This window comes from Hydra vulgaris, chromosome 01 (genome assembly GCF_038396675.1).
Source record: "Hydra vulgaris chromosome 01, alternate assembly HydraT2T_AEP".
Classification (NCBI taxonomy): Eukaryota; Metazoa; Cnidaria; class Hydrozoa; order Anthoathecata; family Hydridae; genus Hydra; species Hydra vulgaris.
The window spans coordinates 63,885,674-64,029,852 of NC_088920.1; the positions used below are offsets into that span (position 1 = coordinate 63,885,674).

General features: G+C 27.9%; 3 protein-coding genes across 10 annotated transcripts in view; 1 reads left to right on the top strand and 2 right to left on the bottom strand.

The window, feature by feature from the left end:
• Positions 1–16,815: 16,815 nt before the first annotated feature.
• LOC136075525 (acidic leucine-rich nuclear phosphoprotein 32 family member E-like) lies at positions 16,816–79,288 on the bottom strand. Of its 5 annotated transcripts, XM_065788915.1 has the most exons (9): positions 79,155–79,288; positions 61,026–61,147; positions 56,785–56,886; positions 41,453–41,512; positions 38,298–38,366; positions 26,690–26,834; positions 22,914–23,054; positions 22,385–22,534; positions 16,816–17,711 (listed from the first exon to the last, which is right to left on the bottom strand). In XM_065788915.1, the coding sequence occupies exons 1-9, from the start codon at positions 79,264–79,266 to the stop codon at positions 17,254–17,256; spliced, it is 1,359 nt and encodes a 452-aa protein (XP_065644987.1). In that variant the 5' UTR covers positions 79,267–79,288; the 3' UTR covers positions 16,816–17,253. The 5 variants fall into 5 exon arrangements, with proteins under 5 accessions (XP_065644987.1, XP_065644989.1, XP_065644988.1 ...); XM_065788917.1 differs by lacking the exon at positions 56,785–56,886; XM_065788916.1 differs by lacking the exon at positions 38,298–38,366.
• Positions 79,289–102,315: 23,027 nt separating this feature from the next.
• On the bottom strand, positions 102,316–109,879 carry LOC136075526 (uncharacterized). Of its 3 annotated transcripts, XM_065788921.1 has the most exons (4): positions 109,539–109,879; positions 103,079–106,441; positions 102,941–103,009; positions 102,316–102,498 (listed from the first exon to the last, which is right to left on the bottom strand). In XM_065788921.1, exon 2 carries the CDS (start codon positions 105,438–105,440, stop codon positions 104,403–104,405), a length of 1,038 nt encoding a protein of 345 aa, XP_065644993.1. In that variant the 5' UTR covers positions 105,441–106,441; positions 109,539–109,879; the 3' UTR covers positions 102,316–102,498; positions 102,941–103,009; positions 103,079–104,402. The 3 variants fall into 3 exon arrangements, with proteins under 3 accessions (XP_065644993.1, XP_065644994.1, XP_065644992.1); XM_065788922.1 differs by having other exon boundaries at positions 102,941–106,251; XM_065788920.1 differs by having other exon boundaries at positions 102,941–106,441.
• Positions 109,880–141,362: 31,483 nt separating this feature from the next.
• The window catches only part of LOC101238333 (uncharacterized), a 43,353-nt gene continuing 40,536 nt past the window's right edge, over positions 141,363–144,179 (top strand). The window contains exon 1 of one of the 2 annotated variants that reach the window (XM_065788923.1): positions 141,363–141,528. In XM_065788923.1, coding sequence (XP_065644995.1) covers positions 141,515–141,528 — 14 coding nt within the window. In that variant the 5' untranslated portion in view covers positions 141,363–141,514. The remainder of the gene's footprint in view (positions 141,529–144,179) is intronic. The other variant, XM_065788924.1, reaches the window with a different exon arrangement.

A 144,179-nucleotide genomic window follows, 5' to 3' on the forward strand; every position in this document is an offset into this window, starting at 1 on the left:
GATTGACTTATAAACATGGTCGCCCGCAGGGTTATCTGCAAAGGGGATTACTAGGAATCTCAAATTTTTTCTTTACTACCCTTTAATATTACAACTTCTCAAATTGCAGATAAACGAATATGGGGTTTATATGTTTAATAAACTCAAAGCGTAGAAACTGAATTACAAAAAATAAAGCGAATGGCTTAGCTTATTTTTATTTAAAACTATTTTAAAACAAAAGAATTTATTTTAAAAATTTAAGTTATACCAAAAAAGTATGTTTGCTTCGAAAATGAAGTAGCAAGATAAGAATCCATTATCAAGTGGTTGTTGACTTCAATCATGTTTTTTTTTTTTTCATCTTTCAAAGCAAATTTTATAATTATCTTTTTGAAGGGGTCATCCGAGCCATAAAAAATTTTCAATTATCAAACTTATAAAAAAAAATAGAAAATTTGAGGTGGTGGTGGTGGGGGAGGGGCATAGGTTAGTCAGGATGAGAGTATTGATGTTTTATATATATGTTTTATATACTTTTTATATTGGTAAATGCAAAAAGTTAATTGAAATTTCAAATACATGTTTTTATTTTTACTTTTAAAGCATTTAAATATGAAAAACTGAAACAAATAAAAGTTTTTTTCAACCCTGTGCTAGTTTGATTGTTTTACTGGGTTCGTCGGCTTTTTTAATCCAGGGATAAAAGTCTTGTTTTAATTTAGAGTGATGCGGAAATCTACTTTGCAATTAGTTTAGTTTTTTTTTTCTTCTTTATTTCTATGTTTAAGATACAAATATAAACACACAAGAGAAAAAAACAGGTGAAGATATTGTAAAAATAAATAAATAAAAAATATATAAATAAAGAATTCGGATACTCAAAGAAGACCATTAGGTCTCGTCACAGTGAACCGCTAATGAAGAACTTAAATCTTAAAATTTATACAAAGTATAAAGTTCTTTATACAAATAAACTAAATCGTTAAGAATAAAAAATCTTTTTACAGCTCGAAAATATAAATAATCAAAAAATATACAAGTATTTGGTTTAATAAATAAAAAATAGTGGAACTCGCAGAAGATCATCAAGTGTTTATCTAGAACCGATGAACACTTGATGTTCATTGGTTTTAAATCGTAATTTTAAAAATCTCATAAAAATCAAATCCATGGTCAAGTGTATGAAGCGCAAGAAAAATTTAAGTGCATTTATATACATATTCAGTTGCATCACTGCATAAAAAACAAAAAAGTAAATTATTCAATGCTAAAAAATGCAAAAATATATCATCAATAGACAAAATGATTTCCTTAAGCTTTTGTTTTGAATGAGGCAACTCCATTTCAAATAAAAATCAAAATGTTTAAAAAAACTACTTTATTCCAAAGAGAAGCTCAACGAAATAAAATGCTTGATTTTCCAAAATTTAGTTTGAAAGAGTGGTTGACGAATTAAATTATTATTTATTAAGTTGTATTTATTTTTATCTCTTAAGGTATATAAATTATGGAAAGAAACTGGTTTGGAATTAGTTTTACATTTGTACATAAAACAAAGAATATTAAAAACATTTAGCTGTCAAGATTTTCATTTCAAATATCAGAGGCTTGGTATGAGTAAATTTATCTTTAAATTAATAAGACGAGCAACATGCTCTTTTTGACAATAAGGAGGCCTAAGTTTGGATTTTTAGCACTACACCAAGCAATATTTGCTTTATTTAAATGCATAAAGGAGTGACATAATTGAGTTAAACTACGTTTATTTAAAGCATCTCTAGGTTGATACGTTAGTCCTAAACTTTTAGCAACTTAATTACACAAGAAATCTATGTGATATTTCCAATTAAGGTATTAGTTGATATAGATACCCAAAAAGTTTATATTAATTACTCTCTATAAGAATTTTTTCAATAAAATGTAATGGTAAATCGCAAGGCAGAAGTTTTTTATAAAAATGGTTGCATGAAAAAGTTTCCAATCAACTTGTTCAACAATAAGTGAAAACTTGTTTGTTTTAAACCATTCAGAAATTTTTGTTAATTCGATGTTTAAAATAATTTTGTAATGTTTTTATCAGATAAAAAGAGGTTAGAGCCATCTACAAACATGACAGCGATCAAGTAATGAGTTGGTGTACCACAGTGAAATCATCCTCAAATGAGCATTAACATTTTACAACAAAGTTTTTTATTTAATACAAACATACAGTCGGTTTCTAAATCCGCTGTTAAGTTGATCTTGACCAAAAGCTAAAGTAAAATTGCAAAAAAAATAACCTTAAAGAAAAGTACACTACCCTTGATATACTTATATAAATGATCAAAAATGTATTAAACCTACTGAAACTATAAATGCGTAAAGTTAATTTAAAGTAGTTTATGGTCTATATGAAAAAATAAGTATTGTTTTAAGTGTACTATAACAGGGAAATGTTATTGTTGCATTCATATAAAGCAACTTTTGATGTTGTCTTATTGTGTCCGCTTCCGTAATCATCATATGTCAGAAAATAACCAGGTTCACAGTTGTAAAAATACTAATAATTTACCGATGAACACAATTGTACGAATTTTTATTCAAAAAGCGTTTGTTATATAAGCATGTAATGGAAGTTTTTCCTGCACAATTAAAATTACCACGCGTAGTTGCGATACTCAAAGGCAGAGATAACTCTTCTTTTTCATGCTATAGGTCTATACTCCCATTCTTCTTAAAAGTGCTGAGCGCATAATATCGCAGCTAGCACACTAAAGTTGGACCAACGTATGTAAATACATCGCGAACTTCGGCCGTTTTCTCCGTTGCAAATACAACGTTGATCCAATGTTAGTTTTATCGTATTTTTATTAATGAAAACCTAAATAAAAATAGTTAGCAAAATTAGAATGGTCCAACGTATGGAAAAACATCGCAAAAATTGGTTGTTTTTCCGATCTAAACCCAAAGTTGATTCAATGTATATGGATCAACATTGACCTAATGTTTATACCCCAACGTTAATCCAATGTTTATAGTTTAATGCTACATTATATATATTGGATCAACGTTGATTCATATATGTTGGAATAACGTTGGACTATATACAGTGGATCAAGGTTGTGTTTGCATTGAGAAAAGTTAGATATTTGTATATCTGCCCATTTATTTCATAAAATATTTCATTCATATATTTCTGTTGATTATAGAAATATATTTTGCTTATATACTCTTCTCCTACTTGTGTAACGAAATATCAAGCCAGAGCAAAAAAAATGTTAATAATGTGCCCTTAATCAGATGCAAAATCATTTTTATGACCGGTTTAAGCAATTGTCATCAGCAAGGCTGATCCATCTAAATGGTTAAAATATGTTAGTATTAGTACTTGTATACAAACACAAAAAATATATAAAAAGGGTGAGGAGAATACTCTTTATTACGTAGGAGAGCGCGTCAAAAAACTAAACTTTAATAAGTTTTGGTGCAGTACTTTCCTACGAAAAAAAGAATACTCTGGTCAGTGTCTATATGTTTACATTTATATACAAATTCACAAACTTGTTTTTAGCAGACATGCTAAGAAAAAATATTTGTTTATATATAAACATATAGCATTAATAATGGTTAAAAAGTGCGATTCTGATTGAAAAATGTTTTAAAAAATTAGTCATAAAATTCTTATAAGTATTTTTATTTTGTAAACCTTATCTTTTATTTGAAAATCTAATGCTTGAATTATCACTTATCTTGTTTATGCATCCTAGCTCGCCTATTACGGCAAGCTTGGATGCATACGATCCTAAATCACAAGATCTTTCTCTTATCGGATTTTTATAGGTGTAACTAAAAGTTAGGTCAAAATCTAATGCCTAATGATGCATAAGATGAGGAAAAAACTTTTTAGTGAGTGGCATAAAATTGACTTTGACAAATTGGATAAGTCGTTAAGTAGAATGCCGAGAATGTATGCAGCCGTGCAAACGTAGAATATAATATTAAATCAACTTAAAAAACTACGTTTCGCCGACGTAAAATATAAGTCAATGTGAAATATTAAATAATGGCGACTTAAAATACAATGGTTTTTTTGTTGTTGCTGACGTCGCATTTGTAACCAAAATGATATAAAAACAATGTTGGCGGCCAATTTTGGGCAAACGCAACGCGCAAAGTTGTTTCAACGTTTTATTAACTTATGGTTCCTAGCTGGGTTACAACTAACTTTTTCATACCTCCAATACCACAATATCCTTTTTGATAACTAATACGGATTTAAAAAAGACCATTTAACTGAACATGCAGAAATAAAGTTTGTAAACGAAATCTTGAATAAGTTTGAAAAAAAATAATATACACTTGAAATATATATCGATTTGTCTAAGCCTTTTGATACAGTGGATCACAATATCCTTCTATTCAAACTTAGTAATTATGGTATAAAAAATTAAAATTTAAAATGGTTTAGTTGCTAAACAATCGGAAACAAGCTATATATATTAACAAAACTTGCACTTGTCTTGGAACCATTACTTGAAGCGTTCCCCAAGGGATCCATTTGAGGTCTTTTGCTTTTTCTTATCTATGACAACAACATATTTTCATCTTCTCGTATATTGAACTTTATTCTTTTTGCCGATAACACCCAAGCTTTCTACACCTACTCAAATATTAATACTATTTTAATAAAGTAAATCAGCGGCTTGAAGAGTTCAGCGATTAGTTGAAGGCCAAAAAATTTTCCTTGAACATCGAAAAAAGCAAATACGTTCCTATTACACAAAAGTCAGACACATTGCTATTAAAACTTCACATATTTTAGTTGACAAAACAAAATTAAAATGATCATTTTCTGTTAGGTTTTTAGGAGTTATACTAGATGAGCATACTACCTAAAAAGACCATATTAAGTTATTAGAAAATAAAATGCCTGAAAGCATTAGTTTACATTTTGCTCTTTATAGAATTTAGGGAAAATAACATAAGATAAAATCGCAGTCTTTTTCTTATCTATATCGTTGATACGGATAATTTAATATGATTAAAATTATAATAAAACAGCTGTTAAAATAATTTCTAATATTTTAAAACGTTTATATTTTGTTTGCATTAGCTCCTATATTAGCTTTGTTTATGGCTTTTTTTAGCAGTTTTGTTTTTATTAACCTTATTTTAACTTTTTAGAAAGAAAATAGGATTATGGATGAGGCTTAACTGTTTTTTATGCACCTCTTTGCTCTATAAGAGTTAATCTAATAATTTATCATAAAAGTGTATATTATTACTTTTAAATTTATTTATTAAAAAAGTTTTTTTGAAGATGTCCTAAACTAATATAATTCAAAAAAAGTCGAATGCTTTCATTTCAAACTCATTATTTTGATTATTATTTTATTAACATTGATATTTCTGTGATGCTATTACCTATTTTTGCTCTTTTTTAGAAAATTTAGAAAAATAAATTTATGTTTTGAGCCAATACAGACATTTTGTTGGTTATGAAGGTTAAATTTTAATATGAGGATAGCATTTCTTTTGTTTGTTACTTTAGTTCTTTATTCAATCAGTGTTTTATTTAAATCAAATGTGATTATAATTTGATACTTTATTACAAGATATGTATCAGTATATGTAAATATACATGAATCTTTTTAGATTATGTCATGTCATTTTTAAATTTTTTGTTTGCGCAAATCAAGTTATATATGTTTATAGTTTAAATATATGTTTATATTATGTTCAAAGTTAAAAAGTTTTTGATAAATATGTATACGTGGTAACATGTGTTATATAATTGTTTTATAAATTTGTTTTTATATTAGTATAAAACGTGTTTTATCTAATGTGTATACAGTTGTTGTATAAGGTGTTTTTATATGTTTTAATATAAACTTAAATAAATATATTATGTTTTATAGTTAGTATATATGTTTATATAAGTGTTATATTAGTGTTTATATGTTCAAAGTGGTAACTTGGCAAGCGTTTAGAGTAAGATTTGTCAACCTTGCAAGTCGAGTGGTTTTACTGCTTTAAGCCTTTGTAACTATTCTGAAAACACATAATAATATCTTTTAATAATACTTTGCGTAATGTTTCTAATGTTACTCATGCTATTACATTTGGCTTACCTTTATGTTGGTGTCTAATATTAAAAAAACTATTGTTTTATTTTTCATTATTGGAACTGTCTGAGTTTATTCATTCACTAAGAACCATATAAGACATATAATATTTTGCAATATATGTTTTGTGTATATCTCAATTTGATTTTTTAGAACCATGGTATACCGAAATTAATTACGTTTTTAAAAGCTAATATGAAATAATAATAATTAACAACTACTACTCTGATATCACAACAGCTTATCTCTATCAGGTACATTGATTTTCAATTCATATATGATGTTTTCCTCTGTATTTACTTGTTTGTTACATTTTTTCATTTCAGATTTATTATGATGATTATATGTATGATGTATTTATGTATTATAGAAGAACAAATCATCGTAAATTTTTATGAATTTTTTAAAAATATCTACTCATGCAAGGTCTGCAAGCAAATTCGAGCTAAAAAGTTTTTCTGAACTTTTAAGAAGAATTAATGTTGTTCTTTGCTTAATTTAATTTGTCTAAATATGGTAGCTTTAAAAACTAAATATTTGTTTTTAGTTGTTTACCTATCTGTCTTCAGATTCTTATGAACTAGGCAACACTTAGCTAATGAAGTTTCGTTTTATTTTTTAGTGCAACTGGAAAGAGCTGAAAGCAATTTTTTAAAGCCATTAAAAAGAGTTGAAGTGCTTTTTACTCCATTTAACTCAGTTATTTATTTTTATATAGAAGGAGTAATAATAATAAAAGATTTTAGACAGTAGAACTAGTACTGATTTGAGTACGTTGACTATTTTGTTTTATTTTTATTAGATTTATTTTATAGTAGAAACATATTTTATGTGTTTAACATGAAAAACAAAACAACATAAACATAAAAAAGAAAGTAACATAAAAATAAAAAAAAGTTTTTATGTATTACGTATGTGTTTCAATATATTTTATATTTCTCTGCATGTATATAATTATTCTCTCAGAGAAAAATAACAAAGATTGTTATTATTATTGTTATTACTAATTTATAGTAAAATATCCTGATTAACATTGCTTCATTTTTTTTAAACAAGATTGTTCATTTATTATTTTTGTGCATTAATATTGTGTATTAAGGTAGAAATAATTGTGTGCATTGTAGTCTAGATTCATTGTTAACTAAATATAATTGATGTAAATTAATATTGTTTTATTTTTTAATAAACGACTTATATTTATATATATGTAGGTATGCATATATATATATATATATATATATATATATATATATATATATATATATATATATATATATATATATATATATATATATATATATTTATATGTGTATATATATATATATATATATATATATATATATATATATATATAATTTTTTTTATAATTTCAAACATAATTATGTTTTTTTTATTATAATTTTAGTTGCCTTTGTCATAACTTTACTACTTAGCTTACTGTTGAAATATCGTTTTAATTTTGTAAATTTGATATGATGTGAAATTTGCCTTATTAATCATTAGTCAACAGTTAAAAAGAATGCTTGAGCTTTTTTTTATTTAAGCTGGAGCTTAAATAAGAAATGCTTGATATTTTTTTTTTATTAAGGTAAAAATACTTAAGTTTACTGGCAACATAATAAAACCAGTTACTATTATTTATTGTGTGCTTTTTTTCCTTTTTTTAGCCTGCTGCTTTGTTAACACTTTCTTTCTCTTTCTCTTTCTCTCAAAGATAAGACTTAAATGAGAGTTATTACATGGAGAATTAATTAAACTTTTGTTATTAATGAGCTCTCGCGCATTTCTTAATACCACAACTTATAACGACCATGTATAAGAAATATTAAACAAGTTGCTTGGTGTTTTTTTATATATTCGTTCAAATTGTTTAACTATAATAACCACTCAATTTTTTCAAATATTTTAATTAATAAAATCTTTAAAAATCAAGTATTTTAGTTGCTAAAATATCTTCTTAGTTGTGGTGTTATTTGCAAGTGTTATTAGGTTGTGTAGCCCCTTTTTATAATCTTTTTCTTTTTTAATTTTTCTGGAGACCTATAGTATTGTGTGCTTACAAATATCTCATGCTATGCTATATTTTTCGTTGATAGAACTAGGCTGTTATGACTATTCTTTTATTTTTTACATTTTCTGTTATTATTATCCTAGTTCTAATAACAAGGTATTGACAAGGTATTGGTATTGACAGGCTTTATTTGAATTTCCTTTCCTGGTACCTGCTGTGTTGTGACATTTTAAAAAGAACTTAAATCTTGATGCAGGCTTTATGTGGTTAGCAATGACATTGCTGATAAAGAGTCAAACTTTGAATATTATTTATAGATAGATTTGTAATTAATTTTTTAGATAATATAGCAATTAACTAATGTGTTTTTGTTGTTATTAATGATTTAATTACTAATACAACGTAATACGGGTTGCTTACAGCTTATGAAATGGATGATCTTTGCATACAATTTAAGTCATATTTTAACATATCTACTTTGTTGTGATTTACGCATTCGATGTTCGAATATTGCAAAATAAATAGCTAACTGTATTTTAAATAAAGCTAAGAATTATGTTTAAATAAGAAGCCAAGAAATATTAAAGTGAGCAGAACTTAAAAAAATATACAATAAAATTGATATTTTATTATGAAAAATAAATAAAAAATTTTATTATTGATTTTATTTACTATTAACCCTTATTATTAATGATTTATTTACTAACAACTCGTATTACAAATAAATAAATATATAGATTTTAAACTCTATTATTGATATTACTATATGCCCACGACGTTTTGAACAGTTCCGTAGATTGTTTATCATATCTATAATAAGTTATTTTTTTATTTTTAATCTATTGGCCGCACATTCTGGATAATTAATAATACAACGTTTTTATTATTATAAAGTCTACTGAGTTCTGAAGGTACTATGCAAATAACCAACAGACACTCTTCAATTGTCACCATTTTCATTTTAATCTACCTGTTAGTAAACACCATATCATGTAGCCCCATTAAAACCAGCCTTGCATCTAAACGTTAGCTTAGCTAATTCCTTAGCATTGTGATTTGCACAGTAGTTTGTGTACCGCATAACTTTTTAAGAGTGTGTTTAAGTAGATCTTTTAGCGGTATTTGTACTGAATAGCCATCTATTTGAATGTTCTTGGGATAGCATTTAGCTTTAAAAGAAATTATACCATTATATAAAGGAGATAGTGGGAGCCGTTTTTTTCAGCATCATATTTTAGAAGCTAGTATGTTGATTTTGAGATATCACTATTAATAATTAATGCTAAAACTTCACCAGGTGAATTTATTTAAGCAGGTTTACTGGGGTTTATATTTCAAATTTCAGAACTTTTCATGCCAAACAAAATAACATGTATTTTTGTTTACAAGAAGTTAAATTTGATTTTAAGCAAATAGCAAAAGTTAGAAGTCATTATTTTAAAATGTTAACCTTCCCGCTCCAAAGTACGTAGAGGTCAAAGCCGCCCCCATTAGCGAGAAGCCGCCGCTACTTGCACCTACTTTTTACATCCGCCACTTTGCGTTATTAGCAACTACTAAGCCGCCAATCGAACAATATGTTCAGCTGCAGCCGATCTCAAAGTCACTATTGTTGGCGGGGAAAAAAAGAGAAGAGTTTAATAACCTAAAGTCCTCTTGTATAACTTAAAAACAACAAGTTATATGGAGCACTTTTTTTGTGTGTGAGTAGCTTTTCGATTTGCTATGTAAATTCTCTCTGAGATGAAATAATAACAAAGCATCCCCTCCCTTATATGATTACATCAACTTCCGCCACTTCTTTCATATTTTAAATACGGCGCACATTGACTCAATGTGCGCCGTATTTAAAATATGAAAGAAGTGACTCAAAAAACTTCACTATTTTTAAATGCTCTTCTTTCAGTATCTTCGTCATTGGTATTTCCAGACCCAGTTTTAGGCATGTCAACATATAGGCTTAACCGTTCTCTAAAGTGTACCTGAAACTTTTATTTTTTTAAGTCTACAGATAATTTTTCCTCAATTTTTTTTAGCTTATATTTTTTAATTTCAATTTTATAACTCAAATAAAGAATAAACTCAAAGCATCTTATCAAGCAATGCAAAGCTGAAATTCCTAGCCTCAAGGCTGACTCATTCTCAGTTTTTGCTTTTAATAAATCAGTATTGTTCATTCGATTTTTTAGATTTGATTCTTCTTCTCTGGATAAAAATGGACTCTCTTTTTTATATTGTAGATGAAGAGGTCTACAAAAGTGACAATTTGAAGGATTTACATTTTTCCAAATTTCGTCATCTTCTACTTTGAGCAATAGAGGCACAAAAGCTGTACTAAAAAGATTTTCTTCACTTTCAAGTTCTCTACTTGTGTTGCTTGTCTCGTATTTCTGTTTATAAATACTTTGGCTCGATGCTCCATCAAAATCAATCTTTCCATATAAAACTCCAAATATTTCGTTACCTTGACCACAATTAAGCATATCAATCATTTCAGTTATTCTACTCACAGTTTGATCTTACATGCTTTGAAGAGTATACTTTGCAGAAATTTCAGAAAAATGTATATTCTCAGGATAGCATTTCAATTTTTCTTCGAAAGTATCGTGCAAGGTAGGATAAATATGTACATTGTGTACAAGAGCTGAGTTTTTGATCATTTGATATTGTTTATCGCTGAGATCAGTGTTCATTTTTAACGCAAGAGCTTCCTCTACACTCATATTAATGGGAAAGGTTTTATTCAAAGTTTCATCAACTTTTTCTATCTCTAAAACATTAGAAATATTGTTTTTTAAAATAGGGTTTTTTTTTTTTCTCCAGCAGCATTTGCACTTTTTGCAGAAGCTAAAAATAGAGCTTTATGATGTTCAGTGGCTAGTTCTTTTATTTTTTTTCTTTTGCTTCGCTCTCCAAGAACACTCCATTGGTTTGGGGCCTTCCAGAATCAAAATGGCTATTTTTATTGTTCATAAAATTTTTTTGAAGCCAGTGATTTTCTTTCTAAATTCTTCCATAATCCTTCTAAATCCTTCCATAATCTTAATTTATCCACTCCTAATTCACGTATATTTGGGATAAGATCTAATCTTTTCATTGTTATTGTTTTTAAGAACCATCAATATAATAAAGCTAATATATCAGAAACATTTTAAATTACATTATATATTTTTTTACTTTACACTGTTTAAAATTTTATTTTGTTATGGCTCTAACAATTGTCACATTGTTAGATCTTGTAAAAACACTATATTACTAAGTTAACTTTATATTACAGGAGATAATAAAGTTGTTCAGTTAAAATTTTTCAAACATGTTAAAAACTATATTAGAGCAAGTAATACAAGTAAAAAAAGTAATACAAGTAAAAAATTTAAGTTTCCCGCCATTTTCATATGTTTTAATTATAACAAAATACTTTCAAAAATGATGGAAAACAAGGTTTTTAAGTGTTTGACAACATTTGTATTTCTTTAATAACTTCCAATACCGCAGGAGACCGCAGTAATCCCTTTATATTTTAAAAGTAGAAATGTTATTTAACTAGAAAATAAATATATATTTTTGGAACTCGGTGGAACATTATTTTAGCTGATTTTAGCTCAACCAAAAAAATACAATTACTTGCTGCCGTTTTTTTTCTAAAAATCTTTAAACGTGAACAAAAAAATCACACTTTTTTTTCTTTTTAGTAAATTTGAAATATATAGAGTCAAAAGATTATCTTCAAAATAAATATACACTTTTATTTAAATTAACAGTACTCTATTTTAGTTAAATAAAAATCTCACATTTTTCAGATTTATTGAAAATAATAACAAACTTTTTCACTTCTTTTTACTATAAAATACAAAATGAAAGTTTTACAAAAAATTATTTATTCTTTTAAAATAAAAAATTATTGCAATTTAATATTATTTAAAAAAGGGTACTTAAGTTATAAAAAAATTGCGAGGGGTTTGTTATCATTTTGTTGTTGTTTTGAGTCACTGTGCGGCGTTTTTAATTCTTGGCTTATGAATTTTTTTTATCGCTCTAATATTTTTCAACTCAAATTAGCTAAATTAAACACAAACAGAGTTTGTATTACTTCGTAATAGATAGAGAAGAATCTCGTATTTCACATAACAATTCTTTAAAATACTTGAACATTAAGCTGTGTTGCTCATTTAAAAAAACAACCACAGATTCATAATTAGTATGGAAATACTACGGTCAAATATTGACACAAAATTGTAAAGTTATCGACGATAAACATTATTGTAGCCAATGTTTTTTGAGGCTTCAGGTGCAGGGCATTTATCGAAAATTTACAAGGTTAGAATTTCTACATCAAGCAGTAGTTTGAAAAGTCATCCATCTCTTGTTCACTAAATATTAACAGAAACTTATAATGAAGCAAACATGATTGAAGCAAACAATTTAGATATTACTTGTAAAGGAAAATTTAATGATAATTTCATAAAAAGACAGCGTAGAATTCTAAAACAGAAAATAGTCACAAGATAAAAAAGTGCTCTCTTTATGATAGAATCAATTAACCAGTTGTTAGATCCTGTAGAAATTTTACTTAAGAAATATGGTATACATAACCTTTGTTTAGATAATGATGAACAAGTCTTGATTTCAGAATTGGTTAAAATTCTTAAAACCGTTAGAATCATCAACACATGTGGTAAGTGCTGGAAATTCGCTTTTTATTTTTAAATTAGTTAAACACAAAATTATTACATTAGTTAAACACAAAATACTGAAGCTTCTTTCAATTAATTTTTGTGATTTGAATGCAATAAAAAAACTTAAGAAATATTGCTCCCAAAAAAACCAAAGACTTTAGTTGTCAACTTCTGCAAAAATTTGATGTTTTTTAGATCCAGCCACAAAAATTTTATATTCAAGACATAAAATAAAGTAAAGTTTATTGGAGAATGCTTTAAACATAGAAGTGACCCAATTAGATTTAATTCAAGGTATATTATGTCTATACAAATAATAACATCAATAAAAGTAGTGTTCGTTTTGGAATAAGTTACTGAAACACAAATAAATTTTATAAAAATTTATAATTTTTTTATATTATTTAACTGTGGAACACGGAGTAATTATTTATAATTGTTAGACATTTTGAAATGTTTAATTAACTCATTGAGTTCATCAAGCATCATTTGTTTGTTATTGATATCACTTTTTATTGAGTTTATTTATCTGTTTTTAGTTATATCAGAGCCAGAAAATGATAAAGATTCAAAAACATGTTCTTGTGCTAAGCGAAAACTACTTCAAAAGATGAAGAAAAAAGTTACTTCTGCAAAAAAAAATTATCAAATTGATTCGGAAGTAGAGCAATTTATTTCTCATACACCTACGACAGATGAAGAACTGAAATAATTATTGTTTTGGTGAAATCATCATGCAAAGTATCCACACTTAGCAGTGCTTGCAAAAGAGTATTTTAGTATACCAACCTCGAGTGTATCAGTGGAGTCCATGTTTTCAACTGGATTGATTTTGAACTCAAAAAGAATGCAATCTAAGTTTTTCCTACATGAACATGAATCTCTTTATTTATGACAATATCAGTCTAATATGATTTTAATTTTAATTGAAAAATAAAAGTTGACTTAATTTAAAATTAAATTTGTTTTCTATTTGTCGAAAACAATAATAATTATACTTCAGAGCAATTTGCGCAGCCAGAAGCCAGCAACTTTATCAGTTAGTTGGTCAAGTTGCTAAGCATTTAGCCATCTGATATAAATATCAGCCAGCAAGATATATTATCCAAGCATGGCTTTAAACTCAAAAAGTACGCCTTTTGGCATTCTTGCTAGTTCCGAAGTACACCTTTTTGTGTTTTTAAACATACCTATACATTTTACTCTAAAACTCAAAAACTAAAGTTTGCATTGCATTTCGGACTTTCGATTTCAAATCAATGGTCCACAGCAGTCCGGAAAAAAACTTCACATGGTTTTATTATAAACTTTTATTTTACTTTTTCTATGAAAACCAGTTACATTTTGACTCCTGAAGTCGCCAATTGATAGAATCCCAAGTTAAAAACATTATTGATGAGCTCAAAAATAGTAAGAACAATGATTCTAATGTTAAATAACTGATTTCTCATGATTGTATATATATTTTTGATCTGTTGTTCTAACCCTAAAAAGTTAGGCTTTAATCTTATTTAAGCTTATGACTTGAAATCTAAAATGTTATTTACACTTCTTATCTACATTGTTTTAGAGACATTATTTATGCATAATTATAGTAAAAAGTACTTAAGAACATGTGATAAAGCTATATTTAATTAACGTAAAACACAAGTACTCCATAGAAATGGTCTTTTCATTTTCTTAGTGTCAATATGTTTTCAAAGCTGCAAGTACTTATTTGGTTTCTTCAATATTTACTTATATTTACTCATAGTTTTGCCAAAACTCGAACGACAATTATTTCAAAATATATAAGAAATAAAAGTGCTATTACAATATCTTTTATTTATTCTCGTTAAAAATGACCATGGAATGTTAAAAAAGTTTAATTTTATTACCTACATATATTTTTCCGCCTGTTTTATTCTCAAAAAGTCTCTTTATTGAAAAAAGTGCTATGTAAAATATTTTTTTTAATACAAAAGTTTTTTAGACCATCACTGTATAAATTTAATAATAGGTATGGTGTCAATCTATATAAGTTATGTAAATATACTCATTTTCCTTTCAGAAAAATGTTATTTCAAGGTTCATATAATACGATAACATAGCAAAATTTTATTTTTGATATACCTATAACTTTAGCTAAAAATACTGCGCGCTGAGTGATCAAACCTTAAAAAATGAGCGGAGCGAAAGGGTTAAAGAAACCTAAAAGGGGAAGTTAGGGGCAATCTATATAGTTCAAGCAGGTTGTATACATAATACATTTATTAGTTCAAATATTTAATATAGGTTTTCATACTTTTTGTAAAAAATAAATTTATAAAATGTTAAAAATTTACCTCGTTCTTTTAAAGCCAGATTATATGGGTATTTAAAAGGCTGATCTTTATTTTATATTTTTTTCCTAAAATTTTACTGATACATAGATTAAATATACAAACTAATGTCGTAAGCTCGTAAAATTTTAAAAGTTACTGTTTACTAAAGCTATGCATAAAATAAAATTTCACATATGTAATGTTTTGAATATAACAAACATTTATTTTTTAGGTTTTATCCACCACTGGCCCACTGTAGACCGCTCTAATTGTTATACAACAATACTAGGTTTTACAATGATAAAATCTATTGCAAAGATTGCCTTAAAAAAATTAATAAAGTTTTGGGGCCAAAGCAAAAAAGGTCTAGAAAAAAAGAAATTTTTTTAACAATATTATAAAGGGACCTCATCAAACTAAAAAATTTTACTCTATTTTAAGTCATTTATAAAATAATAAGTTTGCAAAGATGATTGAGTCATAGGATGTAACCATCAAAAACATTGCGTCAAAATATAAGGCATTTATCAGATGGCATCATAGAGTATTCCTAATAAATTATAACGGAAAACTTACCATATCTGTGTTTCGTTGTATTTCTTACACTCAACTTATGAAACACGCAGCAGTTATATGTAACAATCGGCCATTTTATAGTCAACCTCTAACACGTCTTAAAATAATTGTCTCAGAATAATTAAAAGAGTCGATAAATGGAGTGTTTACCTTATCAAAGCTTTGTTTTTTGCCAAAACTTTTGTCCAGTGTTTGAGAAATTCGCGTAAGCTGTTAAGGTGAGTTTACTTTCATTCTTTTTTTCACGGAATGAGAAAGGGAAGGAGAATATATTCACTTCGACATGCGTAGTATAAGTTTTAGTTTTGTCCAATAGAAATTTACTCAATGCTAGCTTAATGCTATTGATTATAGTAACTAATGCTATTATTAATAGTAAATAATAATATTATTAATAGTAATTACTATATTACTTTTATAAATAGTTTACTGTTGATAATTTGTTATGTTAGGGAAAACCATGGAAATATAAAACAGATAGAAGTTCATCGAGCCACAAACATATATGCAATTTCAAGCCGTCTTGGGAGTATGCTTGTAACCGACAATTAAAAAAAAACAAGTTTCCCTGGACAAAAAAACAACAAAATTCGCTGAAATGAGTTTTATAAAAACATTAAAAAAAGAATTATTCTGCGGAAATGCTGCATAGTTATAACCATTAGTATTTGCAACTGTTCTGCAAAAGGTTTATTAAAACTTGGTAACTAAATAGAACTTTATTTTAAAAGCATATGTTAGTTTAGGCTTCTTTTTTTGCCTCAACTCACAACACGACATTTGATTAAAAAGAAACTTAAACATACTAAAACGTTTTTTAAATTACTAAAGTTTAAAGTTTCATTAGCTGTATATCATAATTTTATTCATACTTGTTCACACTTCATTCAGTTAACATGAAGTTTATAAAAAGTTGTTTGCCGCTTCGTTGCGCCATTTTTTATGTTTATACTTGAATATTATTGGCGAACCTTCAAAATACTATATTTAAAATTATAAAAAACGCACCTATTCGCGTCAACGTATAAAGGTTAAGGGTTTAAGTACATTATTGATGTCGATTTCTTTTTTTTTACGAAACTAAAGGTTACAAGCATAATCCCGAAGAACTTCAATGCGGTTGAACTTCCATCTCTTTTATATTTCCATGGAAAAACAAATAGTTTGTTGTTGTTGTTGTCGTTGTGCGTAAAAATTTTATAACATAAATTATAAAAATCAGTACAAATCTAATCTTTATATACAATAATATTAAAAAAATCTTATTGCCGTTGTACAAATAAGTAATTTTAAAATGATTAAATAATTGGCACTCTTATTGTACTATTATCGATGTAATTTTAGAACGTTAAAAAAGTTTTTATCTAATTGTGTAGAAAATTATAAAAAATATAGTTGAATATAGTTATTTGTGTAGAAAATTAAAAAAATATAGTTCGATATAGCTACCTGTGTAAACATGTTATACCAATATAGTATAGTACAGCAAACGAATGGATAATTAAAAGTTTATGCTTTTTAAAATGGGCTAAGAGTTTTTATTATATCCTTTTTATTAACCTCAAGAATATTCTTTTTTGGATCACAGTTTTTTTATTGGTTTAGTTTTCAGCATTGGAAAAACATTTTAGTGAAATATCTGGCGAATGCTTTGGCGCAAGTTTTGGTGAAAGATTGGGTGAAATTATTGGTAAAGGACTTGACCCGCGCCTAATCAAATGTTTTGAATTTTCAATATCAATAGATGGTTCAAGTTTATCGTGCGACTCATCCTTTTCAACAGGGAAAATTACGTGAATGAGATCTTTTGATTCTTCTATTGCCCTTGTTTTTAAAGGACTCGTTACATTTTTGGATTCAATTTCTTTAATTGAAGAGTAATAGGAACTATCTTCATTAGGTTCACTAGACGAATGATTTGATTGATTTTCATCATAAACATCATCATCATCATCATCATCATCATCATCGTCATCATCATCATTTAAAGGAAGATAGTAGTCGCATTCATTATTGCTGGATTGGCAGTATTTTAATAGTTTCTGTTCCATTTCTGTAACTAGATATAAATATTTAATTAAAAGGGAGCGTCCATAAAGTACGTTCATAGATTTAAGGTAAAAGAGGGTGGGATTTACCCAAAAACCTTTAACTGGGTACAAAAGGAGAGTGTTTTTGCGAAGCGTTTTAATCTTTCTTAAGAACTTTTTCTGAAAAATTGACATCTGTTTCTTTAACAAAAAGAAACTAGTTTCTAGAAAGTAAAGGACAAATATTTTGCTTTTTTCTGACTTAGAAAAAAGAAAAATAATTAAGGAACAAAATAATTTCATATTTTGTGAGTTTGATTGTTATTTTGGATTAAAGTAAAAATACTTTAAAGCTTACTTTTAATTTTTTATTTTTCTATTAAAAACTTAAAGCTTACAACAAATTAAACTTTAACTGCTTTTTAATTACTAATAGAAATTAGTTTTTTTGCAATATAGCATACATACAGCAATACAATTTATAAACATACATTTTTTTATTTTTTATTTTAATTAATATTTTATTACCAATTTTTTATTAATAATGTACTACATAAATTTATTCAAAGTGACATATATTGACTGATTGTTAGGGATAGGCAAAGTTAAAATACATTAACAGACCGTTAACGATATACAAAGCAAAATCTAATTGAATAGAACTGAACTTTTGGGAAAGATAATATTCTACGTACATCGAGTTTTTTTGTACAGGTTTTATTTCAAAGTTTTTTGAACGATACAGCCTGAAAGGATTGTACTTTATTGTAATATTTTACAAACTTTTTCTCGCACACAATTTTCTATAGATTGAGTTTAACTGACTAGTAAATCAAATAACACTGTACGATTATAGTGCAGTCACATAAATTTATTCATCATAAAGCATGCAATCGTTAAATTTGGAACGATGACAAATATAAAAGAATTTATGAAATATTTAAGCTAATGCAAAAACTTCAATAATTATTTTAATCAAGAGGAACATCAAAATTATAAAAATGTTTTTTATTTTAATATTTTTCATTATTTCGAATAAATATACGAACGTTTACGCGAATCAACAACATCGACTTTTGCACAGTGTCTTTGGGAATTTTTTTGTTCTACTTATGTCCACTTTCTAATCAAATCTTTAGCTGTACTTATTGTTTTGCCAATCTAACGCAAATATCCTTTGCCGATTCCCGAAAAGTTCTCAAAACTTCTAACAAACTGTGGGTAGTTTGGTGGTATTTTTTGTATGAACTTGATGTCTCTATATTGTACCACACTACCATTTTTTTAAACAATTACAAGAAACAAGATCATGCCAAAACCAACATGAGGCATCGTAACAAGGGCAGTCCCCAAGGAGTCTCTCACGGCAGGGGGGAGGGGTTGTCATATGTGTTTTTTTGCCATCTAGAGACACAAAAAAAAAAAAGAAAAAGGAAGATTCTCATTATTTCACTTTAAAATTGCCTACTGAAAATGCCAAATGTACAAATTTGCCGATTCGAATGCATATAAAACAAATTTGAAAAAAGCGGGGGGCGGAGGGACACTCCCTAGACCCCCCATTCGGGACGGCCTTGATTGCAACTTAAACAAAATGGGAAAAGTCTAGCTTACACGCATTCTTTGATGTAAACACCCGAGTTTAAAGTTTAACAATGTGATAAAAGTTTGAAATCTCAAACCGCAGCTGCGTATTGCTTGCCACAAGAGAAGTTTCTTACCAAATTTATCAAATAATTTATACTTGAACTTGTTGCTGACATGTCCACAAACAATTAAAGTATGAAATTTTGGACCTGGGAGATGCTTGAAGTTACATTTGATTTACGTTTTATCATTCATAATTATGCAGCCATTAAATTTTGTAAGCACTTCGTCATAAAGTTTTTGAGCTCGAGTTTTAACAGTCAGTAATTGCTTATCTGATCGCTTTGAATATTTAATGGCTTGATAAGACTTGAAATTGTATAATTTCAAAAAAAACGATATTCAACGTTTCGAATTCGATTGCATGCTTTAATTGCATGCTTTAAATAACGATTAGATTTCTATATATCCAAAATGATTTGCTCAGTATCAACTGTCAAGAATTTACAATCGTTTATTGGTTTTTATTAGATATAATTAGGTATAACACTCACCAAGAACAATAAACAAATCCGGGTCAAATCACATCATTCATTTTTGAAAGTTGTACACTTTCTAATTTGTCTACTGTAACGAAAAAACAAATGGACACTGTCAAAGATAGCATAAAAAAAGAACAAACAAACTTGGATCGAAAAGATAATTTATACCGAATTTCTAATTTTATTTCTATATATAACTTCTATTTTATTTCTAATCTAAGTATTTCATTTTAGTCTTAGTTAAATACTTTATTTTAGAATTTTTAATTGTCAGGTTCCTAGTAAATATCAAGAAAAGAAAAAAGAGAAATGGTCTTAAAATAACACTGAAGCAAAAAGTGCTTTAAAACAGTTTATTTAAAACCTGTCTGGACAACCTAGTTTAACAAAAGTGTTTTTCAGAACTCCTTTTACTTCTCTCTAAACTATTTAAAAGTGCTTAAGTAAATATTGTTTTCCCGACAGTTGGAGTACGACTGTTGTTTTCCTGTCTGTTGGAAAATCATTCTAAACCCTCAATAACTTGAGGGTTTAGAATGATTTGGAGATCATTCTGAACCCTCTAACTATTATTTGATCAGTCTTCTTTCTGTTATTAAAAAGGTCTTGACTCCTAAATCAACAAAAGTCTAAAATCCTATCTTGAGTCAAATAACTGTTAGACAATCAATACGGTTTTCAATATTCTTGTTCTAAGGCTGATTTGCAACTGCTGTGACTGAAAGAGTTTATCGTGCATTAGATAGAAGTGGAGAAGCTAGGGCTAATGGCCATGGTACATCTGAAGTTTTTAAAAAAATTTGGCATGCTTGTCTTTTTCATAAGCTGGCTACATATGTTGCATCTGGGAAATTTTTTGAGATTAACAAACATTTTTTTTAACTGCTTCATTAAAACCATCCTCAAAGGCTAACACTCCTCTCTATTTCCAGTAACATTTGGAGTTCCTCAAGGTTCAATCCTTGGCCCTGTGTTATTAAGGTATTATTCTAGTAAAAAGCAATGCACCAGTGATTAAAGCATTGATAGGTTTGGTACGTTTTTTTCAAAGTAATAGATCTTTTCGTTGCATTATAACTATTCTTGCAGTATTCATAAATTAAATGAAATGTTGTGGGATGATTTTCAGTCAATTTGTTTCATATTTTCTACTTCTAATTCTTGGCCGATTGTCTGACCAGAAGAATCAAGGTGATTGCCAAAAAACTATGGGGAATAACTATTTTAGGCATATCACAAGAGAGTGGTGTCATTCTTTATTTGACAGGGTTGAAAGCTGAGACCACTGATGCATGCACACCACAAAACAACATTTAAACCTAGCAAGCGCAGAGGTCAACAGCAGTTATAGAGAAGGGCCACGGTTATAGAGAAGCATGATGTCTGAAGTTGAGCTCAATTAATTTACATTAACATAATTAGTCTACATTTAAAAATTTGTTTTCAAAGTTTCCACTTCTTATATGCATGAAAATTTCTCTATTGTAAGTTTTTTCGTTTTATACCAATTCATTCCTAGCAAATGTGACAAAACTATTCCACACGGTGTTGAATAAAACTTTTGCGTGCACGATAATAAAAAGCAACTTTATCAGATGCTAACATTGCAATGGATTTTAAATATTGTTTTTATGAAAGGTCAGTACTGAACGATACTCTAAGAAGATTTAAAGAAGGGGACTCAGTGAGAGAATTGCCATTCTATATATAGGAATGTCGGCAGTATTGCGATAGTTGTTGCCGTAAATAACTGAGTTATATTGAAGCAAGAATTTACGAACCACTTCAAGATTCAATCTGCTACAGATGTGAGATCAGATTCAAGATATGTTCTAAGTTGAGTCTTCAGCAAATAGATAAGATGTTGTCAGGAAGATCGTTGATGTTGATAAGAAAAAATCCTTAAGTAGAAAATTTTTGACAGATGTAAAAAATATAAGCCGAACAAGGCTGTAAATAAAAGGCACAAGAGAGCACACAATAAACAAAAGATTGAAATCGAGATTGAGGAGAACTAAGTAAAAGTGAATATATAAGTGAACTTTTTAGTTAAGTACAGAAAAATGTTAAATTAACTAAAAGTTGAAATCTTTTTTGCTTTTAAAGTTTTGAAACTTATTAGGGATATTTTTTAATAAGTAATGCGTATGTACGCAGAGAGTGCGCAAGAGTGAAGTTAAAGGCATACAGGTCCGTACACTAAGGGGAATATTTCGTCAGTGTTTTTACTGAGTACGTACTTTACAGACGTCCTCTAAATAAAATTTTAATTTTAGCGTATTTTACACTTAATAAACGCTAAATAGACGTAAGTACACTAAATTACACTTAACAGATTAGTTACACTTATAGACCTATAAATAAAGTTTTAATTTAAACATATTTTTACTTAAATAGTTCAAAGTATTAAACTTTTTACATTACCAATTCCCATAGATAATAAAAAAATTACAGTGCTGAGGGAGTAACTAAGATAAAAAAAATATCAATTTTATTAATAAACTTTAGTTTTAAAAAAATTTATTAATAAAGTTTAGTTTTAAAAAAGATATAAAGACTAATTAAGATTATACCAACATTATAAGACCGCATTGGAACATACGGTTTAATTTCTGGAGCAGAAGTTGCGCGTGGCTTGATTGGTCTAATGTAACCGCCAGAATCGTTTTTAGTTAAGGATCTGGTCGAAAAAGCTGGTAGGGTTAAAGAATTTTTTTTTCTTTCTAAATTCAAAAAATTATTAGTTAAATTAACAATATATTTTGTGGTTTTAACTATTTAACAGTGAAATAATAGTTATAACACTTCTTAGTTGTTTTTCGTAAATCAACTCTATTGCACCAAATCGGGTTGTTAACAAATCTGTAGTAATAAATCAACTAATAAAATCTTAAAAAATCAAAGCAATTAATAATATATGATTTTTTTTTTTAAGATTTATGATGTATAAATAATTTTATTTTAACATTTTTATAGTTTAATGGAGTAAACGCGATGATATCATTCATTACTTTTTTGATTTAAATATGTGTTGATTTTTACTGATTTCAAATAATCAATTTAGGTGCAAAAGAGTTAAACAAAATACCTAATAATGCTTACGATGATTTGGCACAAAAAATACAGGAACGCCATTTTCAGAATTAAAATGAGGCACTTTTTTTAATTTCAGCTTCTGATTTGGTATAGCAACATTTATTTCATTCATTAGATTCTTGATTTTTTCAGCATTTGTACACAATTCTTAAATAAAAAGTTTTATTGTATCAACTTTTATATAACATAAAAGAACATTATAGCTATTAATTAAAATATTTTAATTTTCTTTTGCACAGGTCATGAGGTGGAAGTGCATACTATTTCTTGCGGAAAAAAGATTAGTTGACATGACCTTAAACTTATTGAGGAGTGGAGTATATATATATATATATATATATATATATATATATATATATATATATATATATATATATATATATATATATATATATGTATGAATCACTAACCGCAGAAAGGCAACAAATCCACAAATCCTAAAATTACACGAAAGACAAAAACTGCTTCGACCTTTTATTTTCAAACTTGGGTTTTTTAATTTTTTCCTAGTTATTCAACAGTTAGTAGGGGTCTGAAAGATAAATACATAATTTTTTTTAATGTATTTTCTTATGAGTGTAGGACATATTTTTAAACATGGACATGATCCCTTTTTGCAGTAAATAAGGTTTAAAAATAAAAAGGACCGACTAAAGTCTTGAAAAGTGCTTTTTTTAGGCAACACTAATTAAATAATGCCATTTTATTGTTTTATTATCATAATAAAATGCATAGTACAACTCAAGAACGTTATTTATGCAGTTGGTTGATCTTCTTGAATGAACACAGTAGTTACAGGCCATAATATAATTTCATTCCGATATCGGAGCTTTTCATCCGGAATTTTACCTAAATTTTTCTTTATATCAACAATTTTTAAGTGGTTGATGGATATTAAAACTGAATAGACTTTATTAGTTGGTAGTACAAAGTCCCCTATAGTGTTTCGTAAGCGAAAAATGTCACTTATCAATCCAGCAATATGCATACTGCATTCAACCTCCGCTGGTTCATCAGAAGAAACTGACATCTCACAATATTATGAGATTGAAAACGTTACTTTTTTCAAACTTTAGTACATTTTTCCCATAAGAGTCATTGCTTAAGCATGTTTTCTTGTAAAACTTTTTCTTTTAAAATTTTTTTTCACTAGGCCCCACAGTCAATAAAATCTTCAAATGGCATTTTTTGCACAAAAAATTTTCCAGGAACTTTTGAAGAACTGTTAATCAGATTAATTACTTTATTACTTTCATAAGATCTCAACTTTTTTTAGTTTTCTCCTTATAATTCCAAAATCACGATCATTAGGCATAAAAGAATGTACCCTAACAGGAAACACCAATTTTATTTTTTCAAATCTCTTAGTTTTACAAAGAGTCATCATAAGTCTAACAAGGGTGTGGTTCTTGTTTTGACTAGCACAGTTGTCACCAAAAAGGTAAAAAAATTTAAGTTCATCTGAAATTTTGTTTTTTACGTACTACATAAGCATAGAGCAAACGTCGTTTGAACCTTTGTCTCTTTCGCTCTCATGATAAATAAAAAGATTATTTTTTGGGAAGCAATGTTGTGAATTCCAAAGGCGTTTACTGTGAGTTTCATGAAAAAGTTAGTATCTTGTACTGATATGCACGGTCATGTCACATTAGACATGTAATCTACACATAATCCAACATGTTTAGGGTCTTTTATGCGTTTCTCTGTGGTATCTTATTTTGTTGTAAAACTTTTTAACCCTCCTATTATGGACCGTAAGCTCTGCTACTGCGTGTCTTTTCTCATTGTCATTAAGAAAAGGACTTTTTATTTTCAACTTAAGTTCCTCACAGGCAACACATGCGTCTTTTGCAGGTTGACCAAAACGTAATGAGTAATTTTCTTCGAAATAATGCCAGAAAAATTTATATTACAGCCTTTTCTCACTGCCAAAGTGTAGTTAAAAAGAAATATTACTGTTCGCTTATAAGCATCTTATACATGGGTTTTACGTCCAAATTAGTTATTAAGTATTCTTTGTCTTTTTATTTAGTGTTCAGTTTCTGTAGGATATTGTTCAATATGAACTCTCAAAAGAGTGATTACAGTGCCAGGAATGGCATTAACAGAAATATTTCTGCTTTTTTTATCTACTGGAGTTTTGCCTAACTGTAAAAGATGAAAGTGCCTGTAACACTGGTTGGAAGTACATCCGTATGATTTCATAAATCCATTTTTACATATCTTAGTACGAAGCCCATTGTGCATAATATAGTTCTTCGCTACGAATGATTTAGGTTTTGCAGAAGAAGAACCTGATCTAGATCTTTGACGGTTAACTGGGGAAACCTTCATTAGTGGCTGCAAATAGATGTCTTGTTGAGTTTGGTTTCCATATAATGTAGCTTGGTAAACATTTCTACCATGTCATCCACCATGTAAATCTTCAGAACGTTTTCCTTGCAACTGAAATAAAAAAGGAAACGTTGGGCTTATCTATGTTTTAATATCTATGTTTGAAAACACTTAAAATAGATTTCTAACAAAAACTCTAGGCGTTTCTTAATTAATTAGGAAATTAGACTACTAATTGGTTACATGGCTTTATTTATGTAGTCGTAATTAATTCTAAGGTAGTTAGGCTACCTACTACTTTTTTCAAAAATTATAAATGCAAATTTTATGACACAATCAAACACAACGGTTAGAAACCTACAAGTGTAATGCATTTCCCTCAGCCGATATATTTTATGCAGAAGAAACGACATATAACAGTATCTAAAGAGCTTTCTAAATGTACATTACTGAAATATTATAACAAATAATACAAATAAATCGATAAAAGTTTACCTGCAAACATTAGATGCTGAATTCTTGGCTGGTTTTGTTTTTCCAACCATGTTTATATGTTCTTTTTCTGCACTTTAGCTTTTATAATTACATTTTTTTTATATTTGTCTGATTTAACAACTCCTTTCTTTTTTCTCTTTAAAGAATTGTTATCTTCATCTGAACAACTCATTTTTAACAAAGGAATTTATAAGTCATAAGCAAAGTAATATTATTTTATGTCACTAATGTTGAAAGCAGAAAGAGAACAAGTCCCGGACGTGTTTCCTTTCTGTAGTAAACGCAAAATGTTATCATTTTAGGTTACTAATGTTACTAATGAAAAAAAAACAATCTTTGTGATTAAGAAATTTTCTTAAAAATGTGCCAATTTTTTAAAAACAGTAATCAAATTTTTTACTTGTGGCAGCTTATTTTCAAATTACTGGTCTTATAATTTTTACATAGTCAACAGAACATTAGATATTTATTTTCTTACAAGTCGTGGGGTATATGTAGAAGATATCACATATTTTGTACTGTTCACATACAATGTTAGTATATATAGAAGATGTTATATCTTTCATACCGTTCACATATAGTGGGGGTATATAAAGAGGATATCACATCATTCATACCGTTTACATTAATGAGCTGCAGTTAAAACTTTTAAAAATACTTAAAAATTTGTTTAAACTCGAAAGGCAGTGTTTTAGAAAAACGAACTTTATTTTTAGTGGCGGTATATCTAGATTTATCACATTTTTACACATATGTTAAATTTAATTACAGCTACATTGTTAATTACATTGATATAATAAAAGTTACATCTATATGGTAATTTTATAATAAATACTAGGCATTAACAAAAAGTTTAAAGGAAATTAAAGCTTGTATATAATATACTCAATATACTCAATAAAATACTCAATAAAACTCAATAATCTTGGGATTAGGAAGTACAAAGAAAATACCTGTTTGTTGTGGTTCAATTATATTTTCTGAATCTGATAACTTTTGAGCGATGTCCATTGCACTTTGAAAGATGGACTGTGATTTGCGAGCCAACTTCAAATGTGAATTCATTACAGATAAAAGTGAGTTTCTCAACACAGTATTCTAAAAAAATGACTTTCAAAATTTATAAATATGAAATCAACTTCAAAGATTTTAAAAGAAAATTAAAGAAACATATATAGGATTAAAAACCCAAACTCGTAGAAGTATTTCTACACTTAATGTGACATATTTGTTGTGTTTTTAGTAAAATACTTTATATTAGGAAAGCAAAAACTCTAAAGTAAAATCAAGATAAACAACTTCGTTTTTCACAAATTGTATTTTTAAACAAATTTTGTACTTTCGAGCTCTTAATTATTTGAAAGCTATAATAGGCTAGGCTTTTCTAGTGATGAAACTTTAATTTAAATACTTTTTTAGATTTACTATTTATCTTTCCTTCACATAAACTTTTTTTTAAATAATCACTATATATTATTGCTGAACTTAATGCCGCTGCTGCTGTTACTCATTCGTGCGCGTTTGACATGGAATTTTTAAAAGAAGATTTAGCATCCTAGGCCTTTTAATATATCCCTTTATAATTTTGACCACGCGACGAAATATTCTTAAATCTTTATAATCTGTAAATATTTGCTTATTCAGTAAAAAGACCAAGGCCGGATTAAGGGTCTTGGGCGCTGGGAGCCAAAATATATTTTGGGCCCGATTCCTAAAAAAGTGTTTTTAAAATCGAACGCAATTAACATTCTTCATTATTTAAGTAGAAACTTTTCTTGCTTTCACATTTGCAAAATCAATTACAAAATCTTGAAAATTTATATTTTTTTCAACAGTGTTCTTTCAATTGACATTAAACAAAGAGCATTTAAACGATCAATTAACATTGAGGAACGGAGATCATTATTAACTATTGCCATTTTTGAAAATGCTCTCTCTACACTACAATTAGTAATGGGAAGAGTAAGAAAAATCCGATATGCGATGTCAACATTGGGAAAAACTGATTCTAACTTATTCCTACGAAGTGTTTGTAAACATTCAAGTGCTGATACATTCTTCTCATTTGCCATGAACTTGGAAAACTGGATAATTTCATCAGGGAATTGCGTATCTAAGTCTGAAGGATAAATTGTACACAAGGATTTAGCAGCAGCAACAATGACAGGAACGGTCATGAACTGAAAACTAGTTAGAAAACTAAACTTTCTCTCTGCCGACTCGTAAGCAAAAAGCTTTTCTTTTAAGCACATTTTCAACTTGTCTATACTTGGAAAAAAATACTTGATTTTAAATTCTTCATTACCACTAAGAATCGCTTCATTCTTGCTATTTTCAACAAACCCAAGTTTGCGCGTCTTTTTTCTTTTATTTTCATGCTTGTACTGATTAGGAATAATGCTTGAGAACCTTTAGCGCTTTCTTGAATGTCAAGAAAATTTTCACGAACTGGCGTCACATATTCCAAAAGAGATTTAAGCAATCGAACACCAAGATCTAGATCTGCAGTTTTACCCTGAAGTTATACATTCTCATTTTTCATTAGTGCTTGCAGGCCTTTGTATTTTACTGACATGTTAGATGCATTGTCGTATGACTGACCACGTGCATCTTTAATGTTTAAGCCAAGCTTATCTAATTTTTTCTTGACAGCATCTGCCAGAGCCTTCCGCTATGTCCGCATGAAGATTCAAACCCAATAAATCTTTCTTCCACAGCAGCTTCCTTGCTCACATATCATATTGAGCACTCAAAGAGTGCTCAATATATATATATATATATTTTTTGTAACGTGTTGCTTCTAACTCTTGTTATATTGTTGACGATGATGATAGAAAAAGTTATAAATGCAGTGAGAAATTAAGAAAAACTTGTGAAAAAACTCTACCTTTGCTAGTTTTTCTTAACTCCTCACCGCATTTACAACTTTTTCTATCATCATCGTTAATAATCATACAAGAATTAGAAGCAGCAGGTGAGGGATATGACAATTTAACGTGAGTTTTTATTTGTTTTTTTATTTACATGAAAAAAAAATTATTTATAAATTTTTTCAATATCACTTTCATTAAGAGACGAAACAGCAAGGCTATTATTATTAGTTGTGTGGCTTAAACAGCAACGCTATTTAAGTCACACAACTATTGACCAATGATTTTAAAACTGTTAAAAAAATATTACTCTAAATTAAAAGATTACTTGTTGTAACATGTGTTACATGTGTAACATGTGTAACATGTGTAACACAACGAATGTTGTAACATTCATGTATCTTAGATACATTTATTTATCTTGTTGATACATGAATGTATCCGGTGATCAAATTTTTTGATTTTACTCTTTGTTTAGAATTTCGAAACACTTGGCTTTAAATTTGCAGAAAAATTTTCAGCAGTTTTAAAATTTGTAAGTCCAAATCATTGATAGGCTTAAAAGCATTGAACAAAGTAGAGATAGTGATTTTATTTTGAATGATGACAAAATGAAAAGAAAAAAAAAAAGTTCATTTGAGAGATTTAATATTATTGAAAATAATTTAAAAACAAGTTCAAATGCAAGAAAATGCAAGGTAACTTCTAATGTTCACTCACTTTGACAATAAAAAAATCTATATTCCAATTTTATTAATACTGAAGAGTGATGCTTGGGTGTATTAATTTTTAGTGAAAATAATAATAGTTGTATTAATAACAGTAGTAGGTGTGGTGTTGTGATGCGCTTGCTTTTTAAACAAGAAAATCCAAGTTTGGTATCCATCACGTCCCTTAAAGTACCGTGCTCAAGTTATATTTAACCACAGCGGCCTTGTTTGTCAGGTTGGTATTTAAGTTAAGTGTTCACTTAAAAGCTTAAAGTTTATATATATATATATATATATATATATATATATATATATATATATATATATATATATATATATATATATATATATATACATATATATATATATATATATATATATATATATATATATATATATATATATATATATATATATATATATATATATATATATATATTAGGTATATGATAAACTTTAAATCAATTAGCCTGGGGTTCTAAATGATGAACTTTTGCCTATAAGTCACAGAAATGACATTGATTTCACCATACCTTGAAAAAACTTCCTGCACCTAAGACAGTTTCATATTTAACCATACAACAAATAGCGACCCAAAGGCTATTAATTATAATATGTCAGCTTAATAAACAATACACATGAGAATTACGTGAGAATGAGTACCTACACTGTCCTACAACATTTGTAGTGATGTTAATAATCTTTCATATTTGTGTATTAGTATTAATAAATTTACAGTTAATATATTAGTTTGTTCTGCAAGAAGAACGAATGTCGTCCATCAACTTTACAGCTCTCTCGGCTACTATGTTGGATCGAGGCACATCAAGCACTGATAGTTCCTTCTTCCAGTGGGTAGAGAAGCATTTCACAGCTTTGGAACACTTAAGTTGGGATATTGCTGACAGCAGGTCTTCATAAGCCGCCTCTGCATAGTGCTGGTTTGAAAACCAGGCCTGCGACCATGTAGTTGCAACGAAATCGCAAGTTATCCTCAGCTGTTCTCGCCAGTTTGGAAGAATGAAAAATGCAATAAGCGCAAAAATGCCTCTTGAGTTCAACCTGGCACTGTGCAGTGATGGAAGCTTGTTCCATTTGATACGAGGCCATTTTTCCTCATTTTTGTAAAACTTGTATGTGTCACAAAGCTGAAAAAGAAATTTAAAGTCATCACTCTAGCCATGGTTCTCATACTCTGCTACCACGGCTGTGCCCTTGTAGGCATTTTCTAAATCATCAAAATCATCATAATCCATAATCTCATCAATAAATTTGTAGTTAATGTTAGGCGACTGTGACTGTATAGGAAAAAAGAAATCCAACACATGGCGTAGAACAAGATAAAGAATATGGTGTTGGCATTCAATTTATTGAGGTTCATCGAATCCCTTGTCTCGAAATGTTTTCTGAAGCTTGGCTACAACTCCATTCTTGCCACCAGTATTTACAGCTGTTGTGTCATAGATGATCATCTGAATACTGTTCCATGCATTGTAATCATCAAGTCCTGTAGTGCTTTATATATGTTTGCAGAGGATCCACTGTCACAAACCAAAATGCCTAGTTTTAATGTTCTTTTGTCATTTTTCAAGCACACAACTTGGTACTCAGTCTTTTCAATTTTCTTACCATCAAAATGCAAAGAAAATTTCTCTTCAGAGATCGGTTCTATGAGGCAGTTCTTAACTTGTTCTGAATCTCTGATTGTTCGACGCCAGACTCCAGGCTGTGATGGTGCTGGGACACAAACTCCATCCTCAGCCAGACTTTGAAGCACCCGTGACGTTTTTCTGGTTGACAAAGAGTGATTAGAAACTAGTTTGGCAGCAGACTTAGTTGACTGGCGTGTTGCACGCTTTCTGGGAGATTCTCCTGGAACTGCCTTCGAGTCACCACTGCTGCTTCCTTCCTCAGAATTCGTCAGGGTTTAAAATTAGGTCGGTAATACAATGCAGAAAAATTAAAATGTGTGCATGTATGTTTGTGCTTATATATATACAAATATATATATATATAAATATATATATATATCTATATATATATATATATATATATATATATATATATATATATATATATATATATATATATATATATATATATAAACACACACATATATACAACTATTCACGAAAGTTTAAACGATTGCAGAATTTTTATCAAATATGTTTGGTTTTTGTTTAATAAAAAAAACTGTAAAATGATATCGAAATAATTTTTTTTTTTATACAAGAAAAAGTAATTAGCTTTAAAATGAATATAAACATATTATAAGAATTTTAATATTTAGTTAGAAAAAAAAATTACAAAATATCATGAAGGAAAAAATAAGAAGCACTAAAGTTTAAACGAATTGCAACATTCGAACAAAAAAAAAAAAAAAGCAAAATTAATATTCAAAGTGCTCTCCTTTGTTTTTATAGCAAAGATAAACTCGTTTATGCATTGATTCAACTGATTTCATGCACATCACACGAGGTACCTTCAGTCAGTACTCATTCAAAAGTTGCTTCAAATGCTGAGTTGATTGACTTTTATGGTATGTCAGTTGATTGTCAATCCAAGACCAAATATTTTTAATTGGATTGAGATTTAACGAGCTAGGACACCAGGAAATCACATTGAAATTTTTTTTCAAATAATATTCTTTGATTGAGTGAGCTGTGTGAGCTGAAGCCACGTCTTGTTGAAAGATGAACTGCTTGCTTCTGCCATACAAGTGTCTGATTGATGGAACTAAACACGTTTCCAATGTGTTCTTGTAGGTGTGTTGATTAATTCGGCCTTCGTACAGCTCACAAAAGTCTATACCTTGGTGAGAAAAACATTCCCAGATGCCAACCGAACCTCCACCGCCTTGTCAACGATGTTGCAAAAACCTGTCTGAATATTTCTCAGTTTTAAATCTTTTGATAGATTCTTCCCTTGCGGTTTACAACTTGAAAATAAGCTTCATCACTCCAAATAACTTTTTCCCACTGTTCTACAGACCAGTCCAGCCTTTCTTTGTACCACACTCGTCGTTTATGTTTATCCGTGATTGAAAGAATAGGTTTTCTAGCAGCTATGTACGTTCCAATACCTGTGTCCAACAATATTCGTCTCACGAGCTCTCTGCTAAATTTTGGATTATTTTTTGATTTGTTAAAGATTTGTGCTAGCTTTTTATAGGTGAGTCTGAGATTTTCTCTGCTCATTCTGAATATACCACTTTTGTCACGGTTGCTGAGTTTGGATGGTCTCCCAGTACGCAGCATGTCGGAGACGTCCTTGGTAAATTCCCAGGTTTTGATGGTTTTCGAACGCATTATACAGAAACGTGAAGTATTTTGCCTATTTGAACGTTTATGTGATTTTTTATCTTCGCCATACCAATAACTTGCCACTTGATCTCATTAGAAACTGATTTCCGATTCATTTGCACGCAATTGAAAATAATTTGAAACTTACAATATTTTAAGTTAATTTTTAATGAATTAAAAGCTTTCTGATGATGTTGTGATGAACTTTTTGGTTGTAAACTACTCTTTTTAACTTTATTTAAAAATAAAAAACTTTTTTGCACCTGATTTTTCAATTAATTAGCAAATAATTGATCCTAAATAAAACCGTTTAAACTTTTGAGACACTTCTTAATTTGTATCACCTAGCTTTTAATTAAATTTCTGAGTAAACAGTGATGAGTCGAAGCCTACTCTTTTTATTTTATTTACAAATAACCTATTTACAAAATAGGAATAAAAAATTATTTTGATATCTATTTCCGTTAGATTTTTATTCAAGAAAAACTAAAGATTAGATTTTGAAATTCTGTAATTGTTTAAACTTTCGTGAATAGCTGTATATAGATATATAATTTAGGGTGTTCCAAAAAAATGACTTTTTTGAATTTCAACTAACATAGCTTTTCATAAAGTGTACTAATTTTTTTGTTTATTTCATGATTCGATTACTCCATGACTTCGCTCAATGGGTCTAAAGGTCATTTTTTAGCCGTTTTTTGATCCTATTTCGGACTAACCGAGGCGAGTGTTACCATTATCTAAATTAATTTCTCTTATCTTTTAGAAGCAAATAATAATATAATGCTAAGCTTAAATTTTTTTTTATTTGAACAATAACGATCAAAAAATTTAAAAAAAAAGGCATTTTTAAGCTTTTTTGCACTATATTAATGTTCTGCTTGTTAACAAGACACTTTACATATTAAAATATTTATATTTACATAATAAAATCATATTTATGATTAGTTTCTAAAGTAATTAGTTGTCAAACATAGCTCATGTTTATAAATTTATTTTGTTAACGAAGAACTCTTGACATAATCAGATTTTTTTTTAAATTATTCTTTCACTCATGTTTGTTTGATACATGGATGGTACTTTTTTTTTTATCCTCATTGTGCAATTTATTGATAAACTCCTATTAAAGAATATTTAAAAGTAATGAGCTCGTGAAACAAATTGAGATTTTTAATATAAACAGCAAGGACCCAACATAAAAAAATGATACCTGAACTAGTTTTATAGCCCTCTCACTACAGTCATTTACTACTTCAAGATTATTCACAAATTGTTTAAATTCTAGGTTATAGTATTTAGATCCCATGTCTCAGATGAAGTCTTAAGTGACTGTACTTCAGCATTTGTATGGTTTAAGATATGAAAAATTAACCAACTCCGGTCAGTTATTAGCGGGGTCAAACTTGGGGAGTATCATCATTAAGCATATGGGAGTTCAGTATATATAAATTAACTTGATGTCTCTCTATGGTATAAGTTGTAAGTCTTGGGGTTGAGTACAACTTTCTAGCAATGTCACGAAAATATTTGAGTCTTTGTACCAGGTGTGTCTCTTAAGAGACTATAACAGGTTTTGCATGGACAGAATTGATTTTTGAGTGATCTCACAATCTGCCAAAGAGCTTTTATATCCTAAAGATTATAAGACTTTTAAACCTTACCAAAAATTTTCAGTCTGAAATATATATATATATATATATATATATATATATATATATATATATATATATATATATATATATATATACATATATATATATAAATATATATATATATATATTTATATATATATATATACATATATTTATATATATATATATATATATATATATATATATATATATATATATATATATATGTATATATATGTATATATATATATATATATATATATATATTTATATATATATATATATTTATATATATATATATATATATATATATATATATATATTTATATATATATATATGTATATATGTATATTCAGACTCGTGGAAGCATTCAAATTATATTGCTCCCAGCATCCGTGTCCTCTTTCACAGAGGGCTTTCTTTCGATGGTTTAGGTATGGGGAAGATGATCTTTCTTATAGATGGAGGGATAAAAACCCATTCAGTACCAGAGAAAGAGAGGATGCTGGTAAAAGAAAAAGAGGTGATTGAAAAGTTGAGTTTTTTAATCTGCAACACAGAGTACGGACATGTATTTTTAGAAAGAAGTTTTTTAACTGAAAAAATAAAGATTAAATAAAACATGAAAAATAATTTTACAATAACACAACAAAAAAAAATAATGGACATGCATGAAAATACAATCATGAAATTGTTTAACGACAAAGTAAAAAAATCGGAAGCAAGATTATCATTTTTATCAGAAGAAAATAAAATCCTTAGTAGTGAAGTAGGAGACTTAAAAAAAATCATGGAGCTCGTTAGCGAAAAATACGAATGTTTTTAGAGAAAATAACGGTCTCTAGAAAAACATTAACTACAAAAACTATCGAAAATCGTCATGAAAACGAGCAAAGGATTTAAAACAAAAAACTTACTTTTGATAAACTTGCAGAATTAGGAGATAGAAGAAGAAGATAGAAGTCGTCGAAACAACATAAGAATCAATGGAAAACTTGAGAAAAATGAAAACAAAAATTGGAAAGACACGGAGAGTAAAGTGAAGAACTTTGTGAGAACAAAACTAAGAGTAAATGAAAACATCTAAATCGAAAGAGCACATCGAGTTGGAAGAAATGAATTTGGCTTAATTTTGAGCTATAAAGATATTGGAAAATTACGTTAAAGCAAAACTTTGGCAACAAGGTCTATTCAAGTTTTGATTGAAAGGCAAGTATGCAAAAGTAGTTTATAACAAAATAATATCGCACGATGAACTAAGAATAATTCCTTCATTCTAAAATTATCAGAGAAGCGTGGTACAGCTCTGACAATATTGCATAAAACTCTCAAGCTTTAATAAGGTCCCGCTTGCACACAAAACAAACAAGCGAGGTGGAGGTGTTCTTATTTATGTTAACAACAGTTTGTAGTTCATCAGGCCTGATATGTGTATTTCTGATGGCAATAAAGAGATTTTAACTAATGAAATTATTATCGGAAAAAATAAAAATATAATTTTAAGCTGCTGCTATCGCCCACCATCAGGCGCAATGAAAAGTTTTAATAGTACTTTATTTAATGATATCATAAAAAAAGGTTTTCACGAAAAATTATTTAATTATTTAATTGGTGATCTAAACTTAAATTTTTACAACTACAACATAAATAGAAACATTAAAAATTTTTTATAGCGATTTGTTTGAAAAATAAGCAATCCTTTTAATAAATAAACCTACAAGGGTAACAACTAAGTCAGCTCCACAAATAGACAATAGTATTACAACCGATACTTTAAAGAAATTGCTTAAAAAAGGAATTATTAAAAGTAATTCATCTGATCATTTTCTTATTTTTTTCTCCATAAGTAGAACTACTGAATTATTACCTCAACATACACAAATAATTATAAAACAACTCATTATTGATAAAAACTTCCTCTTATTAAAAGAGCAATTAACCTTAATAAAATGGAGTCTTATTAGTACTACTGAACCAAACTATATGTACAACTCATTTTTTAAAATTTTTCATGAAATTTACGGTGTAAATTTTCCAAAATGCGACATTTGTAAAACAAATAAAAATATAAAATCACCATGGATTACAAAAGATTTAAGAAAATCCTCGAAAATAAAATAAAAACTGTATAACAAATACCTAAAATTTCAATCAATTGAAAATAAAACACTACATAAAACTTACGCAAAAAAATTTGAAAAATAAAGAAAAAAACCTTAAAGAAAATTACTACACCAATTTATTTGAAAAATACAAAAATAATTCTAAAATAATATGGAAACATATAAATGAAATCATCAGTAATCATAAAATGAAAATTTGGTCGCTGCCCAAAGTTATTAAAAGGAATGGCTAACTCATAAATGATCCTATTAGAACAGCAAGCAAAATAAATAAATATTTCGTATCAGTTGAACCAAACTTAGCTAAAAATATCCTTATTGTCACTAATTTAGTAAGTAACACTCCCTCCCCTTTAAACTCCTCTAAATATTTTTGAAAAAAACATTTGAAGAATTTGAATTGGCCTACAAAATGATTAAACTTAATAAGCTGTTGGACCAGATGATTTCGATGGAAATATTGTTATTGGTTCTTATGACATCATTAAAAATACTCTTTTTAAAATTTTTAGTTAATAAATTAAACAAGCAATATTTCCAGATGCTCTCAAAATAGCTGGAGTAACTCCAATCTTTAAAGGAGATGAACTAAATAAACTCAACAACTATTGCCCAATTTCAGTTCACCCTGTTTTTTCAGAAGTTTTGGAAAATATTTTTGTATAACAGAATATATAACTATCTAACTATAACTAAAACATTATTTCAAAAAAAATAATTATGCTGAACATAATAATAGTTATTTCAATACTTCTAGTAACTTGAAGTATTACTATGTAATTTCTAATAACACAGTAATACTTCACGTTACTAGAAGTATTCCAAATTCATTTGAAAAATCGCAATATATTCGAGGCATCTTCATAAACTTATCAAAAGCTTTTGACACTATTGATCACGAAATTCTTTAAAAAAACTCTATGCAATCACAGGGAATGTATTATCATTATAAAAAACCTTCTTAAAAAATCGGAAACAATTTTTAAAATTGATTTAACCTCATCATCAAATTTATTAAATATATCATATGGAGTTCCACAAGGATCCATACTAGGACCTTTGCTTTTTATAATTTATGTTAATGATCTCTATAAAGCAACAAATGTGACAACAATTATGTTTATGAACACATTAAAATTTCTAACTGGTTTAAGTCAAACAAACTATCAATAAATATCGAAAAAACTAAATAGATCCTCTTTAAACCAGCTTTAAAAAAAAATCTCCTTTCGAAAATACCTCACTTGTATATTGATAATTTTTTAAGATTTTCTGCATGCCAATTATTCTTGTAGACAAGGCTTTTCAAAATACTCCAAAAATTTTCGATAGGAAGACATTCTGGCTTAAACACCAAAAAAAAATAATAAGTAACTGTCATCTATGTTAATATCAAATAAGTATAGTAAATTAATTTTTAACCAAAAACCAAGAGTTTTAAATTGGTTAATTGTCTGCTCTTTATTAAAGTTCATTGATGTAGGAAGACTAAATTAAAAACAAGTTTAGATATAGTCGGGTATGGAACAGATTTACCATGACCCGTATTGTACAGTCATAACAGCTAGTCATTATGTTTATTATTTTTTTTTTTAAGTAGTATAAGTTATAAAGTAGTCAATAAAAACTCTTTAAACTGTACATCATAATTTGATATTACATAAATAATTGAAAAACAGTTAATAATAACTGTATTATTTGGAACTTTTGTCAGAAAATGTAAATGCACGTCTTGTGATAAAAGTTCCTAATAAGAAATATAAATAATAAATATAAAATACTTTATATTTCAATGCTTTAACTAATGAAAAGAAAAATTAGTTTTTATGTAACTTTTTCTTTTTATTAAGTCCAAGTAATTTATAAATAAAAAAATTAAAAAATAAATAAATAAATAAAAAGCGATTTCATATAACAAATTTACCTTATAAATTTCAGCTTGAAGCTTTTTTGATTTTAAAGCAGAGGCTCCTTCAATAATATTTTCTTCAAGCTCAAGATAAATATGTATGATATAAAAAATATCTACTTTGAACCAGTGTTTCCATTACCCGGTCAAAAATATTTACCCGTGTAATGGGTAATTTTAAATTTACCAGGGTAACACCTGGATAATACCCGGATAATTATTATGAATAATATCTTACAGCAGCTATTAAGTAACATATAGGGAGTAAATTTAGTCAATTTTGATTAAAAAGAAAGACACGTTTTTGAAAGAATAAAATGAAGATATTTTATAACTTTTGTCTTTAAACTACATTTTTCTAATAAGTTTTTTGTAAAACTGACACATTAAAATTAAATAAACTCAACAACTATTCTATGGCTAAAAAAAGTCGTTTTGGCTCCACTAATGTTGGTATAAATGTTGGCAGCAAATTTTCTCCTTTTTCAGCAAGCAAAAGATCAGCATCTTCCTTGCATAAATACTCCAAAGTCATCTCAATAGGATCAATAGAAGCTGAATTTTTTGCTAAGAACTTTTCATCAATATCATCTCTTGATTCAACTAGTTGCGTTTTACCTGATTTACCCGTCAAACAGGTTGATCCATTGCGTGACATTTGTTTCACTCCAGCTTCTGTACCTAAAGTGATTTTCTGCTTAGCCTCTTCTACAGCTTGAGGCCCGGACGACACACCTGATGTTGTCTTGCATAATTGTTCTCCGGAGCTGTCAACTATACTTTCAATACTATTTAACAAGTGCTTATCAGAGTCTTGTTTTCCAGTCTGCTGGAAAGCGGTATCTGTTATCTCTATTTTCAAAAATTCTGGAGAGCCATCTGATTTATCAAACTACAGTCCCATTAGCTTTCTTCCTATCATAAACAAGCATTTTGAATTTTTAATAAACAAGCATAAATCTCTCACCTTGAATCTAATAACTTTCTGATCATCAATATGGATTTCGATCTTCTTGTTCTACAGCTGGTTTGCTAACAGTAATAACCGATAGATTTTATTATGCATTAGATAAAGACGGAGAGGTTAAGGCCATCGCTCTTGACATTTCTAAAGTTTTTGATAAAGTTTGGCATGCTGGTCTTCTCCATAAGCTTTATTGTTATGGTGTATCTGGTAACATCTTTAAGATTATTGAATCCTTTCTTTACAATTGTAGTATAAAATTTGTCCTAAACAAACAGCAGTCTTCTTCTTATACTGTAACTTCAGGGGTTCCTCAAACTTCTATCCTTGGCCCTATACTCGTTTTAATTTACATTAACGATTCAATCATTCTTCCATCTATGGTGGCATTGTTTGTTGATGATATTACCATTTATTCTTGTCATTATAAGAAGCCAACACTCTATGATTGCTTGGAGGGGGCATTTGAGCTTGAAAAGAATCTCACTTTTGCTACATCATGGGGCTGACATTGGCTGGTGAACTTTAATTCAGATAAAACTCATTTTTTTCTGCCAATCGTTATCGTATAAATTTAGATCTTCTTATTTTTATGAACTGTAATATTCTCGATGAGTCATTTACCCTTCATCTTCTAGAATTAACTCTTACTTCCTATTTTTCTTGGAAGCCATATATCAAATCCGTTGCAAAATTAGCATTTGCTAAGGTTGCATCTCTTTATCGAGATCGATACTTTCTTACTCCGGTTTCTATTCTCTATCTCTATAAATCTCAAATCCTGCCTTGTATAGGATTCTGTTGCCATATCTGGAACGGATCTTCTAATGATGCCCTTTCTTTTTTAGACAAAAACGCATTGTAAATATATTTAAACCTGCTCTTGCAGCCAACCTCCAACCATTAATATATTGTCGTAATGTTGCTTCTCTTTCTTTTTTTTACAATCGCTATAATGGGTACTGCTCTAAAGAGCTAGCATTTCTAGTGCCAACTACTAAAATTCATTCTCGTGTTACTCGCCATTCAATTAAGTTTTATCTTTTTTCTGTGTCTGTTCCTAAGTGCTCCAAAAACACTTGTTCCTAAAGTTTTTTTCCTCAAACATCAGTTTATTGGAATTCGCTTCCTTCATCTTGCTTTCCTGATTCATATAATTTGCAATTTTTTAAGTCGTCCGTCAATCGTTAACTTGCTTTACAATCTCTATCTTTTCTCTTCAAGTAACTTCCAACTCTAATTAGTGGTTGCTTTAAGCCTTTTTGAAGCAAAGATAATCAAAAAAAAAATATTCAACTTATGTTAATGTTAAATGCAGGTGGAAACTTAAAACGAACTCTTAATAAAATAAGTTTCGAACTCTGAATAAAAAAAGTTTCTTATCGAAAAGTAACTCGGTACTAATAGTTTCTTGAGATTTTATGGCTAATATCAATTAGTTTCTTATTTTGAAAAAAAAAAAGTATATATATATATATATTTATATTCTTATAATTTACTACTAGTTTCAGATTAAAAACTTTCTTATTATATAAACATGTATAACTTAAACAATAATGTTAATACCAAACATTAAATTCCCTATAATTTATTTACACGCTGAAGATTTCTATTTTAATTTTTTTCATTGTATTAGTAAGACATGACATGGTATTTCTTATGCAAGAGGTACGGACTCAGCTAAAAATCTTAACAATTTCAATAAAGGTGAGTTTATAAAACTTTATATATAAAATTAAATGCCTTCATAAAGTTAATTACAGCCAAAAATGTTTATTTACAGAAAAAACTTTTGCAAAACTTACAAAATTTGAAATTACCTGAAATTACCTGTGTATTTTTGAAAAATTACCTGGGTAATGGGTAAGAAAGAACTATCTAATTACCCGGGTAACGGCATAGGTAATACCCAGGTAAGAAACACTGCTTTTAACGAAAAAATATTCTCATATTTTTTCTGAAAAAAATTAATTTGATATAAAAAGTTGAATTTTTTTTTATGACTATTTATTTCAAACAATGTTATTATACTTGAATTGAAATCTGTAATAAGAAATTAAATTAAATTAAATATAATTTGAATGCTAACGTAATTAATTTAGACAGTTATAATTATTCTGAAATTAGATATTAAAATAATGAAACTTTTTGAATTTCATAAACAATGTAAAATGGTTTAAGATAAAAAAATAGTAAAAATAAATACCTTTTTAAGATAGTTTTCAGTACTCTTGTCGAATTTTTTGAGATCTTCAGATTCAATTATCTACATGCGCAAAGCAATAATATTAAAATTCTAGTTAAATATAACTAAATTGTAACACACACACACACACACACACACACACACACACACACACACACACACACACACACACACACACACACACACACACACACACACACACACACACACACACACACACACACACACATCTATATATATATATATATATATATAAATATATATATATATATATATATATATATATACATATATATATATATATAAATATATATATGTATATATATATATATATATATATATATATATATATATATATATATATATATACATATATATATATATATAAATATATATGTATATATATATATATATATATAAATATATATATATATATAAATATATATATATATATATATATATATATATATATATATATATATATATATATATATATATATATATATATATATATATATATATATATATATATATATACATTAGGGTGGTCCTTAATCATTACAAAAAAAATTTTCTTCAGTTTTCTGACGGGACACCCCCTTGAATGGTTGACGTTTATGAAAAAATAATTGTACTGAAAATTTTATTTGAAAAAAATACATTTTAGGGGTCCCTACTGCAGAGTTTATATCTATAAAAGTGCCCACAGAAGGCTCATATGCTCAGTATTCTACAATATGAATGATTAGGACAAATATGATCACAGAGCACAACATTGCTTTATTGAAGCACATTTAAACAACTGTTACAGCGTTACATATTGTAACTATTATTGTCCTTCTGTGTTGAGATTGTCAAAGTGAAAAAAACCGTCTAGTTAGTCCATTGCCAGGGTATTCTTCGCTCGATCAGGAAATCGCTGGCGGTACTTCTTTACAAGTTTGACCGGTCAATGATTTGCCAACTGTTTTGAAACCTTTTAAAAATCATGATGTCTGGACCCTTTGAAGGGCCAAGAGAAAAAGTAACCGTTGCCTCTTAGACTATTTCTAAAGTGTGATGAAGGCAAGCAAACGAGAGCAAATCTTAGTCAAACTTCTGCTCCAGTAGGATGCAAGCACCATTTCTTGGACCACTATTGACGGAAGTAGTGTCAAAGCATACGCACTTGACTTTATCAGCTATGCCCTACGCTACAGTTGCACCATAAACAGCTGTTGCTGCAGCTTCTCCAGTTCCAGATGGCAGCTTCGGTACACAAAGAAGTTGGTCAACTCCTAGTCCAGACACGAGGATTGGGAGCCGGTCCACAATTATTTTTCTACTGATATCTTCCAGCAATTTCCCATCCCAGTGTATTGTTAGTGGAACTGTTGGCTTGAATTCTGCTTTCAAGTTCTTTGCCACTCTCTGCCTACATTTCATATTTTCTCTTCGAATGGACGATCGATTGATATTAAACTCTGCTGGGTCATGACCTAGTTGCTGCAGTGCTGGAGTCAGGACTAGCGCAGCATTTCTACCACTGACCTTTGCCATATCCAGACATACTGCTAACTTGTCATTCAGTATTTTGTGTGTGCCACGTTTACGTTTAGTTCTCTTTGAAGTTGTGCTTGATGATGGCTCACCAGATGCTTCATTATCATTACCAGACTCCTGTTCGCTTTCGGAATTCTGAAGAATAGCTTTCTCCTCTCTGGCCACTCTGGCCTGTTCTTCTCTCTTTTTTCTTCTCTTGAAGTTTTCTTCTCTACTGTGAACATCTCTTTCTCTTTTGGCCATGGCTTTGTTAACACTTCCCATCTTACTACGTCGTCCCGCCTCACGCTGAGCTACAAGGAACTCCCTGTCCTCCTGCATGCTAATCATCTTCATGGCGTCCGCATAAGCAATGTCAAAAAGACTCTCTAAGCCATCCTTCCATTCTTCTTCCTTCTTCAGTAGACTTTCAGAGCGCTTCGCTTTATTTTCCTTATTTTTCTTCAGTTTGTCATATTCATGGAACAGACATTCAACTTTTTCAACAACGTGTTTCTTCAACCGTGTCGGGATGTGGGCTTAGCCCACACTTCAAGAACGTCATTAGTTGTTGAATGTGATGCTTCACAAACGGTCTGTTTGGTGGCCTCTTTGTAATAAAAGAAAAGTGCCATGACTTCCTTCTTTGACGGTAACTTTGTAGAGCTGAGAATTTCATACATTTGGCCTATTAGCCACAACTCAGTTTCTCGTCTTGTAGTTTGTTTCGAAGTCCTACAGCAAGCATTGGCCATCTCCCTTAAAATAATAAATTTTATTTGTTACCATCCAATTTAATTATTCAAATTATATGTAATTTCTAACAAAAACTTATAGAGTTACATAGTTACATACGAAACTTACAAGTTCAATACTATGGCACTCAGGCAATTGATATTAATTAACAATTTAAAATGGATTTAGCACAGCGGATCGGTCATTCTGCCTGTTTTATAATAACTCATTGTTAAATCAATATAATTTGGCAAACTAATATTTAAGTAAAAATAAACAAAGAAAGCACTCACTTTTGATCCAGTATCCACTAGGTCAGTTGTTACGAAAGTTTCCCTGAGAGAGTCAGTAGTCATTAATTCAGATTCATCAAATATTATTGTTATATTGAGTGAGTGTCTGTCAGAGTCTGACTACAAATGGCTGACAGCTGGTGAAATGCATTCTGGATAATTTAACAATAAAAAGTAACATCATATTGATAAATTATGCAGGCGGTATAGTGTGCAGTGCAAGAGTTCACCAGCATAACAACTAGTGAAATGCAGCCACCAAACCTCACATGATACTTAACTATTATATATGTGGTAGTGACCTCTAAATGTTTTCAAATTTAGCTGATTTTTTTTTGTGAATTTTTTATGCATGCATATAAACAAAACTCAAGGGTACCGTGTTCAAAAATCAAACTTTGAAAATTAAGGACCACCCTAGTATACATAAATGTTTATATATACATATATGTATATATATATATATATATATATTTATGTATATATATATAGATATAACTTTATATATATATATATATATGCATATACATATATATATATATATATATATATATATATATATATATATATATATATATATATATATATATATATATATATATAAATATATATAATATATATATATATATATATATATATATATATATATATATATATATATATATATATATATATATATATATATATATATATATATATGTAAATTATGTTAGTTTATTTTACAAATAGAGTGCTCATTGTTCTTAAAGAACAGAGCAATAATAAATTAGTAAAAAACACTTATCTAACTTTTATCTTCGACTTGAAGTTTCACCATTGCTGGATCATCAAGAAGAGTATATATATGTGTATATATATATATATATATATATATATATATATATACACACATCTATATATATATATATATATATATATATATATATATATATATATATATATATATATATATATATATATATACATATATGTATATATATATATATATATATATATATATATATATATATATATATATATATATACATATATGTATATATATACCAAAAATGTATATATATACATATATGTATATATATATATATATATATATTTATGTATATATATACATATATGTTTATATATATTAATGCATATATATGTGTATATATATATATATATATATATATATATATATATATATATATATATATATATATATATATATATATATTTATATATATTTATATATATATACAGTATTGGGTAAAAGTTAAGCCCCACTAAATAAAAAAATTACTTTTTTCAAACAAAGTTAATTAACTTTTATTCTTAAAATATTAAAATACTCTATATAGTATATGCATATATATATATATATATATATATATATATATATATATATATATATATATATATATATATATATATATATATATATATATATACATATATATATATATGCATATACATATATATATATATATATATATACATATATAAATATATATATATATATATGTATATATATTTATGTATATATATACATATATATTTATATATATATATGCATATATATGTATATATATATATATAAATATACATATATATTTTAATTTATGTATATATATGCATATATATTTATATATATATATATGCATATATATGTATATATATATATAAATATATATATATATATATATATATATACATATATATACATATATATATATATATATATATATATATATATATATATATATATATAAAGTGGGAAAATAATTGGTGAAATTGGGAAAATAATAAAGCGATCACGTAGTTCGGTGCTATATTGCCAAAAGATTCAAAGAGACAATATCTTACGGTAATCGCCAGAGTTCTGGAAGACCGCGCTTTATGACTCCCAATGATGATACTCATTAAATCAGGTTGGCAAAGAAAAATTGAACCATGCCATCGCATTAATTAAGAATGGAATGGAAGCTTTCAAATGGACGTCAAGCATCGGCATTACTTGTGCGTAGGAAACTAATTGTTACCAATACGTTATGGAAAAAAGCTGTTCTAAAACCGCGACTTACTTAACAACATATAAAAAAGCAAAAACTTTTTTGCCCAACCGTCAAAGGATGGTCTAAAGAAAAATAAAGGACAGTAATGTCGAAAAACCAATATATGATTAGCAGGCAGCCTTTAGAAAAATATATTCTTGATTGTACCATTCAAAGAACAAAACGAGGTAGCGGGTTGGATGGAAAATGGTGCTGCTTGACATATTATAGTCTCGATAAGTTTAAGTTATTTGATGGTCAACTAAACTCTATCTATCTACTAACTCTATATATTTTATTTAACAACTTCATTTTTCAGCAAGACAATGCACAATGTCACAGGACTGAAATTGTCTCAATATTGCAAAAAATATTGCAATGCAAAAATATTGAGAGTCTAACTTTGTCACCATATAGCCCAGATCTAAATTGCATTGGAAATCTTTGGAGTTGGCTTGATAAAGAGATTGCCAAGAAAGCACCAAGGAGCCTTGAGGAGTACTTGGTAACGTTCCCAAACATATTTTAAAGAATATAATAGACTCAATGCTAAATCGTATAAATGAGTGATTAAAAAATCTGTGTATATTTACGCGGTATAAGGTGAAAATGACCGTTTTTTGTTCTGTGGTTTTCAACTTTTTCACAATTTTTTTAAAATAAAATTTACCTATAAAATTTAAGTTTTTTATCTTTTGATTTATTTAAAAGTTTTTGTCATTATTATTATTTTTTTCCGGTCTATTTTCTAATATTATTTATTATTTTTTTTTTACCAGATAAATATATTCGATTATTTAAAAATTTAAAAATAAGTAGTAAGTTGTTTTTTGGTGGTTCTTAAATTTTTTACATATATATATATATATATATATATATATATATATATATATATATATATATATAATATATATATAAGCACAATGTATTGTTAAATGAATAAAAAACAATAAAGTTTTTTCTACATACACATTACATAATACTTTGAATAATCACTTTTTCATTGAACTTGTTTCATTTCCACTATTTTGAAATTCCAAATAGAGTCATACCATGTTATAAGTAACATCTGTCCCATAAAACTTGAGACTAGCTTTAATTAGCAAAAATTAATTATATTGATAAAATAAATAAATAAAGCTTGATAAACAAATTAGTATTTAGTATCAAATTAAAGTTCTATCACTCTTCAGTCAAGTAGTATATAAATTGTTTAAATTTTTTTTATTTAAATAGGAATTTAAAATGCCAAATTAACAAGTCCTAAAAAGTCGTGTGTAAAATTTTCATCGAAAAATCATGACGGTAAAAAACAAGTCGTTTGGAACCATTTTCAGATGGAAGGCTACTTAAAGGCTACAATTTATAGATATATATGAACGGTAAAATCAAATCTAGGGTTTAGAACGGTTACAATCAAAATAAACGATAGGGTCGGAATGCTGGAAGTAGAAAAGATAAATTTAAATGAGTGTTTACAAGCGCTTGCAATCTTTTATGAATAATCATTATTGAAACACCAACTACATCTTTCACCAAGTACATCTCGCGCTATAGAGGATTATAAGCAATGAATAAGTGGGATGTGTACACGGATGGATAATCTACAAATGATATCTCAAGCCTTAAGCATCAAGTTTGTTATTGTGCCTGTAGGCTTAACGTAAATTTCTTTTTCTTTTTCTTGTTATTTCACCTCCCCAAGGCCCAGAAGGCCACTACAGATGAGGAGGCTAAATGCTGTACAAAAGCTGGTACAAGGTGGCAACACCTGACTTTGCTAAGTTTGAAGATATGGAGTTTTGTAACAATTTTTATTTATTTTTAAATTCTGCAATTATATTCTATGTACATACCACAACTCTGTTGTGGTATGTACATAGAATATAATTGCAGAATTTTTTTTTAAATATTAATTTAAATTTTTGTTGAAGGTTAAAGCTACTCTTAAATGTTAATGTTAAAAAAAGATTCTTGGTTTTAAGATAAACTTTTGTTGGATAAAAAATATTTTATAAATAAAAGAGTATTTAAAAGTTTGACAAAGGTATCAAAACAAAATTCAATAAAAAGTTGAACTGACTGGTTTCAAATGGTCTACAGTTGTAGACCATTTGAAAAATGAAATATGTTAATTACAGCCCTCGGAATTAGGAAAAGTAAAGTCGGCAAAAAAAATCCCTACATGAAACTGCTTTAAGTTGCCATTAGGTCAACAAAATGTTTTGATTCAAGGTTTGATAAATCGTGCAAAATTTCAAATGAAATTTCAAAAAACAGGCGAAATTTCAAAAAACAAAAACTGAGTTTGCAGACTTTTCTTTCAAATGTCGACGTTTACTAAAATGAAAATAAAATAAATGAACAAAAGTTTTACTGATTTTATTTTAGTTTATTTGTTTACAGGGTTTGTATTTAAAATTCAAATAGCCCTTTTGTCTTTAGTTAAAATTAGTTAACTTACTTAAATGTTGGTTTTGTTGTTAAACTTTATATACTTGATTAGGATTTTAAAGAGTTCGCTTTTTTTTTTTCTTTTTTTTTTATGTATTATTCAACTTTAAATTTAATTGAAATGTCTGTTTTTTCGTTTTTATTTTTAATTATTTTATTTAAAATTTAATTAAAACGAAAATTTTGCTGATGTGTTCTTAATTAATTTTTTCAAAATTTAAACGAAACGTTCGTTTTACCTATATTAATTATTCTATATACAGAATTAACATGGTTTTTTTGGTTTTTATTTTAATTCTTTTATGAAGAGTTTTCATAAAACAATAGTTTTTTTGTTTTTCTTTAAACATTTTATTTAGAGTTTACTGAAACAATCGCTTTTTCTTTTAATTATTTTATTTAAAATTTGATTAAATCGTTAATTTTTCCATTTTAAATATATTTGAAATAGTAAATAAAATTTATGCCGCATGCCAATTCCTGTAATTATAATGTATGAATGATAGCAAAAAAAGACGTCTAACTTGAAATCTATATTTTTTGATCTTTGCTATCTATCTTCCAAGTTAGTTTTTGTTGTTGTGCCATAAGCATAATTGTACCATAATTGTTACTCTTGTAAATGATGAAATCAAAATGCACCTTCTTGGAGTACCTCCTTTAGCATTATCTTCTGGTAACTGCTCTTTCCAATCGTATAACGGATTTTGATAAGGATAAAAGCCTTGAACCCAAGTAGGAAGAATATATTCTGATCTTACTTCAAGTAACATTTGCTTTAAGAAAGGTTCTTTAATTCGATATTCCTTTCAGTAATATTCTTCAGAGTATCTAAGTTAATATTTTTTACTTATTATTATCACTCTTATTACTATTATTATTAATACTATTATTATTGCTATTATTATTATTATTATTTTTATTATTATTATTGTTGTTTATTAATATTATGCATTGCGCATTAGGATTATATTTAGATAAAACTAACAAAAACATATAAATAAATGGCTCTGACAAAAGACAGCCAATTATCAACTTTAGCTGCCAAGTCTCATTGCATGTATTAACTCTAGTTGACAAGCCTCACTGCATGTATCAACTTTAATTGCCAAGCCTCATTGCATGCAGGCAAAATGTATGGTAGTTAAGAATAGCTTGTTTTTGTAAATTAGTTTCAGATAAGCATTTTAAATGATCCTATAGTTCTATGTTTAAATAATTCGAAAAGCTGCGCTAAAGGCTTTAAACTTTTATCAAAAAGACTTTACAAATATAAAAGAAAAAAAGATATTGTCAGATCCGATGGAAATTGAGTTCAGAATATGTTGTGAGTTATCTTTTATTGAAATTGAAATGCATAGGTTTCTTTATTCTTTTTTTTTTTTTGAAGTTATTTAGGTGCCTCTAGATGTACTTACGGTCTTATTAGGGAGCACCGCGGAAGAGCATTTTACAAAAGTTCACGCCTCCTTCCGAACCAATGTCGCTTGTTGGGCTAGAGCTGGCGTCAAACCTCAGGCTTCTGGGTTCTAAGCCAGAATTCTAACCACTGCGCCACGGCTGCTCCCAAATTTTGAAATTGAGTTCAGAATATGCTGTGAGTTACCTTTTCCATCTTTAGTAAAAATTAGAAATTAAGAGTGGAACAAAACATCATGGAAGGTTTTGATCAAATGTCATGTTAGAAGTCTATTGATATCACATGTTTTGTTTAAAAAAACTTATTTGGAGTTTTTGTAGGAAAAATTTATATATTTCATCCAATTAATGGTAGACTTATATTATCTGAATTATGATAAAAAAAATCTAATAATCAATTATCAAAACAAATTAAATTAAGTTTTTCACAAGTTAGCACTGATACTACTTTTTTTAAATTTTTTTGCTACAGTTTTTTTAGAAAATCATTTGTTAGTGCATTAATAGAAAGTCGTGCAACATAAAATACCAGAACAGCCATGCAATACCACATCTAAAAAAACTGCAAATGTACATTTAATAAAATATAAATATATATATATATATATATATATATATATATATATATATATATATATACAGTGGTGTGCAAAATAATAGGTGATAGTAAAGATAATGCGTTTATTACATCATATTTATGAATATGCTTGACATAAACACGTGAATCCCAGTTTGTGCGTGTATTTATTTGATTTTTTATGAACTTTAATTTAAGGTGTGCAAAATAATAAGTAATGTATATTTAAAACTAAATTATTTACAATAATAATTTAATTTATTTAGTTAAAAGATGAATTCTGTTAACAGTTACTATAAAACTTTTTTAATTAAAATGAAAATATTTATTTTTTTAGAAGAAATAAAAAAAAATGTAAAAAAAAAAATTGTGAGGTAATGCACATTGTTCGAAAGATAAAAGAAATTTAATCAACATTTTACGAAACCAGGGTAAAACTTTGAAAGAAATTTCAAATTTAATGGACTGTTCAATTAAATATAGTATGTAATGCAACTAAAAAAAAAAATACACCCGAATCACGTGGTCGAAAAAGGAAAACATCTAGAAGAGATGACAAAAATATTATTCTTTATTCCAAAAGAAATCCTTTTGCAACGTCAATAGAAATAAAAACTACTCTTGGCCTGCAAATTGATGATTCGACAGATAGGAAAAGGCTTACTCAACATTATGTTAAAGCCAAAATACCAAAGAAGTGTCCATTTTTATCACCAAATAATATTAAAAACAGGAAATATTTTGCTAAGAAACACGTAGGCTGGCCATCTTCAAAATGGCGAAATATTCTTTGGTCAGATGAAACCAAAATAAACTTGTTTGGTCAGATTCATTGAAAAAATATATCAGAAGACCAAAAAGAAAAGAATATTATCCTAGATATACCGTCAAAACGGTTAAACATGGTGTTAAAAATATTAAAATATGGGATTGCTTTTCATATTATGGAGTAGGTCCCCTTTTTGGGATCAAAGAAAATATGAACAAAGAAATATATTTAAATATACTGCAGGATGTTACGCTACCCTTTGCAGAAGAAAGCCTACGCTTGGTTCAGGTCTATCATCAAGATACTTTGGGTCATAAGCATACAGCAAAGGTAGAAAAAATTGGTTTCATAACGAGAAAATTCGGATTTTCAGGTGGCCAGCCCAATTGCTGGAAATAAATCCAATAGAAAATCTCTGGGCACACGTTAAAAATGAATTAGGAAAACTTCCAAAGACCAAAAATAAAGGTGAGCATTGGAAGAACATTATGCTTTTTGAAAAACATTCCAATAAGTTCTTGCCAAAAATGTGTTGATACCATGCCGAGGAGATCTGCAGCCATAGTTGCGAATAAAGGGTATAAAACGAAACATTAATAAACCATAAGTAAGTTAAATTTTTACTTATTGTTTATATATATATATATATATATATATATATATATATATATATATATATATATATATATATGTATATGAATAAATATATATATATATATACATATATATATATATATATATATATATATATATATATATATATATGTATATGAATAAATAAATATATATATATATATATATATATATATATATATATATATATACATATATATATATATATATATATATATATATATATATATATATATATATATATATATATATATATATATATATATATATATATGTATATGCACAAATATATATATATATATATATATATATATATATATACATATATATATATATATACATATATATTTATATATATCGACGATTCCAGGTCAAGCCCCACTCTCCTCCATGGTTTTGTTCACACTGTGCTGCTGCAATTGCCAATCGAAATCGTTACTTCCATATTTATCAGCAAAATAATTCTCCAGGAAACAGGCGTCTGTTTACTACTGCTAGAAACAATTGTAATAAGGTTTTGTCTAACGCCAAAACCCGCTATTCTTAGGTCATAAAATCTCGTATCTCATCTCAAAAATTATGCTCTCGTGACTTCTAGAGAATCTTTAAAAATATCAATAATAAGGTCAAATCTATAATTCCACCTCTCTTTTATGGTTCAGACTTTGTCACCTCACCTAAAGACAAAATCGAATTTTTTGCTAAAAACTTTTCATCAATATCATCTCTTGATTCCACTATTTGCTTTCTACCTGATATTGCCAACAAACAGGTTGATCCATTGGTTGACATTCATATCACTCCAGCATCTGTATCTGAAGTGATTTCCTGCCTAGACTCTTCTACAGCTTGTGGCCCGGACAACATACCTGTTATTGTCTTGCAGAAGTGTTCTCCGGAGCTGTCGTCTATACTCTCAAAACTATTCAACAAGTGCTTATCAGAGTCTTGCTTTCCAGCCTACGGAAGATAGGGATAACAGATTCCGCTTTCCAGCCTGCTGGAAAGCGGCATCTGTTATACCTATCTTCAAAAAATTCCGGAGATCGATCTGATTTGTCTAAATACCGTCCTATTAGTCTTCTTCCTATCATAAGCAAGGCTTTTGAATCTTTAATTAACAAACACCTAATTTCTCATCTTGAATCTAATAACTTACTTTCTGACCATCAATATAGATTTCAATCTTCTCGTTCTACAGCTGATTTGTTAACAGTAATAACTGACAGGTTTTATCGTGCATTGGATAAAGGTGGAGAGGTTAAAGCCATCGCTCTTGACATTTCAAAAGCTTTTGATAAAGTTTGGCATGCTGGTTTTCTCCATAAGCTTCCTCCTTATGGTGTATCCGGCAACATCTTTTAGATCATCAAATCCTTTCTTTCCAATCGTAGCATAAAAGTTGTCCTCGATGGACAACACTCTTCTTCTTATTCTGTAACCTCAGGGGTTCCTCAAGGTTCTATCCTTGGCCCTATACTCTTTTTAATCTACATTAACGATCTTCCAGATATTCTCTCATCTAAGGTGGCATTGCTTGCTGATGACACTACCATTTATTCTTGTCGTGAACACCCTCTGATTGCTTGGAGGGGGCATTTGAGCTTGAAAAAGATCTTACTTCTGCTACAGCATGGGGCTTACTGTGGCTGGTGAACTTTAATTCAGATAAAACTCAATTTTTTCAGCCAATCGTTATCGCAATAATTTAGATCTTCCTATATTTATGAACGGTGATGTACTCGATGAGTCACCTACTCTTCATTTTCTAGGAATAACTCTTAATTCCAATCTTTCTTGGAAACCATATATCAAATCAGTTGCAAAATTAGCATCTGCTAAGGTTGCATCTCTTTATCGAGCTCGTCACTTTCTTACTTCGGATTCCATTCTCTATCTCTATAAATCTCAAATCCGGCCTTGTTTGGAAAATTGTTGCCATATCTGTGGCGGATCCTCCAATGATGCCCTTTCTCTTTTAGACAAGGTGCAACAACGCGTTGTAAACATAGTTGGACCTGCTCTTTCAGCCAACCTCCAACCATTTTCACATCGTCGTAATGTTGCTTTTCTTTCCTCATTTCTACAAATACTATAATGGGCACTGCTCTAAAAAGCTAGCTTCTCTTGTTCCATCTATTATAATTCACTCTCGTGTTACTCGTCATTCAATTAAGTGTCATCCTTTTTCTGTGACTGTTCCTAAGTGCTCGAAAAACGCTTATTCGTCTAGTTTTTTTCCTCGAACATCTGCTCTTTGGAATTCGCCTCCTTCATCTTGCTTTCCTGACTCATATAATTTGCAATCTTTTTAGTCGTCTGTCAATCGTTATCTTGCTCTACAATCTTCATCTTTTCTCTTTTAGCAACTTCCAACTTTAATTAGTGGCTGCTTGCAGCCTTGTTGAAAGCGAAGATGTTTAAAAAAAAAAATATATATATATATATATATATATATCTATATATATATATATATATATATATATATATATATATATATATATATATATATATATGTATATGTATATATATATATATATATATATATATATATATATATATATATATATATATATATATATATATATATATATATATATATATGTATATATATATATATATATAACATTTAACATTAGTTTTCTTTTGACAAGAGCCTAATATATTTTGATTGGACGTAGTTCGGGACAATTAGTTGGATTGCAGTGTTTTTCAATGAAATCTTTATGTTTTCTATGCTAGTTTAAAGATGTCCAAGAGTAGTAACATGATGCTAAATTGGGCCAAAGAAAGGGTTACCTGGGTGTGTTTTTTAAAGCAGCAAAAGGCGTTTCTTGAGGCATTCTTTTATATATATTTTGGTGTTAATTGTGACCGTAGTCAGCAACCAAGAGCTTCTCTTACCACATTCACAAATTGTTTGCCAAACTAAGAGTTATTAAGCGAATTTTTTCATTCAACTGCATTTATAATTGGAATTCAGTTTCTTGCGATTAATTGCTGAATAATATTGGTGTCCCGGAAGAGACCAGAAATATGCAGCACAATATGTTTTATCGTCAATAATCAAACAAGATTTTTTGGCACATAATTTTTTATAAAGCAGTTTTGAACAACAAATTGCAACATTTTCTTGCTTTTCTTCACGACGAGGAACTTTTTTTTATAAGATTTATAGCCACATTTTCTCTTCAATCTTTTTTTAGTGAAAGCACTTGTCTGAAACTTATTCGCTAAAGTTCGAACAGAAATCTCCAGTTTTCTGTCTAAGGCATTTTTTTTTTTTTACCAAGATCTCATCTGACAAAACATTTTTTTCTTTTACTTCTGATTTCCTTTTGATTGTACCAGTGTCCTTAAATCGTTTCACAATGCTCTGCAATAATCTCAAAGCAATCTGAAACTCTTTAGAAATTGTTTTGTTTGATACACCAGGATTTTCAATGAGAAAATGCAAAATTTTTTCTCGCCTCTTATCTTAATTTGAAGACATTTCAATTAAGACTTATTGTTTAATAACAGAGTTGTTAAATTTTGAATAACACTAATATAATGTCATTTTAAAAAAATTAGCTATTTAAAATGATGCACAGTTTCTGCAAACACCACATCAGAACACGCGCAGATTTTTCTGGCACATGTCTTAGTAGTTCCATTCTTGCCTACAGTATCTGTATTTAGCTAAACTTGTAATTATTTAATACGCTATTTTTTAATAGGGTATTAAATAATTTAATTAACTCTGAGTTTTTTGTGTTATCGAAGTCATCATCAAGTAGTGAGAAAATTAATTTTACCATGTTTTGACAAAATTTATGGTTTATAATTGTATTTTAAAATTTTTGGGGCAGAAAATTTTTAGTCCTTAAAGTTGATATCATCAATTCTGTATATTTTTAGGTTTTGTCTACATTTTTAGTTTTTGTGTTAATATTTAAGTCTTAGTTTGGTTTGTATAGAAGTTTCTCAGGTTTTAGGCAAAATATAAATGCTAATTTCTTAGATAATTATATTTGTTACCTTTTGGAAAGTTTGAGTTGGTGGGCATAGAGTCCAGAATAGACCATGTAAAAAGAAAAATTTTATTAAGTTTGTTTTTTAAATCCCACATTATCCAATTTTGTAAGAGTGGTGGATATTTTGTATTTAAGATTAGCGATGGTGATAATAATGATTTTTTTTTTTCATTCACCCTTTGTAACTCTAATATTAAGTTTGTTGGATTTTTAGCAGCTATGACCATTATAATATGTATGTATGTATGTATGTATGTATGTATGTATGTATGTATGTATGTATGTATGTATGTATGTATGTATGTATGTATGTATGTATGTATGTATGTATGTATGTATGTATGTATGTATGTATGTATGTATGTATGTATGTATGTATGTATGTATGTATGTATGTATGTATGTATGTATGTATGTATGTATGTATGTATGTATGTATGTATGTATGTATGTATGTATGTATGTATGTATGTATGTATGTATGTATGTATGTATGTATGTATGTATGTATGTATGTATGTATGATGTATGTATGTATGTATGTATGTATGTATGTATGTATGTATGTATGTATGTATGTATGTATGTATGTATGTATGTATGTATTTATGTATGTATGTATGTATGTATGTATGTATGTATGTATGTATGTGTGTATGTAAGTATGTATGTATGTATGTATGTATGTATGTATGTATGTATGTATGTATGTATGTATGTATGTATGTATGTATGTATGTATGTATGTATGTATGTATGTATGTATGTATGTATGTATGCATGTATATATGTATGTATGAACGGTTGCATATATATGTATATAAATTCAATTCATCCAGAGTTTGTTTAATGTTTTATCTATAGCAAGAACTTATAACAACATACAAACTTCTTCTTTTCTGTATAATCTTTGATTTGATTTTGTATTGCTTCTAGTTCGGCTTCTACTTTAAGAATATTTTTTAGATCAAGTTGAAACAGCTTCGACTATAAAAAAACTAATAAAAGCAGTGCAGCACAAATTAATACAATATTAAAAAAATTAATATGTAACAACAATTTGAAAAATTCTCTTTAATGCTCTGTATCTTTATATTTATATGTTTATTTATTTTATTTATATATTTTACTTAGTTCATGTTTACTTAATAAAATATATAAATTTAATGAAGGTATATCTAGCTTTAAAAAAAAAATGTTTATATTATAGTTTCTAAAGTTTTAATAAATTTTAAATAAAAAATTCAGAAAAGTTTGAGTGATTTGCTTCTAGAAAGCAAGGTTACGAAAAAATTAAAGAAAATCAGTTGAAAACACTTTTTACTCTAGCTAGCTAATAATTATTTCTAGTTTTTAGAATATGTTTGTTTTGTAGATCAATTTGACTATTTTTTTGCAGTCTTAAAAATTAGTGTAATACTATAGTTCTATAAGTTGTATAATAGTTGTTTAAATTATATTAGTTATTGTAATCATAATTTTTGTCACAAAAGTTATAAAAAGAAACGAAATAGAAAGGATAAGAAAGTACGGATAAATATAATTAAAAAATAATCATTTTCCTGAACTGAAAAAATAACAAGCAAAAGATTATTTGTACCGCAAGATAATTCATTAAAGAAAATTTACTGCATTAAAATGATAATATTACTATTATGAGAGATCTTGTACTAAGGATTTTATATTTTGCAACAAATGAAAATTCGGCTGTTCCTTCTTCAGATCTCAGTATTGATGGGTACTATCCTTTGATATGTAAAGACTCCAATATTTACATGCTTGGCTTGGGGGTGCAAATATGCATCAATTCATACATTTGTCGTGAAATCAGGTTTGAATGCTTTGATCATTATTTTATGTGCTTCGGCCCAGCGCCTCTTCACTTTTTTTTATTGTTCCCCATCTTCCCAAGACTGCACTCTTTTAGACGGAAATTCTGATTCAATTAACCGTGGCCTCTTTTTTAACTCCTCTGCCAAAATCGTTGCTATTGAAGACTTAAATGCTCATCATACTGAATGACTTGGCTCGAACACTAATAACTCCGCTGGCACTAAAGCCTACAACTTCTGCATTTCTCAATCTCTTATTCAGATAATTACTTTTTTGACTCATTTCCAGACAGCCCTAAGTATTTGTCTTTGCTCCTTGATTTCTGTCTTATGTCTGACCTTAGTTTCCTATAGAAGACTGGGTTTCTTTTTCTGAATTTCTTTGTGACAACCTATGGGTTGATGTGTTTTCTCTCTCCAATAATAAAAGTGCCTCCTACAAACCTCTTGGAACCAGACAGGAATGGAAACCTTTATGCCTTCTAGTCGGTTCCAAGTCGAGCCTCGTTTTATTCTACGTTTTTCTTCTTCTTCTGCAGCTTCTATATCTAATTGTAATAATTGGATCAAACGCCATTTTATTACATCAGTAAATTAATTCGAAAATGTGCTGTCTTATGTTAAGCTCAAATATTCTCAGTTCACTAAATTTTGCATCTTATCTCTGAAGTTAACCTCAGGAGTCTTTTGGAAATTCTTTAACAGCGCCTTAAACAAAGGTAGGTTTAACATTCCATCTCTCATTCATGGTGCTGATCTCATTACCTCTTCCAAGGAAAAAAAATTATTTACTGCAAAAACATTTCTTTTAATTCGACTCTTGAATTATATGGTAATACTCTTCCATTCTAGTTAAGCATGTTGGCTCATTGTTGAATACTAAAATCACTAAAACTTCTGTTGCCAAAAACTTATCTAAATTAAACTCATCTACGGCTTGTGGTCTAGACAACATTCCTGTCATTGTCTTACAAAATTGTTAAGCACTAATGGTAGAGCGCTTGCCTCATAAGGGAGAACATCCGAGTTCAATCCAAAACACGTCTCTGGTAGCACCGCAATCAACTTGTTTTCCGCGCATCAGCTTTGTTCTTTAAGGTTTGTGTTTTTGCTGATTTACTAAGTACTGTGACTAAAAATTTTTCTCGTGCATTAGATTGAGGCGCCTGGGCTAGGGATATTGCTCCTGATCTAAAGATTTCGATAAAGTTTTGCTTGTCTTATTTATAAGCTTGCTTCATATGGTGCTTATAGAAATGTTTTCAAAATTATGTAACTCTTTTCTTTCTAACCGCTTTTTCAAGTCATCCTCAAAGGCCATTTCCAGTCACTTCTGGAAATGGCCTTTGAGGATGACAACCTTACATCTAAAGTGGCTCGATTTGCTGATGACTCAACTTTATATTATATTCCAGTCTTGACAAAAAGTCTTTATCATTGTTTAAAACTGGCAATCTGATTTTACTTCTGTATTAGATTAGCGCTTGCAGTGGCTTGTAAATTTGAACTCCAACAAATATCAGTTATTAAATGCAAACAACTATTGCAATACTGACAATACTCCTATTTTGATGATTAACATCTGCCAAGTTTTCTTCTTTTTATCGTGCTTGCCATTATCTTACTCCAGACTCCATTATCTACCTCTACAAATCTCTTCTTAACCCCGGTATGAAGACTTTTGTCATAATTGGATTGGTTCTTCTAATAACGCTCTTTATCTTCATAACAAGGTCCAAAAAACTTTGTAAACTTAGTTGGATCTGCTCTGTCTACTAAGTTTAAGCCTCTTTTATATTTTCTTAAGAATTTAAGAGAGACTTTGTTAACAGAAAAAAAGATTTAAACTTTTTCATATTTCTTTCTCTATTCTACAAATTCTATCATGGTCACTGCTCAAAGTAGCTATCATCTCTAGTTAGTGAACCAAAACTTATTCATTCAGCAAAGTTCTTATACTTTACCTGCCGCTAGATTCTCTAAAAACATTTATTCTTCCTGGTTTTTCTCACGCATTTCAACCTTTTAGAGCTCTCTCCAATCCTGATGATTTCCTCTTACAACTTTTTAAGCCTTCTGTCAACCAGTTTCTAGCTCATTAACGCTATAGCTAACTTAAAAGTAGTTGCTTGCATCCTTGTTAGGAGTGAATCTGAATTTAAAAAAAAAAATGGGTTATGCAAGAGAACCTCTTAACAAGACCTGTAGAACCAAATAAATATAAATCATAAATGTTTGTTTCATTAACTTAAAAAAAATTTTAATTTATATATAAACAAATGTCAACTCATTAACAAAATTAACAAAATGGTACAACTTATTAAGACAAGTACAATTAACTTTTTTAAAATATTTAAATTTATTTTATTTTATTTAAATTGAGCTTTAGAAAATGTTTTGAAAAATCTGAGTCTTTGAAAAACTTTTATTTGTTTAACAACTAAACAATCTTAAATAAAACCCCAGTCCCCAAACAAGTTGTGTTTTTTTCATATTTTAAGTTAACCTTTAAGACCAAACAAAAAGTTATTTTTAAAGAACTTTAGTTATAACTGGCTAAAAAAATAAAAATAAAAAAACAAAACGTGAAACGTGAACTTTAAACAATATTTTCATTAACAAAAAATGTTTAAACTTCGTAAAGTTTCAAGATCGTATAAAACTATTTGTTGTAAAAATTGATTATAAATAAAGAAAAGTGATATGATTTATATCTTAATATCTTAGTCATGTAGAAAAAATCAAAAATCTGGCTAAAATTATCCAAGTTCAGCTGAAAAATAGCCTGTTTACATTGAAAATTAGCCTGTTTACATTGAAAATATATATATTTATATATATATATATATATATATATATATATATATATATATATATATATATATATATATATATATATATATATATATATATAAAATATATATATATATATATATATATATATATATATATGTATATATATATATACATATATATATATATATATATATATATATATATATATATACATGTACATATATATATTTAATATATATATATATATATATATATATATATATATATATATATATATATATATATATATATATATATATATATATATATATATATATATACACACACACAAACACACACACTCAAGTACACAACTTTCAGAATTAGAATCAGAATTTAGCAATGCCGACCTAACTGCAAACATAAGTTAAAACATAATACCACCCGAAAATTATTTAAAGTTGTCAATAAATTGCAAATAATTATTTCTAACTCTGAGGGTTGCATTTATGAGTATACCTCATTAGCGAACTCTATCTGGACAACTGACCACATTTTATTAATTTCATAAAGACTAGATATCGTATCTTTTAAAGCAATGTTACTATCCACTTTTGCCCATTGCATTAGAGCTAAACTTGCTAAAAATTTAAAAACAAAACAAATGCATATAAAGAATATGTTAATACAAATAAAATATTAAAAATTACTGAAAATTCTAAAATAAAATTATGAAAATAAAAGGTTTACACCACAAAGTGATCCACTGATTTAGATTGGTATCCCTCCTATCAATTAAATGAACTGTTACAAATAATGCATTTTAAATAGGCAATAAATTGTATAAAAACAAAACACAAAATCTTGTATTAGTTTGGATCCCAGTCGTTGCTGTTGCTACTCAAAAATTTAGCGCTAATAAAATTTTCTATTAATAAAAAAAATCAAATCAATAAAAAAAAATAACTCCTCCGATGAAAAACAACCTCTAAAAAATAAAACACCAAAGCAAACTCTGGCATCATAACGTCTCTTCAAGAAAAATATCTATTGGTAAACTATATATGGGTTAGGCAAATTATGCAAATGACTTAACTCTTTTCTTTTTAATAGAAAATTGCTTTCAGTGAATCTCTTATTAAATTGTAAGTGGAGCTCCACAAAGTTTCTTCGTCCAATGTGATTGGTTATCAATGTCAAAAATCTTCTAAGTATTCTTTTATTCCTACCCGAATGCTTTAAATTGACAAACTTTAAACTGACTTAGTCGTAAACTGAAAATGTACATGGCTATCGCAGTTAAATATTGATATATTTATAAAGTTAAGCATGCTAGTAAAAAGAATCTAATGTTTAGCTTTTAACAACTCTAACAACAATATAAAAATGACTTTAAAAAAAATATACATTTAAAAAAAAATATATATATATATATATATATATATATATATATATATATATATATATATATATTTATATATATATATATATATATATATATACAGGGATGCTTTCCCAAAATTTATCAACCGGTTCGCAGTGATATTTTCTTACAAATTTTTTTATTTTTTTAATATTAATAATTCCATCAAAATATTATGGTTGTCAGAGTGGCAGACTAAGTCAATAATATTTAACTATCGTTCATATTCTTTGCAACAATAATGTAATAGGATAAAAGAGAATAAAAAAATAATTCAACGAGGTGAAAATCACTTTCATTTTATTCATTCATTTCAAGAGATTTACATAAAAAGAAACTGAACATAACAAAAAATTGAAATTTCATATATTAGTAAATATTATTGTTATAAAGTAATTATATTATTTACAATATTTCCAAATAGCTAATTGATTTTTAGTATATTCGTTCGGTTTAGATTTTTTAACCCTTGTATCATCTGCCGAGTTATGGTTCTTCAACCAAGTTTTTACATAGGGAACTGCGTTCCAATTTTCCAATGGACGACCAACTAAGTTAAATGTCATCAAATTTGATACTGTCTGCACTGTTAATCTGGCTCTTATATCAGTAATTATGATGTTCATCAAAGAAAATCCTCGTTCTGCTTCAGCACTGCTAACGGCAACCGTTTTAACCATATTTTTCGCTTTTTGAATGTTTTCTGCAATTTTACTAATTTGTTAATTGTCATTGTTTAATACATTTCATTGTTGATTATGTAGTAAACAATCACCATCAACATTTGTTGATGGTCATTGTTTACTACATAATCACGGAAATCATTCTTATCGATATCAAAATTAAAAAATTTTCGAAATTTATCAAAATTATTTTCGGCCTCTATCCACGGAACTACAATATCTTCAATTTCCCATGTGCTCGGCTCTAGCAATTTGCCTAGTTCATAAATAATGCTATTATCAATATTTTTTTTTTACCATTTGGTCCGAGATGAGAACAATCCATCAATCTTAATTTCATATTTTTTATGATGCTGTCAATAAGGGAATCTCTGGGGAGATCTCCATAAATTCTGTTTTCGACGAAGATAATGTTTTTGAATGCTTCAGAGTTTATAACTTCATCCACTTTTTTTTCGTAATGACTGCGACGATCTTTGAGCATTTGAAAAGCGTTAATTGTTCTTCTAATCAGTTGATCTTCCCTGGCAACATTTATATTTCTAGCTTGAAGGGCATTAGATAGTAGAGAGCACTCCTGTAGGATGTCAATCATTAGAGCTAAATCTACTAGAAAACATTTGTTTTGTAGTCGTTTTGCCATTCCAGATATTTTTTGGTTAGAAGAGAACAACGTATACAAAGCAGGGTAGCTCCGCCATACAGCAAGTGCAGATCTTAGGCTGCACGCAGCCCATCTTTGTCCTAACACTCTTCCAATCTTAATTATATCCAAACTAAGCTCCTGGGAAATATCATTCAGTTCTTTTTGGTTTTTATTAGATAAATTTTTATTGAAAAATACAATATATTTTGTCCATGAAAACTTTAAAATGATTAACCTGTTTGATATCTTTTATGGAATCATCTAAAACAAGTTGTAGGCGGTGATTGAGACAGTGCCAAATAATAACATTTGGAAACATCTCTTTTATTCATACGCTGACTCCAGATTTACAACCGAGCATTACGCTAGTACCGTCAGAACAGAATCCTATTAAATTCAGTTTTAAATAATTTGTATCAAATCCAACAGCAAGTAATACACCCAACAAACTTTGAAAAATAGTATTCGCATCTTGTGCTTCAAGTTCCACAATATCTACGAATATTATTGGGGATATTTTAGAAGATGCTACTGTAGAAGATTCTACTTTGATGAAAACTATAAGCGTTGATTTACTGGAAATGGTGGAAGCTTCATCAATAACAGTACAAATTTTTAAATTATTCTTAATAATTGATATAAACAATTCTTTTTTAGTTTCTTGCGCGATATGCTCTACTATCTTACTTGCACTGTCGAGAATGAAGTCCGGTTCCCATCTCCAACCCGTTTTTTACTTGAAGCTCTATTATACTTTCTATATCTGAAAACGGACGATTTCTTTTCACTAGACTGTAAACAGTGTTGAAGATTCTTGTAGTAGAACTAATAAATTTTTCGTTCATCTTATCGATGCATGCTGTAAAAGTTTGTTTTTTAAGTATCTTGGCATGTTCAACAGCTAGTTTCTATGCTTTTGATACAAAATGTTCACTCGTTTTTTTTTCTTAAAGATGCTTGTTGCACTATTTTGTCTTTCCCCGATGTCGTAACGTTACATTATTTCCATTCCTGAGATATTAGTTTTGATTCCATTTTTAGACAATACTCACATCCCAATTTCTGATTACTGACAAATAGCCCATCATATTTAATTTTAAACTCCTTCAACTGTTTTGCATTCCAACAGCTTGGTAAATTATTATTGTCCTCATTTTGGTAACTAGGAATCTCTAGTATTTCTTCCTGTAAAGTTCTTGAAACAGCTTCTACCTCTGTTATAGTCGACCTGCTATCATTACTTACTAATGTTTCCTCTCTTATTTTTTTCGAGAAATATGTGGTTAACATATTTTGTCTCTTCATCTACAAAAAATAAAATAGGTATTTAAAAATTCATAAAAAGGTGAATATCAGACCAAAGTAATAACACTACAGTGTTGTTACTTTTATAACACTCTTTTAAGTTACATTTATAGTTTGTTACATTTATAATTTATTGTTTGATTAACAAATAATCAAGCTATTATAAATAAAAATAATTTGGTTAAGTAATTCCAAATTTTAATTAAAGTAGTAATGCATCTAGAAAAAATACAATGGATATTTAAACAATGTTAAAAACCAAAGCAACTGTTACGAATTAAATATTTTTGACGCTACACGTGCATGTTAATGTTAGCATTTCTAAACTGTTACTAACGGTCCGGAAAAAACGCCCGTTAACTTTAAAATCAACCAATGAAAACACTGGTAATTTACATATTAGGAGAAATCTAAATAAAAAGGGGAGGGGAGGACTAATTAACTGAAAGACTTCTATAAAGTAAAAAATTAGAATCGCAATGAAAACTTAATAAAATATTCAAATTGTTTATATAAAATTGCACCAAATGGTAAATAAATTTTATTTGAATAATTTTTTTTTGCCAAAGGAAAAAAATTTTATTTTCGCTTATTTTAATTGCCGGTTTGCACGAACCATAGAATTTACATCTAACGGTTCGCACGAACCGGTGCGAACCGGTAGAAAAGCATCCCTGTATATATATATATATATATATATATATATATAATATATATATATATATATATATATATATATATATATATATATATATGTATATATATATATATATATATATATATATATATATATATATATATATATATATATATATATATATATATATATATATACACAAGAACACATATATATACATACATACCAAGCAATAATAAAGTATTTTAGTTCATGCTGATCAAAAGTGTTTACAACTTAGATAAATAGTAAAATCAATTTCCATCTCATTATTTCTTAAACAACCACTTTATTTATAAATAGAACTCCCTTTCAAAGAGATATCAAGTACCAAAAGGGGTTTAATCATTATTCATATCATAAATATCAAAAGTTATGATGGGAGAGAGGCTCAAGCTCGGCAGAAAAAGCAGATGTAACTACATTTACAATGCGTTTTTAGACATATGATGCAATTATGATGCAGTTGATGTACTACCCACTATTTAAACCCTTGTTGAAACAAGCGCTTTATAATACTGTTACTACTGCTACATTTATACTATAATTACAAAAAAATCACCCAGCGCACTATGAGTCCAAATTGCGAAAAAGTGGCCAAAACTTTTTTCCGATTATTTCTTTTTAAACAGAAAGTAAACTGTATTTAAATTCAACATAGAGCCGTTTTCTGTAAAGAAAGTTCAAAGCTTTGTTTTCTTAAAATACTTGTTGCAAAGAGTGCATCTAGAATCTAGTGCATCAAAAAATAAATTGCTAATCAATGAAGAACTGTTTAATAGATAGAGTATTCATTAGGAACTAATAGGAGGAAAGCTTCATGGTAGTTTCTAGTTTAGAATTATTATTTTTGTTTTTAAAAGCCATGATTTAAAACATAAGTTTTAATAAAAGATATATATATAACAGGGCAGGTGAGACCCCTCAGTTGTGATGGAGCAGGAAACTCTAATATTAAATAAGAGATAAGAGGAGCTCTTAAACCGTGGATAACAATCACAAGGTGCCACAATAAAAATACTAAATACTGTTCGAGAAGTCTATTATCCATTATAATAATGTAAAGAGGTTATCAAACAGTTTTTTTGTTGTTGAAAATTTAGGTTCACAGTTCCACACTTGTGTGGTTAAGGCAGTTTTTTATAATATCATTTTTTAACATTATCATAATGGAAATAGTTTATCAAATAATGATGTTACTTATATTTATTTTAGTTTGGCTAAAACTCATACAACTGTGACACGTGCAAAATCAAGTCCTGGAAAATCCGATTTGGGAGAGAATATTAAAATGTTTTCTAAAGATCTTTCAGGTCAAACTTACCAATCTGATAATTATCAGCCAACGATGATGTCTGCAGATCAAGCTTTATCACTTAAAATTTAATGTAAATTGAGTGATATACAATACCAGATTATTTGAAACTTATCTCTGATGCAAAATGCTGACATTTATTCCCCATTAAAAGCAATCCTAAAATCAAAAGAAAATTGTTATCCAGAGAGTTTGCATATTACAGAAACGTCTGCAAAGTGTAGTTTGCAGAACATGGTTAACCAAGCAGCTTAAATATTTTGATGAAACAGTTACACGTGGAGTATTTAATTTGAAATGTGGCATGGATGATGCAACTTCGCAAAGTATTTATAATCAAAGATTTGATGATACTGATCTTACTACTGGAGTGCAAAATGAACAGTCAGTATTTCAAACTGCAATAGTTCCTTTGAAATTAAAAACTCGGGGTTCAAACATCTGGAGTAATCCTTAACCATCTAGCCCTCATTTTTTTAGATCTCTTGAACAACAATACCTTTTGGAAACAAATGGACTCATTGCAGCAGAAGAAATAAATCTTAGAAAATAAATCGAAAATCTGCAAGACTATATTTTAGATCTAGATCTTCTTAGTAATGAAAAGCACTGTTCCATAAAAATTAAAATTGTTGTTGACTTGACTATATTAAATGGCAAGTCGGTTAATGCTATCATGTTTTTGAATTCATCACAATTGTGCAATGTTTGTTTTGCTAAACCGAGTGAGATGAACAATCTAGTAAAATTCAGAATGTTTACTTTATATAAAAAATCTCTTACTATTGGACTATATACATTGTTGGATTAGACTTTTTGAGTATGTGCTACACTTAGGATATAAAATGAAAATGAGCTAAAAAAATGAAATTCAGAATCAGTTTAGAAGCGAGCTCAGCCTTGTTGTCGATATGCCAAAGCATGGCTATGGTTCCTTAAACACAGGAAAAACAGCCAGAAGAGCATTTGACAATGCAGATACTTTTGCAAACATTACAGGAGTTGATGTTAAAATAATTGTTAGATTGAGAAATATAATGAAAGCTGTGTGCAGTGGATATCATCTTGATTTCGAGCCCTTCAAAGAAATATCGTTTAGCATCTTCTGAAATAATAACTGAAAAATATAACTGGTACATAATGCCATTTTAAAATGCTTTGAACACCCAATAGGTATAGATTCAGAAGAGGCAAAGGAAGCACAAAATAAATACATTCGAAATGCAAGACTGAACCATACATATAAAACTTCAAGAAAAAATGCAATGGAAAACCAATATCATTATCTGCTGTTACGTAGTGATCCAATAGAACAATCATTCATCTTCAAAAAAACTAAATCTATTGGTGCTGTTAACTAAGATTCTGAAGTTGTAAACCTTGTGCTTGATGAGCAATAAATATTTTTTAAATATTAATTTTTACTATATTACTAAATGTTGCAAATATTGGCTTTTATAACTTGAGATCTTTTAAACTTTATATATATATATATATATATATATATATATATATATATATATATATATATATATATATATATATATATGTATATATATATATATATATATATATATATATATAAATAAAGTTTAAAAGATCTCAAGTTATAATAATCCTGAAATTAAGTCTTGCAATTGTTGTTCTAACCCCCCTCCCCGGCCTTTTTTAATGTTTTTTCTGAAGCAATTGACATAAAACCAAAATGGAGCAAATTTGAGCAGCTAAAAAAATTTTTTTTCTATACCCAATGCATTCATAATAATGTGGTAGAAATTTAAGAGGGGCGATTGGTGGACATTATAAGCTTTATCACTTTTGTGACCGTGAAAATACATATTTTGAAAATTTTACTCCTTTCTTCAAAAACCCAAAATCGAAAGCTAAAAAACCGAGTTAATACTTCTTTTTTGATTAAAAAAATATTAACAATAATATAAGAAAATGAAATTTAAAAAAAGTTGACAAATGTTGTATAATAATATAAAAATTCTGTTATTTAAAAAAAAATACAAATGTTCGTGAATTATTCTGGGAATTTTTATTTTATTTTTTAAACACGATAGATCACTCCCAAAACATATACAGCACATGGGTAAATATACTTTCTAAGTTATAAAAAATATATATAAATTGGAATACTATTGAAAAACGACTTTTGGCCACATTTTTGTGATTGGATTCATAGTGCAGCGTTTAGTGCTTTAAATTAAACTTATGCAAAAGCACTTTACTAACACCAGAAGAAAATCTTCAAAAAATAAAAGCCTAATAATTTATTACACAAAAAACAAAAACAAATATTGTCCTTAATATTAGTAGTAAAGAATTTTGTTAAATGAAAAAATTCAACTAACATCTACTGGGTGTTAGTGGTCATAAGTTTTGTCTGTGCTTTTGGTTTAAATATTTAAATAAATAATTAAGAACGTTTTTTATAATTTTATTTAATATTACCAAAATGAAAAAATTATATCTATTTGGCTTGTAACTTGTTTATCACCTAGCTCCTAATGAACCACTACATGATAACTCTATGCATGTTTGTTGAAACATCATCCCAGCTGAAGAGTTTTTTCTTGTACACAATATTCTTCAAGTAGCCCCAAAGAAAAAAGACCATCAAAAAAGTTCTTGAAGAAGAGTAGGCCGTTCGATTGGACCTTGTTAGCCTATTCATTGTTGAAAGAATTAAAGCAGCTTTTTATTTAAGGCTATAATAACTCTTTAAGTCTTTATAAATATGAATCATCTCTGGACAAAGCGTTAAAAAGGTATAGATCAACTAGATCACTTTAACCACACCACATCATTTCGCTTTTCTTTCAATTGTTAATAGTGTTTGTTTTGTTGATTAGAGTAGGCCCAATAGATACAAATATTAGATTTAATAATACCATTCAGCATATTTTTGCATTATATAACCAATTAATCTTATTTAGCAAGATGGAGTTTTCTTCAAACTTTGTCAACATAAAATTGCAGACTAAATTCTTTTGTTGAAGTCTAAATTTTCACTTGATTACTTAATTGCATTGGTCTGAATAAGTCTTTAACAGGAGACATATGCCTTACCTGACTACCCATATGATTTTTTTGTTTTAACAATTTGACCATGACTCTTTGAATGTTTTGACAAATTGCTTGTTTTAAATATGCTGAAAAATTAATTAAAGAGGAAATGGAAAAAAAAATCAGACACCCTAAAAATGAGAAAATAAACACATGATTTAAAAATAAAACTATAAGTATATATATATATATATATATATATATATATATATATATATATATATATATATATATATATATATATATATATATATATATATATGTATATATATATATATATATATATATATATATATATATATATATATATATATATATATATATATATATATATATATATATATATATATATATATATCTTTAAAAGTCATATTTTGTTATACGATATGTATATAAATAAATTGATTTTAATAAAAAAGGCAGCGTATAAATATTTATTTTTTTAAATATATTTTAGATATAATAATATATTTGCAATATTTTGTTGACCTATTGTGGTCAGCGTCATCAGGTAATGAAGAAAACGTTACAAAACAACATAAACCCAACCGTTTAAAAAAGAAGACATTAAAAAGCAGAAAATATAAAAACCAATCAAATAATATAACAGTGACGTCAGTTAAATTTCTGTCAAAATTGGTCCCCAAGTTTTTACACTATCCCCGTCATCTTTTCTTTTTGGTCTCACCAATATATATACTTCCGCATGAGCATTTAAGCTCGTAAACACCCGGATTCGAGTTCGGTGGTAGTTTTGTTTTGTTGCTGCATAGTATGTTATTTAAATTGGGAGGTAAAGTAAATATAACTCTGATGTTTTGTTTTTTAAACTCTCTTCGGAGTTTAGGGCCAACAATAGGTATCCAAGGTAGTTTAAAAAACTGCTTATTTAAGTGTTTAGATGTAGTATTTTTTGAAACGCGGTCTACGTAGTTTTTGGTTATTTTAATAAGATTACTTTTGTTATAGCCGTTTTCTAAAAATGTATCTATGAGGAAATCAATCTCTTGTAAGAGGTGTTTTTCAAAGCAGATTTGTTTTGCTCTGCAAAGAAACCCTTTGAAGATGCCAGTAACTATGCTTGGGTTGATGTTAGAGTTTGGTTTTATTTGAACATTGGTTATCGCATCCTTACGGTGTATTTGAAATTCATAAAATCCGTTTATTGTATTTAATAAGATTATATTAATAATATTAAACTCTTTAACTGATGAATACACAAAATATTAGAAAAAAAAGGATGTTATCTAAGATAAAAGATGTTTTGTATCAGAGATCAGTTTTTAAAAACCTTAATCTGGCTCACTTTGATAATTGATGTTTTTGGAATACAGCTTTTTAATTAAATAAAGATTTTAATGTTAGTCCACAACATGAAGATTGACAAGCAAATTTATTTGTATTAATTTTTAATCCATTCTCTAATCAACACCAAAGAGCCTGTAAAAATCAAAAATGGTCAAGTTCAGGAGCCACGGAACATTCTAGAACATGCCGTGGTACTTTTGATTGGCTGAATCCTAAAACCTTGGCAGTCATTCCAGAATACAGGATAAGAAAAGTTAAAGAATCCCTGGAGATAAATAAAGCAAGAATTTGACACGAGATAGGTATTGGGCAAACTGTTCTAAAGAGAGATGACGGGAATAGTGTGAAAACAAAAACTTGGGGACCAATTTTGACAAAAATTTAACTGACGTCACTATTATATTATTTGATTGGTTTTTATATTTTCTGCTTTTTAATGCCTTCTTTTTTAAACGGTGGGTTTTATGTTGTTTTGTAACGTTTTTTTCATTACCCGATGACGCTGACCACAATAGGTCAACAAAATATTGTAAATATATTATTATATCTAAAATATATTAAAAAAAAAATAGTTATACGCTGCCTTTTTTATTAAAATCAATTTATTTATTTATATATGTATATATATATATATATATATATATATATATATATATATATATATATATATATATATATATATACTGCAGGCCAAAAGTTTTCGGACACTTGATATTTTTATATAAAAAGCTAAAACCTATCCTTTATCATTAAATTAATCAATAATAATAATTTATAATACTTAAACTTACTAAGTTTAAGTGTTTATGTAAGTTTGAGGTCAGTAATTGGGTATTACTGACCTCAAACTTACATAAATAAGTTTGTTTTTTTAGTTGTTTATTTTAACTTGATATATAGCGTTACATTACTCTTAAGAGTTTGGTCTTGTTAAAGTTATTTATTTGTTGAAACATGAAGTAAATATTTATAATATAATGATAGCCGGCTAAAATGATTTAGAATATTTAGTTTTCATTTGGTACTAACGGTTGCATTAAAATATCTTGAAAAATATTTTTAAAATTTATAATTTAACTATTTAGTAAAAAAAATATGGGTAAAAAACCTTCTTTAATGGTTGCAAAACGTTCTGAAATAATTACATTACACAAAGAAAGTTATTCAGTTTGTAAAATTTGCAAAAAAGTAAAAGTTGCCAGAAGTACTGTACAAGAAACCATCAAACAATGGAAAGAAGCAGGCATTTTTGAAAACAAAAGAAGATCTGGTAGATCACGGAAGACAACAAAAGCAGAAGATTATAGTATAATATTGATGAGTAAAAGAAATCGAAGACTTACGGCCCCGGAAATAACTTCAGGGTTTGATAGGAGTCATTCAAAATCTATTTCATTAACCACTACGAAACGACGTCTTAGACAAGCACAACTTTCTGACCTTATATCGGTCAGGAAGCCGTTGCTACGGATTGGAAATAAAAAGAAAAGGTTATAATGGGCTTTAAACCACCAAAATTGGACAGAAGAAGACTGGGTAAAAGTACTCTGGACCGACGAATCCAAATTTGAACTGTTTGGGCAAAGACGTAGAACTTACATCAAAAGAACAACAAAAGAAAAAATGATCCTAGAGTGTTTAGTGCCGACAATCAAGTATGGTGGTGGGTCAGTTATGGTATGGGGATGTTTTTCTTCAGCTGGTGTAGGTGACCTAGTTAAAAATGAGGGTATTATGAAAAAAGAACAATATAAAACAATTCTAGAAAACAATGCTATACCTTCTGGCTTAAGAACTATTGGTCGTGGTTTTGTTTTTATGCAGGACAATGACCCTAAACACACCTCAAAATTATGTAAGAACTTTATAAAGGAACAAGAGGATAATGGTGTCCTCAGAAACATGACCTGGCCGGCATTATCACCAGATTTGAACTCAATAGAGTTACTGTGGGAAGAATTGGATAGAAAGGTTAGACAAAAATGCTCAACATCCAAAGAGCACCTGTGGCAGATATTAAAAGAATTCTGGTTATCAATTACATGTATGTATATATATATATATATATATATATATATATATATATATATATATATATATATATATATATATATATATATATATATTTATATAAATATATATATATTTATATATATATATGTATATTTATATATATATATATATTATATATATATATATATATATATAAATATGTATATATAATATATATATATATATTTATATATATATAACTTCTTTCCTTTTTACTACTTTTTACTTCATTAATTCAGTTAAAAAAGTTATTGTTAAAATCTAATCTAAGCTAATGAATTTTTTTTTTATTTTTTGCTTAACTTTCAATGAATTGTTATTTATTTTACTTTTATACAAGTTGGTTTTAAAATATACTTAAATATTACGGTTTTTGTAAATTACGTACTTGTTTATTTTTAATTTTTCGTTCTTTATTGAAATATTACTTTATAACAAGTTAATATGTATTTTATTTTTATATTTTTCAATACATACTTTGTATAATATGGGTATTTAATATGGCACATGTAAAAACTTGCTCTTTAATTTATTTTTTTGTTTTTGTTTCTTTCTTTTCATTCGATTTTTCTTGTCTACTTGATTATTACTCTTAACATGAATGTTGCTCTTGAAGTATTTCTTAAACTAATGGTTATTTATTGTTTACATTTATAATTTTCAATAAATAATTCGTAAAGTATAAATATATTATACGGTTATTGTAAATACGTACGATTGGGGCTCAGTGATAAGACAAAATAACGTCTTCTTCTTGCCCCGCCCCGTTTTTATTTATAAACTTTTAAATTGTAAAAGTTATTAAACGACGAAATAAACAAATAAACAAACAAACAAAATTTAAATATAATATATATATAACTATTGATAAAAATCGACATTACATAAACCGCTTAATACATAATTACAATTAAAATTATTAAGAAATTTTAATATAAAGAAACCACGTAATTGCCATAGAAAGTTCTTGAACTTTCTGCACTAATTTTACACTCCTCCTTTGTTCTTAAGGATCATACAATTAATTATGGTCATATTTTGAGGCATGCGCCGTTCTCGAGTACTTCGTGGCAAAACCACTTCAGTTTTTTTGGAATCCATTTTGGCCTCACCTTTGGTTAGTATTATGTCTTCTTGACTCGTTTCCAACACACTTTTACTTTGCTTATCATGGTTTTTTGCGTTATTGCGACCGCTGTTTGTGTTCATTTCTACTTCGACTTTAGCAATACCACATAATCTTTAAGTGTCATTTTGAGATCGGATATGTTTTCCGTGACAAGGAACGCCATTAACTTGTACAACTTGTTTTGAATTATTTTGAGTTAGTTTTGATGACTGCCACTTAATATAGCACTTTGCATTAGGTGGTTTTAACCATACGTTATCACCATTTTTAAACATTTTGTTTATGACAGCTTTTGCCAGAAGATTATATTTTCTCAATTCAATTTGATACCTGTATATTTTTCCATCGGGCTTGCATTGTTTTTGTGCTGAAACTTTGTACCAATATACTGCTTCTGGTATTGACATTTGCGATCTTTCTGCAATTCCCTTAATTGTACGATAGTTTTTTTCCACTATTCCATTTCCTTAGGGATAATAAACAACTCGAAACCTAATGCGCACTCGCTAACCATCAAGAAAACTTCTCAACTCTTTAGTTTTAAAAGCTGCTGTGTAATCAAAGTTTTGAATGGTGGTCCTAGCTCACTAAAAACGTTGTGTTCGAGTCATTCTACAGTATAAACTCGAAAGTTGAGGCCACAATGCGTATCTTGAAGGTTCTCAATCAATTAGAGTAAAAAATTTTTCTGTTCCAAAATTTGTGATATCCATGGCCACTCTTTCCCAATTTTCTTCAACGCTAAATTTTCCCTTCACCCATTGCTTAGTTGCTAAATCTATTGACTAACATGGATCACCATTTTTAATTACAGCTCGAACGTCATTTTTGGAAGCGTTTAAAATTACTTTACGCTTGACTCACTTTGGAGTGAATCGAGCGTTTAACGTTCGAATGAATCCAAAGTGTCGGGTTCTCTAATGTATGCTAAAAACGGATTCAGCCTCTGCAACTACTACTACAACGGAATTATTCAAATGCTCTGCTTCTGTCAATTGATTCAACCATCTGCTTCGAATTCTTGTCAATGCGTCAGCTGTATTATCTTTTAAAGGAACAAATTTTACATTAACAATAAGACATATACTTTAATATATTGTAGCAGAACGTTTAGTGTTTTTCGTCTTTATCAATAATGGCACACACAACAGGTTTGATGATCATTGGAGCAGCATTCAATCAAAAACCAAGTCGTGTCAAACAACACTTTTTGTTTCGAAAAACCAATGCTTGTAATGGTCAAAGAGATTATTCAGTTTTTAACTAGAGATAAGCCAAAAAACCAGCAATTATTGTGTAAATCAATAATTGCTGATTTATTTTCCCTTTTTCTCCATTTCCTCAGCTTCTCAACACACATATTTGTATCTTTGTATACATCCAAAACGGGTGTTACTTTATTATCTTTATTTTGTTGGATAATAGCTATTAAAGGAATTTTTCCTTTGGCTGGTTCTATCTTATTTTTTTCATATTCAATTGACCATTTACGATTGATCCCATCTCGTAGTTCGCCTTTATATTCTGCTCTTGCATATTTTGGTATAACGTATTGAAAAGCTTTGTTAAACAATTGGTTAGGGCCTTCTCCATCTATCTATTTCTATTTAATTTCCTATTTGACACCATTAAATATTGCTTTATGATCTTGTTTTTTAATTTCAATTTTATTGACTATACTTTGTTTGAGACTGCCGTTCCGCACGAGCTGAATCGAAACTTTTCCATTCCATACGGGGAAATAAAAACTTCTCCTAGCAATTTAATGAAGCTCATTCCAAGCATGATATCAAATCCACCGAAATAATTTTGAGTCGGACTTCGATACCATCAACCTCAATAATGTCAACCGCTGATCCATTACATTGATGAATTTTGGGATTTATTTCGGTTTTCTGACAACGGTTTATGATTTATAACTGACTTTGAATATCCCGTATCTACCATAGCTGTCACCAACATACCATTAACATTTTGATGACTAATAGACAATGCGCAAATTCCATCATTGTTCAGGAGCAAGGTAGCGCACATTCCTTCCTCCTGCACTCGTTTTCCTGCGTCTTTAAGGATTTTCCACCCACGTGTCCTTCATCCCCACATTTAAAACATCGAAACATACTCTTGTCAGGTTCTTTGCAAGGAAACAGTTTCTCGCAATATGATTTTACCTTTTACAGTTGTAACGCAGCAACGGAACATTTTTACATGTATATATATATATATATATATATATATATATATATATATATATATATATATATATATATATATATATATATATATAAATTAGTAAAAAACACTTATTTAACTTTTATCTTCGACTTTAAGTTTCACCATTGCTGGATCATCAGGAAGAGTTACTAAATCTCAAAAAAAATTCAATTTATAGAAAAAAATATTTTACAGGAAGTTATAAATTATTATAAAAAATTTTTAATTACTATATTTTTTTGTTAACGGGAAGTTACAGAAAGAAATTATGAAATAATTTTCTTTGGAATGGGGATAGTTTAATTTGGTCATTTGTTTTTATAATTTTTTAAGAGGTATTTATTTTCGTGCCTACATTTAGAAATTAATTCAGATTGTTTATTTAATAAATTTTCTTGATTTAAATGAGTAATTATTTCAAATGGTGAAACTTCAAGTCGAAGATAAAAGTTAGATAGGTGTTTTTTACTTAATTCTTTAAGAACATTGAGCACTCTATTTGTTAAATATACTAACATAATTTACATATATATATATATATATATATATATATATATATATATATATATATATATATATATATATATTATATATATATATATATATATATATATATATATATATATATATATATATATATATATATATACTTGATTATAAATAAACTTAATGACAAACAAAATTTAAAATGATTTCACTATAACAAGTCTTTCCAAAAATAACTAAGCTGGTATGGGGTAAATAGAACGCTATGACATGTTTTATAAACCATACAATAGTTAATAAATGGTGTGCAAATTCCTTTTAACTTTTTATTGCTTTACGTTAAAAATATTTACATTAAAAAGTATATAAATAAATTTTACAAACAACTTTAAAAACTTTCTATACTGACAAGAAATATAAAATATTGTAAAAACATTTTTAAAAGTTGTTGTTTCTGATAATATTGATGCATAAAATTTTTAAATCGATTTTAGACTTTTTATCTTCATTAGGTTATTTCAGACAGTCGCAGTATTAAAATCACTCAAAGCCAAACGTTCTTCTTTATTTATATTAGCTAAGTAGGATACCTCATCATTCTTGGTCCTCCTATTGTATCTCATCTAAATTAATGGTCTTTCTGAAAATTTATAAACTTTATTTTAATTTAGCTTGGTTTTTTTAGTGCAATTTTAAAATGCGCAAATTGTTCAAACACGGAAAGAGGATTGGTTAAGTTGTCAAAATAAATTTATCATATGCATGGTCAGGACAACACAGGTTTCCTGCGAAACCTCTCATTCTCTTGTTACAGCGGTAACTATTCAAAACTTTTTTTGATTGCAATATTTTTCTCCCTAAACTTGTTTACAAAATTTCGAGTTGTTTTCTTATGAGGTGGCAAAGATATATAAATATATATATATAAAAAGCAAGACTTGACAATTTTTGGTTGAAACAGATTTTCAATCATGAAATCATATAAGTATGTTTTTATATATAAGCATGTCAAAATTATTAATAAAACTTTATATACAGATTGATTTTTATTAAATATATTTTAATAACTGGGAGCAATTTGAAATCGAAAACACAAATGAAACTTTTAAACACACTGTACTAAGAAAAATCTTGAACTTTTTCTAAATAAACGTAATTCATTCAGTAAACTGATTCTCAGGTACTCATTAAAATTAGTATTTATCTATCAATTCGAGCCAAAATCTGGATTAAAAAAGTGTTTTTAAAGAAAAATCTGGTTCAGACATTGTTAAACGATAAAAGAGCAAAATGATACAAAAAATATTTTTTGTGTGTGTGCAAAAAGTCAAGACTCTTTTATGGTATTCACTGTTTTGATAAAATATCTAAACTACATTATATTAATAAATAGCATTATGTTATAACAATATTCTAAAAGGTTTAATAGCAAACTAACTCACAATAACAAAACATGATTCAAACTAGACTTCAGAATAATATTCATGAATAATTTCAGAATTATTCAAACGTTTTTGTGAGTAAAGCTATGCTAAGAAATAAATTGAAAGGCATATTGCTTTGGATTCTTAAAATTAGTTTTTTAAAACATATGATTGGATCATGAGCTGAAACTGAGGAGACGTCTAGAGCAAGAGTGATATTTTTATTTATGAATAATACCAGATATTAAATATTTAAATGTGCCATAAAGCACGGTAGTAAATTATAAGCCATAAAAATGCGTAATACACATAACTTTAAAATATAAACAATAATATGTTTTTATCCTGCTTTCAAAATATGTTATGAGTTTAGTTAGAGATTGTAGAAAGTAATTCATAGAGCTTTGATTTGTAGTCCAGTGTTAAAAAAGCTGTTGGTCTTTTAGAAATTCAACATTATTGAGTTAATTTTTTTATTTAAGTCACCTTCCCAATGCTCTAACAAGAACCATTACAGTCAGAGAGTTTGATAGTTTTTCAAAAAAGTCATTTTCAAATACTATATCTCCAACCCTAAAAAACCTTGGCCGCTACACAAATGAAAAGGTTGAGCATTGTACTTGTAGAGAAGTAGGGTGGATTTGAACTTTGAACTTCATGATTATGAGCCAAAAGTACTACTACTAATCTACTGCGTATTAAGTAATGAACTGCTGTTACTAGCTATTTAAAAAAGTTTCAGGAAAATCTAATGCAATAAAACTTTACTAAAAAACATTTAAACACTTTGAAAAGCTTTTCTTGCGTGTATTTCTTAACTCTAGGTAAAGAAATATATGCAAAGAAAAAACTTTTTGAAAGAAAAAATATCAAGAACTGGTCAAATGAATAAATAAAATATCAGTTATACTTTACCATTCCTTCGTTCTATAGCTGTTTCCATTAGACAATCATAAACCCTCTTCTCTTTTGAAACAGCAAAATCAAGTAGATTGTATGCGTTCATTTCTTTTCTGTTGTTATTCATAACTTTTTAATTTTTCTAAATTTAAATATATACTATCAATTTATCAATCAAATATTTAATATATATTTACATTAAATAGTTTTTATTTTCGCTAACAATTACAACATTTATTTTTTGTAAGAATACTCTTTAGTTTCATGAAATATCGTGACATTAGAACAATAAGGTTTGAACAACCACCAACATGAAACTGAGATAAGTTTAAAGTTTTAAACCATTATGTATTTTGTTAAGATTTAAGTTTTTGGTTGAAAAATACTTTTTGTTTGTTTAAGTAAGGGTACTTAAACTTTTTTAATTAAAAAGCTTTGTGTAAGCATCATTAACGTCAAAAAATGTATATTTGTTGGTTGGAATCTTGCTGCTCTCAGATTTTGATATTATGGAAGCAATAAGGTTCTAACCACCATTAGAACCATACTGTTCCTACTTATTTTCACGTATACCATACTAATTTTTATAGGTTTTAACTTTTTGATAATTGAAACAATGCAAAACTGATAAATAGAAATACTTTTTATTAAACAATATTAAATGAAGAATTAATTATAATGATTTTCTTGTTATTTAAGAAATGCTTTATAATAACTCTGATCTTCTTAATTCTATTTTTAAATATGTTTGATTCTGTTATAATTAAAGATTTTAACACATATGCTAAAATCTTTGAAATCGTTTATTTGCATTTGAATAATGAGAATTGTTTTTTTTCATTTGACCCCTTTCATAATTAAATTAAACTAATTGGTGGAAAAAATTCATTTGCTTTCATAATTTGTTACATCTGGCTATGAATATTTTCCACTTCTTGTATTCATGAATGACCAGGCGTCGAAAATTTCATAGTGATTTTTTCTACTTCTAAAGTTTCTTTTCAAAAAATCGAAGACCGCTTATAATATATTACTGTTCCTGTTTAGCGAGACACAAGAGCCACTCCATATGATTAATTCTATGAAATCATTTACTTTAACATTTTGTCTAATCTTACTCTAAAAACGCTTGCTAATTCGTTCCCGGTACTGCCTAAAGATGTTTCCACGTATAAAACTATAAAATACTACATGGCTAAAATAATATCTCCACTTTTATCTTTCGTTTTTTCCTTCCTCATTAAGTTTTTTTGGTAAACTTGTTCCTGATACTTTCGTTTTTTCCTTCCTCATTAAGTTTTTTTGGTAAACTTGTTCCTGATACTTTGCTTGGTCAATGCTCTCAAGATTAGATTTTTTTATTAACTTGCAATCTATAGTTTTTCGGGATATAGAAAGTAATATTAAATTCGTTATTGAAAATATAGATATACATGGAAAGTTTTACAGGTTATTTCCAAGTAGATTTGAATTCATCTTTATATAGCTCAAACATTTTGCTGATATTCAAATTAAATTCTAAATACATCTTGAACGTTTTAGCTCAACAATAATATGGACTGACTCGATGAAGTTGGTATGCTTCTTGACCATTTCTGTTTGCTCTTCTGAAACAGGGCTGTGTTTCTTTTTGCTTGGGGTAGTACAATTTTTGCGGTTTTTGATGTGTTTTGTGGGTATTTGTTTTCTTCTGCAACTGACATAACTCTTTCCTGATTGGTGACTTTGTTTTCTGACATTTCTCTTCCGTGTTTCTGAGGCACAACGTCGTTTTCTTGTCTTTAGTTTTTTTGCAATTGCACCATTGAAAGCAAAAGTTCTATAGATATATTACTTTCTAATACCTCTATCTTATTTTGAAACAATTGTCAGAAAAATTAATTTAATTTCAATGACTTCTAAACCTCACCTTAATTTACCGCCTTTTTCAACGTTTTAAGAGTTGTCTAAATTTAGCTCAATTTCTAATATGACTTTCTATCCAAAATTTCTATCCAAAATTTTAAATGCAGAGAATGGAAGCTCTTATGTACCTATTGCTATGCTCACTAAATCACTAAATTATTCGATAGGTACTTCAGGATTTTTCATCTATTTTCATATAGTAATATACTATGCGCGTATATCATTAACTGCGTCACTAAATAAGGTCTTCTTAAATATATTTTTACTAACAGCTTGATAAAGTAAAATTTGAAAAATCATAAAATCTACATTATTCCAACTATAATTCAAACAATTGAAAAAGTTTGTAACTATTTCACTCGTTAAAGCATAGAGGTATAACATTTATTAACTCAATTCTCATATAGACACTTGATAACATTCGCTCAAATAAAACAACTAACTTAAAATTGGTAAACAAATTTCTGTACGTTTTTACTATTTGCCATGCTTTGTTTGCATTTGAAAAAATATTAATTGGTTTTTCAAAACTAAAGTGTGATTGGATAACTTTAGATAATAATCTATATATTAGTCTAATCAATGCTTAATGCCGTTAGGTATTTAGTTACAATTCTGTAAAATTTCTAAAAACATTTCTGTTTCAAAACTGCGCGTCTAATGATATGTTCATTCAACAAACGTTTAACGTCAAAGAATGTTTTACATCATTTTTTTGTTTTCTGTATAATAGACCTTTCTAAAACTATCCACGTTGTTTGAAAAAAACCACAAGTTGAAAAATACCACGGATTTGTTCAACTTTCAACAAGCTGCATGAGAAGTGCTTTTTTGTGTAAAGTTTATTTTTTTGTTTTGCGTTTTACTTTTGGTTTGGTTTATTTAATTTTTTTTTTTTTTTTGGCTATGCTGTTTATAAATGTTATTTAAAAATTTTAAAAAATCTCTTTTAACTTTTTACAAGCTTCAACGATTTTACAGCAATAAAATAAGTGCTTCTTTATGTTTGATCTTTTTTAATTTTTCTTTTTTATCTTTTCTGTTTTATTTAGCTTTTTTGATTTATTAGAATTCCTGTTTGATTTTTTGATTTTTTTTGTTATTAAAAATGGAAATTAGTGATAGTAAAGATAAGGGTGAAAACATTATAAATGATGAAGGTTTGCATTTATCTTTAATTAACTATTTCCATCACTTTAGTTTCATCCTTATTTATCTTCAATTTGTTTTTTAATAGCTGAGTTGTATTGACATACTAAAGTACTTTTTCAAAAGCAGTAAATAAAAAGCTTTTCTATTTTGAATATATATATATATATATATATATATATATATATATATATATATATATATATATATATATATATATATATATATATATATATATATATATATATATATATATATATATATATATATATATATATATATATATATATATATATATATATATATATATATATATATATATATATATATATATATATATATATATATATATATATATATATATATATATATATATATATACTTATATATATAAATGCTATTTTAGATTAAAATTAGTTTACTAAAATTGACAAAGCTGAATATCATGGTTAACAAGTGAGTTGCATACGGCTGTAAAACTGGATACAACAGTTCTTTGGAAGATATAAAATTTGCTTCTTTTTATTTTCCGTTGAAAAATCAAGAAATGCTTAATTATTGAGTTCCTTTTGTAAACCGTAGTGATTGAGTGCATTCACTAAATTCTGTCTTATGTAAAAAGCATTTTAATGAAAAGTGCATTATTCTAGTTATAAAATGCAAGATAAATTGGAATTTAAACCCTATTTTTGAAATTTTCTCAATCAAATGCTTAAAACGGCCTTCCGCACTACTATCACCTATTGCTTTAAGAAGTCCACCTAAAACTCGTATTCATCAAGAAGATGAGCTTAGTTTTTTTCTGAAAATGATAAAATAACTAAATCGAACAAGTTAAACAGTAAACATTCACCAGAAAGTTTTCAATTAAATAAACATCTCAATTGTGTTTTTTATTACAATTTAAAATTTGATTTTTAACACATTTTCCGTCGGTTCTTGAATCAATAATAATTGTTAATTGTTTGTGGGTAGCTTTGCATTATGAATGAAATATTCCTTCATGGTTGCATTATGAATGAAACATTTCCTTCATGGTTAACTTAAGATTGTAATGGCAAATTAGCTTGTTTAAATATGCTGGAAATCTTGCATTGTACATAAAAAATATAGCTTCTTCTAATAGAAATGTACTTCTTGAAGAAATAAACTGTAAAATATACTAAAATATGTTATAAAGATGAACAAATTCAAGGTAATTTTAAAAAAAGCTTTAAAAATTACATATCAAAGCTTTCACCCTGGTAATAAAAAGCAAAATGTTTATCTTGCACTGCCAATTTTCGATGAAGCAACAATTTCATTTTTAAAAGTTATTTTTCAGAACAAAATGACTTTCTGGTTTTTTAAGCATTTTTTAAAAATGGTGAATTGTTTTAAATTCAAAGCAATAATTTAGTCCTAATAAACTTGTTAATGCAATTATTTTTGATGATAGCAAAACCACATTTTTTAGACAACTAGCTGATTGGATTGAACTTTGGCAGGAAACTCAATTTTTTACTATATCAAAACAAACACCATCTGCTCTTATCACAACTCTGCGTTCTCAAGCAATACTTATAGACGAGCTTATCGAAGAAGGATATTTGTATGTGCTTACTTGACAACTTCAAAGTGATCCTATAGAGTGTAGATTTTTTCAATATCGACAGATGAGTGGTGGGACTTTTCTGGTAAGTTCAGTCAGACTTTAATTAAGAAGAATGTAAACTTTTGGGATGAAGATTTAAAGAACACTTATGATAACCCAATTAATGATGAATTACAAATAACATTAAATTTAAACTCAAATGAGATATCAGAACTAACTCTTTTACCTGAAACAGAAGAAATTGCAACAACAATTGCCGGTTATATAGCAAAGAAATTGATAAAAAGATGTAAATGTAACTATTGCAGTCTATGCTTGCAACAAACGCAAGCAATATAAACACTTGTCCATATCTACAAATACTTTCACGAAATGGTCTTACTGTGCCTTTACTTTTACTAAAGGAGTTCACATGTGGATGTTTTGCAGTCTTAGATAATCTTTTAAATTTAATAACTAAACAAGCTACCAATGTTAAAGATTTATCAAGCTTTGTTTTATCAAAATACTTTCCAACAGTTTGCTTTACTCGCGATTTACACAAAATATAGGAGTTTAAATTTGCTTCTAAAATTATAATTAATGTTTTTTTTAAATTAGCAGAAGGTTATCAATGCCAATGTACAGAAAGATGCCGTTAAAAATTTTAAAACTAGACAGAGAGAAAAATAATGTCTATATCTTTTTTTATATACAGGCCTTTTAGAATCGGCCTCTAAAGTGTAACATACACGGCCGTGTACTATAGTGGGCAATGGACAGGATTAACAACAAAACAAGAGAAAGTGGTGCAAAAGAAAGTTTATTTACAAGTTATTTACGTGAGCTTGTTTGGAGAAATTCGGTCATGAGCATAAAAATTTTAATGAATTCGTAACATTATTATTAAAGAATTCTTTTTACTTTTCATATCAACTAATATTAAACTATAATAATTCAAAATTCAAAGTAAAAGATCATCAAAAAATATTTTATTTTTGCTATTTATGGTTGTTGCAAAATTATGCAACAATACTTTGTAAAACGCTTTTTAATATAAAGATTTTAAGTTGCGTTTTTGCTCTTTTTTTTGCTTACGTAAGTAAAAAAAAGATTAAACCTTTTAAGTTAGGATATTTAAACCTAATTTAAGTACTCTCGCGTAAATAACTCATGGATGAAGGTGATGATGAGTATTTTAGTCCACATCTAATAAACGGAGGAGGGGCAAGACCTTATTAACAGAATGGGTGGGAATTAATTCTTAAAATCGAATTTAAATTTATTAATAACTAACAGTTTAAAATGACGAAAAAAACTTTAGGCAATTTATCGTTGATTTTGAGATTTTGATGATATGCCATAATCAAACCCTCGAAATCCAAATTTTTTTTTTTTTCTTTAAAAAACACGCTTAAAAGAATTTAATTCTGAATTTTTAACATCAGTTTTATTATAATTTAATATCATTTAAATATGTTAAATAAGTTTTATATTTTGGCAAGTTATAAACCAAAACTATATTTTTTGGCAAATAGATATTAAAAAGATTTTTTTAGATATCGACTAGATATGAACTAGTCCCCTTTAAAAATTTACAAATCTTATAATTTTTTTATGTTCTAAAGACAACTTTATGGATAAAATGAAAGATATTAGTAAAACATTTTTTGAAATTAAAATAATTGATAGTGTATATTTTTATATTTAAATATTATGTTTTCATTGTAGATATTTTTTAAGGTACAGCATTTTTATATATTTACCAGATAGCAAGCTTACTTTACCCAACGTTGAGCCAATGCATTGTGATACATTGGCCCAACGTTAGGTCAATGCATTATGATACGTTGGTCCAACGCTGAAATTCGATATTGGCCAAATGCAGGTCTGATCATTGTTTTTTTGTCCTCTCCGTGCATAGTTTAATTTAAAGCTAGGCCATTTTTAAAAACTATTCTTTGTAAATAATATACAATTTCCTTCGTCTTTAACTCCAATTTTTCCCAAAAAATTATTCTGCAAAAATATACCTGCTATTATTTAAAGTTACTTTTGGTTTCAATTAAATTAATATAAAACATCATTTATAAAAAACCTTCAAAAAATAGTGTTTTGTTTAAATTGCATAATTTGTATAAAGATCATAAAAAAATATGTACCACATGTTTAAACATGTGCCTTGTCTTTTAATTTTTCTTCTAGAGTCCTAAAGGGATCCCAAAGTGCCGAGACAAGTTGTGTTTATTTTAAAGAAAACGATGAAAAAAAAATGTTTAGGCAGAATTTTTTTTAAGGAAAACAAAATAATAAATGTATACCAACAGAAACAAACTTTGTTGTTTACTCGAAGCTCGCCGTCTCAACAGTAGCAATTCTCTCAAAGTCTTTAAAATATACGCCGCAATCTACAGACTATTTCTTATTCAAGCGCGTTTACTTCCAAAGAGTTTTAGTAAATGACGTCATGGTAGAATTTTTTGAATCATGTTATTGTTTTTTTGTTTTATAAAATGGTGTTTATTATCAACCGTATGACTTTCCTATAAATTTTATAGGAAGCTAAACATAAGAATGTTTTTATATAGAGCGCAAGAACCAAATAAAATTAAGATTTTTATTTTATTCTTATTTATTATTTAACTTTTATTTCGCTAATTAAACAATATTACAATTTTTCATATAAAATAAATATCATCGTAACCATAAAAAACGTTTTTAATTTATAGTATATATAAATATATATATGTATATATATATATATATATATATATATATATATATATATATATATATATATATATATATATATATATATATATATATATATATATATATATACTGTTAGAATCAGTCAGGGGCTCAAAGAAGGTAAGGATGATGCGTTTATCATCACAACCTTTTCATAGAGCCCCTTTAGTCACTCATTAAAATAAAAATAAAAAAGCACTTTGATTTTTAAAGTCATATAAAAATTTAATAAAGCAAAACTCTTTTTTTTTTTTCTTTTTTTTTTTATTGTGTGTGTAAAACATTAAAAACAAAAAAAAAATATATTAAAACACATAAGAAGAAGAAAAAAAAAAAGGAAATAAAAAGAAAAAATACAAAAAAATCTGAAAACAAATACTGTAAACTATAATATATATGTCAGAAATTAAGGAGATGCATTTTAGTTTGTTGTTAAAACGATGAAATGCTTTTTAGGTCTTAAACATTTTTATTTTGGAAACGATTCCATATTGATGGACCACGGTTTGTAATAAGAAAACTTGACTGCTGTGATTTAATTTTTTCTAGTTGATAGTCATTTCTGGTATTTGAACGCAAGTTATATTTTTCAGAAAATGATATCAGGAAGTTATCTGAAAAAACGCTTGGTAGAAGATTGTTATTATACTTATACATAAAAATTAATATCTGTAATGTGTTAAGTTTCTCAATACCTAGAACCATCATGCTTTTCATCACTGGGGCCGAGTTTACTAACCTATATTACACTCTTAAATAAAACAAATATATAAAAAGTCGTTGATCACCTTATTATATATTCTGAATTTTTTTTTTTCTCTTTTTATGTAAATAATGTGAACTTTTTTTTAGTTTATCTTAAGCGTTTATTACTATGACGTTTTTGTTGTCCTATTGAAATGACATTTTATTAATTTTAAAATTTTTAATAAATAAATAATTTTGGTAAACGATATCATTTATTAAAGATAACAGCCAAATTCTTTAATTTGTTGTTAAAAAATATTAATAAGTAAGTCAATTTAGTGGAAACTGATAAAATTTGATGACCTGCATATAAATATAATGGCATTTTTGTATTTCGCATTTGAATTTGATAACTAAACGATTAAAATGTCGGCAACTCCATACCAATTTCAGCCTCTTAAAAAAACAAAAAAAAAATCTGTATGGATAAAAGAAACGAAATAATTGACAATCGTAGTTATGAAAATTTGAACTTTGCTAAAACGTCAAAGTTTAAGCCGTTTAAGTGTTAACGCTAACAATGGTGTAAATGTGGATATTGTAAAACTATGCCGCTTGAAAAAGAATGTCTTTTTTGCTTTAAAATAAAGGAAATAGATATGGCCTCAGGTATTACAAATTAATTCACATTCTTTAAAATATAAAGTGATGTGTGCAGTATTAATAATAGTAATAATAACAAACATTAACTTTTATGTACATAATGGCTATGTAAAAAAAAAAAATTTTTTTTTTTAAAGATCATCAATGCATAACAGAGCATAAAAGTTTTTTGACTGGTTGCATTGAACCATATCCGTTATGGATATCAATGGCCAGTCTGAATGACTGGGAAGAAGCTTGGATGCCAGATTCATTTAAAGAAACCTTTAATAAGTATTTATATATAAATGTTTGTAGTTAAAATTTTTATTTTAGTTCACTAAATAAATTTGCTTTTATTTATCGAATGTTTTTTTTTACTTAAATTTGAGTAAATATCTCCTTTTCCTGCGCAGAACATTTAGTTATGCCGCTTATTATCAATTTACATGGTTAACCTACTGCAAACTTGGAATGTATAATCAAAAAGTTCTACCGGCATGTGTTGTTGCAGTAATTAAAGCCAGGTTTCCAGATGATAATGGAGTTTACACGAATTTCGATGGTGATGACCAAGGTGTTTTAGGGATATCTGAAGTTGAAGAGGGATAGAAATATATTAAAGGGTTTCAATTTTAAAATTAAAAACAACGACTATTTTCATAGCCATAAACTTTTAAAATTGTTACTTGCCCAAACATCTTCGTTTAAAAGTAAAAATAAATAAACATACATACATATATAGGAAATATGTATATTTACAGCCAGGGGCTATTTTAGACGGTTTTCGACAACGCTGACCTTTAGACCGTTTTCGACTACGCCGAACGTCAAAAGAGTTTGAATTTGGGCGCCGCCCAAATTCAAACTTAAGGAACATTTTTTTTTCTTTTACGGCAAACTTTCTTTACTTGAAAACGGATTGCTTTCTTTGTCTTTATTACTAAATAACATGTTTTTGTTTTATTCTTGATTACAATATTTGTTAAAGAATAAGATAAATTTTTTATAGAAAATTAAAAGTTAAACCGCGTACCAAAAAAATGCCAAATATCAAATAATAAATAAAATACCAAATAACAAATAGTAAGCAATTCGTTAATAGTACCAAGAATGCAAAGAATCTGTAACAAGATCGGACGTATTGTCGCTCAAAACCGCAAAAAACACCGCTTTAAAAACGTGTTTATAGAAATCCATAAATTAAAAAGTACAAAAAAAAATACAATTATAATATTAAAACATGAAGAAAAAATATAAATTATACAATTAAATATAAAATTAATGAATGAATGGATAATAACTTAAAAATAAATAGTCCCCATACAAAATTAAAAGTTTTTTATAAGAAGGGCTGCAACTAAAACATTGCTACCTACATATGATATAAACATTAACAATTACATTGTATCATCAGATAGTGATTTGTACTGAAATCGCAGAACTTATGACTGACGTGAAGCACCAAAAATTTAATGCCCAAAATCAACGAATGCAGAAAAAGTGTTTGTGTGGCCGTGGCGCAGTGGTGAGAGCGCTTGCTTAAGAAACAGGAGATCCAGACTCAAAACGAGCTCTGGACTTATTTTCGAGTCATGGTAAGGAAGGAGACGTGTGAACTTCCTGGTTAAATTCATTTCCGCGTTTTTCTGTGACAAGACCGTTAGGTCTTCTTGGGTCACCTAAGTAACAAAAAAAAAATCAAAAAAAAATCCACATCTCTTTAAACAATGTGGAAGACAACGATTTTGTTCAATCAGCATTATACGACGAGAGTTTTATGACTGAAGACACAAAAAAATGTAACGGTATAAAATACAACGATCGCCATCGATTAATTTTCGAGAAAAATTTTACAAAAATTTTGTCGCTGTTGGTGCTCTTGTTGACATCAAGGAAGTTCAAAATAGTAAATACGTTTAAAAATAAATTGTCAGAATATTTTCATAGTAGAATGGAGATCTTACTCGAAAGAAGGTAATTTCAAAGGACTCGGTAATTTTTTTTTGCTAACATTGATTGCATTTTCATAAATAACGTTTTCTTTTAAAAATGACGTTTCGTTATTTTTAAAAGAAACGTTATTTATGTAAAAATAAAAAGATGTTTTTCGACACACTAGTAAAATTCCAGAGTATGAAAATGATAAAAATGAAAATAACCAGATAAGTTTTATTACTTTTGGGTGATGTGACAGTTCTGTTTATAACGCAAATGTAAATATACAATCATGGAAGTCGAATATGGGTACGTAACTGACGTACTTGCAATATTATTTTCAGAAGTGTAGAATTCCAACTGTATGAAAAAAAAAGGGAATATAGCTTGATTTAATATCTACTGATTGTCATACCCAAATCCAAGAGTAAATATGCGATGTAACAGTTTAAATTATCAAAAAGATTCGTGACACATTGCCAAATCGATCGGAAAAAATATACATAAAGCCAGTCAAAGCAGTTTCCAAAAATACCAACTACAATGGATTCCAGCTGTATTTTGGTGAGGTGTTAGCACATCAAATAAAAATCCCTGCGTTTAATTTTATCAAATTTTTCTTCTTTTTTATACCATATTCAAAATATGCATCAATGCTGTTTATTTTAGTTTCGTATAGTTTCCATATTAAAATCAAAAATTCTAAGCGACATTTTTAAACATTTAACCAATTCAAACTGTTGAAGTTTTTAACAACCAGTTTCTAAAGTATGTATCTCTTTGAGTATGATCGTATAGTAATTGTTGCTTATTTGGCAGGTTTAACTTAAAACAAAAAATTAATTAGTTAAAGTAATTATTTTCCTTCAAATTGAAACAATTGTTTTTTAAAAGTCGATAATGATTTGTACCTGTTTAAATTTTAAAATCTAGCACACTTTTTTGTTCTTTTTATAATTTCAGTTTTGGTCTCGGTTGATGGAGGAGCCATTACTCTTTTTTCGCTTTTTCTTTTTTTACCGATTATCGCCATTATTAAAATACTTTTCTTCATGATTAACAGATTATCATTATGTTTTTTTCCTTAATTCTTCTTCCAATAAACTTTTGGGTAGGTTTTCGGTGTGCTATCCTATATTTAATTTCTCCGAGACTATCCGATTTGTATTTCCGTTCTGAGTTAAAATTATGATCAAGAGCTGCCGAATACACACCCATTGCCATGTTTTGGCACATATTTCAGCAAAAGGTCATAAAAACTTCAACATTAGTAGTTTAAATTGCTTCGGTTAAATGTTTAAAAATATCCATAAGAGTATTTGATTTCAATATAGAAACTAAAAACTGAAAAGTGTCGGATTCTGCATCCAACCAGTTTTTCGAATGTTTGTCTTCTTTAGAATAAGGTTCGTGTTTGCATTTATGAAAATATGAACACCCCATTCATGTGCATTTCGTATATGGTATAAAATGGAAGAAAATTTTCCATACATTAAACGCAGGTTTTTATTAGATGTTTCAATACTCCACCATAAATGATTTCTTGTTGATACAATCCATTCCAGTAAGTCTTTTTGAGAAATGGTTTTACTAGCTTCGTGCATTTTTTTACCGATCGATTTAGCAACATGCCACGGATCAATTTGATGATTTAAATCGTTAAACCTTGGATCTAATTTTAAAAGTTTTTAAATTTGGGCATGACGATCAGTAGATTTTTCCATACAGTTAGAATTCCTCACTTTTGTTACTGATATTACAACTGCGTCAACTGCACACTCAGATTCAGTTTCCATAAATGTACAAGTATATTATTTTGCGTTATGACCAGGACTGTCACATCTCCCATCACCAACAAGTGAAACAACCTTTCTGGTCCGTAACATTTTTATCATTTTTCTATGTTGTAATTTCCACTTTTTTACAATCACCGGCATGATGAAACTTTTTTTAATATGATAATATAATGTTTCAGAAAAAAACTTCATGTTTGCAATAAAAGCAAAACGTTCAAATTTAGAAAACGGTATTCCTGAAAAAGCAATCGATGTTGACCAAAACGAATTACCTTGTGTTAATACGACAACTTTGTTTACTTTTATTTTGACTCTGCTTTTTAAATTCTATTTACAACTTTTATACAGAAGCAAAAGTTCTCCAGGGCGTAATTATATATAAAAATTATATATAAGTTAATTATTATATAAAATTATTTATAATAATTAACTTTAATAATATTATGACAAGAATGTTATAAACGTAACAATAAAGTTTAAAAGCGATCAACTATTATCACACCTTGTCCTTTTTAATTACCAACAATTTATTAAAACAATTTATTTTTAAAAGTAGCTGCGATCCATAACCTTTAACTTCCTCAATGTCTGATCAGTCAACAGGAGCACCACATCCTGGACAGCGACGTAAAAGTTCGTAAAAGTTTTTCTCAAAAACAAATAGTGTTCGATCATTGTACTTTATATCACTACATACTTCTTGGTTTTCGTCAGTGTCTTCACTTGTGCAACTCTCATCGTCTGATACAGATAGTACACAATCGTTGTCTTCCTCGTCATTTTCCAAAGAAGACGTTAGTGAGTCAGAAATAATTTCTTTAAATTTATTTACGTCGTTTATGAATGTTTCATCACCAGTAATCATCTCAATTTCCATATTATTTATTTAGTCCTCCATGTCAATCATAAACACTTCGATGTCAGAACAACTGTATATAGATGCAATGGAATTGTAATTAATGCCTTTATTAATTGAAGATAGCTGTGTTTGGGCCGCAAAATTTGAATAGGTTTTTATATCTGTTTGTACACAACTGCTGACATATTGAAAAAGCTATATGTTTTCATTTTGAGAGCTTTATAGAGGAGATAAATATTCTGCAGATACTTCCTGTACATTAATATATATATACAAATATATATATATATATATATATATATATATATATATATATATATATATATATATATATATATATATATATATATATATATATAAAGTGTTCTACTTTGTCTATTAATGAAATAGTATAACTTTTTTTGTCTGGGATCGGGATATTTTTAAGAGAGTAAGTAAAATTGTTAGTTTACGTTAGGTTACGTAAAACAAAACATAACCTAAACATGGAAACTAACAATTTTACTTACTCTCTCAAAAATATCCCAATCCCAGACAAAAAAAGTTATACTATTTCATTAATATATATATATATACATATATATATATACATATATATATATACATATACATATATATATATATATATATATATATATATATATATACATATATATATATACATATATATATATATATATATATATATATATATATATATATATATATATATATATATATATATATATATATATATATATATATATATATATATGCTGAGGCGTAGGAAGGTTTTTAAATGTTTGAAATGACCAATTTTCAAACAAAAAGAATATTCCAAATTTTTACGTTCATATGTATGACGAAAAGATTTTTCTCAATTTTTTGAACACTGAGAATTTATTCTATAAATTTTAAAATTTCTCGATGAAAGTAAGTCTAGTTGAAAAAAGTACAAAAAATATTTTATCAACTCGTTGCTCTCACGTTTGGGGCAAGGGGGTTAAGATTTTAGTATTTCTTATTCCCAATTTCTTATCACAGTAATTTTTTTTTGTGAAGAATCTTTTCGTCATACATGTGAACGTAAAAAAATTTGGAATACTTATTTTTACATCCTGCACATACAAATTTATACACCACGAACGATTTGAATTCTAGAGAATATAATCTTTAGAAGAAAAGAATTTAGAAATTTTCAGTGAGGTAAATTCTAATTTGATATTTGCTGAACGGCTTCAATCTTTTAGCAATTGAATTCCGTCTTTTTTTAGTTGAATCAGATATTTTTCCCAAAAACGGTGGTTTAAAATAAGACGAAGATTCTTTGATTTTTGGTTGTGGTGCAGGATTTGAATTAATCTTGTTTAAATAGGAGTTATATATTTTTGAAATGAGCCAAGAGGGTACATGTTTCTTTGAAGTACTTTAAAGAGGTCGTTTATTTCAGAGTGAAACCCAAGTTTAATACTATTAATTTTAAACGTTCTATCGATTAAGCATTTAATTAGACTAACTCTGTACGAAAACGGAGTGAAGAGTACAGAGTTAATCTAATCAAATGCTTAATCGACATAAACTCTGACATTAACGAGGTGGTTCTGGTTGTTCCAGAAGTGGTTGTAAACAGATTTGGTGAAATAAATGCTTGCACGGATTCAATTTAACAACAGACATTCTATTCATAGTGTATTGCCAAATAACACAATGATCTTTTAATTCTATTACTGTATTACTGTATTGCTGGTACATACAAATGCTAAATTTGACAACATTAACTTTATTAAAATGCATGTTTAAGTAGTACTTTTATAATGACCTTTTACTTTACATTAAAATCGCAATTACAAATAATGTATTCTCATTTACATATTACGATTTCTTAATTACAACTTTTGTTTTTCAAATTACATATTGAGATTTCATATTTACATGTTGGGTTTCTCAATTACATTTTAAAATTTCTTAGCTACATGTTGTGTTTCTTAATTACATATTGCGACTTCTAAACTAAATGTTGTATTTCTCAATTACATCTTACTTTTCTTAATTACAACTTTCAAGTTCTCAATTACATCTTGAAAAGGTGTAGAATCTAAATTCTACTTATGTAGAGCTTTCTAATATTGTCAGATATTTTATTATAAGACCAAACTAGTCTATAATAGTTAATTGAATTATGAGATTAAACCAATAAATAATAATTAAAAACAATTAAAAACAAAACACTAAAATTAAATCGTGATTCTTATTGAATCGATTCAAATCAAAGCAACCCTGTTTAGATTCCATCTTTCTGACGAAGAGGGACATAATTCTTGGTTTTATTAGTTCTAATTGATTTTATTGGATATCGTTCATAAATAGTTTGCGTACAACAGTTAATGTGGCTGGATAGCTCAGTTGGTTAGAACGTCAAAGTTCTAACAAAACGAAAAAGTTAAAACCCGGACTGATGTACGATACGAATTCAAATCCTGCCACAGCCAACTGAGTGCCTGAGTAGTACTTTGGTACGCAAAAATGTTGGTCAATAACAGACGCTACTTTGGATTAATCTTAATGACTATTTGTGGCTTTTCCTATGCTAAGCATACAATTTCTTCGGATATAAAAATATTGTATAGAAAATTGTAGCATGAAAGTTCAAACAAATAAATAAAAGACAACTTTAAGCGTATACATTAACTTTAGTAATAACTTAATTGCTAATGAATTGATTTATAGATTTTTTAGCAATGCAAGATTGAACTTAGCAGAAAGCTAAACTTCTGTTCTGGAGACAAAAAAGGAAGACACTAAAAATGATCAGCCAAAATAAATATTGAAGAGACAAAAAATTGTGGGTATCTTGGTGTAGATGATTCTTCAGATACTTTTAGTAACGATTTATCCTCAATTTCATATAATAATACAAAAAATATTGATAAACTTTGGGACTAACCTTTAACTCCAAACACTTTGCAGAAGTTCAATGTTTGTTCTTAGAAGTTGAATGAACAAAATTTATTAAATGGTAAGTTTTAATTTAAAATTCTTTTTGTCTGATGATTGGAAATCTTTATTTATAGTTTTAATATTCATATGAGTTGAAAGTTTTAACATTTGCCAATGGTTATTCATTATTATTCATTTTATTCATTATATAAACGTTTATTTAGATTTATCTAATAGATCAAGGTAATACAATATTTTTATAGATGATATTATTTTTAAAAGTTGTATTACTGTTAATATTCAGAATAAAGATATTTAAAAAAAAAATCACTTACAAACATTGGAGAAACATTGTTGCAGTATAAATTTTTTTGTTTAACAGTGCAGTCCGTAGCTCAAACGTTAACGAGAATTTTTTTGTGTCAGTGCAAGAAATTGAATGCACACCAGCAAATTCCATAATTCATAAAAATATTATGAATCCATTCGCAAGTATATACTTTTATCATTAAAAAATTGCCCCTCTGTCTTTAATTGTATTTGCTTTAATAGTGAATGTTGTATTTACTTTCATAAATTCTAAATGTTACATGTAATTTGTTGTATAGTTTCTTTAGAATATTATTAACTTTATTGTTTCAAGATTTTTCAAAAATTGTATCCCCTAAAGATATGCAGATATTATTGGCATGATCGGCAAGCATTGAATTGCAACTTAGTGAACTACAAAACACATCAAATTTAATTTTAAACATCCTTTGAAAGAGTAACAAAGATATATATATTTTTACACTATAGTGCAAGAACAAATTTTTATAGAAAAATATTGAGCAGGTACAACATTGGCCAAACGTTGGCCCAGCATAGTACAACATTTGCGAAAAACGGATAAGGATAATTGAAATACATCGCCGAAAAAAAAAAATTGGCTAAGTTTGGCCCAACGGAATAAATTTGCCCACGCTAAAACTTACGTTGGGCCAATGTATGCTTGCTGTCTGGGATGCCAATTAATGATTTGCCTGACAAAGTGTTATTACCACCAAAAGCAGTAGAGAATTTAAGTACTGAAGAAGAAAAATTAAAGACAAGAAAATACTTAAGCATATGGTAAATGTTTTTTATGATCCGTTTATGCATTTCGTATGATATTTTTATACAAATTATGTACTTTAAACAAAATACTATTTTAAGGTTTTTTGTAAAGGAGATTCTATATTACTTTAAGTTTAGCCAAATGTAACTTTAAATATTGCCTGTTTGTATATTTTTGCAGGTTAATCATTTAGAACAAATTGGAGTTAAAGTCGAAGGAGATTGTGTATGTTATTTACTAAGAATTGTTTATAAAAATAACTTAGCTTTAAACTTGAACTATGCAGAGAGAAGTCAAAAAATCGGAATAGGAAAAATGTTGATAGCATTTGTTGCTATTGGTAAGTGGTTTAGAAAAGTTATTTTTTCAGTTTCAATTTTGCATTACACAATTACTTTCAATTTGTTATGTTTCTTTGGTGTATAATTAAACAAACAGCTAACTTTTTTGCATTAGGTATGAAGTCAAATAAGCCTGATATAGCAAGGCATTTAATAGATATGGTGGAAAAGATGATCGTCGTGGGCATCAAATGTCATCAACACGACTCAAAAACAAGTAGCTCAACTAATATCAAAACTCCAAAAATTTTGAAGGGAATTTTTTTTTTAAACTTAATGTGTTAGTTTTTAGTTTGTGTTTGGTGTTTGTAATGTGTGTATTTAACGGAGAAATTATGTAAATTACATTAAATAAATAAAATTTTATACTTGTTTCATACATTTGAGTTTTTATTTTTCTGTAAATTTCAATGTAGCGATGCAAATCATCTATTTGTAACAAAAATATAATGTTGCATAAAGCGTTACACCAATATACAACATTTGTTGTTGAACTTAGTATATAACTCATTTGTAATAATATTTGCCTAACGTTGTATACAATATTGGCCTAATGTTACATGCGATATTGGACCAATGTTGTATACAACGTTAGACCAATGTTGTAAACAACGTAAGACCAAAGTTGGGGTTACGTTGGGTAATCGTTGTTTACAACATTGGTCCAATGTTGTATACAACGTTGGGGCAATGTCAAAACAATGATTAACCCTGCAATGAAAAACTCTGCCAACATCGAATTTCAACGTTGGGCCAATGTATCAACATGCATTGGGCCAACGTTAGGCCAATGTACCTTTGCTATCTGGGCAGTAATGTACAATTTGCAGGTATTATTAATACCTTTATGAACTAAAAGTAAAACTATTAATAATAGTTTAATTTTACACAAAATGAATTTTTTAATGATAATTTTACAACAATTTTATCGAAATAAATTTATACAAAATTACCAATTATAGACATAATAATAATAATAATAAAGACATCAAGAATAAAAAAGTTATTTAAAACAATTTAAGTTAATTATAGAAATTAATTATAAATTAAAAAAGAGCGAAGAATAAAGACAATAACTGAAAAAATGTCATACAGTAATAAGCATCGAAAAAAAAAAAAAAATTTTCTAAATTATTCATAATATTATTGATATTAATTACTCCATGACATTTTTTAAATTTGTTTGATTTATAAAGATACATTTAATGAAGAAGATATTTAAATTTTAAATGTCTTCTTTATTTAATAAATCAAACATTTGAAATATCAATACAGTAATAAGTATTGAAACAAAAACTGTAAGATCTTACACAAAAATAATTTGATTATTGCCTTTATTATTACATTGATAATTTAAAATGTTAGAAACACAATATTTTAATGTTAAATATTATTTCATTATTTAAAAAAATGAAACATTAGGTCACGAGAACCTCTTTAGTTGACTTCTCATCAGATAACCTTCTAAAATTCTCAAAAGATTAATAAATAAAGCCTATTTATTTATTTTTATAATTTAAAAAAATGGAATGATAATTTCAAAACCTTTCTTTATTATGTAAAACGATACCTTTTTTTTTTCAAAATTGTTTTGCAACAAGTTTTAAAAATATACCAAAAAAAGTGATCCGCAGCTACATTGGCAAAAAATTGGCTCAGCAAAGCTACGGCATTAGTGTAAGAACGGATTTTTAACATTTTTCTGGTCAACAATTTTACTATGAGAACAAACATAAACCTTTTAATGATCAATTTAAGTTTATTCAACAAGAAAAATTTGCATTCAAGTTTCTTGTGTCGCAAGCAATTTTTAGCAGTGGTATGCAGTCCTCTTGTTTTGTTCTAAGAAGTCCTTAACTGCAGATCTCTACATTAAAGATTGCCTCAAAAAAAGACTTATGTCATTTATGAAAAATATATTTACTGATGTCTCTTTTGGTCCGATCATGCTGCTTTTTATTATTATCAAAAAGTTCTACAGTGGGGCAAAGATAATGGGGAAATTGTTCTTAAAATGGGAATAAGTATAGAAACGATCGGTGTGGAACACTTAAGTATAATAATAGCCGGTTTAATGAAGATCTGTATTATTACTTATTTACTGCTAGAAAATAAATAATAATCTAAGATACTTTTGTTTTCAGCTGAAGTCCCACTATAAAGAACATTTTGCTTTACAACCTTTTACAACAGCTCAGATTGCCGCTATATAACTAATAGCAAAAAAACCAAATAATGAAAATACTAAAGCCGTTTCTTTAGCTTCAACCAAAATATCGACTCATGATGAACAGGTGATTAGTCTTTGCTATGTAACAGAAATTTTGGCAAAGCAAATGATAAATGCGAAATTGAGATGAACCTTGAAATGCAGTTATTCTTCTATAAGTTCCCAAAACATCTGCTTAAAGTGAATATATTTAAAGTTGCGCTTTGTCTGTTAATTCAATAAAATTGGGATTGTAAAAATTGTTTCTTTAGGATTTTCGTTCTTCTTTTTTTTTTCTTTCAATTTTATTAATTACGTATTTCTCCTATAAAAAGAAAAAATTTACAAACATAACACAATGTAAATAAACAAATTCATAGCTGGGGCAAGAAGAAGACGAATTTGGTCTTATCGCGAATCCCTTTAAAATAAAAATTTAAATATTGAGCAAATCCACCACCGTCACAGCGTGACAACCGTCTTTTTTTTTGTCTTTAGCCTTTAATATTTTATTATTAAATAGATATAAAAAGAATTTTTTTGCTATTTTGTTAGCTCATAATAGGTGCTACAAGAAACAAGAAAAAAAATTAGGGTGGATATATTAGCCTCTTTTTCATGCGAGAAAATATAAAACGTCACAGCGTGACCAAATTTTTCTCATTGTTTTTTAGTTTTTAGATCAACATCACAATTCAGCTAATATAGATGAACTGAATTATTAACTTGGCATTAAACAAAAAGTTTAGACATTACTCTTACAAGTTTTATAGCTAAATAACATTTGTTTAATTAAATTTCAAACAGGTGCACCTTTAATTAACTTGTGGTAAACGTCACAGCGTGACGTCACAGCGTGACCAGACACATTTGGATAATTATAAACCAGGTAAATGGGCTGTTTTTTTTAATAAATTTAAAACTAAGTAGAGAAGGATTAGACAAATATATAATTACATCTTTATAAAAATAGTTCTTACATAGTAATCTTCAGAACACGCCCATACTATATCAGTGTCAAATCGCGTCCATATTATATTGCTGTCATATATACAACGTTTTAAAGTTTTTCGGTGATTTCGTCTGAAGACGTAAATTGTTTCACTAAATACTTGGCACTTGAATAGGGTCGCATTTCTATTTTCCCATTATTGTTTTGAGTTAGGTGCGCTGCAAATATTCCTGGTTTTGCTGGTGCTTTTGTAAATAAATCATCAATTTTAAATTTTTTTATTGTATTTATAACATCTTTCATAGAAACAAAATAGACATTGAAATTAGTCTCATTTTTAACAGCTTCATGAAAAGTTATGGCATCAGTTATTATAAATTTTCTTTGGATTATTTTTTGCGTTGCTATTCTTTTAACGGTCCCACCTATAGTATCTACTGGTCCTTTCCCATGTGAAGCAGCAAAAAAGTTCCAGAATAATTTTAAATCATGCTGTTCTTCCAACCAGGGTATTGCTGATGCAATAAAATGATTTTTAAATTGATTACTTGGCCCGTCTGTCCAAACCTGTAGTATTTTAACACTAGATTCAATATGCTTAGATAATAAATTATGAACAAATACAAGAATAGATTCTTTTGAATGGCTTAAATCATCTGAAACTATGACAGCTGATGAGCATGAATTTTGGTACCAAAATACAGCAGTAAAAACAGTAACTTCTTGTGCCAATGTGCTGACTGCACTTCATCTTGCCACAAAGATGAAAAACTTTCAGCAAAATCCACTTGAAAAACGGCTGTGTCTGGATTACTTTGAAGTTGGATCTTATGATCACGATATGTCTTTGATTGTTTCTGTTTAATAAAATTCAGGATAATTACTTTTAAAAACAGCATAAGCTTCATTAACATTCATATACAAATGAAGTTTTTGCACAGTTTCTTTCTTGTTCTTTAATCTCACCACAATGGTGTCTCTTTTACCGGGTGCTTGACGGGATATGTCATCACGCTGATAAAAATCAAGAACCAATTTTACAGTTAAAGCATCTAATGCATTTTTACTAAGTATTTTTTCTGGGCTTGGGATTTCATTCATTTTTGTTAAAAGTTTTTGTACAATTTTAGCCCTCTTTCTGGGTGATTTTGGTAGTGCTGACTCGGCTCTCTTAACAGCTTTTCCAAGAGTGCTTGCAGATTTTGTAAGGGGGTGATGTAACAGCTACAGATTTTGATTCTGCTATTTTTTGTCTGCTCTTTCTCTTTCGCTGCCTTTCTTTTTCTCGTTCAGCCTCTAAATTAGCGAGTCTTCTTTCTTTTCTTTTTTTTTATTTTTTTTCTTTAACTACTTTTTCGCCAAACTTTTCTAACTGCCTTTCACGATATTTCTTTTGACGCTCAGCATGAGTAAGAGGCATGTTAAACCCTTGAAAGATTAAAAAAAAGGCAACACATTAGTTATGGAGATGCACGTATTACATCTAAGGCTCAATGGAGTTACAGTTATCCCTTAGAGAGACTCTATGTATCTCAAAAGAGAGCCTCAAGGATAACTGAGCATTCATCTTCTAAATTTTGCCTTAGCAAAACATACCTATAATGACGTCACGGCTTGACAGAAAAAGATTCTAAAAATAACTTGAGCTAATTATTTTTTTAAACATGTATTTATTTAGATGTACTAGATTGAGTTCTCATTGCGCTGGCTTTTTCAAACCCTAAGTTTTACTGGTAGTCTTAGAAATAAAACTATTGGTACCCTAATTGTCACAGTGTGACATCCCAGTGAAAAAGCGCACATGGGATACGCGTGGATTTTTTCCATATGTAATCCATGTGGGGATTATTATTTTGTCCCATGTGGGTTTCATATGGTAAATCCCACATGGATTCCATATGGTAAATCCCATATGGGATACGCGTGGGTTTTTACCATATGTAACCCATATGGGGATTATTATTTTGTCCCAAGTGGGTTTCATATGGTAAATCCCACATGGGTTTTATGTGGTAAATCCTACATGGGGTATAGGTGGAAAATACTACGTTATAGATCTTAAATGCCACATATTTTAATCTAAATGGTATAAAAGTAGTCAATACTAGACAAATGAAAGTCCGAATGCTTCTATGATAATTTTTAAAATTCTTTTAATTTAAAATTTACTTAAATAGTAATTTAAAATTAATCATCAAAGCTTTCAGAGAGGCTTAACTTAATCTCGTATTTGCTACTTTATCCCATTTGGTATTCAAAATGTGTAGCATTTTTGATCTTTTACATGTGATGTTTTTCACATATAACCTATGTGGGATTTACCATAAACTATTATGACGAAATTTTATAAAATTAAAAAACGTGTTGCAAAATGAATTTATTTTAAAATAAATGCTATTAATCAATACATCCAAAATGAATATTACAAAAATTATTTTTTCTTTTGCGATTTACACGCCGTTTTTTGTCGATTGAATTAATTAAATCGCTTCGGCTTGCATAATACCAAGGTTTTTAGTATCTTCTAACTTTCTTCAAACATTTTCTAAAAAAAAAAAAATAAATACAAATATATATATATATATATATATATATATATATATATATATATATATATATATATATATATATATATATAAATTTATATATATATATATATATATATATATATATATATATATATATATATATATATATATATATATATATATATATATATATATATATATATATATATATATAGAGAGAGAGAGAGAGAGAGAGAGAGAGAGAGAGAGAGAGAGAGAGAGAGAGAGAGACAGAGACAGAGAGAGAGAGAGAGAGAAAGAGAGAGAGAGAGAGAGAGAGAGAGAGAGAGAGAGAGAGAGATAGAGAGAGCAATTTTAATAAGGAACCTTATTAGTCGAGCAATTTTAATTATTAGCCAGGTTGAAGTCATTAATGACTACAATATTTCACAAATAATTATTTCCTAATTTATTACTTACAATGACTAACGTATTATGGGTAATTTTACACATATTATGCGTAATGAGCTTGAACCCATGAGGAGAATCCTGAAAAAAAGTGATCAATTAGGATAAGTAGTTAAACAAAAAAACAAAAACAAAAATGTAAAAACCTACTTTTTCAATGATGTAGACGTTGGGTGCAATAGCCACTGGATGCAAAAGTATCTTTACTTTTTCGTCACACAGACGGCCTTCTATAATAACAGGCCTTGACATCGCGCAAAATGCCGTAAAAACTGAAGGCCGATTAAACTTTCACTTTTACTTATATTGATATATTTTTATATTAGGTAGGGTGTAATGGCAGTCTATGTTTTCTAATAATAATCTCTAGTAAAGACGGAAATATAAAAAGAAAACCAAAAAGATGTTAAAAGATAATCATATTTTTCGTATTTCAAATTTCATTAAGAATATTTATGTAAGATTAAATAGTATCAATAACAAGCAGAACCATAACAAAGTATATATCTATATATTAAAAAGATAACTATTTTTAATTTTTTTTGCTAAAAATGGTAACAATAAAAATCACCAACAATAAAAAACACCAACAAAAGTTGATTCAAGCAAAAAAAAAGTTTTATCAATATATCTCAACAGGGTAAATATTTACAAATCCAAACATATTGAAAGACATATAGGCTAATGAGAAAATAAAAACATAACAAGTAAATAGCATAATTAATTACAAAACTAATTTTCACATAAATTATGATAGCTTTATTATTTTGGGAGTGGTAATTAGTGAGTAATTCTTTAGCAGAATATTAGAATATACTCTGCATTGTTTTTTTGTGATTTTAAATTAATATTTAGCAGCAATGAACTAAAACTGAGTAACACAAAATGTTCTGTATAAAGGGTCAGTAGCACCTTGAAAAAAAAAAGCAAAATAATGACCATTAGAAAAGAGCATCAAAAGGAATTTCAAGTCTGCCTCTGTTAAGGCTATACAGATAACTTCCACATTTATAAAATTAATTGGTAGAATCATCATAAATTTTTATTTCACTTTTTTGCACATAGCCAGCTATGTAAACTATAGCCACGAATGTAGATTTATTAACTGAGCTTTCAAGATCATGTATATTATCCAGAAGTTCTTTTTCATCAGTAGAAATATCTCTAAAACATATGTCACAAGTATGACCATCGATACCATCAACAGGAATGTCAAGTTGCAATATCAATTTAGTAAGTTGAATATTAATTTTTTCAATTACAGATTTAGCGTTTATAAAGTAAGTACCTCCAGATCCCTGTCAAAGCTTAGAAAAAGCTTTTTCAAGTGGATCTGTTGAAAACCAACCTAATAAGACATACTTTGCTCCATTACTCAACAAAGTTTCTACAAGATCAATAAAGCCATAACATGAATGCGCTATTGAATGGCTAGTATCTAGCGTAAGCTGTTTTACACGCTTACCTGTAGGTTTCATAAAATTTGACAGTTCAGCAATATCTCGTAGCAGTTGTAACTGTTGATCACCAACTGAGTGGATTTCTTTGCATAATTCATTTCTAAACCGAATGCCAGCACCAGGTGCTTTGACATTAACAACATTCGAAAAAAAATTATTTTTTCAATAAATACAGCAGTACCTTCAAATGCTTTATTTTCAATCTTTGGATGCGTTCTTAATGCAACTACTGTTTCTTTGCAAAAAACAGACAAACAAAACTTTACAGATTGTCTCTCTATTGGTTTTGGATAAACTGATTTAGCTGTAAGTTTAGAGAGTTTAAAAAGACTATTGCACTCAGCTTTATATATAGTTTCTAAATCACTCCACTTAGCCAAAGCCAGTTCTTTATTGTTCAAAAATTGAAGTTCCCCAGTCTTTTTTGTCAACCAATTGTTTCGTATAGATTTTAGTAGATGCACATAATCATACAATAAATATATACCTGATGTTGTTAACCATGGTTTACCATCAACTGTTTTAAACATTCCAAAAAGTCTTTGATTTACACGGTTACCATCAGTAATTAATACCAGTGTCTTACTATTTTCAATATTATTTATTGTATAGACAATTTGTTGACATTGAGCAAACTGAAATTCAGAGGAAAGATTTGCAACAGGTTCAGCTCTACATATAAATTCTGGACCTCCAAAAAGACATTTAATCATAAATGATAAAATTGTTTTAGCTAACTTTTCAGGGTAGTTTACTGCTTGACCAAACAAAGCACCTCTTTGGTAAAGTAATGAAGCTTTGACATAGACCTCATCAATTAGTAGTATGGAAGTTCTTTTCAATGGATTTAAATTCATAAAAATACTATTTATGAAACTTAGGTCCTCCATTGAGCTTATTTTTGAAGTCAATCTTGTTAAAGTCCTTACACTTGACAACTTGTAGTCAATACACAAACAATCATATAAACTTCGTCGCATAGCAAAATACTCATATGCTCTACATATAATATCTGGAGTATATAAAACTTCACCAACATTAACTTTTCTCATAGCATTAAGGTGTTCGAATAGAATATTTAACTGAAGCGAACTTTCTTTATTTTTTAAAAATCCAACTGCTTTAAATAAAGCTGATTTTGTTTTTATTAACTATAATTTGTTTACAGCTAAAGATGAAATATTACAAGTTGTGCCATTATGGTTAATTACAAATGAATAATCATTGAAAATTACTAAAATAAATAATGGAACACCAAGTTTGTACATTTTTGATTGCATGTGTAAACTTTTTTTATTAAGCTGGAAAACAATAACATCGTTATTATCACTTAACAAAGATTGAATATCGTCAAATATAAGTTCATCCTCTTATAGAAAATCATTTAACTCATTTGGTAAAATGCTTTGAAAACCGCTTGAAGTTACAGTTTTTCTAACTTAACTTGCTGGTGTGGCTAAACAACTAGGCGTAAAATTTTAAAAACAGATGGTGGGTTTAAAAGTCGTTGCTTCCCATATTTGCTTTCAAAAGGTGCTTCATTTGGCCAATGAAGTTGACATACTGCTGTATAGTCTGTAACAATAAAACCAGTTCTTGGGATAGCTTCACTACATCTTTTTCTCTCCTCTAGATTCTTCGGGACATTATAAATTGATATTTTTGTTGTAGTTGAGTATTGATATTGTAGTTGTATAAATTGATATTTTTGTTGTAGTTGAGATAGTTCGACTTGCAAAGAGATACACAGCATTTTAAAGGCATTTTAATTATTAAAAAAACTTACCGTTAGTTTGACAATACTATTATCTTACAATGTAACGCCTTGAACCTTACAACATTATCGTCTTGAAGTTGCAATATCTAATTTATAAACCAATCAAATTTTAAAGATTTATTAAAAAAGCATGAACACAAACTTTCGTCTAATGTTAAAAGATGAAAATGTAAACACAGTTTTAGGAATTGGCCTTCAATTTAACAACTTTGTTGCGCGATGTCAAGGCCTGTTATTATAGAAGGCTGTGGTCACACATAATATAATATTCTGAAACTAATAAACAAACATCTAAATTTCTATAAGTAAATTTATTCTTTGATCATTGCCTTCATATCCTATCTTATTTTCATATCATAATCTATTATGGTATTATTTATATAACATATCACAACAATGTTATTAAATTTGTGATGTTCAAATATCGTATGAACATTCTCTAACATGTTCATATGATATTTGAATATAGTTCTTGAGTATATTATCTGCAAACAATTGACTGATGCAAGTTCAAATGTTGTCAAAAACCAAGCATGCATGCATGGGACACTGCAGTGTCCTACAAAGAAATGCTGGTTTGAAAGTCAAATTTTCTTTATTAAAAAAAAAAAAAAATAGGAGGGACATATGGAGGTTTCTGTAACTTTTTATGCTCCAAAACTTTTAACTTTATATATAATAAAGTTCATAAAACTTTAGGGACTTACGAAGTGCATTGAGGAACAAAAACAGGATATTTACAGAAACTTTTCCATTTTTAATCTGGAGTACCACAGTGTAATTGGGAATAAAGTCTCTGGGTCCAGTATTCAAAGTAATACGATCTAAAGTAATATATAAATTAAATTAAATGCTTTAAAATTCATGCAGTTATACATATAACTCCTGATAGTTAACTATATGTATAACTAGTTATACATAATATTTATTATATAAACTTATTTTTTAAGGTTATGCTTGAACAAACTAGTACCAATTAATTCAAATTCAAGATTTAGTTCAAGTTCAGGTTCTTATTTGTTCATTGTTTTTTCACTATTTTATATTTATTTGTTCAGATTTGTTAACTAGTACTTATTCTTACTACAGTAAGAATGTTTATCATTGTTGAACGTGATTTTATTAGTAACTTAATTTTACTTTCAACATATTTTGACAACACCCTTTACATTTTAAATGATGACAGTTTTACTTTTCTATTGATGTTAAATTTATTACGTTTCAATAACTCAGATTGAATTTTAACTGAATTATTGTAAGCTTTGTAGGGGTTTGTAGTATATCAAATGGTGTTGTAAATAAAGTAAAAAGAATCTATATATATATATATATATATATATATATATATATATATATATATATATATATATATATATATATATATATATATATATATATATATATATATATATATATATAGTATTTAGGCTATGGGATCATCCATAAATGATGCCAGTAGATAGAGGGGCAGTGTGAGTTTAACAATAATTGACAATGGGGAGGGGAAGTTGAGACCAAAATAATGTCAATTAAAAAATTGAATTAAAAAAAAAAGTAACATATTTAATTTAAAAAAAAAGTAAAACAATATATGCTAGCTATGAGCAGGTTTTAGAGGTATTTACACCAACAATGTCTAAAAACTTCTTGCTTTTGTTGCTTAAAACTGTAGTACTGTTGAGAATAAATGTATAATTGAACCAGAAAAAAATTAATGGTATATGCATTTTTTATATTATATTAACAATTCAGATATACCATCATAATATGATAACAAAAACTGACATCATTTTCAATGGGAGATGGCAAAAAATTGACTGAGTTTGATAAAGGGTGAAGGTGTTCAATAAACGGGTCATCATCTGACATCATTATGCATAGATGACCCTATGATTTAGGTAAAATAAGTAATCAATTTGCCATATTTCTCTTAAGAAAGTGTAAGAAAAAAGCATTGTTATGCTGATAACCTACCTATTGAGCAAGCTTTGACCACCTATTTTATAAATTTGAGAGACAGAAGTGGAAGTGCGAATCGCAAAAGAACTAATAACAATGCTCTAAATTGATTTTAACTTTGTCGACTAACATTAATATAGTATTTAGAAATAATAAATGAAGTTTACATGATTTTTATAATTTGTATTTACATCCATTAATTATCAGTTGTCAGTCTCTATTTTATAAAATGAATTATATATATATTTGTATATATATATATATATAAATATATATATATATATATATATAAATATATAAATATATAAATATATATATATATATATATATATATATATATATAATATATATATATATATATATATATTTGTATATATATATATATATATACATATGTATATATGTATATATATGTATATATATGTATATATATATATATATATATATATATATATATTATTTTTACTTTATTTACAACACGATTTGATATACAACAAACCCCTACAAAGCTTACAATAATTCAGTTAAGATTCAATCTGAGTTATTGAATTGTAATAAATTTAACATCAATAGAAAAGTAAAGCTGTCATCATTTAAAATGTAATGGGTGTTGTCAAAATATATTGACAATAAAATTAAGTTACTAATAAAATCACATTCAACAATGATAAACATTCTTACTGTAGTAAAAAATAGTACTAACTGATAAATTTGAACAAATAAATATAAAATTAACAAAAACAATGAATAAATAAAAACTTGAACTTGAACTTTAACTAAATCTTGAATTTGAATTAATTGGTACTAATTTGTTCAAGCATAACCTTAAAAAATAAGTTTTTATAACAAATTATATGTATATCTAGTTATACATATAGTTAACTATCAGGAATTGTATGTATAACTATATGCATTTTAAAGCATATTATTTTATTTAAACATTACTTTAGATCATATTACTTTGAAAACTGGAGCCAGAGGCTTTATTCCCAATAACACTGTGGTACTCCAAACTAAAAATTGAAAAGTTTCTGTAAATATTCTGTTTTTGTTCCTCAATGTAGTTCGTAAGTCCTTTAAGTCTTAAGGACCTTATTATATCTAAAATTAAAAGTTTTGGAGCATAAAAGAAGTTACAGAAACCCATCTCCATCCTACTTTTTTTTTTTTTAATAAAGAAAATTGGGAATTCTTCGAGTTTCAAACCTGCATTTCTTTGTGGGACACTGCAGTGTCCCATGCATGCAAGATTGGTTTTTGACAACATTTCAACTTGCATCAGTTAATTGTTTGCAAATAACTAACTCAAAATCTAAATTCAAATAACTATTATATTATCCTAATAATACGTCTATTTGCACATATCTTAATCTTTTTTCTATAAAGAAAGATAAACATTATTCGTGGTACTTACATACTTGCTTGCCATTCTCTCTATTAATATAAAATATTTTCACACAATATAAACGTAACGCAATGCAATGTCGATTTAAAAATTTTTTTTTAAGTTTTTTTTTTAGTTACCAGCTTTTAAATTAATTCCCATACAAATCCCACAGGAAACCCACGTGGGATTTCCCATGTGTGTAAATACCATATGGTTCCCATATGTAACCCATGTGGGATTACCCACATGGGTTTAAGATGACAAATTTCCATACGGATACCACATGGGAAAATCCGTCCCACGTAAATCCCATCAATCCCACACGGAACCCACGCGTAACCCATGTGGGACGCGGTTTTATTTTTCACTGGGATGTCACAGCGTGACAATAGTGGTAATAGCATTTGATTAAAACAAATGATATTCTGAATTCGTCTGGCAATAAGTATGTTTTTATCATAAGTAGGAATGATTAGTGCAGCTAAAAGCTCGATTGCAATGAGCAAGACAGTTTTTGAATTTTTTATAGGTTCAATTGAAGTTTGGCGATTAAAAATGAAATAAATTATTGCAAAAACGCCTACTTTTACCTTCTGTGTCAGCCCATATTATTTTTTATAATAGCGGCATACCATAGCAAGCTATATATTTTCTGAAAGAGCAGAAGTAGAGCTTTCTACTGGTATATAGTAATATCTATATTGGGTTGGTTTAATTTTATCATTTTTTATGAGACGGTCGTGGAATTGCTCTATTTCGTTTTGTAACAACATCGTTAAGTTACAAAACATATATAACGCTATATAATTCATTGTGATTTTTTAAAATTTTTTTGCTTAAGTCTAATCATAAATTTGAAAAGAAAAATTGGTTTTTAACTCATTATTCGAAAGCGTGTTTCATAGTTTAGGATTTTTATTTGTAATTAAAAACTTAGTAGCAGAATAGAATATTTTAGGCTGAATAGAACTGAAAAAAGTGTTGGGTATAGATGATTTAATTTTCCACAAAATTGGTTTAACGCATGCTCTTCTTAGCTAAGCAGTTTATTTACTTTAGTTACATTAGTGCAACACCAGTTAACGTTTGCATAATTTAGGTATCAATGAATAAAGAACAGTATATATATCTCAAAAAAATTTGGTCTAACTACTGCTTAGCTTTTTATACTAGACCAATTTTTTTTTTTAATTCTTTTTCTGATTATGTTTATGTGCTCCCTCTAAGTCACATTTTCATCTAAAACATCTCCCTTATGATCCAAGAGTTATTAACAATGAGATTAGAGATCTCTAAAGTTCTTTTTTATGAATATAATTAACTTACAGGAAACAGTACATTTCATTTAATGATGGAAAAACGCATTTAGTGTCAATTACATGCGGCGTCCCACAAGTACATCTCATTTAATGATGGAAAAACGCATTTAGCGTCAATTACATGCGGCGTCCCACAGGAATCAAGGGCTCTCTTATTTCTCATTTACAAAAATTTGGTGAATTTTCAAATATCGTAAATTAGTATCCTATTTGCAGACGATACTAATTTATTTTATTCAAATAAAGAAATTAATATTTAAAACAGTAACCAAAGCGGTTGGTTTGAAAAAAATGAATGGTTTATACCGAATAAAGATTAATATATATCAAGGCTTCAAAATATATACTTATGTATTCTTGTTAAAGAAATATTAATTAAAAGACATAAAAAATACAAGGATGTTTTAAAACCTTTCATTAAGGATTTAATAACATTACAAAATGAAGGCATATTAGTTATAGTTGATGGCCAGGAGATGTGATTATTTGATTGCTAGCAACAATTTCTGCTGATAACCTTTCAGCCCATGCACTAGTTGGTTTTTGTCGTGTTTTATATTCTGGTTTTTTTTGTCGGCAGTGTATGACTTTGTATATTGACAAAAATAAATTATGTTCTGATCTTGAGGCAACACTTCGTACTGATGAAAGGCATCAGTATCACTTCGCAGCTATTTCTGGCCAAGGTCAGGTTTCTTCAAGTATGTATGGTGTTGAAAATTATGCGCTTTTTTAGATTTGACATACTTTAAAGTTTTGCAATTATTTCCACCAGATATAATGCATGACATGTTGGTAGGTAACATTCCACAATTAATTAGTTACGACAATTAGCAATACAACAATCCGTGCAAAATATTAATTCTTTATTTTATTGCATTAAAAAAATTAACCTGTAACAATTTTTCTAAGTATTTATTTATACAGGAAAAAATTGATGGAAGACGTTAGTGTCTTTAACTGAGACATTGGTGGCCAGTTTATGTCAGACAGTTCGTAAGCAAGCACTACTTCTTAAAATTATAAGCAATCTTAAAACTTCATCTGTACAACAAGAAAGAACAATTTCTAAGCAAACGCAACTTTATTTTAGCACATAAAAATAATTTATAGTTTTTTTTTAAGTTAAAAAAGTTATGTTATACTTGATATACCGGTAGTGATTGTAAGTTGTTTTAGACAAAAGTGAAATATAATTATTAATAGAATTAGTATGTTAACTAGTGTTTTTGAACATGATGTTTTAAATGCGTCAATAACATCCTACAAATCTTTTGGCGGAGATGTTAGTATGATTGCTGGGATGTCCAAAAGTTTGAAAGCATGGCCAGTGCGTTATCAGCTTCCGATTTTGCCTCCATCAGTGATTGCAGCATTGGATGCCAAAGATGATTGTTTTCTGCAATTTAATCAAAACAAATATAGGAACCAGGGAGCGGATTCACCAAACTTTCGTAACTCTTGCTTAGCTCAATTAAGGTTACGGAAACCGTACGTTCAACGTTGTTTTCGTAACTATTTGGTATTCACCAATTTTTTGCAGCATTTCCGTAAAGTTAGAGTGAACTTTTGCTAAAACTTACGCAAAAAAGCAACCAAGTTAATTTTTTGTTTAAATAAACCAAGTTTAATAATTATTTTTAAAGCAAGTATTTTAACGAAGTTTTGTGAAGTTGAATAAATAAATTGTTGCTAATTTATGCATATGTATATATATATACATATATATATAAATATACATATATATATAAATATACAATGTATATTAAAATATACATATGTATATTACACGGTGGCCGGTTCTAGACAAGAATTCAGGAAAGCCTTTCTAGAAAAGAAACATGAAAATTCTTGCTATGATAGAAAAAAACATGATTACTTTTTAGGATAGAATAATTGAAGGATAGAAAAGAAGAAAGAAATACATATATCCTTTCTGGCAAAGAAAAATGAAAAACTTGCTAGCAAAGACTTTTTTAGGATAGAAAGCGCACAAGTAAAAGTCATTTTCTTTCTAGCAAAGAAAATTGGAAAAACGTACTACTCAATGCCCTTAATGCAAGTTCTCAAACTTTTTTGTCTTGTTTGTTATCGGTGATAACAAACATTTTTTTTTTTCCGGTCTGCAACATTTGTTTTTAAACAATATGATATGTTAAGTTTTAAAAGATATGTTAAGTTTAAACAATATCTATATATATTGTTTAAAACTTAACATATCTTTTGCGATGGAGTATGAAAATATGTATATATATTTTCTACAAAAAAATAAAAAATATGTATATTCAAATAAAAAATATATATTAATCTATGATAATTTAAAGACTGGAATTTTAGTTAAATAGTTTTATGGCATTATAAAATAGGGATGGCTCATATGACAGTAATGTTTGAATTTTGGGCTTAGACTTTTAAATAAACCTTAAGAGGTTTAACTTTAAAAGTCTAACTAGTCGTATGTCAATTTGTGTGTTCTTCACACTCATACTAATAAAAACTTTCATATAAAATGGAAAAGCAGCACTATTTTATACCAAGATATGGTCCATCAACTATAAAGCAAAATTTTATATCTAAGCTTACGTAATTAAAAAAAAATTTAACTTTGTTTGATTTTAGACAAACTAAAGAAATTTTAAAAACGTGCTAGCAAAGAAATTTTAAGAAAGAATTTGCGCGCAATTTGGTAATTACAGTTATGATTTTTAATGGAATAAATGTTAAATAATTATAATCGCATTAATTTTGGTTCGATCAAAAAAAATTCATTTAAAATTCAAAATATTTTATTAATAAAATATCTCAAATTTACTACATAATTTTCTATTTGCGCAAATCTTAGTTGCATTTTTTTATTAAATTATTTTACTGCATAAAGCCCTTCAAAATATTTATTCTAACGCAACAAAATGCTAAACTATGAGAAAACCAGTTAATTCCAAATTGATGTACAAAACAGGTTTAGAATATCAGCCCTTTTAAGCCTTGCCTTTTAACGGGTGATGCGGAAGTTATCGGACAAAATAAAAACGTCAATAACTTATTTATAAATAAAAAAACAAACTACTATTATATTTTTTTTAAATAAAGCATTTATTTTTTAATAAAAATATATTATTTTTTATATGAAAAAACACCACCATCTTCAATTGATCTCAATTTTGCTCTGACGCCTTTCATATGCGACTGTAAAAAGTTTAAATCAATTTCTTGTAGTTTTAGTTTAATGCGATCAATCAAAACTTGCTCTGTTGAAGCTTGCCAATCTCCCTCGTAAACCTTCTGTGCCAAATGTCCCCAAAAATTTTCAATTGGTCATGCTTGAGGCACATTGGGGGGATTGGATTCTTTATCAACGTAATAGACATATTGGTCCATCCAATTTAGAGAACCTTTAGAATAATGAGAACTTGCTAAATCTGACCAAAATAAATAGTTAAAGTCTCCATGATATTTGTGAATAAATGGAAGAAGTTATTTGTCTAAACATTCATTAATATTGATTGATGAATTGATCGCTACAGCCTTGGAAGTGCGAAACAATGGCTCGGACATACCACCGTCAGATATGGCTATCCACATTAATCATTTTTTTGGAAATTTCTCTTTTCCTATAAAACGAACACTTTTTGGGCATGTCTTTTTGTTGTTTGTGTAGTATCCAGAACTTCCAGGCATGTTGTCCCCTGCAAAACAGAAGTATTTTTTGTCATCGATGACTAGAAGCAATTTTGTGTTATAGAGTTGGTTAACTAGTTTTCTGCTTCTTTTCTTTGCCTTTATTTGTTGTTCTATAGTGTTGTTTTGGAGTCTTTTATCGTTTTCTATATTTAATATTAATTTTTTTTAACTGATGACCAATTGTCGATTAATTTACTCCGAATTTAATACCTATTTTTCTCTGACTGACCCCTTTTCGATTGTTGACAAGTCTCGTTAATTTGGCTTTCTTTTCTCTAGTCGAGGATGTCGGACGACCAGGATGCTTTCTATCAGAAAACGATTGAACAGTTTCAAGTCTTTTTAGGTTATCATATATTTTACTTAGAGCAAATCCTTCCTTTTCAAAATGATTTACGATTTTTTTTTTTTTATATTAGGTTTATTTACAAAAAACATTTTTAGTCGCTTTCGAAAAGATTCTCGTTCAGCTGCATTTAACCTCATTTTAAATAATTGTGTTTCAAATAATAAATTTTATATTTTATAGAACGTTTATGCCAATGCATAAAACCACAAAAACTAACTATTATGCTCAAATAATGAAATTAGGATTTGTCCGATAACTTCCGCATCACCTGTTATTCTAAAGAAAACAATTATCTTTTTTTACCAAAGTAATTTGCCTAATCATAAAGCTAGTTAATCTCAAGATCCGTACTTTTTAAAATGTTATAAATTTGAAGTATAAGAAAAAGTTTTAGATTTGAAAAATTTTTAATCTTAGTACTAGCAACACTTAGTAAACGTCTTGTTTGTTTGTTTGTTTTTCTTTTACAAACACTTAAACATAATAATAAAGCAAATGAAAAATGGAGTTTCAGAGAGTGGAAGGTAAAAAAAAGAAACCCTTTTGTGTACATTGTTTGCAATTATGCTTATATAAAAAGTTCTAGTCGCCAAGGTAATATCTACCTTAAATGCAAAAATCAAAATATTTGTGGGACTACAGCAAAAATCAGTGAAATCAACTTGGTTGAATGCATTCGACCTCATACCTGTGAGTCCACAGCTGAAAATTTTAGCCACTTGCAAGCACTTGAAAAAATGAGACTACTTGCATCAACAAGTCAACAGCCCCTTAAACAAATCTACTTAGATGTGATCAGAACTGTTACTCCTTCAATCCAGGCATCCCTTACCTACCCAAAGTGTGAGCAGATTCTTCAAGGAGCTAGACGAACAAAGTATTCGAACAACTCTACCAATTCATTTGAGTCTGCAACAATGTTGGCAGAGAGTGAGAGATTTTCTCCTATCTACAAAGGATCTGTGCAGTTTGATGATCAACTGGCCCTTATTTTTTGCTCAACAACCCTAATATCACTTCTCAGTTGGTAAGTAAATTTGTTTCTCAGTGGTAACCCTAATATCTCTTCTCAGTGGTAAGTAAACTTGTTCTTCCGCGCAGCGGCCTTGTTCTTCACGGTTTGTGTTTCGGAGTTATAGAGTTGAGAGAGGGTTATAACCACAATTAAGTAGCCTCCTCGTCTATAGTGGCCTTCTCGGCCTTGGGGAGGTGAAAAAAAAAAAAAAATTAAATTTATAAAACTATAACAGTGATTTTAGGTAATTCTCTTTCATAATCCATATTTCTAACAACAGCATTGTCTTCATATAGTGATAATTATACCAAAACAAATTTCATTTTGATAGAATAGGATCTTTTGATAGAATAGGATTTGATAGAATAGGATTTCATTTTGATAGAATTTTGATAGAATACACACATATTGAAATCAACTTATACAGGGTGTTCAAGCCATGAAATTAGATTTTTTGTTAAACTTCACATTGATTGAAATAACGCATCAAAGCATATTTTAGCTAGGCAAATATTAATTAGCTCAACATATTTTTGCAAACTTTTAGGTGCTTTACTCAAATAATCACTTGTAAAATAAGACTCCAATTTTGTAACAATAAAATATTAATCATTAGCTGTAGTTCCCAGCATTGCCTGGGATATTAAGTAAAATGCCCAGGGGTGTTGTGTAACTTTCAAAATGGTAAAACATACTCTGGTTCAGTTAGTCAGGAAAGGTCACGCAAGGTTATAAGGGAATAACTTTTTAAACTTTTTTTCTAGGTGCAACTCAGTTGTTTATCGATGCCACTTTTCGTGTTGTACCAAGTATCTTTGAAGGTGGACAGTTATTAAATATATCTGTCCCAATTGGAGACTACATTCTACCCATCATTCATGTTCTTATGAATGGCAAAAAGGAAGGACTATATCAACAAATTTTTGAAAAATTAACACAAATTACAGAAAATGTTCAACCTGAAAAGTTCATGTCAGACTACGAGACAGCCATTGGAAATGCAATGAAAACTGTATTTCCTAATATTAACATGCATGGGTGCCGCCTCCACTTTGGCAATGCAGTGTTAAAAAAGATTCGAAGTGTTGGCCTTCAAAGTGATTACATAAATAACTCTCAAATCCAAAAATGGTGTAGGAAGTTTATAAGTTTATGTTTACACATTTAATTGAAGCAGAGTTTAACTTGTTGAGGAATGAAGCGGATCACCACCCTAATACAGACATCAAACAAAAGATGATCACATTTTGCAATTATTTTAACAGATATTGGATTAGGATGAAAACACCAGAGGTTTTTTCTGTCTATGGGTTGCAACATAGGACTAACAACATCTCTGAGTCCCTGCACTCTAAAATGAGCAGGACAATGCCAGCTCATCCTGGAATGTGGCGATTTTTAGAGGAATTACAGGACCAGGTAATGCAATATAAAGATTTAGCTTTTATAGAGATCTTTGTAATAAAGTTAGGGGTCAATTAATATTTTAATACTTGTTATGATGTTTCTTAAAAATCCATACAGTACAAGTTTGCTTTAATGGGCATCCTATTGTAGAACAGAATATTAAAAAAATTTAAGACAGAATCTTTGATTTCATGGCAAGAACAGAAAAATGTGACTTTTAAAAAAATGCAAAAAAAAAGTTTTTTTGATCCATTTTTTTAACTTAACCTATCTTAACCTACCTAACCTAACCTAACCTAGCCTAACCTTACCAAAAATGTGATCTAACCTAGCCTAAGCTTCAAATATAACAAATTCTGTCCTAGATTATTCTGTGCAAAATTTGTCTGTTTTAATATTTTGTCATGTTTTTTGTATCTCTGCCGTGTCCCGCGCTTTAATGTTTTAGAAAAATCTTTAATTTTCATTATGTCTTGCTTGATACAATTAAAAAACCAGATCAAAATCCACACCAATAAACATTTGTGACAGATTTGTAGACTATTGAAAGAAATTCTATTTGTCTACTGTCACGAGGCAGACCAAGGAGTTACTTGAGTTGTTGTTGTTGTTGTTCTTCTTATTATTATTGTTGGATCTTTCTCAAATTTACTAAAAAAATAATTATATTCCCGGAATATGCAAATTGCCAGACCTGAATCTGCATATTAATGCAGACCTTGTGCCCATACATGCTTGTTTTGTTTTATTGTCTGCAGCAATGACTGCAGGGCCAGATATTTCTCCTTTAGAATTAAAGTTTTAGTAAAACCTTCCCCTAGAAAAATAAGAGTTTTGTGCAAAATTGGTTGAAAGGTGTGGATTTGTATAGAGGCCCAGTCACACAGCCACACACTCCAACTGAGCTTTACATATTAGATAATTTACTTTTCAGGTGATAAACCCAACAGAAATCGAACTTGGACAAATTCGAAATGGAGAAAGACCACGCCGACAGCAAAGACGAAATCGAGTGATACACCAACAACGCCTGGTAAACTGTGAAGCTAAACTTGAATCCGGAGAATATGGCCCAACTAAGTTTCTTATAGCTTGTTCTTTTCTCCGCTCAGACTATAAATTGCGATTTGAAGAGGAAGATGATCTGATTGACCAGGTAAAAATAAAAAAGATTGCAATCAAAACTTTCATAACACAAATTCCTTTGAAAATCATTGTATAAAAAGATGTCAATAGACTTATTGTAGTTAAGGATATTTTATTTACTTGAATTTATCAGGCAAGAAATATAAAAATTTATGCTGTTTTTCAAAGGTAGTAAATTGGATCAATCGAATATTGATTAATTTTTTTTGAAAAATTGTAAGCAACTTTTGACTTAGACAATTTTGGTTTGTATTGAATTTATGAATTATAATAGCAGCTAATTACAGGGTGAGGAAGCGAAAGTCGGAAAATATTTCTAGCTCCCTTTAAGAATTGAAATGATAAAGTTAGAATAACAGCAAAATATGTTTTGGAAAGCTCTATCTATTGTCTTTAAAGAGAAAGAAAAACATTTTACTAAACTTATCTTTTTATAGGCTAAATTTTGATAGTTGCACAGGTCATTGAAAAATGCTCAAGCTGGAATGTCATGATTTTTTCACTTCTTTGCCTGTAGTATTAAAAATTTAATAACATTATCAGATTTTTTTGGTAGCTTAGACATCTTACAACCCTCTTGCTCAAAATAGGGTACAATTTAGAAACCTTACTATTTCTTATGTTTACAATATCAGCCATTAGTTAGTGGTAGGTGAGAAATATTTCTATTAGGCATAACTCCAACATTTTTATTTTTAAAAAAGTTTTAAAATTATATTTGTGTATATTATAATAGACTCTAATAGTGAATATGATATTTTTTTATTTGACCAATAATTATTGCTAATTGTATGATGTTAAAAAAATTACTCTGCGTGTTTTCTAAACTGCCAATCAGCTATGATGAACAATATATACAATATCTTTTCCTAAGCTCTAATTATTGCTAAATGTCTAATAAATTTCTATGCATAACATTAAAACTAGGAACTTCAGTTTACAGGCACTATACTCTTAAAGGCATAAGCAAGTATAAAATATCTACTGCAATTGAAAAGGAGAAAATTTCCTTAAGAATAAATTATTTAATAATTTGATTACATTTTATTATAGAGCATTAAAATATCAAGAAAAACTATTATTTACACTTCCTTCTCAGAACAATTGTTATGTGCTTTATTGGTCATACAAAAATTAAGATTTTTAAGGGGCCATAATTTTGAGGAATTTTTAAACTACTGCAAAATTTAAAATTCCCAGCTTAAGCAAGCTAGTGGGTCATAAAATGTCCACGTAAAATATTTCAATAATCAAAGGATTTTAACTAACCTTTTGGGCAGTCCAACCAATCAGCTTTAATTATTAATTCTTGTCTTACTAATTAATTTTCATAAGAAATGACCAAATCCATAAAAAGATGAATGTTTGAGCTTTTAAAAACACATTTCATATTTACTCTAACTTTATTATTTCAATGCTTAAAGAGAGCAGGAAATATTTTCCGACTTTCGCTTCCTCGCCCTGTATTTCATTACATTATTGAATGCATTAATGACCTTTATGTATTTATTTCCGTGGTCAATAAATCTTTTATCAATCAATTATTATTTTTCTTTTAAGGACTATTCTGAGGTTGATGCTGCTACTGAGAAAAACCATCCAGAGACAATGCCCAATGTCCAAAGTACAAATGAGCAGCAACAACAACTTGGAAACCTTTGTAAGGTTTGTCTTGCCAATCCTTTGGAAGTGGCCATTTTTCCCTGTCGTCACCTATGCCTTTGTCAAGACTGCTCCAGAATGATTCGAGATCAACCTACAGTCACTTGCCCTATCTGTCGATGTGTACCAACAGACTATATAACTTTTTTCTGGTCTTAAATATTTCAGCTCAACCTTAAAAGACTATACGATTATTGCTTTATAAGCTAATATCAATATATTTTTGAATGGTGTAAATTTTTTGATTTGAAGAAACATTTAATCGTCATTATAGATTATAAGTATAATCTAATTCTAACAAAATCTTTGTGAAATAATAAAGATTATCTGAAACTTCTGAATCATTCATCAGTGATTCACTTTTATTATAAATGGTAATTCTGTCGTAGCAAGTTTTTTTGGATTAATGAAATAATATTCTGTCGTAGCAAGTTTTTTAGATTTATTAAATAAAATTCTTTCCTAGCAAGTTTTTCGCATTTATTAAATAAAATTCTTTCCAAGCAAGTTGTTTACGTTTATTAAAAAATATTCTTTCTTAGAAAGTATTTCAAGTTTCTTTTCAAAATTTCTGCCAAAAAATATTCTTTTGTAAAAATTCTTTTCTAGTAAGGTTTCTTTATTTCTATCATAAAACATTCTATTCTGAAATTATTCTTTCCTAGTTTTCTATCCTCATTTCATTCTTGTCTAGCATGGCACACCTATTACACATATATGTATATATATACATATATATATATGGAGATATATGTATATATGTATATATATATATATATATATATATATATATATATATTATATATATATATATATATATATATATATATATATATATATATATATATATATATATATCATATATTAAAATATCTCATAAAATAAGTCATAACTTAGTATTTGATGTTTAATTATAATATTTAAAAACTTTTAATCTTGGTAGTTATGAAAATATTTACTAGTTATTTTTCATTAATTATTATTATATTTAACATTGTAAATATAATAATAATTAATTAAAAATAACTAGTAAATATTTTCATAACTATTACTATGTAACAATATTATTACTAACAACTGTTGTTAACACTGCCAGTTGTTTAAACAATAATGATCTTAGAATGTAGTTTAATACCGCTAACAGCCTTAACAACTTTAAAAGTACTATAAACAAATTTACTATAAATAATTGTTTGCAACTTTAAACAAATAATTTGTATGAGTCAACTTTGAATACAATTTACAAGTAAGTCATTTAATATTCGTAATAAATTTTATTTAAATAATTTCCATTCGCTTCCTATTCTTATATAGTATTATGGACTATTACCGGGCGTGGACACAGGAAGAGTACTGTAAGTAATTTTATTTGAACGAGTGCGTTGTGGTGCTATGCACAGAATACCCATGCAAGGGTCATACTATATACATCGATATACATCACATGCAATATACATCACATATAATCCCATGCTATTTTATTTTATTACGTAGACTTTATGTTTCATATGAATAAGTTTTTATGTTTATATAATTTGTTATTTAAAAGTTTATATGTATTTTCATATGAATGAGCCGCAGTTTATACCATGAAGTATTTTCAAACAACATTTATGTTTTGTTGGTTTATTTTTTTTTTTAATTGTTAACTATTTTAGTGTCCGAACTGCCTAGAGGTTTAAAAAAATGTTCTGAAAACTGGACTCACGAAGAGCTGCTTGTTTTGGTTGAAAAATACAATGAGAATAAAGAAACTTTAGATGGAAAGTTTTCTCAAGGTTTGATTTTTATTAAAATTATTACACTCATTCAAAGTAATTAAAAAACCTATATAAGTAATATGTTTATAGTAAACATAATTTTAATTATATTTTTTCTAATTTTCAAATTTGTATTAACAGTAACACTAGCTTTAAAAGTTGTCTAAACTCCTATCGCTTTGCGAAAGATATTTTTTTCTCCGTTTTTGCATCGGGGATTTAAACATTTTTTTTAATGTTTAAAAGACGTCTTTTTTGTACCAAATCCCTGCTGGGTAAAATCTAAGTATATTATAAATTATTGATATTAGAGAGTTTGTTTAAATAACTTTTAAAATAAATAAAAAAACGTAAATAAAATGAAAGTTTTAATTAAGTTGTTGATTCAATGTGTCAATATAAAAGTTAAATAATTTAATATGTAATGCATGTAATGTATACAACTTAATTAAGTTGTATACATTTAAGTTAATTTTGACATAATAACGGGAAACTTTGTACTGCAACCCGTAGAAAAAATGGATACTCAGTTTATTGAGGTAAAGTAAATTATTTAGTAAAGAATTATCTTCTTATCGTGCCCTAAATGTTTAGAACAGCAGTTGTAAATATATATTAAGATATATATTTACAACTTTTACTTTAATTTACAGTCAAATAAGTTCACTTTAATTTTTTATTAAAGTAGCTGTTTAATGCCATCTTATTTTAGACAACAAATATCAAAACTACTTCTGAAATGTGTAAGATAGAGCAATTTAATGAGTATAGTAAAATATGTATTCCTCAACCAGATGAGAAAGAGGATTGCATCAGGGTAAATCATTTTTTATAAAAATCGCAAATATAAAAACTCAAAAAAAGTCATTATTTGTAGATGTTCATTTTCAGCAATCGTTCTCTAGTTTTGACTTGATTAATAATAATTTTTTTTTTTAATCTTTTGTTTAACAACAATTTACAACGATTAAGTTTTATGTTATCAAAAGGTTTTGTGTTGTTCAACAAAAAAATAATATAATCATTCAAAAAATCTAAATTTTTATAAAGAGAAAAACTCCATTGCGAATGTCTTTATCTTCACTGGCTACATTGTCTTCATCACCATTCTCTCAGCTACAGACTACGCCTGATCGTTCGACAACTGAAGTTCGCCTAGCAAGTTCTTCCCCATCTGCGGATCCTGCGTTAATATTACAAAATAAATCTGCCACTGTAAATTCGTTACTAAAAAATAAGGTATATTTTACAAAATAAGTTTTACGATGTTCTAGATATTAAAAAAAAACAATTTGGTATTAAAAAAAAGTTGCTTTTCTTCTTTAACACATGGGTTTTATTTTTTTTTTTAAGTTTTTTTTTTTGAGTTTAAAAATGTTTTTAACAAACAAATAACCAGTGATGGGCACAAACTTTTTTATTATAGTTTAACTAAACTACTAACTAAAACTAAAAAAAAGTAGTTAAACTTTTAGTTACAAACTTTTTATAAAAAGTAATTAACTTAAACTAATTAGAAATAGTTAACTAAAATTCAATTTTTTAACTTTTTTTTTTTTTCAGCTCAAGAAAATTTGTTGATGAATTTATGTTTCCGCTAACCGTTTTATTGATACAGACCAAGCGGAAATGATGTTGAAAAGTCCAGTTCATGCAATAAATAAATACATAAAAATAGTAATAACAGAATCCTTGGAGTCCTTGGTCAGGTGAGTGGTGCATAGAAATAGAACGATTTATTTGGCGATATATAAAAAATTTAGTTAATAAAATTTAGTTAAACTTTTTCAACTAAACTAGGAAAAAAGTTAGTTAAACTAAAAGTTTAACTTAAATAAAATAATTTAGTTTAACTATTGCATTTAACTAAAAAAAAGTAGTTTAACTAAAAGTTAACTAAAAAATTAGTTAACTATGCCCATCACTGCAAATTACAATATTTTGATTGTAGTTTTCAAACCTAAATAGGCAATTAAGAAAGCAAAAGTGCCATTAACAATTCCTTTTTTATATATTAAACAAGCTTATAGTTTTTATTATGCCTGCCTATTTTAATTATATCTAACAAAAATTCTTTATTTGTATAAATATTTTAAGTCTTAAATTGTTTTTTTACTGTTTTTTTTTAATATCTTTTTTTTTATATTTTAAATAATATAGGATAACCGATATAAAAAACGGGTAAAAAAAACTACTAGTTGAAAGCTGTCGTCATCAAATGTTGATGGATATATGACTAACATGTCAAAATTCGGAGAGGAAGTTGTTGCAACCGGACAGAAAACAGTTGCTGCTCTTAGCCGTTCTATTCCGAGAGATAGCCTATTCTATAAAGGTATTGCTGAAACATTAAACCGCATTGCAACTACAGCCGAGAGTTAGATCAGCTCCGCTAAAAGAATTGCTTGTTCACTGGAAACGATTGCTGTGGTTGACTCAGAAAACAAATAAACTTATGATACATTAATGCATTTATGAGCTATTACTAACATAAAAATAAAATTTAGTTTTATTTTTTTATTTTAATAAATAATTTTTCTTATGAATAATATGTATGAACAATATTCATATGTAAGAATATAAGAAATTAACTATTTGAGGCTTTTAGATATCTTGCTTTGCCAGATATTCCTAGTAAGTTAACCTAAAGAATCTTGATTCCGGATTAGGATTTCATCAAGTGTAAAAAACCATTGTTTAATGCTTAATGAAAACTTAAAATGCTTACTTAAACTCTTCAAAAAACGAACCAAAAAAGTAACAATGCTTACTTTAAGAAAACTTTAACTTAAGCTAATATATTTCATTAAACTTTAAACTAATAATTATTTCTGAAATTAAACTACAGAAAATCATATTCAAGTACAACATTTTAACAATGCATTAACGCCTTCGATTTTCAAATATATAGTTTTTTACTTGGTTTCTTCTTACAATACCAAGTCGAACTTGGTTTGCTTGTGTTAGTTCAGGCTGAACATCATCTTCTTCATACTCAAAGTCAATCATCTGGAACTTCTAGTCCTAATGAATTGCATAAGTTTTCAAGTAAAATACATGTAAAAACTATTTTGCAGCAAGTACTCGAGGTGTATTGAAGTGCCCCACTACTTTTGTTCCAACGGTTTTTCAGACGACCTATACATTGCTCAACTTCACTACGTACTTGACAATGAACTTTGTTAAAATATATTTCTTCTGGTGTTGTTGGCTGGCTAAACGGTGTAATCAAGACTGGAGACAATCCATACCCTGAGTCAGCAAAAAGAAAACCAGCATTAGGATCATACTCTAATGTCTGTTTTAGTGTAGAGTTAGAATAAATAAAGGCATCATGACACGATCCCGGACACTTGACAGTTTAAAGCAGGATATCCTTTCCTAAAAAATAGAAGTAAAAAATATGGATGAATGTCCAGAAAGTCCTACAAGTCTTGAGATCAGTTAATGAAAAGGTTTTTGGTATAAACCTACAGCAATACAATAAAAACAAGTAAAAAAGAAATCAAGCAAAAATAATTTTTTAAAAATGAATTTGCCTGCAAATATATGCTGTCTCATCAGTCCCAGACACTCCTTTGATTTGTATTATTGTGCCATCTATTATCCCAAGAAGACCTTTAACTCCATATGATTGAAGACTTTTTCTTGGCTTCATCCATCTCCTCTTGATTATCATACCATTTTACCAGGTGAAAATAATGCTGAATGAAAAACTTGCAAAGTTGGTGAATTATGCGACTGTAGCTTGGCTGACTTACATTAGAAGTGTCACCTATAATCACCATAAAGTAAACCATTATAAAAAAAAGCTTTTACAGAAGTAAACTTTAAGTTTATATGCACCGCCATTAACATTTATTTATAAAAGTTAACTAAAACAATGACAATAGAGAATCATAAGAGTTAATATTTTTTTGGTATTGCTAATATTATATGCATTGACAAATTACTCTTACCAACAACACCTTGAAAACTCCCAGTTGATAAAATTCTTAGAGAAATCAATACCTTTGCTTCTGGAGAAATCGGGTTACTTCTTAATGTAATGGGTGACAAACTGTTGTGAAGAGTGTTGATAATTTCTGTTATATTAGTTTTAGGCAAACGAAATTTTTTTAGACATTCAACATCTGAGTATCAGTTAAAGAAACAGGCGCTACTGCATTTTCTCCCCCCCCCCCACCCCCCTTTTTTTTTTTATTTCTGAATTTGATAGAGAATTTTATACTGATTAAGAATTGTATAAAAACATAGGTCTGAAAACCAACAAAAAGTGCTCTAAATTGCTGTTGAAGTTTAGAAAATTACACTAAAAAACGCTAATATTCGCCATTTTTTCATACTCGGTTATAAATAAATTTCTTTTCAACGATGAATTTAAAAAAGCCTGGTTTCTATCAAAAATGTAAAGCAAAACTGTTAAAAAATGCTGAGCGCATCATTTTCTGATTTATCTCTGGCCCAAACCCTAACCCTGTCTCAAATCATGTAATTTTAATTGCGTCAATCCCTTTTTGTCAGTCGATGTATGTGCATTAAATTGCGCCAATCCCTATTTGTCAGTCGATGTATGTACATTAAATTGCGCCAATCGCTAATTTTCAGTCGATGCATGTACATTTAATTGCGCCAATGCCTATTTGTCAGTCGATTTATGTACATTTAAAAAGCAAAATCTTAAATTAATCTTTAAAAAACTAATTAAAAATATATAAAATATATTAACTAAAACATTTAATTTAATTTAAATATAATTTAATTTTGACGACAATAAAAACCAGGTTGCGTAATTAAAAAAAGATTTTCTAAGCGATTGATTTCAAAATGTAAATTTTAATGTAAAACGTTTTAAAAAAATGGCGAATATGAGCGTTTTTTAGTGTAATTTTCTAAACTTCAACAGCGAATTAGAGCACTTTTTGTTGATTTTTAGACCTATGTTTTTATACAATTCTTAATCATCATAAAATTCTCTATCATATTCAGAAATTAAAAGAAGGGGGGGGGGGGAGAAACTGCAGTAGCGCCAAGAAACATAATCACTAAAATTATTTAGCTTTGTTAAAAAAATCATATGGATTATGCTCATAATACTTAATGAAACAAAAAAATTTAACTATGCTTCTACTTAAGAATTAGTGTATACCTTTTTTAATATTTAAACAAAGGAACAACTAAAAACGTTATTAATTGCTAGATAAGTAAAGATATAATGTTGAAATATTTTACTTTACAACTTACTTTTACCTTTCACTTAACTTTACAAATAAATTATATAAAATTATATATTGTTAATATTAATCCATACTATATTAATGTTACTGTATGCTAATAATAACTTTTTTAAGGAACAGGTGTAAAAAGAAGTGTTGTTGGAAAGTTTTTGAAATATTATTAAATATGTTTTTAAATATGATACAAATTACGTTCACAAATAATATTACAATGTAATAAAAACAATAATAATGAAAATGAAATATCAAGCCAACTAATTTAATCTGATACAATTAATCTGATACAAAAACTGACTTTACAATTGGAAGGATTATTTTTAATACATTTAGTTGCTTTTTAACAGTAAAATTTAAATAGATATAAACTAAAAATTGTGATAGAGTAAACAATATTCGTATTCTATATCTATGACATAGAAATCAACGAAAATATACATGCATTATAATAATATAATATCTTAATAATATATAAATTATGACACAAAAGCTATATATGCATTTTGATAATACACACCATTTTTAATTTTTATTGATTTTAACGTTACGCCAAAGTTAAGGCAGCTAATAGCTAACGTAACTTTTCTTGCTTAAATTGAGCTGAGCAAGTTTTTAAAAGGTTTGGTGAATACCATTTCAGCTTGGTGAATACCGATTTTTTTAGCTCTGAACTTAGGAAAAAACTTAGGTAAGTTTTGTTAAACGCTTTTGCGCAAGTTTCGTGAATACGCATTTCACAGTTTTGAACTTACGCCAAACTTACGCATTAAAAACTTTGGTGAATCCGCTCCCAGCTTCTACAATGCCTTTATGATGATATTGGCAAATATATCAAGTTAGTTTCATAGTAAAATTTAAGTTCATTTTGTTATAAAAACCTTATTTTTATAACTAAATGTAGTTTCTGTGTGAACTTTTTTTAAATTTTGTTACAAGTATCCATCTAATGCACAATACTCAGATGTACTTGCTGCCATTTTCAGGTATCATCACTTATGCGACTTCCCAACTAGAAGTAATCCTTCTTATTATAGATATGTTGTCTGTGTAAGTTTCTATGTAATATAAGTAAATATTCATGATATTCCATGATCTCCCTAATACTTAATCAATGTATGTCTCTCAAGTAAATCGATGCAAATCTGAAATTTTCTTATCAGTTTCCAACAAGATATTTTTTTTGCCAAATATCTGAAAATTTTGCATCCATTTACTCAAAATGTCTCGACTTTAAAACCGTGTTTTCTCTGTTTTGCAAAAGTCTTAGTTACAATATTTTTGCTCAGAGCCTACAATGAATGTATATATGTATATGTATATGTATATATATATATATATATATATATATATATATATATATATATATATATATATATATATATATATATATATATATATGTATGTATATAAATATATAAAATGTGTGTATTATCTTATAGTCTTAGCCAAAACTATTAGAAAGCTTAAAGAACAAGTTTAAGAAAGAGAGAGCCCATTTAATCCATTTAGAGGTAGTTGCTGAACATAAAAAAAAATTGGGAAGCAAGGTAGAGAAAGAAAAAGAAAGGAAGATTCTTTGTCCGATAGTCAATCTTCTGCATGGAAAAGCAGAGAATTGGTATAATTAATTTTTGCTTTATGTTTGTATTTAGTTTTTTCCAAATTAAAAAATAAAAACTGAGAATGAGTAAGATTAAAAGATAGCTTTCATTATTAAAATTTTTAAAGCCAAATAGACTACCTATTGGAGAGAATGAAACAACTATCGCAAAACACCATCCTGACATGAAAATAGAATTCAATAAACTCCGACCAGACATCAACATGCTGTTCGATCGCCAGCAACGTACTTGTGCTGGGTGAGCGAAGAATTTTATTTTTGTATTAAGTACTTTGGATTTAAAAGCTACTTATCCTTGGCTCTCTATTACTAGATTGGTTTGTTTTAATCTTTTTGTTTAGATATTGTTCTTCTGTCAAAATTCCATAAATTTTATATTTGATATTACTTATTCTAACTATAATTTCAAGTACTGTAAAATGATTATCTTAATTTATAATAAATAAGTGTTATAACTTATAAGTGTTACGCATATTGGGTAAACAATTTGTTATTTGGTTGTACTCACATTATCAACTTAATACTAATGCACCGAAAATGATATAAGGGTCCATAAGTTTTGTACTTCATCATAATTTATTAGGAAAAAGTTCTTTTTATGAATATTTATAAAATATGACTCTTTAACAGATCCGGCTATAAAGTAGATAATTTACCCTAATATGCAGTTATTTTATTGAATTTTATTATAACTAAACACTTTATTATATGTCTGAATCATTTAATAATTGGTTTTCGTTTTGACTATTTTTTTTTACAAAGTTTCTATATGAAATAAGGTTACAATTTGACAAAAATCTTGACAAAGAACTCCGCCAATCGATGGGTGGAATGGCTGAAAAAACTATGGAATAAACTAGTTAAGTCCAATCATAAAAACGAACTAGTAAATGCAGTTTTAGCAGAAATTGAGAGCAAAATCAATGAATCTATGAAAAACGGTAATGTTCAATAATTAAAAAAAAGCACTTTTAAAAATAAAAAATAAAGTAAAAGTTAATAAAAATGATTTCAATTCCAAATAGTAATTACTTATGACATCATATTCTTTATGCAATCCTTGGAATTAGGGCCTGCATTTGGCAATGCAGACCTAACTACCAATCTAAAAGTGATTTAAACTGTTGAGTTTTTGCTGATCTTGTTCTATATTGTTGTATTAAAAATCTTGTGGCAATGTTTTTGTGTGGTATAAGTTGCTTTTTTCCTAATTCCAAGGACTGGCAATTTGTATTGTAATATAATTTAATGATACTATGTAATCAATATATTATAAATGATTTGTAACATTTCAGATGCCATATTAATTGCAGCCATTCTTTTGCTCCCAGCACTTTCCAGAGAATCCATTGACTGCTTGTTCGCATTTGACATTTAACACTAACCATTAAAATGCCAAAAAGAAAAATGCTAACAACGAAAGCCTGTAGTTAAATCTTAAACGGTTGTGATATTATAGACCATTGCATCGATATTGATGTTTCATTAGCAATGTCCTGTATTGCTAATGAAACATCATTGCGCCATACTATATATATATATATATATATATATATATATATATATATATATATATATATATATATATATATATATATATATATATATATATATATATATATATATATATATATATATATATATATATATATATAATATTCAATATCCTGCACAACTAAAAAACACGTTAGTATTTTATGAACATGTTGTTTATGGATTATCATATAAAGAACGACCAGAACAATAACTAGATTGGCAAATACTTTAAATGAAATTCTAAATCGATTTATATATGACATGTACCAGAAAAAATCATCAAACTACTGTACAGGAGCATGGGGTTGAAAAAAAGTTATAACCCTAATCATACATTGGAAAGCAAAAAAAACTGCGTTTTGCGTTTGCGTTCCAAAATAAAAACTCACATGCAAACTCAAACGTATTTGACGCAATTTATTGCGTTTACTTACGTAAACGTAAACGCAATTTACGCAAATAACCGCGTTTATGCATGCATTTAATACGCAACTTACGCATATAAAATGCGTTTATAAACGTAACTCAAACGCAACTTACGCGTATAAATGCGTTTGCGAATTTGACTTACTTATTTTAAAAAAGTGTATCTTTTCAAGAAATCGCAAATTATTAAGTAGTTACTTTTTATTTTTCAATTCATAGATATAATATAATTTTTTATTTAAACCGTTGTGTTATTATTAAAATTATTGTTATTATTGAAGTTATTGCATTATATATTAATTTTATTTTTGTGCTTTTAAAGTTAAAAAAATATATCATCTTTATATTATAAGTTTCCATTTTACTATCTGAGTTATCATCGTCTAAAAATTCATTTAAACTTTTAAGAAGTTTCGAGTTTACTTTTAACAATGAGCGACTGATAATCAGATCAGCATTGATGTTGCTTCGTCTCTTTTTACATACAAAAACAGAAGTACTAAAATATCTTTCAAAAAAAGCTGCTGACGATGGAATATTTAGTAAGATGACAAATAGCTTTCGTAACATTGGCATTTTAGATATTGCAAGTCCTTTCTGTTCGATTTGCTTAAAAAGTAAAGTTTTTCTTTTTCGATTTCAAGTAAATAAAGTTGTAAATTAGACTGCCGAGCTTCTGGCCAATAGTTATTATCTAGCATAAATCTGATGAGGAAATCAGTTTGCTGATCATTTGAACTCAATCGTTCTTTCGTTTGTGTAAGCTCATATCCTATTTGCGATTCTGAAGCACTTTGATAAATATTATGTGGCGTAAAGAATTTCAGGAATTCGTGAATCTTTTCTATTGCTCTTAAAGGGTTGTAATACAAACTGTAATATAATAAATTAATGTATAAAAGTTTTTAAATTTATAAATTAGGTTTTAAAGAACTATTTTTTAAACTAAGTTTTAAAATTTTTTTTAAACTTATTTAAATAATATAACTTAATAACTAAACACCTTTAACAATAAATTAACAATCAGGTCTAAAGAACCACAGTTTAAGCTTTGAGATATTCAACGGTGATGCTACTTGATAAATTCCTGAGTTAAGTTTGTACTAAAACTTTAATTTAAAAGAAGAAATTAACAAGTTAGCAAATTCTTTTCCATTTCCTTGTAATTCCATTCTATTCCATTTTGAAATCATAATAGTCAATTCAGGCAAAACATCAGCAATCGATGAAAGATTCTTTTGTACAATAAAGTTGAACCGATATGAGGGAAGAAAGATTTGTTGGTATAGTTCAGCCCTATCTAATTTGATTGGACATTGATTTTCCGGGTCGAATTCATTTCTTTTATAAGCACTCTGAAAACTCTGTAGCATTAGGAAAGCAGCTGACCAACAAGTTCCATCACAACTTGTTTGTAATTTAGCTTCGTTTTTTATGTGGTATTGAACACTATTTATAGATTGATTTGTGCTTCTTGCGTACTTTGAAAGCGTTGCAAGTAAACGACACATATTTTTTTTCTTAATAGCGATTCGTACAGCGTTCAGTGTTTGTTTTATGAGCTGCGCAAGAAAACCGCGGTAGTTTCGATGTTCCCAATTCAATTTCAAGATTTTTAATTAGCTCAGCACTATGAAGATCGTATTCATATCTTCGTTAAAGTCATTAGAGATGTTTACTTCCTCAACTGTTTTGGCTAACTGAATAACATTTGTAAAAATAAGCTTCCTTGATTGAGTTAATAGCACTTCAAGAAGTTCATCAGAGGTTTGAACTTCAATATTTAAGACTTCATCTTCACCTAGTTTTAGCTGCTCATTCTCTGCTTCTTCAATAAAAGGGCAACCTCTTGGTTTAGCAATGGATCATCTTCATGTGCACTATCGCCACCGTCTCTTCAACTCTTTTTCTTGAGACTTTTCAAATAATTGCTTAAACAGTCTGACGAATGAACTCCCTTCATCACTTGTAACAGCTTTTAAATAAATATAACTTCAGTAATCAATAAATTCATTGTGTTTACAGTAATTAAAGCTATAAAATTAAAAAAAAATTACCATTTCTTTTTGATTTATTGAAGGTAAAGGTATTCATAATCTTTTCGACTCTTAATTTAATATTTTCTGCATTGTGACGTCCCGTCATCTGTTCCATACTAATAATAATGATTTCTTTTTTTAAATCGCTGTTCGTTAATGTTGCACCAACCGTAATAAAGTCCAACATTTCAGGAGATGTCCATATATCACAAAATAAAGAGACAACCAGGGCATTGTCTAATTTTATATATATATATATATATATATATATATATATATATGTATATATATATATATATATATATATATATAAGGGTCATACATAAAAACTCACACGTTTCAATGTATGACCTTTACATATATATATATATATATATATATATACATATATATATATATATATATATATATATATATATATATATATATATATATATATATATATATACATATATATATATATATATATGTATATATATATAAATATATATATATTTATGTATATATATATATATATATATATATATATATATATATATATATATATACACATAAATATATATATATTTTTATATATATATTTATATATATCTATATATATCTATATATATCTATATATATATATATATATATATACATTATATGTATACATATATATATATATATATATATATATATATATATATATATATATATATATATATATATATATATACACATATATATATATATGTAATTGTTTAAATTTTTTTTTTTTTTTTTTTTTTTTTTTTTTAGGTGCCCCAAGAAGTCCTAACGGTCTTGTCACAGAGCACCGCGGAAGTGCATTTAACCAGGAAGTTCACGCCTCCTTCCTTACCGTGACGCGAAAATTTGTCCAGAGCTCGTTTCGAACCTGGATCTCCTGCTTATAAAGAAAGCGCTCTAACCACTGCGCCACGGCCGCACTATATATATATATATATATATATATATATATATATATATATATATATATATATATATATATATATATATATATATATATATATATATATATATATATATATATATATATATATATATATATATATATATATATATATATAATTTTTTTTAAGAATCTTTATATGAAATTTTCCAACCATTCTCTTTTATTAATATAATCAAAAGGAAATTATCGAACTAAATATATATAAAAATTAGGAAAGAAAAAAAGTATTTTTCAATTAAAAATCTAAGGTTTAAGTTTTTCAGTTTTTCCATTCATCAATTTTTATAACTGGCTTAACCTTATCTTATCAACTTCAGGAAAAAAAGAGCTTTAAATCTTTTACTAATATTTAAAACTTCTAGCAATTTCATTCAGTGTATCTAATACCTTACCTCTTTAGCTCTCGGCTTCTTTACTAATAAACATTGCTATGTACTACACAAAAACTTAATTATAAAAACAAAAACTAAATTTCAACTGAAAAACTAACTTCTGAATAAAGAAAAAAATGTTTAGCCAATACAATAACACGAATGTTTAGCCAATACAATAACACGAATGTTTACCCAATACAATAACACAAATGTTTAGCCAATACAATAACACAAATGTTTAGCCAATACAGTAACACAAATGTTTAGCCAATACAATAACACAAATGTTTAGCCAATACAATAACACGAATGTTTAGCCAATGCAATAACACAAATGTGAAGCCAATGCAGTAACATAGATGTGAAACCAATGCAATGACACATATGTGAAAAGAAATAGAATGTAGTTTTAAAAAAATAGTGTAAATCATAATATTTTCGTTAGGAAAAATGAAATTATAATGAAACCTGATTTTTATGGGCGCCGGTAAGCCCTGATGGTTTTGTATTTGACGAAGAAGCTACTTATTACGGCTTATTTGAAATTAAACGTCCGAAATAAAAATAAAAACTTATTAGTCTCAAAATGTTTGCAGGAAAATAACTTTTATATTAAACAAAAAAGAACAAATATTTTAAAAAAGATTGCGCCACTACTTATAAACACAAATACAATTGACAATAAGATTAAGCAATAAGGTTAAGCAATAAGGTTAAGCAATGCCTAGTTTTGTGACTAAGTTGCGTGGTCATTTTGTGACTTAGCTGGGTATGCATTTATTGAAACTGCTATCAATAAGAACACTTTTACTAAAAATATGCAATAAAAGCTTAATAGTCAAGAAATGATATTATCCACAATATCAGGGCCGATAACACCGGAACTTTTTTTTTAGCCAAGGGAATGTTGGCCCTGATATACTTACTCCCGCCCCCACCCCCTTCCCCTGCATACTCTTTTTTTATAAATTACTTTTTTATTTTCGGAAATGGATATAGAGGGCCTTTTTTAAGTAATTGATAATTGTGCCCTCCACTTAGAAACCTGTGTCGTCGGCCCTGTATATCTAATTAAATGTTTATATTTTTTAAACCGTTTTTTAAATGGTGGCATAAATTTACATTTAAAAACCATGTGCTTCAAAGTCAATTCATAACATTTGAAAATTCAAATAGAAAGTGCCATATGTAGAATAAAGGCTTTTCGACAAATGACTCAAATTTTTTTAACGTTTCATGGTTCCATACCATGGTTACCATGGTTACCTTGGTTCAAATAAGCGTCTATGCTGGTTAGTTATTTGAACTGAATTTGAATTGAATGATAAAACGCTAAAGGAATTTCTTGAGTTATTCGGCAATAAAACGTTTGTTTTACAAATGGCGTTTTCTACGTGAACTTTCAAAGATGTTATGTTTTGACTTTAAGCATAAGCTTTACTTACATGAAATTGTAAATTTAAAAAAATGTTTATTTGATTCAACATTATTTGTTTTAAATTGGTCTAAGAAACTCGTTTATGGTCATAAATTAATCATTTCCGACCCATAATTCCTTATTTAGGAAACCCTACATTAAAACAATTGTTATAAGAAATAGATTCATATTAATTCTTTTATTAGAGTTTTTTAATAAGAATGGAGTAGGTTAAGATATCAAATATTTTGAACAAACCCAGGGACAGATGCAGGATTTTTTTATTTTTTATAGCTACTTTCTGATATGGAATAACTTCGAACATTTATATGTTAATATAAGGATGCTTAGCAAAAAGTTTCCTTTATTGGAGCTTGGAAACAAAAAAAAGCTAAAATTTTAGCTTTATTTTTTTGTTTTAATTTTTGTTTACATTAGTTTGTCGTTGTACAATTATTTTAATTATATAGTAATAATTTTTATAAAAAGTAATAATAACAATTTGCTATCAAAAATTTAAGATGATAAACAATATAAATTTGTTTGACATATATCCCAAACCTGAAAGCAACAAGAAGATATAAATAATTTTTTTTACTATTCTCAATTATATTTATTGAAAAATGTTAACTTTCAAATAATATTTGCTTATTGTTTAAAAATTATGACCTAATAAATTTTTAGATACTTCAAATTAGGGAGGGTTCAAATTTAATCAGGTCATATTTTTATACGTTAAGTGATTTTTGTATGAAGTTTAAGCTTTATTGATAAATATAAATTCAGTTAAGAGTAGTAAAAGATATTTTTGCCACATGTTGCTCTCACTTTTATGGCAGCTGTAGCTAAAAGTTTAGGGCTTTTTTGTTCCCAGGCACCAATCATCATAATTTTTTTCAAAACATCCTTATTTGGCATTAGTATGAACATATAAATGTTTGTAGTTTCAAACATAAAATGCTGCATCTGCCCCTAAAATTAATGAACAGGAATGCCATTATTAAATGCATTTGTAACATGATTTACTAGCTGGGGCACAACGAGTCCGCCGTGGCGTAAAAATAAAAATTTCGTAAAAATGAAAAAATAATTCCCGCAATCTTTTAGGCACTATCCAGCTAAGAAAATGTGAAAGTTTCAAAAAATTTGGATTGTCTAAAAAAATTTTGTCACGTTCTGAAATTGTACCTTATAAAATGGCTAAGAAAGGCCGAAAAAGTTTTTCTGGATTATCTCGAAAAGTAGGTGAAATATATATAACACGATGTATTACTGAGTTGAAGAGGAGTGAACGCTCTTCAAAGCGGTATATCTGAATATTTTGTATGTTTCAAAACAGAGATGCCACTGTAATTTAAACAAGTTTATTAACTACATCATCAAGAAACAAGAAACATCAAAATCGATTGTCAAAAATATTACAAAATTAGACCAGAATCCGATAACAAAACATAAATACACATCCATTTTAGGACATTCTTTAACCAATTTTCTCCGGACAACTTATGCCGAGTCATTTCGTTTGATAATTTACTGTGAAAACTTTCTATTCCTTCTTCAGATCCTGCTCCGATAAACTTATTTTTGTGCACAAATAATCGGGATGCATCACCATCATGTGAATTAAAGGGCTTGTCCCAAAACTGCCAACCGTTTCAAGACCAGTGGCTAGGGTAGCTGTCAAACAACAATCTCTAGAAGCAGAATGAACCTCTTTGCATGCGATTACAGCAGCTTCCTCAGAAAAAATATTCACTTTTGTTGAAGAAACAGCTTTCGACCACTTATCAAAATCTCTCAATACTGCAAGTATTTGTTTAGAGTGATCATAAAGTGGAATTGTGGCGAAATTGGGAAGAGATTCACACAATCTCTTTACATTGTTCCCATTAAATTTTGAGTAGACAATATCCTCAGTCTTCCTATCCACGTTAAGGTTCCATCTTTGCACTATTTCTTGAAAGAATTTTGAATCTTTCTCGTTATCTCGAAACTTTTCAAATAAAACATTCCCAATTTTAATTTTGCAATGTAGAATTGGAGGAAGAATTAACTCCTTTGGGACATCAATCAATGGGCTTTTCTTCGTAACAAGCGTTCGATTCTTAACAAAAACTTTAAAAGTTTCATCCCGAGCTGGATACTTTGTAAAATCGATCAAATCAGGGCAACTTTGACTTCCTTTTTCCAATAGTTTCTGGCAGAAGAAACATGGATAAATCATACTACAACTGAGTCCGTAATTAGTTGTAAGATAAGATAAATCACCGCCTAGATAAACCATAAATCCAGCATAAATAAAGGTTTCGTATTGAGTGCTGAATTTGTAATCTTTCAGAGAAGCGTAAGTATCCGATCCCGTTCAGCACTGAATGGGCAGAGCATTATAGTACGATGACGGTTTGTCGCAAAATATAAAAGCAACAGTTGCTGTTACTCTTCCATTCCTTTTGTCAACAGAAAGCAAAACTTGCTTACTCTCTCGGTCGTTCAGCTCTAAGCGAGAAGTTCTCTCCAATAAAACTTTGTCAACTTCGTCCAGCACAAAACCTCCAGCTATATTTTCTTTGAAGCTAATCATTTGCTCAAGATCTTTACTTGCTTTTTTGAGCATTCTTTTTGACAAAATCGGTCTTTCAAACTTTTTTATAGCGAAAAAATTCACCTTTGCCACTCCCATGTTCGATAATTTTGCACTCCTTTTCAGGCCCAGCCCTTCTTCGGGTGAAACAGCAATATGAACTTCCAAAAATTTGTTTCCGGCTTTTCGCTCAAAAGATTTGACAATATGCCCATATTGTTTAAAGCTCTGTTTCTGCTCTTTTCATTTTCGTCTCTTTAACTAGTGGATGTCCGAAGCTGGATTTAACTTATTTGTCTTGTCGAAAACGTCCTTCAGATGATCTAATTGAATTTCGGAGGTTTTCTTCACATGTTTCTTCACTTTTCCACCACATTTTTTTACTCCACGGAGAACTCGCCGGAATTTGTTGTTGGCAACAACAGCTTTCTTTAAGTTTAGCGCATAAGCTTTTGCCCTTCGTGACTTTGGTTCCATCTAAAAAAAATAAAAATTTTGTAGGAGTTTTAGTTAGTAATTAATAATCCAAGTAAAAAATAATCCAAGTAAAAACAACAAACACTGGTACAAAAAAAACTCCGTAAAAACATGAAAAAATGATTCCCACAATCTATTAGTCACTATCCAGCTAAGAAAATGTGAAAGTTTCAAAATATTTGGATGATGCAAAAAAAAGCTATCACGTTATAACTCGTTCTGAAATTTGACGTTATAAAATGGCTTAGAAAGGCCAAAAAAGACTTTTTTTCTGGATTATCAAGATTTAGGCCATCAAGAGATTCCTGCTGAGATACGGTCTCTTGAAAAGATTACTTAATTTTTTTACGGTCTTGAAACGTACAAAAAATTCAGATATACCGTTTTGTAGAGCGATTTGTAGTTTTGTAATCTTCTCTGTTCTTTAGAATCCTAAAATTATTGAAGAAAATGATTCTGATACAGATTGTTTATGAACATTTAACACTTAAATAATTCTTTTATTATTCACCAATTGAAGATTTGCTTCAACATTTCTGTGATTTGTAAAAGTGTTTATTCAAACGGTATGAAAAAATGTTTTTGATTAAATCAAATTTTAAAGCATTTCGGAAGTTCGATATTTCGAACAAAATTTGGCTAAATGTAGGACCTAGGCTACTACATAAGCCAATGAAAAATTTTTTTAGAAAAATTTTTTGTGTTTTAAGAATGGGTTTTCGTCAAGAAATTCAGTTGAAAACGAGCTTTATTTTGTTTGTTTGTTTGTTTTTTAATTCAGACGGTGCTAACCGACAAAATTATTCAAAACTATATCCGTAAATCAGAATAGCTTCTATCCGGACAAAAAAGTTTCTACCCGGACAGAAAATTGGGAAAATAAAAAATTAACATTGAACTCGACGTTTTTTTTTTTCCTACACCCTTTTTTCCTTTATCATCATTTTGAGTTTTCTGACAATATTTTCAAAAGATATTTCGCATAAGCATTTAACATGTTTTAAAACTAAATTTTGTTTATTATAAATAATACATGAAGATAAATTGCAGTTTCTATTTTGGACAAATGAGAGAAACAGAATGAGATCAATATTTTAAAAAAAAAAAAAACCTATTTGTTAAAGTTTAATTTTTAAATTTATTTTTTAAACATAGCTACTAATAGTGAAAGAAAATGTATTTTCATAAAGAAATAAGAATAAAATAATCCAGAAAAACTTTTTTGGTCTTTCTAAGCCATTTTATAAGGTAAAATTTCAGAACGTGATAACTTTTTTTGGACGATCAAAATTTTTTGAAACTTTCACATTTTCTTAGCTGGATAATGCCTAGAAGATTGTGGAAATCATTTTTTCATTTTTACAAAATTTTTTTTTGTACCCGTTGTGCGGGGTAGTAGTAACAGTATCGAAAACAACCAAACGGAATAAGCTCGAAAAAGGACTTTCCAGAATAATATCGAAGTAGAGAATAAAAACGAAATTGTAAGAAAAGGACTAGTATCTAAAATAAGACTAGCAGAATAGGGTTGAAATAGCTCAAAAGAGAATAAGTTCCAAAAGGGACTTTTTGGATTAATATTGAAATAGAGAATAAACTGAAATTGTGAATTTTAATTGATAGACAACCTGCATGACTCCTCGCATTTTCTACCTCTTTGTTAGTTTTTTTAAAACTATTCCTGAATCCAAATTTCGATAATATTCTGTATAAGCATTTTTAACATTATTCCTTCTAAATGAATTTTTTTTTTTGAAATAATTCCTCAATATTTTAATATTTGATATTAAATTATATATTACATTATAATACATTATTTTAATATTTGATATTAATCCTAAAAAAACGATTCGCTCCAAAAAAGTTCGATATTAATTCGTTTTTCGAGCAATTTTTCCATACTATTCTGCATTCCTGAATACTGTATGGTTGGTTGGAAATTTGCTCCTTATAAATAATATTTAAGTTAATGTATCAGTCTTTAGAAACGTTTTCGAAATCAAAGTTTTCAAGAATTTTTCTTTTTCCAAGAGAATATCGTTTTCGTAAAAAACGGTCTTCTCTTGGAAAAAGATTCTTTGGAAATTGTTTAAATTTAAAAAGAAATGCTCCTGTAAAGTTTTTTTGAAAGTACATGAAAAATAATTTTATGATAAAGTTCACATACTAATGTGTTATTCTTTATAAAATAAATTATCATTACCAATTTTTCTTCTAAATTGAAAAACAATTTTTAACGACTTATTACTACGGCGATGTCCTTGAAACTTTTAAATAATCCGTTTCCTAACCTTTTTTTTTTGAGAATTGTAAAATACACTTTACTATTATCAAGTAAGATTTAAAATTGCATTTAACAAAACATAACCTAATAAGATCTCATCATTTTAAGCATTTTATCATAGCCAAGGCGGATTTGAATATTAAATAGTGATTATTTGCAACTTTTATAGTATGTTCAGAGTATGCACTGAATCAGACGCTGATTGCACAAAAGCGTCAAAACATACAAAGTAAACACTTAACAAATTCTAATAAAAAAAACTAAGAAATATATGATATTTATATATATTGTTTATAAAGGCATTAGTGAGAGAAAAGTAATAGAAAAAATTTTTCTATAGGTATTAAGTTTATTTTTAGATAATGTATTTCATCCGAATTATATGACGCGTAGCGTTGCTAAAAATGAAATAGGTTTTTGCAACCATTTGTTGTTAACGCGCACATTTCTCGCATAGCGTTGCTATAGGAGAATAATGTTTTTGCAACAAATCGTTGTTAATGATCTCGTTTTACAATTTTTATTGTTTACATAGCAAATTTTTTAAAGGCAAAATAGACACAATAAAACCATCAAAGGCAATCGAAACTTCATGGATGTAAAACAAAAAACAAACAATGATGTTTAAAGGTTTTATGACAATTACATAACTTTGTTAAGAACACATTTTATTAGTAAAAGATTCAGAAAGTTAACGAAGCTATGGCGAAAAGATTGTAAGTTTTTTTATACTATTAGTTTGTCCGTGAACTTATTTGTTGAAGTAAAAATAACATAAACAGGCATTTTACGTCTAAGGTTACGTCTAAGGCATGCCATTAAAGCTACACATGATTTACATTGATAGACAATTTAAGGTTTTTGATAGAATTTCTAGTAAAAGTCAATATTTTTTGTGTGATAGCAAATTTACGGCTAATGTTCAATGAAGCAATTGGAATTGAAGTATATTTGAAAAAATAAATAAAAAACTTCTATATATTTAGGTGCTATTGTTAAGGTAGACAACCTCAATACAAATGGAATTTTCGAATAACGAACTCAGTCTTTTCAGGTTGTAATTTAGTTTAAACATGCATTTATTAAGTATAAATACGTGTGATTGAGTAGCGGCAAAAAACTTTTATGACTTTTATGAACACTTTTATGAACACTTTTATGACTTCTTGTAAATCTTGTAAACTTTTATGAACACTTTTATGACTTCTTGTAAATCTTGTAAACTTTTATGAACACTTTTATGACTTCTTGTAAACCTTAGTTGAATAAATTTTTAGTTCTAAAAGTTAATTAAGTTACCATCTTACCTGGTCTACATATAAAAAATTAAAATTATAAAAATACGTTGTCATTATCGGTAACGACTTAATAAGTTCTACAGCTGTTTTGACTTCTTTACCATGACAAAGAATATAAGGAGTAATTTGTTTATTGTCTGACTTTTTAGGACGAGTTTATACATCATTAGTAAACTTTAGCTTGAATATTCTAGAGTAATTTATTGTGAAAAGAGAGTTCATTTTGAAAATATTATGAGCAAATAAAATATACATTAGCTATAATATAAGCAATAATTAACAATATTAAATAAACTATAAACATTTCCTTTTTTTTTGCGCAAATGTACGCATCTAAAAGATACGTTATCTATGCAAAAAAAATGTAACTCTATATAGGTATAACTAGTATACGTAGGTAGTCAACGTGTTTTTAATTCGAACAGCATACCGTTTGGTTGACGTAAAATAATTTTTTATCTAAATACCAAGTCCATAATAACTTGCGCTGCAAAAAATAGTTTTTTATAGAACTAAAACAGTACGCTATTTATCTTGGAGCACATGACTAAGGCGAAATAATCTGTTGAACTAGTTTCCTTAAACAACGTGGGCGTTTGTAACTTGTCTACTATAGAGCTATTGAAAAATTGATGAAAATTGAAATGGATTTTATAAAAAAAGTTAAACTTTATTCAACATATTGCAGAACTTTACGCTGTATTGATGAGAGATTTATAGTAATGAAATTTAAATTTAATGAAATTTAAATTTACAATATTAAATAAACTATAAGCATTTCTTTTTTTCTTTTTTTGCGCAAATTTACGCATTTGAAAGATAAAGGTTTCTTAAAATCCGTTGTTTATGTGGCAGTGAACAAGCTTATTTTGATGTTTGAAAATCTCAGTTGTGTTATCTATGCAAAAAAAAAAAGTAACTCTATCCAGGTATAACTAGTATATGTAGGTAGTCAACGTGTTTTTAATTCGAACAGCATACCGTTTGGTTGACGTAAAATAATATTTTTATCTAAATACCAAGTCCATAATAACTTGCGCTACAAAAAATAGTTTTTTATAGAACTAAAACAGTACGCTATTTATCTTGGAGCACATGACTAAGGCGAAATAATCTGTTGAACTAGTTTCCTTAAACAACGTGGGCGTTTGTAACTTGTCTACTAAAGAGCTATTGAAAAGTTGATGAAAATTGAAATGGATTTTATAAAAAAAGTTGAACTTTATTCAACATATTGCAGAACTTTACGCTGTATTGATGAGAGATTTATAGTAATGAAATTTAAATTTAATGAAATTTAAATTTACAATATTAAATAAACTATAAGCATTTCTTTTTTTCTTTTTTTTTGCGCAAATTTACGCATTTGAAAGATAAAGGTTTCTTAAAATCCGTTGTTTTATGTGGCAGTGAACAAGCTTATTTTGATGTTTGAAAATCTCAGTTGTGTTATCTATGCAAAAAAAAAAGTAACTCTATCTAGGTATAACTAGTGTAAGTAGGTAGTCAACGTGTTTTTAATTCGAACAGCATACCGTTTGGTTGACGTAAAATAATATTTTTATCTAAATACCAAGTCCATAATAACTTGCGCTACAAAAAATAGTTTTTTATAGAACTAAAACAGTACGCTATTTATCTTGGAGCACATGACTAAGGCGAAATAATCTGTTGAACTAGTTTCCTTAAACAACGTGGGCGTTTGTAACTTGTCTAATAAAGAGCTATTGAAAAGTTGATGAAAATTGAAATGGATTTTATAAAAAAAGTTAAACTTTATTAAACATATTGCAGAACTTTACGCTGCATTGATGAGACATTTACAGTAATGGAAGTCGTAATTTATAAGTTGATAAAATAGGAGACGGAAAATAATATTGGATATTAACGTTTATCTAGAAGAAGAAAAAAAAGAGAACTATGCTCGATTATGCTCGATTGCATCATTATGTAGAGCAAGCAAAAAGAATTAAAAAGAGCTATAGCGTAGAACTACAATAGATAAACTAGCGCTTTTATTTTCTCCTAATCAAATTAAATAGGAGCTAGAAAATGATTCAAAATTAAAA

Excerpts from the sequence above, each read along its gene's own strand:
- LOC136075525 (XM_065788915.1), bottom strand. The coding sequence starts at position 79,266 with ATGAATAACAACAGAAAAGAAATGAACGCATACAATCTACTTGATTTT. Across the intron at positions 61,148-79,154 it reads AGCTATAGAACGAAGGAATG|CAAGTTTAGCTCTAATGCAA; the intron begins GTAAAGTATAAC and ends TTAAATTTTTAG. Across the intron at positions 38,367-41,452 it reads CTGAAAACTATCTTAAAAAG|CTTGAAGAAAATATTATTGA; the intron begins GTATTTATTTTT and ends ATTTATCTTGAG.
- LOC136075526 (XM_065788922.1), bottom strand. The coding sequence starts at position 105,440 with ATGAGAAAAGTTAATGTTGGTGAAGTTTTATATACTCCAGATATTATA.